At 41.5% G+C, this 123,674-nt stretch overlaps 2 protein-coding genes across 11 annotated transcripts in view; one reads left to right on the forward strand and one right to left on the reverse strand.

Moving 5' to 3' along the window:
* The window catches only part of ZC3H14 (zinc finger CCCH-type containing 14), a 48,841-nt gene extending 25,455 nt beyond the window's left edge, over positions 1 to 23,386 (reverse strand). For 6 of the 10 annotated variants that reach the window (XM_032134744.2, XM_032134743.2, XM_032134736.2 and 3 more), the window contains exons 1-9: positions 23,221 to 23,385; positions 22,707 to 22,749; positions 17,909 to 18,023; positions 14,592 to 14,632; positions 13,477 to 13,672; positions 12,695 to 13,124; positions 10,838 to 10,998; positions 9,773 to 9,873; positions 7,564 to 7,719 (exon numbers count right to left, since the gene is read on the reverse strand). In XM_032134744.2, coding sequence (XP_031990635.1) covers positions 7,564 to 7,719; positions 9,773 to 9,873; positions 10,838 to 10,998; positions 12,695 to 13,124; positions 13,477 to 13,672; positions 14,592 to 14,632; positions 17,909 to 18,023; positions 22,707 to 22,749; positions 23,221 to 23,256 — 1,279 coding nt within the window. In that variant the 5' untranslated portion in view covers positions 23,257 to 23,385. Of the gene's footprint in view, positions 1 to 7,563; positions 7,720 to 9,772; positions 9,874 to 10,837; positions 10,999 to 12,694; positions 13,125 to 13,476; positions 13,673 to 14,591; positions 14,633 to 17,908; positions 18,024 to 22,706; positions 22,750 to 22,938; positions 23,106 to 23,220 lie in introns of those variants that run through there. The other 4 variants (XR_009210361.1, XM_032134737.2, XM_032134733.2 and 1 more) reach the window with 2 other exon arrangements.
* Positions 23,387 to 35,444: 12,058 nt separating this feature from the next.
* Positions 35,445 to 120,725, forward strand: PTPN21 (protein tyrosine phosphatase non-receptor type 21). The gene is made up of 19 exons (XM_058429566.1): positions 35,445 to 35,653; positions 36,269 to 36,650; positions 69,424 to 69,593; positions 78,656 to 78,753; positions 81,323 to 81,390; positions 82,218 to 82,288; positions 85,322 to 85,409; positions 85,817 to 85,905; positions 89,371 to 89,458; positions 90,168 to 90,247; positions 100,693 to 100,753; positions 101,377 to 101,461; positions 106,228 to 107,660; positions 112,907 to 113,044; positions 114,223 to 114,444; positions 116,620 to 116,748; positions 116,937 to 117,171; positions 117,593 to 117,753; positions 118,397 to 120,725. The coding sequence occupies exons 2-19, from the start codon at positions 36,471 to 36,473 to the stop codon at positions 118,523 to 118,525; spliced, it is 3,525 nt and encodes a 1,174-aa protein (XP_058285549.1). The 5' UTR covers positions 35,445 to 35,653; positions 36,269 to 36,470; the 3' UTR covers positions 118,526 to 120,725.
* Positions 120,726 to 123,674: the final 2,949 nt, after the last annotated feature.

Below are 123,674 nucleotides of genomic sequence, written 5' to 3' on the forward strand. Positions count from 1 at the left end.
ACAGAAAGGGAAGGTTTAAATAGTAAACTAGTTTAAAATTGTAGAACCAGGGTTAGGGTTGTCAACAATAACAGTAATTAAATGAACCTTAAAAAAGATGAGAAAAAAACAGAAAAGCAGGCAAATGCAAATCAGAAAGAAATGATGACAGAAAGTAATCCAACTATACCAGTAATTGTAATAAATGTGACTGGTCTAAACTCTCCAATAAAAGGCAAACTCAGATGAGACTAAAAAACAAAATCCAGCTTTATGATATTTAAGATATAATATATAGTTGACCCTTGAACAACATCAGGGCTAAGGGAACCAACCCCCCAACAACAGTTGAAAACCCACATACAACTTTCGACTTCCCAAACATTTAACTACTACTGTTGCCAACGTAGCTGCAGTAGCAGCTTCATAAATTTTTTTCTTTTTCTTACCATGGTTCTTATGTTAAATTCATTTATCTTGAAATGGTGAATAACTGCAGCCACAGTTGTAATATGTATCTTTGGTACACACTGAGCAATGGTTTCTTGTAATGTCATGACTTTTCTCTACTTCTTGGGAGCACGTCCAGCATCACTAGTAGCACTTCATTATGGGTCCCCTGGTGTTATTCAAGGTTTACAGTATTGCACTAAACATGATGAAAAATATGCAAGAACTGCAAGATCACCTTTTACTGCAATTCACAATTCACTAGAGAGCTGAACTGTCACAGAGATGGTTAGCATCACACAGCATTTTAAGTGGACACTCAAAACACCTTAGCTCACCAAAAAGCAACAGGAGGTAACAACAAAATTATTACAGTAGTGCCGTATGTACTATAGTAAATCTTACGTAGCTATTACTGCATCTTTATGTTTGCTTACATTTCTCTCAACTACAAGTGGTATCATGTAAAGTCTGTGTTTGTGTGCATATATTTTGATAAATTAAACTTCATAATACATTTGTGTATGTTTTAAGATAGTAAATGTTAGTCTAGTAGCTACATATATTTTATGTGTTCATGACATACCTAAATTTTTCTTAGTTTTGTCACTATTTCTAGGCTAGTTTATCTACAAGTTTTTTCAAATTGCCACATATCTCAAAAAATATTTCCAATATATTTATTTTCAAAAATCCACATATAAGTGTATGAGTGGATCCACACAGTTCAAACTTGTGCAGTTCAAGGGTCAACTGTATATACCTAAAGCAAGAGAGAGAAAACTGAAAACAAAGGCAGGGAAACCAGATATATAAAGCAAATATAATTAAATGGCTATATTAATCTCAGGCAAAACTGACTTTAAGATAAAAACATCTTTTGCTGCAGAGGGTCATAAATCAAGATAAGGGATTCAATTTGCAAGAAGATATAACAAATTTAAATATGTATGCACCTACTAATAGTATATAACAGCCTAAAAATAAAGCAAAAACTGATATAAGTACAAGAGAAATTAAGATAAATCTGTCATCATGTTGGGCAATTTCAACACCCTTTCTCAAGTGGTAAGTCAAGCAGCACAAAAACTCAGCAAGGTCAAGATTTGAATAATATTAACAGTAGAGCTTTATCTACTGAATAAATGTAAAATTCCCAATCCAGTAATTAGTCCACTTTCTTCCAAAATGCATGTGGAAGATGCATAAACTTGATTATGCACTAAGCAAGTGTTAACAATTTTCAAAAACTATGCATTGTAAAAATTACATTGTCTAACCACAATGCAATTAAGTCAGATGTATATAGTAAAAAGGATTAAAAGACAGAAACACACACCACTTCCAAATACTGTATAGAAAACACACTTTCTTTTTTTTTTTTTTTTTTTTGAGACGGAGTCTCGCTCTGTCACCCAGGCTGGAGTGCAGTGGCACAATCTCGGCTCACTGCAAGCTCCGCCTCCCGGGTTCACGCCATTCTCCTGCCTCAGCCTCTCCGAGTAGCTGGGACTACAGGCGCCCGCCACCACGCCCGGCTAATTTTTTTGTATTTTTAGTAGAGACGGGGTTTCACCGTGGTCTCGATCTCCTGACCTCGTGATCCGCCCGCCTCGGCCTCCCAAAGTGCTGGGATTACAAGTGTGAGCCACCGCGCCCGGCCTAGAAAACACACTTTCAATGATGAAAATTATAATGGAAATTAAAGACAGTCTGATAATGAAAACATGATGAATTAAAACCTGTCATATGTATTCTTCTCAAATGCTTACATTTGAGAAGAAGACAGGCTGAGGTAAATAATTTTTAAAATATTGAAGGATAAATTAAAAGAGAAGTCGGGCCAGGTGCAGTGGCTCACAGCTGTAAACCTAGCACTTTGGGAGGCTGAGGCAAGAGGACTGCTTGAGCTCAGGAGTTCCAGACCAGCCTGGGCAACATAGTGAGACTCCATCTTTACAAAAAAACTTAAACATTAGCTGGGCATGGTGGCGTGTGCCTATGGTCCCTGAGGTGGGAGGATCATTTGAGCCCAGGTGTTTGAGGTTGCAGTGAGCTACAATTGTGCCACTGTACTCTAGCCTAGGCGACAGTGAGACCTCGCCTCTTAAAAAAAAAAAAAAAAAAAAAAGCACAAGTCGATGAAATAGAAAACAAAAACACCAAAAAAACAAAAAAATCAATAAAGCCAGGATAACGTTGTTAAGTCTTTGAAAAGATCGGCAAAATAAACTTCTAGTGACAGACTGATGGCAAGACAAAAAGCAAAAAGTACACATGAGGTGGGTGAGCTAGTAAAAATAAAGACACCAGAGAAATGAGAGAATGCTATCTGCTCAAACAAAAGAAGAAAAAAAAGCTATCAACAACTTATGCCAATAAGTGTGCATGTTTATATTTTAAAAACCTGCCCCAGATTTTACCGTACAACAGTGAGTAACCACATTAACAGGTAATAGTTGCTTGCAGTATCACTTCACACTTGTAAATATATCTAGTAATACCAAAGTCCTCATCAGCAAAGGTACCTGACACCATTTCAACTGTCCCCTTTTAAAACACAATACAGAAAACCACACAAACATATAGCTTAATGAATTTTTGTAAGGCAAAACACCCTTCTGACTACCATCCAAGTCAACAGAGAGAACGTCATCTGCCACCCCAGAAGCCTCTCTGTGTGCTCCATCTTTATCAGTCCTCTTCAAAAGCAACCACTATGTGCTTTTTATATTAACGCCTAGAGGTTCTTTATAATTTCACACATAGTGGGTATCCCTAGCCACTACAGTTTAATCCTGCTCCTTTTATTTTCCTTTGATTTGCCTTTTAATCTCAAATTCTCAGGCTATTCAACCCACAGTGTCCCAAAGACTATTTTTCCGGCTGCACACTGATGGTGAAGCTCAACCAACATATTCCTCTGACCTCTGCAACTTCTTGCAAACTGACTGCTGGACTGGAAGCTTGATGACTTAGGTTTACATTTTTGGCAAGACAAAAGTTCTGTTCTTTTGTATCAAGAGGCACAAAACAACTGGTTTTCACTCTTAAAAGCAAAACTCTAATTCTACCATCTTGTTCTCCTATTAGCTGAAATCATTTTAAAAGAAAATGTTTCTCTCATCTACTATATCAGAGGCTGGCAAATCTTTTAGGCTATTTTAGGCTATGCAAGCTATATGGTCTGTTGCAACTATTCAACTAAGGTTGTAGTATGAAAGTAGCCATGGACAATACATACATGAATAGGCACGGTTTGGTTCCAACAGACGCCAACTCCTGTCCTATGGGGTTACCCAGTGGTATCATTCTTACAGAAAAGACAGCATAAATGTTCAATTATTTTATTTACCCAGTTTTCAAGACAATGAATATCTACTATCTTCCAGAAGGTAGGACTAGTTAGAGCTTATTTTTTAAAAATGTCATTATGAAACTGTGGATTTAAATGGGCTTTAATCCACTGCGATATTTACACCTACTGAATCTCAAATAATTCTATTTTTGGCCAATGGAAACCTCTCTAAGTCGGCTCCTGCATCCTTTGGACATGGTCTACCATTCGTTGACAGCTTCTTTGCTATCTGGGATGTTGAGCCATTCCAGGATCATGTTAACATTTCTTGCCCCAGACCTGAAAAAAGACATTTCTCAAGAAGCCTAGTTCTTTGTTTTTTCATTTTTATTTTTTTTTTAGACGGAATCTCACTCTGTTGCCCAGGCTGGAGTACAGTGGCACAATCTCGGCTCACTGCAACCTCCGCCTCCCAAGTCCAAGCGATTCTCCTGCCTCAGCCTCCTGAGTAGCTGGGACTACAGGCGCACACCACAACGCCCGGCTAATTTTTTTGTATTTTTAGTAGAGACGGGGTTTCATCACGCTGGCCAGGCTGGTTTTGAACTCCTGACCTCAGGTGATCTGCCCACCTCGGCTTCCCAAAGTGCTGGGATTACAGTCGTGAGCAACTGCACCGAGCCCAAGAAGCCTAGTTTTTTAAATAGGAAGTATTCCAGGACCACAATCTGGGAACTATGGATGATGCTAAGGGTTGACGAATGTTTCTATGCCCTTCCAGTAGACAGAACTAGAAAAAAATGTATTTATATATAAAATACAATGTGAGTTCCAAAACATTTCCAATGTAAATTCAGGACAACGGGCTTTTACTTGTCTGAAGCTCATCCTCCATTAGATTCCCTAAGAAAAGTTCACGGGAATAACAGTCACTGAATTTCTGCATATAAATAACAGTTGGTGCTGGATCACTTCTAAAGGTCACTTTTGCTGGACATTAAATTCTTGGCTCACATTTTCTTTTCTGGAGTATCTTAAATATGCTAGTCCATTTATTTCCAGCACAAAAGTGATGCTGTTGAAAAGTCTGATGATAATCTACCTTTCTTTTTCTTTTAAGTCATGTGCCCCTTTTGCCTAAATGTCCATTTTATTTTTAAAATTTCATTAATTATATAATACATCTTAGTGTTATGGTTCTCAGCAAATATTCTCAGGTATACTGTGCAATTTTTCAGGCAACAGTTTCAAGTATGTTTTCACTTCAGGAAAGTTTTCTTGAAAGACAGTTAATGTTTGCTCTGTTCCTCTGAATATTGTTTCTTTGGAGATTCCTATTATAAAAACACTGTATTTCTATTGCCTATTATCAATATTTGCCACTTTCTCATGAGCCCTTTTAGACTTTTAAAATGTTCTTGTCTTTTATCTTCAATTTCTCTGAAGATATTTTAATTTTATTTATTTTTAAATTGCTATTTTCTGTAGCCATAAGGTTTTGCTATGTTGCCCTGGCTGATCTTCAACTCCTGGCCTCAAGTGATCCTCCCGCCTTGGCCTCCAAATTGCTGGGATTACATGCATGTTTTATTTTATTAAGACACACTAATTCTCGAGTTCTAATTTAGTCTTCATTTCTCTTGAGACAAGGTCTCACTCTATCGCCCAAACTAGATGGCAATGGCATGATCATGGCTCACTGCAACCTCAGCCTCCTGGGCTCCAGCAATCCTCCCACCTCAGCCTGCCTGGAGGGCAATGGTATGATTGTGGCTCACTGTAACCTCAGTGGGCTCCAGCAATCCTCCCACCTCAGCCTCCCTGGAGGGCAATGGTATGATCGTGACTCACTGCAACCTCAGCCTCCTGGGCTGCAGCAATCCTCCCACCTCAGCCTCCCAAGGAGACAGGACTAAAGATGTATACCTCGCCCAGCTAGTATTTTTATTTTTTGTAGAGACAGGGTTTTGCTATGCTGCCCAGGCTAGTCTCAAGTGATCCTCCTGCCTCAGCCTCCCAAAGTGTTGGGATTACAGGCATGAGCCACTGCACCCAGCCTCAAAGTTCTTCTGTTTTATGTTTTTCTTGGCTTTGTCTTGTATTATTTAAATAATGTCTTCTAGCTCACTTTGAAATTGTATTTCTTTTTGGTATACCTTTCAGCATGCTTTCACTGAAACAATGCTATTTTGTCTTTTATTCCCTTTTATCTTTTAATTTGGCACAGGACTTGACCTTGATACTTTTCTGTTGTTCATTTTAGGGGAAAATTTGCTTTGGATAGCTATTCTAACTTCAGAATCAACAACCTTCTTCTGTTGATTTTGTGATGTTAAAAAATATGGCACCTTGATTTGAGATTTCCTATTGTTTTCCTCTCCTATTTTTATCTGACATTCTTTCCTTTTCTCTATTGTCTGTTTCCCTGCTCCATTTGATTCCACTCCAAGACTCTCACGTAGAGCCCTGTCTTTGAAGAAAACCTTGGTGCAACACATTACAGACTCCATAAGGAGTAGACCACTGCAGCCCTTTTAGATTAGCCTCATCTGCCACTACACTGTGCAAAATCCCTCCTCAGTTTCAGCTACTCTTCTCAATTTGGCCCATTCACATTTTCCAGTTGGTACCTATTGGCTGTTCGGGGGCCAAACAGGTCTTGTCCTCAGGCCTATCATTTATCAGAATAGTATATAACGCTGTCACGGCAAACTGAACAATACAGTCAAAAATTTTTAAAGAGACACAATGAGGAGACAAATACAGAACTGACAATTTTGAAATCATAAGGTTTCATGAAACCAGGAACAATTTAAAGGACAGTTTTGAAGAAATGAAAAAATATATTCCAAGGTTCTTGAAAAGTATGTGAGAAATAACATTAATAAGCATACAGATTTTTTTGGTGGGATTTTAAAATTCAAATCTTAGTAGAAAAAGAAACAGAAGAAACAAGAATCCTTCTTAATGACAAAAGAGAGAAAAGGTCTGAAGAGTCATGGAGAAGGGCTGTGCAGGCCCAGGGTTCAGAGAACAGAGACACCAAAAGTCCAAACTAACAGCATTAAGTTCTGGGTAATGAGGATGAGGGGAGAGATACTTTCACAAAGGAGTCAGAAGATGAGAGACACACTTTCGAAGTCAAAAGATTGTATAGGAATTGGGGGAGAAAGCTGAAAAAAAAGCAAAAAAAAAAAAACCTCGAAGCCAACTGATGTATGTTAAGCACGAGGGGATAAATTAGGGTTGCTGGGACACATATGGGAGGTCAGAGACAGGATGTTTAAGAGAGGGGAGATTTAAAGGTAACTAAAATTTCAAGTTCAGGTAAACGGGTAGGATCAACAAAAAGAGAAAAAGAAAGAATGCAGAAATAAATATATCTTTAAGAAGGAGCTATCTAAAGACTAGCAAAATTCTGATAATAACTAAGGCTTAATGACTGGGTTCATGAGAGTTCACTGTACTAGCCTTTCCATTTTTGAGAATATTAAAAATTTCCACAATAAAAAGACTTTTAAAAATTTCTAGAAAGGCTGGGTGCAGTGGCACACGCTTGTACACACTTCCAGCTACTAAGGATGCTGAGGCAGGAGGACTGCTTGAGCCCAGGAGTTTGAGGACTGCCTGGGCAACACAGCAAGACCCTACCTCTTTAAAAAAAAAATTTTTCTGAAGTGTTGGTATGAACCTTCCTCATGGTATCCTTCTCATTCTATTTCTGGGCTTAATCATCACTTTTTTCATAGTGTAACATTTCATAAAATCCATTGGAAAATATTCAATGCCTCATGAAAAAACTGTAGTAAAGAGTGAAACATCATTTAAGTTATTACCTTGGTTTTTTTCTACAGAATCGCCTTTTGTTTCCTCTTCTTTAATGGGGGGACTTATTCTGGGGGTCCTACTTTGTCCCTGGACCACTTCTGCTAGCAATTCTTCTTGAGAAGTTCGAGTTCTGGGAGCAACTGGAAGTGTCTGTTTCTGTGGGACTTTCACATAAAAGCAAAAAAGATAGAAATACAAATGCAGTAATACATCAAAACTCCACAGTGACTATGTCGTATTAAATATAAATGCCTCCTTCGGTTTAGAACACATGAGGAGTTCAGGCTGGGAGCACTGGCTCATGCCTGTAATCTCAGCACTTTGGGAGGCAAGGCGGGTGGATCACTTGAGGTCAGGAGTTTGAGACCAGCCTGGCCAACATGGCAAAACCTCGTTTCTACTAAAAATACAAACATTAGCCGGGCATGGTGGCACACACCTGTAATCCCAACTACTGAGGAGGCTGAGGCAGGAGAATTGCTTAAACCCCGAAGGCGGAGGTTGCAGTGAGCCGAGACTGCGCCACTGTGCACTCCAGCCTGGGCAACAGAGTGAGACTCTGTCTCCAAAAAAAAAAGAAAAAGAAAAGAACAGAACATACATATAAGGAGTTCAATCCATAGATACCATTCATTTTTTCTTACAACATTACTGAGATAGATACCTGACCTATTTATCCAAACATATGTAAACAATATCCATACAACCACATACCATGAATACAATATAATACATATGTATTCATTTTCAACAAAATGCGGTTTATTTAAGCTTAGCTTCATGATCTTATATGAGTTTCAAATTGTAATTTAGATAACCTAGGTAAAGAAAGAAAATTTCAAAGTCATGGAACTTCTCTAAACTTCCCATCATTCTAGACAATTAATACTGCTGATAGATCAGGAAATGAAATGTAGATATATCATTAGGTCAAGAGTGCGCCTTTGCCTGATCATCCTTATTCTATATGCCAAAACCTGTTGAATTTTGTGTTCAAGGTTAAATTGGGGATGAGGAGAACCAAGAGGACAGACAAGTATCAGGATCAAAAACTGATGGTGCCAGGTGCGGTGGCTCACGCCTGTAATCCCAGCACTTTGGGAGGCCGAGGCAGGTGATCATCTGAGGTCAGGAGTACGAGACCAGCCTGGCCAACAAAGCGGAACCCCGTCTCTACTAAAAATACAAAAAAATTAGCCTGGCATGGTAGTGGGTGCCTGTAATCCCAGCTACTTGGGAGGCCGAGGCAGGAGAATTGCTTGGACCCAGGAGGCAGAGGTTGTAGTAAGCCAAGATCACACCACTGCACTCCAGCCTGGGCAACAGAGCAAGACTTCGCCTCAAAAAAAGAAAAAAACAAAAAAACTGATGGCTACAGCTTACCTCATTTTAGGAAGGGGGTCACAAAAAAAAGAAGCGAGAGAGTGGATAAGCAGGGCAATGCTGTAAGTACACCCATCAAATCCACAGCAAAACTTAAATCTTTTCAGAGTAGCTCATTACCATCAGCTTGTTAACACAAGTTTACACATTGGCTACAACAGGTCGACCAGAGTACAGAATTTAATGACAACACAAAATGACACCCATCAGTTGTTTGCACTTCACAATCAGCTTTCCGTAAGACCAGCTTACAGCTGATTCATCTCCTGTTTTGGAAACATGTAATACTTTTATATTCTCTCATAAAATTATTCAGTACTTCCACTAGAATTGGAGCAGGAACATCACAAATTAGTCAATTCTCTGCGTTATATTCTATTAATGAGTTCCACCAAAAGGGAAGAAACCAACCTTGTTTATACACTACTGTTTGACAAATTTCTATAACTTCAGCTACCTATTATTGTCCAGTTGTACTTCCCTTTAGACAACATAAATTCATATCTAATGTTGAATCTAATGCTACTAATATGAAAGTCCCACTTCATCAAAATTCTCTTCAAAATGTTTACATACTATATATTTCACACACATTGGAAAGATATAAAAGCTATTATACGGTGCTTGAAAAACTACAGTCCATTAACAGTTGGTGAAGTTTCTCAAACTTGTCAATTTCCTTTTAAAGCCATTTTTCTATAGGGGAACCTCATCTTGGTCTTGACATCTGACAGGCACCTTTATTTTACCACAATTTAAGGAGCAATCATTTTCAGCTTACTCAAGAATTACAGAAATGTCTCACCAAGTGTAAACATAATACATTTAAATTACCTGTAGAGTAGTTAGTTGTTTTTGTTACAGATTCTTGAGCTTCAGATATAGCCTTCAAAATCAGATTCTTGTTAGCTTGTTTAGAAGGTGGAAGAGAAGGTCTAAAAGAGTTAAGGTATTTTTATTAAACTTTAAATTTCAGTTCTTCACAGGCCAGCCATCTATTATGCCTTTACCACAACCTTCTCTAGGTTTTAAACAGACTAGCTGCAGTTTTTAGAAAATGCCAACTACACTGGAACCTTATTTTTTTTTAGACAGACTCTTACTCTCTCACCCAGACTGGAGTGTGGTGTCACTGCAGCCTTAAACTTCCAGGCTCAAGCAATGCTTCCACATCCACCTCTCCAGTCTAGGACTACAGGTGCCTGCCACAATGACCAGCTAATTTATTTTAATTTTTTTAGAGACAAAGACTCATTACATTGCCCAGGCTGGTCTCGAACTCCTGGTCTCAAGCAATCCTCCTGCCTCAGCCTCCCAAAGTGCTAGGTACAGGCATGAGCCACCATGCCTAGGCCCCTTTTAGTTTTTTTAAATAATAAATCTGAATCTTAACTGATGTTGTTCCCTCTCACTCCACCATCATATTTAGTCAATATTCTCTGCAATCCATTTCTCTCATTATTGTGTTTCTCAAAACCCAATGGAAGTCTTACATGGTATTACATTAAATATTTACATCAGGTGCGGTGGCTCACGCCTGTAATCCCAACACTTTGGGAGGCTGAGGAGGACAGATCACCTGAGGACAGGAGTTCGAGACCAGCCTGGTCCAACATGGTGAAACACCATCTCTAATAAAAATACAAAAATTAGCTGGTCGTGGTAGTGCACACCTGTAATCCCAGCTATTCAGGAGGCTGAATCAGGAGAATCACTTGAACCTGGGAGGCAGAGGTTGCAGTGAGCCAAGACTGTGCCACTGCACTCCAGCCTGGTTGACAGAGCGAGACTCCGTCTCAAAAAACAAACAAAAATTATTTTCGTGATTATTCTCTTCAATAAATCAGGAAGACTCCACCAAGGCAGTTAAAGATTAATTTACAGCCACGTTCAAGGTACCTCCTTTCAGGCTTTGCGGGCACAGACACACTGCTGGAGATGCTTCCTGTTCGAGACCCATAATCATCATCTTCTTCCTCCTCTTCTCCATCATGATTGAATTTTTTTACTTTAACAACTGAACTTACCACAGGCAACTTTCTCTTCCGAAAGTTTTCATCCTGCAATCAGATAACATTTATGCTTACCAAATCTCAGAAAATAACAAAAGTTCTATCACAAAATGTTTCCATTTTAAGAAAAAAACAGTACACAGTAATATGAGAAATTCACAGAGTATTTCTTGGTTTTATATAAAAATATAAATATGAGGCCGGGTGTGGTGGCTCACATCTGTAATCCTAGCACTTTGGAAGGCCAACGTGGGCGGGTCACAAGGTCAGGATTTTGAGACTAGCCTGGCCAATATGGGGAAACCCCGTCTCTACTAAAAATACAAAAATTAGCGGAGCGTGGCAGCATGCGCCTGTAGTCCCAGCTACTCTGGAGGCTGAGGCAGAAGAATCACTTGAACCCGGGAGGTGGAGGATGCAGTGAGCCAAGATCATGCCACTGCACTCCAGCCTTGGCGACAGAGACACCGTATCAAAATAAATAAATAAATAAATAAATAAATACTATAAATATAAAAATTATCCCTAACAGTCAACCTTTGCTAAAACAAAAATTAGAACTTTACATTTATTTTATCAACAGCTGCATACAGTGTTATTGAGGAAACTAATAAAACAGAGTTAATTGGTTACTCACTAGCAATTACCATGAACAATCTAAAATTGATTGAAACTCCCCAAATTAATTTAAGAGTAATATCTCAAATGCTGGAAATCCCAAAAAGGTATACAGATGTGACATAAAAGAACTCTAGGAGCAAGCCATGGAGAGGAAAATCTGGTATATCATGAGAAACAACAGATAAAACAATTTAAAAATAAACTTGGGGCCGGGCGCCGTGGCTCACGCCTGTAATCCCAACATTTTGGGAGGCCGAGGAGGGCAGATCACCTGAGGTCAGGAGTTCGAGACCAGCCTGGTCCAACATGATGAAACACCATCTCTATTAAAAATACAAAAATTAGCTGGTCGTGCTAATGCACACCTGTAATCCCAGCTATTCAGGAGGCTGAATCAGGAGAATTACTTGAACCTGGGAAGCAGAGGGTACAGTGAGCTGAGATCAAGGCAGATGGACCACAAGGTCAGGATTTCAAGACCAGCCTGGCCAACATGGTGAAACCCCATCTCTACTAAAAATACAAAAAATTAGCCAGGCATGGTGGCAGGTAATCCCAGCTAATCGGGAGGCTGAGGCAGGAGAATCGCTTGAGCCCAGGAGGCGGAGGTTGCAGTGAGCTGAGATCGCGCCATCACACTCCAGCATGGGCAACAAGAGCAAAACTCCTTCTCAAAAAGTAAAATAAAATAAAATAAACTTGGAATATGTTCTTTTGGTTTTTTTGTGTTTGGTATTTTTTGGTTGAGATGGAGTCTCGCTCTGTCGCCCAGGCTGGAGTGCAGTGGCACAATCTTAGCTCACTGCAAGCTCCGCCTCCCGGGTTCACGCCATTCTCCTGCCTCAGCATCCCGAGTAGCTGGGACTACAGGCGCCTGCCACCACGCCCGGCTAATTTTTTGTATTTTTAGTAGAGACGGGGTTTCACCATGTTGGCCAGGCTGGTCTCAAACTCCTGACCTCAAGTGATCCGCCTGCCTTGGCCTCCCAGAGTGCTGCGATTACAGGCATGAGCCACCGCGCCCAGCCTTGGAATATGTGTTTAGTTACTTCATATATTATTTAGTATCAAGAACTGCTGATTTTTTAGCCTAATAAGCCAGAATTTAAAAGTACATACAAACCTCCATACTCATTTTCTCCGAGTTGTTTCTAAAGAACGGACTATACGTTTCTTCTAAGCTGTTAAGCACCTCTGGTTCACACAAACGTCCTGTTTCATATACCCAACTACTCTGCATGTCAAGCTCCTTGGCAGCATGAATACTATTTTGCTGCTGTTGAAATTGCAACCTGTTTAAATGAACACCACTATCTGCATTTCTACTTGCAGGTGGTCGATAAATTTCAATAGAAGGGCGAGAAGAACCATATGTAAGTGTCACTGTAGGTTTTTTCTGAGATAAGGGATTCTCCTGCACAAAGTTGAGGTCTTCATCAATGAGATCATCTGGTTCTGGCTTAATATCAATCACATCTTCAGAGGGTGCTGGCTCCCTCAAAGGTTTCACTGTTGACATTAGTCGGGTTGCAGCTCCATCATCATAAGTCTGTCTATTTAAAAGAACAACAAAATGTATTATAGCCAAATTAGGGCAATTATCTCCAAATCTTTAAAGAATGTTTACTTGAAAAATTTCAATGAAAAAACTGAGGATATTCCCTTTACGTATTCCATTCAAAACTACTTTGAAATTGCACTTTCTTTAAACTTTGATTTACTAAATTTGTGATAAAAGATAATCATACTTAGATCTTATCCATTATTTTATTCAAAAAACTACTCATGATCACTTCACTGTTTCTAAAAATTGCTGAGAACAGCAAACTGAAAGACATAAAAACTAATATAAATGTCACATACACAGAGCCATCTGCCCACAGCAGGTCTACACCAAACTCTTACCTGACATTTGTGGTTTTTGACTCCTGCGAACTTGTAGAAACTCTGGAATCTCTTTTTTCAGGTCTCGTGCTAGGAATGGCAAGCGGTGGCACTGCAGCTTCATGCCTCCTCTCATCTCCCCGACTGAAATTGCTCTTGTTTGAAGGCACGTTACTATCAAAGATGTTGGTATCAGAAGACTTCAGACTAGAGGGTTCTGAAAAGAAAAATACAGTCCTTTTAATCTATTTTTATTTTTTGTTTTTATTTACTTATTTATTTTTGAGATGTAGTCTCGCTCTGTCGCCAGGCTGGAGGGCAGTGGCACGTTCTCGGCTCCCTGCAACCTCCAAATCCCTGGTTCAAGCGATTCTCCTGCCTCGGCCTCCCTAAGTAGCTGGGATTACAGGCACGTGCCACGATGCCTGGCTAATTTTTGTATTTTTAGTAGAGATGGAGTTTCACCATGTTGGTTGGCCAGGATGATCTCCATCTCCTGAGCCTATAATCCGCCCACCTTGGCCTCCCAAAATGCTGGGATTACAGGCGTGAGCCACAGTGCCTGGCCATCTATTTTTATTACTTTAAGTCTTTTCCTTCCTCATCACCAATTCAAAAGCAACACGTTTATTGTAGAAAATTTTAAAAATATAAATAAAAATCACCAATTATCTCAAAGGTGATTTTTCAGGGGAAGAGCACATATACATGTTTTTTAAAACATGTATCTTATGTGTGTATATTCTCATGTTATTCTTCCACAACATTATTTTTAATAGTTGAATATTATTCCACACATGGTAATACAACAATTTCGTTTATTATTACTGAACTTTTAAACTGTTTTCAATTATAAAATACCGAAATATCCTTAAGGCTAAATCTTTGCACACATATGTAATTATTTCCTGCGGATAAAGTGCACTGCTCCCTCTCCCACACTTAAATTATCTTTGAATTATGTTAAATTTACTGCTCTTAAGTTCATAAAAATATGTGCTTTCTAAAAAAGTTCAAATGAACCACTGTTTTGAAAGTGATGGGTTTTTCCCAAAGCACTATGACTTTAGAAAGAAACAAATCATATGCCATAGCAAGCAGAAATTTAAAAAAAAAAACAATGTTATGAATCTTACCAGTTGTAACAGAGCGAAGTTTATCTAATACACCATGAAGCCTGAGGAAAAAAACAAAAAACAAAAATAAAGCTTCCGTTAATAAAGATTTCAATTCAACTGTCACTCTAAATTTATGACATTATATTCAGAGATAATTTTTTTTTATTTTTTTTTATTTTTATTATTTTTAAATAGAGACGGGGTTTCACTGTGTTGTCCAGGCTGGTCTTGAAGTCCTGGACTTGAGAGAACCACCTGCCTCAGCCTCCCAAAGTGCTGAGATTACAGGCATGAGCCACCACACCTAGCTGAGATAAATACTGATAAGCTGTATTTAGTGAATTAATGGTATTAACTTTCAAATTTCACATTTTTAAAAAAAGGCTTTGTATAAATCCTACAGAAGTCAATAAAAAATTGTATTTTTTTCTTCACTGTTTTCAACATCTAGCCTCTGCAAAAATATGGGAAAGAATATCATCTGACAAGTCTTAGTCTACAAAATATGTCACACTGTTTTCTAAGTACTAAACATATACTGTAGCTTACAGTAAAACAAGTATCATAAACATGTAATATTGCTTATTATTACAACCATTTAAGCAGCTTATATTAACTGCTTAAATTAGATGGTGTCTTGGACAACTTAATTCTGAGAGGTTAAAAAAAGTTATAATCTCAAACTATGCTATATAATTTCACTCTATTACTTTCAAAACTGATGCTGTAAGGCTGTAATCTTGCTTGTAACATAACCTGTTTTGGTAGTTATAAATGAGGTAATTTGCCTTACATCCCTTCCCAGTACCTCCCAAAAAATGCCAGAAATCTCATAATGTTTCAGTGAGAACCCTAGTCACATGCTACTGTCCCCACGGACACAATTACTTCAAGGCTCCAAATAATCATAATAGTCTGTTTGGGGCTGGTGTTAATGAACACTAACTTAAGAAAGTAAAGTGTCAAAATGGGGACATCACCCTTTGCATCACTACATGTTAAAGAACTCAATTTATGGCCAGATGAGAATGTTGAATTAATTTGGTTTTAAATTCATTTGGTAGTCTGTTTTAAAAATCTGTATAAGTATTCCATCAAGTTATCAGAGAAAAGGATCTACTCAGTCACTTTAGAAAAAAAAGATAGTACTCACAATAATGGTAATTTCCCCAGTCAAAAGACCCACAATCTTTTTTTGCGGGGGGCTGGGAGAGAATAACCTCTGGGGACAAATAGTAACAAATGGGTTGGGTCACCCACAGTGAGGCAGCAGTGTGTGTATCATAACAACTGATGACCACTATACAATGTTCTTCAAATTTGTGCAATGTATAAACCCAGAGAATTCTGTGCAGAATTTCAAGAAGGTTGATAAGCATACAGTTGCCTACTTGGGCAAAAACACCTTGAAGACGACCTTTGGTATAAAGGCAAGAACTTAACCAGGCTCACCTCCCCACTTAGTGCCTCCTCTTGCCATTCAAATTCGGCAGGCCACTTGCTCACTTAACTTCTGCTACATCATCACCTTTCGCGGTAACTGGTAGTTCCTAGTCTGAGGGGCCTAATAAAGTATTTCTTCTGTCTATTCTCAGCTACATCATTATCCTCCAGCCCTCATCCTCACTTTACCTCAAACCTGGTACCAGGACCTAGCATATTTTTTTTTTTTTTTTTTTTTTTGAGACGGAGTCTCGCTCTTTCACCCAGGCTGGAGTGCAGTGGTGCAATCTCGGCTCACTGCAGGCTCCGCCCCCCTGGGTTCACGCCATTCTCCTGCCTCAGCCTCTGGCGTAGCTGGGACTACAGGCGCCCGCCACCTCGCCTGGCTAAGTTTTTGTATTTTTAGTAGAGACGGGGTTTCACCGTGTTAGCCAGGATGGTCTCGATCTCCTGACCTCGTGATCCGCCCGCCCCGGCCTCCCAAAGTGCTGGGATTACAGGCTTGAGCCACCGTGCCCGGCCAGGACCTAGCATCTTAAGTTGAATCTTACTCTTCTAGTCAGTATTCTCAACTAAAGGCATATAACAGTAATTTATGTATAAAAGCAAAGTTGCCTATTTTAAAATTCCAAACTTAAAAAAACTTATAAATAATCTCAAAATATGCTGTAACATTACACTATAATTATTACTCAAAATGAAGGTGTGAGTTTAATAAAAAGCTTAAAAAGTGAGAAACAGAAAACCTTGCCCTGTAAAAGGTAACTCATTGTAAAAGGCAATATAAGAAGCCAACCCAGTTCAAAAAAAATCTGTAACTGGTTTTGGTGGGGGAAAAGGAACTATTAAGATACAGAAGCTGGCCAGGTGTGGTGGCTCATACCTATAACCCCAAGACTTCTGAAGGCCAAGGCGGGAGGACTGCTTGAGCCCAGGAGTTAACACCATCCAGGGCAACATACTAAGACCCTGTCTGAACAAAAAATTTAAAAATTAGCCAGGCATGGGAGTGCAGGAGGGAGGGGACTGCAATGGGATGATCACTTGAAACCAGGAGATCGAGGCTGCAGGGAGCCATGTGCTGTCCCTGTCCAGCCCGGGTGACAGAGCAAGACCCTGTCTCAAAAAAAAAGATATAGAAGTTTACAAAAGAAACATAATAAGTATAGCCGACATATACTAAGAATTCCTTAGGGAAAAGATAGAGACACCTGTAAGTACTTCACACATATTAGCCCATTTGATCCTCAACAATAATTTTATAAAACAAGTGACTGTACTATTCCCATTTTATAGCTAGAGAAACCAAGGCAAGACATAGGGCCAAGATTCAACTTTGGCTGTCTGGCTTCAGAGGCTGATAAGGTTTGGCTCTGTGTCCCCACCCAAATCTTATATTGAATTGTAATCCCCACCTGTCAAGGGAGGGAGGTGACTGGATCATGGGGGTGGTTTCCCCCACGATGTTCTCATGATAGTGAGTTCTCAAGAGACAGTGAGTTCCCGAGTTCTCAAGAGACAGTGAGTTCTCATAAGATCTTATGATTTTATATTAAGTCTCTGGAAGTTCCTCCTTCACTGTTCTCTTTCCTGTCGACTTGTGAAGAAGGTGCTTGCTTCCCCTTCCACCATGATTGTAAGTTTCCTGGGGCCTCCCCAGCCATGTGGAACTCTGAGTCAATTAAACCTGTTTCTTTTAGAAATTACCCAGTCTCGGATATTTCTTCATAGCACTGTGAAAACGGACTAATACAGAGGCTGTGCTCTCATCACTCACAAACTGCCTCTCCAAATTAAACCTAACTCAAGTGTCAAGAACCTCTCTTTGGACAGAATATCAACTCAGGCTTGTGCCAAACTTTGGTCTGAGGCACAAAAATTCAGAAACATACCATATGGTGAATCGAATTGTGTTGTTCCCTAGAAACAGGGATAGATCCTCTGTCATTTGGTCCTGACTTTTCTTGTTGGCCACCATCACCATAATGTAATCAGGAAGTTCTTCATCTATTTAAAAGGAAAGGTATATCAAAACTTTGTTTCCTCAAAACTTTCTTCTTAAAGTTGATGTGCTTGAAAACATAGATGTAGCTCTAAGCTTTAGAGTCTCAGAGCTCTAGTGGAATTATATTGGACAAGATGGCTTAGCTTTAATTTTTTTCTCTTCATTCCACAGGTATTTCAATTACTAGAAGAATAGAAATTAAGAATAATTGATACTTACAAAACTAAACATTCTGAATTATAGGGTCAAACTTGAGCGTGCATTCACTTTCTTGAATCTTTTTAATAATGCTTATTAATTTCAAAGAAGCTTATGGGAAATATATGACCATTCCCCAAGAAAAAGAATTGAGTTTTGTTTAGTTTTAATTTGCAATGTTTCAAAATAACACTCATTTCTCAAGTGAACATCTTTACTCTTGCTAAAGGCAGGTTTCAATTACTCACAGTAACAAACTTGTAGCAACATCAAATAAACAAACAGACCCAAAAGCTCCACATCATTTAAAAAACTCAATTTTAACATTAAATAATGTCAACTCAATGCACTGTTTTACCCTCACAGTGGTAATCCTACAATGATTATAAGGGTGAGGCCTAGGACAAAAAAAGAAAAAAGAAAAAAAAAAAAAAGGCCGGGCACGGTGGTTCATGCCTGTAATCCCAGCACTTTGGGAGGCCAAGGCGGGCAGATCACAAGGTCAGGAGATCGAGACCATCCTGGCTAACACGGTGAAACCCCGTCTCTACTAAAAATACAAAAAATTAGCAAGGTGTGGTGGTGAGCGCCTATAGTCTCAGCTACTCGGGAGGCCGAGGCAGGAGAATGGCGTGAACCCAGGAGGTGGAGCTTGCAGTACGCTGAGATCCTGCCACTGAACTCCAGCCTGGGCAACAGAGCAAGACTCTGTCTCAAAAAAATAAATAAAATAAATAAATAAATAAGTAAATAAAATAAAATAAATAAAAGAAGCCAAAACACACCCTCACAGTGGTAATCCTACAGTGATTATGAGAGTAAGGTCTAGGATTTAAAAAAACAAAAACCTCAGTAAGAAGACAAGGAAGCAAAAGCTGTTATCAGGAACTCTAATCTCTGATCCCCAAAACTCCATTCGAGTTTTTTTTTTTTTTCTTTTGCGACAGAGTCTCGCTCTGTCTCCCAGGCTGGAGTGTAGTTGCACAATCTCAGCTCACTGCAACCTCTGCTTCCTGGGTTCAAGCGTTTCTCCTGCCTCAGCCTCCAGAGTAGCTGGGATTACAGGCGCCTGCCACCACACCCAGCTAATGTTTGTATTTTTAGTAGACACCAGGTTTCAACATGTTGACTAGGCTGGTCTCGAACTCCTGACCTCAAATGATCCACCCACCTCGGCCTCCCAAAGTGCTGGGATTACAGGCGTGAACCACCGTGCTGTGACAAATTTCTTTAATACCTTAAACACTTGTAATATTTCCATGCAGGCAGAAAGGTTCACTTCAGAAGTACGTTTTTTGTTTCAAAGAAAAATATAAAAAATGCAGTTCAAGTGTTGAGAGAATAAAAGAATAAATAAATCTTGGTTCAGCTTCATTTTCTTTGAGCCTCAATTCTCTCATCTGTTAGTCTTCCAACAATCCTGACAACAAATCGTTTATGAAAGTGCCCAGCAAATGGTGGTAAGTACTCCATAAATTATCAATTCTCAAACTGTTTGGTCTTGGGACCCTTCTCTGGTTTATGCAGGTTCTATCATTTACTGTGTTCAAAATCAGAACTGATCATTTTTAACTAAAAAGTATTTATTAATTCATTAAAAAATACATCCATCACGTGTTAATCACAAACTCAATTATATTAACACAAGTAATATTATTTTTATTAAGTTTTCCAAAAAAAAAAAATTAGGTGAGGCACGGTGGCTCACGCCTGTAATCCCAGCACTCTGGGAAGCCGAGACAGGTGGATCATCTGAGGTCAGGAGTTCGCGATCAGCCTGGCCAACATGGTGAAACACCGTCTCCACTAAAAACACAAAAATTAGCCAGGGGTGGTGGCAGGTGCCTGTAATCCCAGCTACTCGGGAAGCTGAGGCAGGAGAATTGCTTGAACCTGGAAGGCAGAGGTTGCAGTGAGCCAAGATTGCACCACTGCACTCCAGCCCGAACCACAGAGTGAGACCCCATCTCAAAAAAAAAGAAAAAAAAAATTTACTGCAAAGACTGGCCTTGTTTCATATTTTTATATATCTTGTTCTATGTGCTTATGACCGAAGAATATGAAAAAATCTGGTCTCACAGATATGCAGTAGAAAAAGGAGTATTCTGATAGTCTTTTCAGATAAGGTGGATATTCTTCTGTAACACTACACCAAAACTAAACAAGTGGTAGCTTATTAAATGTTAAAGCAATGTGGAATGTCAAATACGTCAATGACCTTTTTGAACTGTTGTACAGAAATCCACTGACCCACCCCACAGTTTAAATAAGTCTTTAATCCATGCATAATTTTGTAATATTATGCATTGGTTATTTAGAAAAGATTGGTTCACTTAGCTACAAAAACCACTGACACGTTGATATATTTCATTATGCAATATAAAATAATTATTTTTTAATATCACCATTGAGTTGGCCGGGTGCGGTGGCTCACACCTGTAATCTCAGCACTTTGGGAGGCTGAGGCGGGCAAATCACAAGGTCAGGAGTTCCAGACAAGTCTGGCCAACATGGTGAAATCCTGTCTCTACTAAAAATACAAAAAATTAGCTGCGTGTAGTTGGCGGATGCCTGTAATCCCAGATACTCGGCAGGCTGAGGCAAAAGAATCGCTTGAATCCAGGAGCCAGAGGTTGCAGTGAGCCAAGATCATGCCACTGCACTCCAGCCTGGGCAAAGAGTGAAATTCCATCTCAAAAAAAAATAATAATAAATTTTTTTTAAATCACCATTTATTTAATCAGAATTTTTTTAAGTACTGGGAAGCTGTGAAATTCATGGAGGCGGGCTCAGATTTTCCAAAATTCTAATTTTCATTTGAAAGCTCACATGTGATTGGCAACAAAGACTATGGATTCTTTTCTTTGTTCACTTTCAAGTAAATATCTGCCAAATATCCTAGTGTATGTAACCAGTTTGTCAGTACTTTGAAGTTAAAAATGATGTTCCCTGGCCGGGCGCGGTGGCTCATGCCTGTAATCCCAACACTTTGAGAGGCTAAGGCAGGCGGATCACAAGGTCAGGAGATAGAGACCATCCTGGCTAATACAGTGAAACCTCGTCTCTACTAAAATACAAAAAAAATTAGCCGGGCGTAGGTGGTGCACGCCTGTAGTCCCAGCTACTCGGGAGGGTGAGGCAGGAGAATGACGTGAACCTGGGAGGCGGAGCTTGCAGTGAGCCGAGATCGCACCACTGCACTCCAGCCTGGGCGACAGAGCGAAACTCTGTCTCAGGAAAAAAAAAAAAAAAAAAAGATGTTCCCTGAAAGAGGTGGCTTAGTTCTCAACTCAAATGATTTTCCTCAAAACAACCACATTTCAGTATACAATAAAAATGTTTTATGAGCATTTCTATTTCCTCACACTGAATACTAAGAAGATTAAAAATATTTTGTAAATCCTGGACTTCACATCTTCATGGATGACATTTTAAGTGCAATTGGCTTAAAAAAAAAAAAACAACTACAAGGGGGGAGTGATTTGAATGTGATTTCATTATGGTGTTACTATGCTGACAAGTTTTATCAACCATTAGTTTTACACAATCCAAACACCACCACAGTGAAAAACAGCAAATACCATCTTAGTATTAATATGAAAACAGTTTTGACTTCAGAGACCCTTGGAGTCTCCCACACTTTGAGAACCACTGTCATAAGTGGTAGCTATTGTTTTTATAGGAGGCACCAGCTTTGGGGGCAAACCATAAAACCTTGCTCAAGTAGGCAAAGCCTGTTTCCTTGTTTACACAGTCAAAGATACTGCCACTTACCTTCCAGGGTTCTGGTAGGGATTATCTTGAGTTAATGCATATACCACAGTTAAGCACAGTACCTGACCCAGAGTAAACACTCAAATTATAAAAGAATAAGGGAAAAAGCCTGTTTCAGAAATAGGGAAAACATAAAGAGATCGGAAAATAAAACTCACTGAACCATTACAGAAGCAAATGTCAGAAAGCATCAAACATTCATATTCAAAATCAGATTTCTAAAAACAAATGTCAAGAGGAAAGTAACAAGAATAGGAAACTTTAAACAGGCATGGTGGCTCACACCAATAATCCCCGCACTCCCAGCACCTAGGGAGGCTAAGGTCAGATAATTGCTTGAGCCCAGGAGTTAAGACCAGCCTGGGCAACGTAGCGAGACCCGTCCCTAGAATTTAAAATGAGAGAGAGAGAGAGAGAGAGAGAGAGAGAATAGGAAAAACATAAAATAAAATTCGGTCAAACATTATGTAAAATGTGACAGAGCCTTAACGGAGGAAACTAAATTTCAAAACACCATAACAGAAGGAGGTTTGGGAGAAAAAAAACAAGGTTGCAAAAGATGATAAAGAAGTAACCAAGGAGTGTAAGATTTGAAGAAGGTAGAAGGGAGTCTCTCCCAATGTCCAAAGTACGTTGAGAAATATGCATTCACTAAAATTCAATTAGCTGCAAACTCTAAATTCTGTGAGACTAACAACCAAAAAAACACTTACCAACATAAGCTCCTAATTCTTGTAATTTCCCCTTAATGGCACTCTGAGAGAAAAAGAGCAAACGTGCATGTGAGAAAGGCGGCTCTAGGAAAACAAGACCGGACTCTACAGCGGCTGAGGCCACTTTGCTGGTGCGCGCACCTCCGGATCCCCGGGCGGGGGCGGGGAGGAGCCTCGCCTGCACCGCCCCCCACCCCGCACCCCACTCCAGCTCCGGCCCCGCGGCGCCCACCTCCCGCAGCGGATCGAAAGCGGCGCGCTGCGGGAGGTTGCTCCAGCCAGGCCTGCGCCTGTAGTTGCATTTCCCGGCGGCTACTTCAGCCGCAGCCCCGCTCAGAGGCCGCAAATGTCCCCAGGCCCGAGGCGGCCTGGACGAGGAGGAGCCGCAGCCCGCCAGGAGCGTCCAGCGGAGGCCAGGCCGCGGCGTCCATCCGGGCCCACGGTCCCCGTTACTCCTGACAACCGGCCGCTCGCCGAGACGTGGCTTCCTACCCCCGCCCGGCACGGGTCTCACCCGGATCTTGCGGCTGATCTCGGTGCCGATCTCCATGGCTCTGCGGCGTGCGGGAACTCAGCACTGCGCGGCGCTTGGCTTACCCGGAGGCTGCCGCGGACTCCTACCCCGCAGCCAGGCCACCACCGCCTCCTCCTCCGTTCCGCCCCCGGCCGCGCACACGGCGTATCCCCGCCCCCGCCGGCACTGCGCGCCGGAGTGAGCGCGCATGCGCCCGTGTCCGCGCTTGCGCACGCCTTGTACGCGCGAAACCTGTGCTCAGGCAAGGACGGCGGCGGCGTGCGCGTGTGGGTGGCCTTGCCGCTCCGTCTCCTGGGCACCTCGGGGACCTTTCGTTAGTCTCTCTGCTGGCCCTCCGCTTATTCATTTTATTCTCTTTTGGATGATAAGAATGAATTAAATGTGTAGCAGAAAGATCTTGGGCTGTGACATGAGACGCGAGTTCAAATCCAGCCCTCACTGTCAGTATGGTATCGGTCCAGGTATTTCAACTTTTCTTACCTGTAAAATGGAGTCTGCCCCTTAGAGGTTGCACTGCAATTGCCCTTGAAGGGAAAATGGACTATCCAGAGCAACAGAGCCAATCCGTCAAGCCTTTGACTCTGCACTACCCTGGCTCTCCTGGGTTTGGTTCTGCCTCCCTTCTCCCAGGCCCACCCGTGGCCTCTCCCCGAGAGGAATCCCATCCTCCTGCTTCTCTGAACACCCTCCGTGGGACAACACTTTTGTTCTGAGGACTTGTGAACTCTGTGCTGATAATGACCGAATTTTCCATCAGCCTTGAATTCTCACACAAACTTCACTCCCAAATTCTAAGTGCCTACTCTTATTTTCTCCCAATTCAGCACTTAGAAGTCGCCTTCATCTCCTCTTCCTCCACTCAATAGGTTACTACTCTTGATTCCCCAATTTGTATCAATAGCTGAATTCTCCCTGTCCCTGATCACAAAACCTGGGAAACAAAGGAGACACAGAGAGGTCTCCTTTCTCCCTCATATCCACTAATTCCTGAGAGTGACCTCTGTTATCCATTGCTGCATAACAGATGACCACAAATTTAGCAGCTTAAAACACAAACGTTTATCATCTCATGGTTTCTGTGGGTCAACCTCACTGGGTCCTCTGCTCAGGGTCTCAGGCTACAATCGAGGTGTCAGGCAGGCTGTATTCTCATCTGGAGGCTTGACTGAGGAAGAATCTATGTTCAGGCTCATTCAGGTTGTTAGCAAGAATTCATTTCCGGCCGAGTGCAGTGGCTCATGCCTGTAATCCCAGCAGTTTGGGAGGCTGAGGCTGGCAGATCACTTGAGACCAGGAGTTCGTGACCAGCCTGGGCAACATGGCAAAAACATGTCTCTTCGAAAGTACAAAAAATTAGCTGGGCGTGGTGGCATGGACTTCTAGTCTCAGCTAGTTGGGAAGCTGAGAGGGGAGGATTGCTTGAGCCTGGGAGGCAGAGGTTGCAGTGAGCCAAAATCATGCCACTATACTCCAGCCTTTATGACAGAGTGAGACCCTGTCTCAAAAAAAAAAAAAAAAAAATTCATTTCCTTGTGGCTTTATGAGTAAAGACCCAGATTTTTTTCTGGCTATCATATGGAAGCCACCCTCAAGTCCTAGAGGCTGCCCACAGTTCTTTGCCAAAGGGTTCACTAACATGTCTGTTCACTTAAGCCAATAAAGGCCAGGCACAGTGGCTCATGCCTGTAATTTCAACTCAGTGAAGTAGAGGTGGGAGGATCACTTGAGGCCAGAAGTTTGAGACCAGCCAAGGACTTTCATTTAATTAAGTTAGGCCCACCCAGGACCTGACCCCAAAATCAGCTGATTCACGACCTCAATTACATCTGCCAAACCTCTTATTTTTGCCACGTTTATTACCTAAGCAATCCACACTAAGGGTCAGGAGTGGGTTGTGGGGACAGCAGGAGCAGGAGTTGTGGGGCTACCTAGGGTCTGTCATATGGTCCTTTAATAATCTCATACAATCCTTTCTTGTGAATTCCTATGGCATCTATATGGAAGCTATTAGTATAATATATTCTGAGCAATGTTATTTCGTGTGTGTGTGTGTGTCTTCCCTAACAAAATTATAAACTCTCTGTAGAGCTTTGTATTTCTCCAACCTTTCAGGATGCTGGACACATAGTAAGCACTCATTAAATATTTATAGGGTAAAAGAAATTAAAGACCTAATTTACAAAAGCATTCCTCAAGGATAAATCCAGTGATCATACACTCATTCAACATTGATGACAAGCAGCAGAGCAGAATGACACAGAACAAGGGCACTGCAGCCAGACCGTCTGGGTCTGAATCCTGGTTCTGCCACTCCCTCTGAGACCTTTGGCAAATTGCTTCTCATCTCTGTGCCTCAGTTTCCTTATCTGTGATATAGGTATGATACTAATTTCCCCTGCAAAGAGTTACTATAAGGATGAAATAAGTTAATATTTGTGAAGCACATTGAACTGTGCCTGGCTTATAGCAGTACTATGCTTGCTGATTAAAAATTAAGTACCTACACTGGGATACAGTGCTATGAGCCAGAGAGAAAAGAGGAGCAAGACCAACTCCCTGCTTTCATGACACTCACAATCCAAAAGACAGATGAATTACTTTTATTCCTTTACCAACCATTTCAGAACTAAGAACAAAAACATGTTTTACCATTACTGGGTACCCAATTCTCAGTCAATATTTACATAATATTGAAAATAACATTTAATAAAAACTAATGTTTTCATTAAAACATTCAGAGTAGGGAAACTTATTAAACTATATTCAAGAAAGCGTTAACTTTTAGGACAATGAGCTAACTTTTAGGACAACTATGGAAAAGAGACTGAAAGGCTGCTTGAGACCTCCCACCTTTAGATCTAAGATGTTACAATGTCTAGATCACAGGAGGGGCAAACCCACTAAACCAGTGGTTCATTTGGTGTTCCAGTGCAGTTCCAGGCACTTCCCTGTAAACTGCAGCTTCACAAACTACATCACATCTCGAAGAAGATGTTCATGACAATGCCCTAAGAGAAGCCATTAGAGGGAGTAGGTGTGCTGGGCTTGAAAAAGACTAAACTGGACAGTTTTTTTGTTTTGTTTTGTTTTGTTTTTCCCCAGCTTGTAAATGTTCTCTGATTCAGGGGAAACGACATGTTTTCCTCTAGGGGATAGTGTGAAGACCAGATTTCAACAAACACAAAGTGCCAGCTAAGAGGGCTCTGGGCTGTCTTCCAAAAAGAATAGATGACTGAAAAGAGCATTGGCTTTGAAGTCAGAAGGGCTGAGTGCCAACCCCATCTCCATGTCGCCATGAGTCTTCTAACATTGCCCCCCAACCACGTCTGCAATCTCTTCTCAGGTTGTATTTCAGCTGGATGTTGCACATCCTTTGCACGTGTGCGCATGTGTGTGAGTATGTAGAAGCACTAGGGGGTGGGGGAAGGTGGGGTGGGGGTGGGGGTGTTCTGCTTGAAAATCTTTTCTTTTTTTTTTTTCTTTTTTTTTTTTGAGATGGAGTCTCACTCTGTCGCCAGGCTGGAGTGCAGTGGCATGATCTCAGCTCACTGCAACCTCCACCTCCTGGGTTCAAAGGATTCTCCTGCCTCAGCCTCCCGAGTAGCTGGGACTACAGGCACGTGCCACCACACCCAGCTAATTTTTGTATTTTTAGTAGAGACAGGGTTTCACCATGTTGGCCAGGATGGTCTCGCTCTCTTGACCTCATGATCCGCCTGCCTCGACCTCCCAAAGTGCTGGGTGTGAGCCACTGTACCCGGCCCAAAGCTTTGCTTTTCGTTGAGTACTCAGTCAACCTTTTTTTGTCCTTCCAGACTCAAGCAGAAGCTGATCACAGTGATTAACCAGACATCACCAGTCCATTCAGACTATAAAGTATAACCATGTATAAATTTCCTCACCTACTACAATTACATATTCACGTTTTGTTCACATGGTGAGTCTTTGAGGACAGGGGTATGCATCTATTTACCTTTCTCCTTGCAGCACCTGGCTTCTAAATATATGTGGGCTGAATGGACAAGCGTTTTCCAATAGTGATTATCACATGGCATAGACACACTTGGATCAAAGGCCCTAAGTGTTGGGAATTACAGTCACAGCAGTCACTTGCTACTGAGGCAGACATGCTTCTCCATTTCAACAAACACACTGTCAAGATAATAATTTCTCTGATGCCCAGGGGAATCTATCCATAAATGATTGCTCATTTGCAACTGAAAAGGTGTTGCATGTGACACAGTATTGAGTGTGGTAGGCAGAACTTAAGGTGCAGATTCAGAGACCAAAGACTTCACATTTCTATTTTTTTTTTTTTTTTTTTGAGATGGAGTCTGGCGCTTGTCCCCTAGGCTAGAGTGCAATGGCGCGATCTCGGCTCACTGCAACCTCCACCTCCTGGGTTCAAGTGATTCTCCTGCCTCAGCCTCCCAAGTAGCTGGGACTACAGGCGCCCTCCACCACGTCTGGCTAATTTTTGTATTTTTAGTAGAGACAGGGTTTCATCATGTTCGCCAGGCTGGTCTCGAACTGCTGACCTCGTGATCCGCCCGCCTCGGCCTCCCAAAGTTCTGGGATTACAGGTGTGAGCCACTGTGCCCAGCCACACATTTCTAGTTCTAGCCCTCACTGTCCCCTTCCTCAGGGATCATTCTCTTTTTTTTTTTTTTTTTTTTTGAGACAGAGTCTCACTCTATCGCCCAGGCTGGAGTGTAGTGGTGCGATCTCGGCTCACTGCAACCTCTGCCTCCTGGGTTCAAGCGATTCTCCTGCCTCAGCCTCCTGAGTAGCTGGGACTACAGGCATGTGCCACCTGCCCAGCTAATTTTTTTTTTTTTTTTTTGAGACGGAGTCTCGCTCTGTCGCCCAGGCTGGAGTGCAGTGGTGCGATCTTAGCTCACTGCAAGCTCCGCCTCCCAGGTTCACGCCATTCTCTTGCCTCAGCCTCCCAAGTAGCTGGGACTACAGGCGCCCACCACCATGCCTGGCTAATTTTTTATATTTTTAGTAGAGACGGGGTTTCACTGTGTTAGCCAGCATGGTCTCAATCTCCTGACCTCGTGATCCGCCCACCTCAGCCTCTCAAAGTGCTGGAATTACAGGCATGAGTCACCGTGCCGGGTGTAATTTTTGTATTTTTTTAGTAGAGATGGGGTTTCATCATATTGGCCAGGCTGGTCCTGAACTCCTGACCTCGTGATCCACCCGCCTCGGCCTCCCAAAGTGCTGGGATTGCAGGCATGAGCCACCGCGCCGGGCATAATTTTTGTATTTTTTTAGTAGAGGCGGGGTTTCACCATATTGGCCAGGCTGGTCCCGAACTCCTGACCTCGGTGATCCACCTGTCTTGGCCTCCCAAAGTGCTGGGATTACAGGCGTGAGCCACTGCGCCCAGCCAGGAATCATTATCTTTGTGTGGCAGGGCATTCATTCAATTTGGATTTTTGCAGATGATGATAATTTATACAGTGGGTATTCACCATGCTATCAGAACAGATTAACTTTTGAACTTCTAAGAAAACACTAGTCAGTGCACCCACCAAACCACAGTTTCCTTTCCTTTTTTTTTTTTTTTTTTTGAAACAGAGTCTTGCTCTGTCACCCAGGCTGGAGTGCAGTGGCATGATCTTGGCTCACCACAACCTGTGCCTCCCGGGCTCAAGCGATTCTCATGCCTCAACCTCCCCAGTAGCTGGGACTACAGGCATGCTCTACCACTCCCAGCTAATTTTTGTATTTTTAGTAGAGACGGGGTTTCTTCATGTTGGCTAGGCTGATCTCGAAATCCTGACCTCAGGTGATCTGCCCTCCTAGGCTTCCCAAAGTGCTGGAATTACAGGCGTAAGCTACCGCGCCCGGCCTCCTTTCATCTTTTTGTCTTTCATCATTTTATGTGCTGGGCTTTCTTTTTACATTTCAACTTATTTATTTTAGTAAGAAATAACTTCCAGTGTAAAAGTATGTGTAAGTATACCACCTTCTGGATAACAAGAGGGGGTAAAGATACTTATATGTAGTTGCTTGTAAGTCTGCAGAACATCTCTGTAAGGATACAGAGGAATGAGGGAACACTGGTTACCCCCCAGGAGAAGAGCTGGGTGTCTAGCAGGCAGGGTGAGAAGGGGACTTTTTACTTACACCCTTTTGTATCTTTGGGGGTGGCACCCTATAAATTATCTCACTTCCTTAGATATGAAACACAAGCTAATAATTTATGTCTAATATTTTGAAGGCGTTATTCAAGTGCCTTCCCATGAATGTTACTGCCAAATTAACATAGCTGAGGGAAAATAGGGCTTAGGTACTTGGTCAGTAAATGACATCTGTGGACTGTGAGGGAGGAAGTTCAGCTCAGTTGTCTAACATCTCTTGGGTTTTACGGTCATTTTCTATTTTTAAAATTCTTTTATTTTCTTCCTGATTCAATTAACAAGTTTTTATTTAGTGCCTACTCTTTGCCCAGTACTGTCCTAGGAATCCTAGGAGATATAAAAGAAGCCGTCATGAAACAACTTTTACAGTTCTTGCCAAGTGTGGAGATCACTGTGGAATGGTGTGGCTAGAAAGTCATCCTGGAAGCAGAGTCTTACTTGCAGAGAAGCAGAAGGCTTAGACAAATGGGAGGAGGGCAGGAGGGGCTGCTGGCCAGGGGCAAAGCTTGACAGGGGCAGAAAGCGATACGGGTGGTCAGAGAGGCCCGTTTGGAAAGTCCCTATAGGTCAGGCAGAAGAACTTAACCTTGGGAGTCCATTAGCAGTGATAAGAGAAGGAAGCCTGGTATTAGCAAGCAAATAAGAGAGAACTGAGAAACCAGATGCCAGGAGACCACCCTTGTTGCAATAATCCGGATGTAAAATGATGAGGGTTTGGATTTAGAATGTTCTAGGGGGAACAGAAAGGAAACAAAGAATTCATGAAACATTTCAAAGGAGGAAATACCAGGTCTTGACGACAGGCTGGAGATGAGAATGGGAGAAGTCACACATGATTCCAATTTTTCTACCTTAGGAAGCCAGCAAAGTGACTTCTTTTTAGATCTCTTTTCTTTCCTCACACACAAATTGACCCCCTCATAGAGTTCAGTTGAAATATCAATTACAAACAGAATTGATCTATTTTTTTCCCTTAGAAACACAGGTAATCTTATTTGTCTTTAGCTAAATGACCCAAGATGCACCTTGCTGTGCTTTGCTCTTGGATAGCACTCATACCTGTATGACAATGCTCACCGCTTTGGCCTTGTACTGCCTGTGTGGTGTGCAGGTGCGTTTATCACCCACTAAACCAAAAGTCCGTGTTGTGCAGGGACCACATCTCATGCATAGTTAAGTATTCAAAACTTTTTAATTGTTTAAGAAAATGAGATTTACATGAAACAATACTTTAAAAAGCTTTCCAGAAACAACAGCATTAAAACAAAATCATTGAAATTAAAATTTACATAAATTAAAAGGGTCTGTGTTCCACATGCCAAGAGAAGATCTTACACTATTGTAATAGTGGTAGGGTCACACAGTTTTACTCCTCAGCTTAAGTGCTGCAATACAGTAATAATGCATTACAAGAATACTGTGTAATAAACGTTAAACGAAACACTTCATATATACTTTGCACAAGTTATTGGGTATTGCTTAGTATTTATTTCCCCCACCCCTGCGGTGCAAAGATATTAATATCCCTGTTTTATTTTTTTTATTTTTTTGAGACGGAGTCTCGCTCTTTCACCCAGGCTGGAGTGCAGTGGCGCAATCTCGGCTCACTGCAGGCTCCGCCCCCCGGGGTTCACGCCATTCTCCTGCCTCAGCCTCCCGCGTAGCTGGGACTACAGGCGCCCGCCACCTCGCCTGGCTAATTTTTTGTATTTTTAGTAGAGATGGGGTTTCACCGTGTTAGCCAGGTTGGTCTCGATCTCCTGACCTCGTGATCCGCCCGCCTCGGCCTCCCAAAGTGCTGGGATTACAGGCGTGAGCCACCGCGCCCGGCAATATCCCTGTTTTATAGGAGAGGAAACAGGTAAAGAGAAGTTAAGAAATTTGCACAAGGTCATCCAGCTAGTAAATGTTGGAGCTGGGATTTGAACCCAGACAACTTTATCAAGTCTCCATCCTTAACAGTTCTGCTCTGCATTGCATACGCAGACAGCTCCCTTTTGGGGACTGACGGGTTATTTGAGGCATATGAACCATTTTTGGTGTGTGGGGGGGGCTTTCCCACCCAGTACTGTAAGTGTCTAGTTACATGGGGCATAACCTTAGGAGCAAGCAGGAAAAGAAGAAATGTATTCCAATAGTGTTCAGAAATATACCAGAGTAAACGAATAACCATCAATAACAGCATTTTACAGCCTACCTAATAACACAAGAATAAAACCCTTCATCTGGAACCTAAATAATACTCCCTCCTCTCATTTTACTAAAAGCCTTGCTTTATTTGGAAACTCTTAAAATAAGTGATCATACGATTAAAAAAAGCAGCGGCGCGCCCCCTCCCCGGCGACCGGGCGCAGCTGTCCGCGCCTCCCCCGCGCGGCTGCCCGCATTCCAACTCTCTGAGGTCACTGGCCGCCGCCGCCTCCCCGGATCCGCCCGCCCGGCCCAGGGGGAGGGACGCCCGGGCCCGGCCGCCCCGCTGCTCCGGCCGCGCGTCCCGCGTCGGTCCGACAGTCTGTCGGTCCTCCAGCCACCCGCCGCCCCCGCAGGGCTTCTTTGTGCGGCGCTCCTCGCCGGCAGGTCCCACCTCCAGGCCTCGCCCCTCGCCGTCGCCACCGCCGGACTCTGCCCAGGGGAATGGTCTGCGGGCCGGGTTTTTGGAGACAGGAAGTGAGGCGTGCAAGCCCCATGAGCGCGCCGCGGCGCGGGCTGGCGTGCGGGTGCGGCTGCGGCGGCCGCGCGGCGGGGCCCCGGGAGGCGGGTCGCTGAGCGGGGCGCGCGGTCCCGAGGATGCGGGAGCGGGAGCAGGTGAGGGCGCGGGCCCCGGCCGGCGGGAGGGGCGGGCGCCGGCACGAGCGGTGGGGTGTGTCCTCTCGCCCCGACCCCGGAGCGCGCCCGCGGCCCCGGAGTCCAGGAGAATGGGGCGCGGCGGCCAGACCCGTAGCAGAAGCGTAACAAAGAGAAGAGTCTTGCTTTTCCAGGTTCGCTCTCATGTACTTGAGTAATTTCTAAAAGGAATCTTGAACTTCTATTCTGAACGCCCTGGCCGATTGTTGCGGGTTAATTCTGGATCAGGGTTTTAAATGTGTTAGGCATATTTGTGCCTCTCAGAATATGTAAACGTGAAATTCGCCAGATAACTTTGGCGAGAAGGGGCGCAGGGAAGGACTGTTTGGTAACGCCTGGGTTTGTTTTGGGAGTAGAGTGTTTACTCTGGAAAAAAGAATTCTTGGATCTGCAAATTCCGACTTGTGATTTCTGCAAATCCTGATTAGATTGGCCGCTCTTGGCATGCTCGTCCTATTTTCTTTTTTGCTGAGAAAGCCTTATAATAATAGCGTATGCTCACAAACACATTCAAAACATTCATGTGCTCCAAGTGACAACTGCTCTATGCCTAATAGTTGCTGACAGTTTATTTATTTATTTTTTTAAGTTTGGGATACGACAGTAATTTTACTCTCAATATAGTCCGTTTTGTTTCTAGGGCATTTTATTCTGGAGCATCTACGCACAGATGTTTTCTCCGTGAGAAACATGGGTTTAATGCTATAGCTATAGATATTATTCTAAAAATGTCACATACTCTCTCCTTTTAGTGCTTATTTTATTTTAAAGCAAGGTTGGCAAAATTACATGTGGTGAGGACCTTAATAGGAAGGGGGAAACGCTGTAAGATTGAGAAGTACAGTGTATTTGAGGAACTTTTGGAAAGGGATGTAGAGAGGGAAAATTAAAATGAATTCACAAATAGTTCAGACTGCCTTTTGTAAACTTGTACTGAAGCAGAATCTAGTATGTATCCGTTTACTTACCACAAAACAAAGATTTTGTAGAGAAACAAAATTATCTCCTAGTTTTCCTTTAATAGCTATTTATAAATTATGTTGACTTTAGTAAATAATTCCAGACCCAATCACTTTCATATTATTGCATATTATTTTATACCTGAAACAGACCTCCCCAAAGAACTCTTAAATTTCTACTCATCTTGGTTTTATTATCCTAAGACATTCATAATTGTATTACATCATTTGGCAACAAATACTGCATATTACTGAAAATTAAGATGTGTAAATTGTTGATAAATTTGTAAATTATTAAACTAAATCATTGTTTTGACATAGTGGGTTTTATATAAATAAGCAAAAAGCAAGCCATTCTTATGGATAGATCTTGTTGGGGAGATGCACCATGTACACACACACTGCAACTTTTTCAACTTTCAATTTCATCTACCAAAATAAGAGATAACTTTGACTTTTCCTTTATCCCTGATGCAGTAATACATTTCAAGTCTGAGTAATACATCTCAAGTTTTACTGAGTTTGCTTAATCAGAGCTTAATAATTAAGTTATACAGTGTAGTATCTATTGCTTTCAAGGCATAGTTCTATGTAGTGAAAAGACTACCATATTTGAATGGCACCTAATACAAATATTTATCTTTCCTCTACACATATGCAATATCTTGTCTGTTCGTCTACACTACCTAATCCGCCCAGTTTCCAGTTACCATAATTTTTATATAAAATTGAAACCCACCATCTGATCTCATGAAAGGGTGTTTAGTATGCATATTTATAATCCTTAAATATTTACACTCTTGGTTTATCAATTTTCTAGTTAAAAGCTTATTATTTAAAGTTGTCATTTGCTAATTTTTTTCCATCTTGCTTTACTTACTTCGTTTATACCCCTGAAACAGCAAAGAGCATTGAAAACTACTGGAAGTGGAAACCATATCTTTTAATATTTACTTTCTGTTTCCCTCGATAGTATGGTGCTTTTACCTACAGAAGGCACTCAGCAAATGCTGTTAATTAACACAGTGCTTTAGGTAGTTCGAGCGTTGTTTTTTTCTTCTGGCCTTCCCCTATCCCTTGTTTTTAATATTTTGATTTTCCTGGCTATGGGGAATAACCAGAGCTCAAAACAAACAAACAAAAACCTAGCCAGATAAAACCGTGGTTGGGTCCTTATTAGAGATACAGCTCTGTATGTAATTATAGCATGTTTGTAATCTCCTTAAAGACAGCGACGGCTTAGGGATTCGTCTTAGATTTCTCACGATGCTCATTCCGCTGTTTTGTTCCCAGAGACGCAATACACATTTGTGGAATGGAATTTCAAAATGTTAAGTTTGGCAAAGCCGAGGGTAGTAGCGGAACCCTTTTCTCCAGGTCTGCCATTCCCTAACCCTGAGTGCCCCATCACCTCTGGGCCTGAGACGCAGTCAGGAGAGCAGGACCCAGCAGAGGACTGGGAGTGTGGAATTTGGGATCGATTCCCAGCTCAGCCCGTCCTAGCGTGAAACTGCGAAAGCCGCTTCTCTTCCTGAAGCCTGAGTTCTGTCTGCCAGATGAGAGGGTCGGGAGCACATCCTGCCTCTCCGCGCGGCCCCGGGCCGGAGCTCAGCGTAGCCAGCTATAGCTGGGTCTCGCTAAGTGATTGATCCCCAGCAGGCAATCTCTGCGCAGAAGGAAGGTGGGGAACCGTCTCAGGACCCTGGAAATATGCGGGATTTTGTAGACTCGTTTAGGGAGAAAAAACTAATCCAGCTGATATAAAAATCCCCAGCTGGTGCTCGCCCCCATTTGCCTCGGCCCAGAAGTTACCATCAACAGGTCTGGTTAAAAACTCTGTTAGAGCCCGGCGTGGTGGCGCGCACCTGTGGTCCCAGCTACTCGAGAGGCTGAGCCGGGAGGATCCCTTGAGCCCAGGTGTTCGAGGCTCCGGTGAGCTACGATGGCGCCACTGCACTCCAGCCTGGGTGGCATAGCGAGACGTTGTAAGGAGCTCTATAAAACACGTTGTAAGGAGCGTATTTTGAGGTACTGTGGCTCCAAAGCGGGCATCCCACGGGGCCCGCCCAACCTCTCCACCGCCAGTAGGGCTCGCGCTGGTCCCTTTAAATGTTCCCTTCGGTAGCCAAGGGACCGGTCCTTTTAGAGCGCGTCCGTCCAGAAACGCGGCTGCAGAAAGAGGGTTCCGGGGCCTCCGAGTCTACTGGTTGGCCTGGCAACGCCGCGTGCTCTTCCCAAGGGGAGGACGCGGGAGAAGCTGGGGCCTGAGTGCCCCAAGGCCCCGTGGGCTTCTTGGGTTTGTTGCCCCCCGGCCGCTCATTAATTCAGGATGGCGTGGTAGGTCTCGCCCACCTCCCCTTCTGGGCCGCGGCTCCGCTTAGGTGAAGGCCTGTTTGGGCGTCCCCACCCTGGACAGGGGCCGAGGTCTGGATTTTCAGAACTGCCACTCTTCTAGTGGTAAATGGATAACGAACGTTTTTGGGTCTTTTATGATGTTTATCAGTAAATCAATTTGATGACGTAAATACTTCCACAAGCGCTTGTTAGGCACCTCACCGCGTTTGAACCACACACCTGCCATTCTTAATGGGGATTATTCCTCCCATTTTCCTTCAGGGTTAATTTTCTAAAGGGATTGGGATTGGAACCTAGCTCTTTTGGGGGTATTTTGCACTTTTCTCACTTAAGGACTAAAGAACTCTGACATTTGGAGTATTACAACCTGAAAGAGTTACCTATGAAAAAACAACACCTTATCCAAAATAGGAAGAGGACCACGAATACTAACTACTAAATTTGGAATTACAGTAGTGCTGGCCATTATCTCATTTAATCCTGACGATGGCCCAGTTTGCTATCCGTATTTGTAGGATACAGTGAAGGGTGGAGTCTGACCCTGAGCCCAACACAACTCAAATAAAATTCCACCCTGCCTCCCGGTCCTGTTAGTGCCTTCTTTTTTCCAGCGGAGAGGAGCGGCTTATTCTTTGGACACAGCTTGACTGGCTTTTCTTTATATAAGTAAAGCCCAGCGTTATCTTTGCTTAACTAACGGCGTTCCTCTTTCCCCAGCGCTGGCGTCAATGCTCACTTCCTCGGGCCATTGGAGACTCCGTTGCTTTTTAATGGCGGCAGCGGCTGCTGGCTGAGCAACTGGAGGCCGGACAGTGCTCGTCCCATCTGGAGAGGATCGCTTTCTCCTGGCGTCACTACCACTGGGTTGGTGGGGGTAGCTTTTCCCTCTTTGCTCCTCCACTCTTGAAGAAAGAAGAAGATGCCACTGCCATTTGGGTTGAAACTGAAACGCACCCGGCGCTACACGGTGTCCAGCAAGAGCTGCCTGGTTGCCCGGATCCAGCTGCTTAATAACGAGTTTGTGGAGTTCACCCTGTCCGTGGAGAGCACTGGCCAGGAGAGCCTCGAGGCCGTGGCCCAGAGGCTGGAGCTGCGGGAGGTAAGCCACCTAAAGACACTGCAGGCCGGGCGCGGGTGGCTCACGCCTGTAATCCCAGCACTTTGGGAGGCCGAGGCGGGCGAATCACAAGGTCAGGAGTTCGAGATCAGCCTGGCCAATATGGTGAAACCCCCATCTCTACTAAAAATGCAAAAATTAGCCGGACGTGGTGGTGGGCGCCTGTAGGGTGTGGTGGCAGGCACCTGTAGTCCCAGCTACTCGGGAGGCTGAGGCAGAAGAATTGCTTGAATGTGGGAGGCAGAGGCTGCAGTGAGCCGAGATCGTGCCACTGCACTCCAGCCTGGGCTACAGAGCAAGACAGCAGCTCAAAAAAAAAAAAAAAAAAAAAATTAGCTGGGCGTGGTGGTGGGCGCCTGTAATCCCAGCTACTGGGGAGGCTGAGGCAGGAGAATCGCTTGTACCCAGGAGGTGGAGGTTGCAGTGAGCTGAGATCACACCACTGCACTCCAGCCTGGGCAACAAGAGTGAAACTCTGCCTCAGAAACAACAACAACAACAACAAACACTGCAGGCTTCTCTGGCCCGCATGCTGGCTGTATGTTCTAGCCCACTGGCCACTCACTGTGTGTCCCTGGCTGGGATGTCTGAGTTGAGCCTGTAGTCCCCTCCTCGTGAAGCAGGAATAGATTAGAGCAAGAAGTCTTCCCTTGGGGTGCCCTATAAGAACTAATGGTGCTTATTTTGAATATGTTTATATTCCCCCCTAATGTAATCCAGAATCAAATGTGAATATACTTTGGGTTGTTCAAATTTCCATTTTCTAATATATCCCCAAGGGTCATCCTGATCTCTAGTACAGTTTACTGACTTCATTCTTTCTTTTTTGTTCATTTTCTTTTTTTTTTAGAGACAAGGTCTAGCTGTGTTGCCCAGGTTGGTCTCAAATTCCTAGGCTCAAGCGATGCTCCTGCGATAGGCATGTGCCACCATGTCCGGTTCCTGACTTCATTCTTTCAACGTTCATTGAGTAAACAGAAAATTCATTGACTATATTCTTACAGGCCAGATCAAGGTTCTAGAGACATATTGCCTGAACTCAGTTTGAGTTCTAGTTTCCTCACCATCTGCTTCTGTTACTTTGGGCAAGTTATGTGATATCTCTGAGCCCCAGTTCTCCATCTGAACCATGGGGATAACTGTGACACCTAATTCTCAGAGTAGCATAAGGTCATAAGCTCTGCTAACTAGTCTATTGGAGTACTGATTGGAAGGTTTGCCCAGGAAACCCCTAATCTAGTTGGTAGGAAGTTATGGAGTACTCACGTATCTATATAATGTCTTAAATGTAAAATGTTATGCAAGGCCTGTGAAGAAAGGTCTCTAATTAAACCTAGGACCCTCCCTACCTTTGGCTACCTGGTTCTGGGGTAAGGGAAAGTTAGAGAAACTGGCTATTCCACCTAAAAAGTCAGGAATAGATGAACTTTGCTCCTGGTGACCATCCAATCACTTATATGATCACTCAGTATTGAAGATGCATAAGTGCCAAGCACATACATACTTGGAAGCTCACCCTAGTGTTGTTGCCAATAAGAAAACAGGCATGATGCATACTGTGATAAGGGAAGTAGAGGGTGTGCTATAGCCAGAGGGAGGTGCAGCAAAGGGAAGGCTGCTCAGTGAAGTTGATTCTGAGCTGTGACCTGAGGATGGGGCAAGGGAGTCCTATCAAGGGCTGGCAGAGTTCCAACAAAGAGAACTGCACAGGGCCAAAGACGCAGAGGCAGCTGGTCTGCCTGAAGCCTGAAGTACGTGGAGGAAAGGCTGACTGTAAGGGCCACACAATGAGGATTTTTTATTAAAGGATTTGGATTTATCCTGAGGGTAGTGGGGAAGTTAACGAGGGTGTAAACAGGTGTGGTACTATTGTTTCTGTGAAGTGAGCCCTTTGGAGAATGATTTGAGGGAAGTGGTTCAGGTACAGATGGTTGCCACCTGGAGTTGGATAGGGTTGGAGACAGGTGGTTGGAATCTGGAGATACTCAGGACCTACCGAGTCATAGGGAAGGGTTAGCATGGGTCCTGGTTGATATTCAGGTTTTCAGTAGATGGTGGGGCTATAACAGAGAGGAAACGTGAAAGGAAGTGCAGATCTATTAGGGGCAAGGAGGAGCATGTGGTGAGTTCGGTTTTAGAAATACTGAGTTTAAGTTGCCAGTTGGAGGTGTTGAATAGATAGATGGATTTGCTGATCTGGAGTTCAGGCATGAGATCCAGGTTGGAGGGAAGATATTGGGAAGTATCAGCCTAAGTGACTTCATTAAAGCCAGAAGATGGTATGAGGCTCTCCAGGGGAGAAAAAGAGGACATCGCAGACCCCTCATGGTAGATTAGAGGAGGGGAGAGTGTTGGAAGGAAACTGAGATGAAATTGCCCAAGAAGAAGAAAGAAAACCACAACAGCAGGCCTCAGTAACCAGTCCCTGCTTATTTGCATTTATTCTTTTTTAGGGATGGGGTCTCACTCCATCACACAGGCTGGAGTACAGTGGCACTATCGTAGCTCAATGCATCCTCAAACACCTAGGCTCAAGTGATCCTTTTGCCTTAGCCTGCCAGGAGCTGGGACTACAGGTACACACCACCACACCCAGCTAATTTTTTTTTTAACTTGTATTTTTGAGATGGAGTCTTGCTACGTTGCCCAGGCTGGTCTGGGAGTTGTTTCCTCTAGTTATCTTCCTGCCTAAACCTCCTGAGTAGGTGGGATTACAGGCACGTGCCACCTTGCCTGGCTTAGTGGCATATTCTATTTATTTATTTACTTTGCTTGCTTCGACTTTTTTTTTTTTCCTGTTATAGTTTCTTCTTCCTGTAATTTTCTTCCTCATGCACCAGGTCCGTCTATAACGCCTAGAGAGTCAACTTCTTGAGGAACTGTGGTTTATTTATTTTTATACCAGGTGTGGAATGTGTTCAGTAAATACAGGGAGAACTGAACCCACAGGCATTGCGTTCCTTCTGTTAATAAGTCCAGAGAAATTGCCATCCCTTGTTAGAAGTTACCAGTCTCAGGGAACAAGTAACTTTATATAGCTGTGGGTATATTTTGAGCCTGATTTTTAACAGAAGAGGAAACAGGCATGGTCCCTAGAAAATGTTTTGCCTTTGGAGAGTCTGTCCCACAATTTCCGACATTTAGTAACAGTCATGGGTAGAAAGTTTGTATAGCAAACTTTTCCTTTGAAAGCCCCAGAAGCTCTGCTCTGTAGCATATAAACAGATGGCTCAGGTGTCAGGCCTAATCTTAACAAATGACTGTTCAGAAATAATCTGAGTGGGGTCACACCTGTTTCTAGTTTGTACATATAGTCTCTGTATGATTCATACCAAGAAATATCAGTATGTTGGTTTCTTGCACTGTTCTCCCATCAAGCAAATCTGGAATTATAGCATATAGATTTGGGTGAAAAACTTTGCTACTGTCCAAATATAAATGGAGGGAAAAGTCTTTACTCTTGCTTAATTGAATGCCATTTCACTTCTATAATGACAATTTTTTTTTTTTTTTTTTTTTGAGATGGAGTTTCACTCTTATTGCCCAGGCTGGAGTGCAATGGCGCGATCTCGGTTCACTGCAACGTCTGTCTCCTGGGTCCAAGCGATTCTCCTGCCTCAGCCTCCCCAGTAGCTGGGATTATAGGTGCCTACCACCACGCCCGGCTAATTTTTGTATATATATATATATTTTTTTAAGTAGAGACAGGGTTTTATCATGTTGACCAGGCTGGTCTTGAACTCCTCACCTCAGGTGATCTGTCCACCTTGGCCTCCCAAAGTGCTGGGATTACAGGAGTGAGCCACCGTGCCCGGCCCTATAATGACAGTTACAAAGGCTGCACAATAGTATTATTATAACACTATACCCCGGGGTTTCAGCTATATCAGTAGTGTTTCTTACACTGGGTATATGGGTATTTTTTTGTTTGCTTGTATTTTTAGCCCTCATATTTTTACAAGTGTCTAAGATATTTTATATTAAATTAAAAGCAACATGGTTAATACACATGTATCCAATATAGTTAACTTAGGTTGCTAACTTTCTTCTAAATTCACCATATTTGAACTACAGAAAGTAACTTTTTTTTTTTTTTGAGACAGAGTCTCGCTCTATTGCCCAGGATGGAGTGCAGTGGAGTGATCTCGGCTCACTGCAACCTCTGTCTCCCAGGTTCATGCCATTCTCCTGTCTCAGCCTCCCAAGTAACTGGGACTACAGTGCACCCCACCATGCCCGGCTAATTTTTTGTATTTTTTAGTAGAGACGGGGTTTTACCGTGTTAGCCAGGATGGTCTCGATCTCCTGACCTCGTGATCCGCCTGCCTCGGCCTCCCAAAGTGCTGGGATTACAGGCATGAGCCAAAGTAACTTTTAAAAATGGGAAAAATGAATTATTCCCTTAGGAAAATATTGCTGTTCGTTATAGCAGTAGTTTCTCAAAGCTGTTGGAATTCCCTGCCTATCATTCTTCGGAGTTTCAAACATTTTTTTCAAGAGAGGCTGTGAGTCCTTATGGAATTTAAGGGGAGCTAGAAAATTCTCTCCAATTTTAAAAGTATATGCTGTAGAGGCTTGAAGGAGGTGGTGAGACAAGAGGGTGCCACCTGGGCATGGCCACTGCCTGGAGCATCACCTTGATGGAATCAGTCCAGAGTGCAAGAGTCAGGCTCAAAAATGTCATGTCATAGGAAGACCTGATTTAATCTAGCTTGCTAAAAATGATGTGTAAAACCAGGACCCAAGTTTAGTAATTTATAAGCACTAAGGAACTGCCAAGGGTCCCAGGTATGTGTGCCTTCTGCCTAGGCCAAGATTTTCCTATAGTTAGGGCACATGGGAACCAGAACAAACCGGAAGTTTCTTGGTGAACATGGAATCAGAAGAGGTGTTGCCTTGAAAAAGTAGATATTTTCATAAGTCGGCCAGGCGCGGTGGCTCACGCATATAATCCCAGCACTTTGGGAGGCCGAGGTAGGCGGATCACCTGAGGTCAGGAGTTCAAGACCAGCCTGGCCTGGCGAACATGGTGAAACCCCATCTCTACTAAGAATACAAAAAAATTACCGGGATGTGGTAGTGTATGCCTGTAGTCCCAACTATTTGGGAGGCTAAGGCTGAGACAGCAGAATCACTTGAATCGGAGAGGCAGAGGTTGCAATGAGCCGAGATTGCGCCACTGTACTCGAGCCTGGGGGACAGAGTGAGACTCTGTCTCAAAAAAAGAAAAGAAAAGAAAAGAAAAGAAAAAGTACATATTTTTATAAGCAGATAATTGCTGCCTCCAGGACCAAATTACTTTGAGTCAGGGCACCCTTTCCTCTGGGCGGTGCTTCAGTGCCTGTTGCCTTTTGAGATGGCTGCTTAGTAAAGTGGTTAAGACAGTCTGCAGTAGTCAGAAACACCTAGGTTGCATCCAAGTGCTGTCATTTAAGTAATTATTAAATCACTTAATTTCCCAAGTTCATTGATTTTTCATCTGTAATTTGGGGATAATAATAGTACCTACTTGATAGTGGTTATGAGGATTCAGTGTTAAATGTAAAACATTTAGCAAAGGACCTGGTATTTGGGAAACTCTGAATAAGTGTTCATCTTTATTACCATTGTTGTTGATGTTATGTTATTGTTATTAGTGACTCCTATCCCTGTGTTGTAGTAACTGACCAAATTCTCTTCATAGGAATTCTTTTCTTTTTTTTTTTTTTTTTTGGTGAGATGGAGTCTTGCTCTTTGCCCAGGCTGGAGTGCAAATGGCGCGATCTTGGCTCACTGCAACTTCCGCCCTCCGGGTTCAAGCGATTCTCTCACCTCAGCCTCCCAAGTAGCTCGGATTACAGGCACCTGCCACCACTCCTGGTTAATTTTTGTATTTTTAGTAGAGATGGGGTTTCACTATGTTGGCCAAGCTGGTCTCGAACTCCTGACCTCAGGTGATCCACCCACCTTGGCCTCCCAAAGTGCTGGGATTGCAGACATGAGCCACTGCACCTGGTCTAAAAAGTTTTTAATCCTCAGGATATGGGGAAGTTCTGAAACCATGGAAGTCTCTTCAAGGTTATTTTTTTCATGTTTTTGCTATGGTATATTGTGTTAGTTTTATAACTTAGAGGACAGTTTTCTTTCAGCTGTTTCTGAGGTGGGTATGTGCATGCTGGCCCTCTTTATTGTTGTTCCCATATATGGCCTTCATACATAACTATTGTTTTGAAGTTGAGTTAAATACTGAGCCACTGCTGAAAATTACCTCCAGGGTATTTTGTTGAAGATGAAAGTCTAGCAAAATGTATATAGTGGCCTCTCATTTCTTAATTATAGGCTTTGGTTTATCATAGATCTTTACGAAATGTTTTTTAAATTGTGCGTTCAGTGTGTTACACACAACATCAAGTTTTTGTTCCATAGAATGTAAGCTCCATCAAAGTAGGACTCTTGTTGACTGGAGCATTGCCAGGGTCTGGAATAGTGCCTTGCACCTTACACTATGTTGTTGCTAAATAAATGTTTACTTAATTTAAAAATTTAGAGTTTAGTTTTGAATTTAGATTGATAAACATGGACAGCAGTACAATTAAGTCAGCCTTTGTTTGCTCTGATTTTATTTCCTGGAGAGTTAAACATTTCCAAAGTTTTGTATACAGATAGAAAAGCACCCTTTTCTTTAGACTCTTCTTTTTCACTTTGGAGCTTCTTCTGAAACACTTAGAAAGTGATCTAGTTGTAGTGGCTCCCTGAGGTAAGATTGCTGTGTCAAGGGAGTGTCGGCTTCCTCACTGGACTTTGAACAGATACTTCTCAAAGCACATTATGGCAGATGGGGATATTTTTTCGCTAGGGGATTTGTTAGACTAGAGAGGAATCAAGCATATAACGCAAACCATAACCCTCAAGCACAACTTTAGAAAGTGTTCTTGGCCATCAAAGTGTTTTATTTTAAATTAGTGTCTTAGGTATTCCAAATATCCACTGACCTTATCTTGACGGTTATCTGAGTAGACATCAAGAATTTCATGCTTATTTCCTTGTGTACTAGCTGTTTTCATTTGGACTCTAAAAATAGCTGATATATGCGTAAAATAAAAGTCTAGTACCCAGAAACTTTTTTACCTTTTGGGCCGAATAGTTATTCATTTAGGTATGTATGTTATAAAACAAATAAGACTGAGGTAGAGACAAGAATCTGTGAATATTTTCAGTTAGAGCTACTGGACCATCTGAAGCAAATATAATGTTAGGTTGGTTGGCCTGTCACCTAGATAGAGAAAGCTTTCCCAAGTCTAACACCAATTATAAATGATCAGGGATTTTTCTTGATGTTTAGGTTTTCTGTTACTTTTCTTCTTTGGTCTAGGAAATTAAGAATTAGCCATATAAATAAGTATGGAAATTACACATACAAACATGGAGGATATGCATTTTAAAGTCTATTCTATAATCACAAGTTATTGCAGAATTTGGAAACCTGTTTATTTGAAGAATGGAGTATTATTCAACCTAGGCTTAGTGCCTAATGAACTTAAAGGCTAGTAGTCTAAGATGTTTTCCCTCCAGTATTGGATTTTTCCCTTGAGATACCAGATGTCCTTATTTTCTTACCATCAGTCTGTCACAGTAGTGTAGTCTCAGGACCATGTGGAATTAAGCATGAATTTACTTATTCGAGATTTGTAAGGTGAGTTACAAAATGGTGGACATGAGGGAACGGATGGTGTTTTGGGGGCTCTAAGTGCTGTCACTGTCATTGGTGTATAGTTTCAGATTCCATTCCTTCTAATATGTCTACAAACTTTGACTTTCTGCTGTCTTCATTTGGGTAAATGAGCATTATTGTGCTGGAAGCTTAATTTGCCTCATTTAATCTTCACAATGAGTTAGGCATTGCATTATCTTTTCCATTTTCAAATTAGGAAACTAAAATTATGAAAAGTTTGAGTGATTACATAGCTAATAAGCAAAAGACCCAGGATTTGAGATTTTATGTCAGACTTCTGCTCGAACTTTGACCTTTAAATTTATGGCGGTCATGGACCCCTTTGAGATCTGATGAAAACACAGAATTTTGTATACAATTTCAGGTGGTTCATAGCCACTCTCTCCCCCAAGTCCATCCATGGGCCTAGGCTGTGGGCCTGAAGGCTTCCTGGTTAAGGCAGTCTTTCCCTTTCTCTCCCCTTGTCACAGAGCAGGATCTTTCTTCCCTGGTCTTCTACTTCCCAGAGTGAAAGACACTGGAAGGATGGAATATTTGTGAACAATTCAAGACCTTCATGGTTAAAAAATAATAATTTGCCTCTGAATATAGTTCCTCTCCTCGCTGACCCTTCTGCTACAAATGCCCTTTTTTTCTTTGGCTTTCATCTTTAGGTCTCAGGAAGGGCCATTCATTCCTCAGTGGGACAACTTACTATTAAGGAAAAAGCCCCTTTCAGGGGGACAGAGGGGAGGTCATGGGTGGGAATTCCCCCACTGTACTGCTGATGGTAGATCCATGTCTGTCTTCCCTGCTAGGCAGCAGGTATGTGACGCATTTTCAGGAATTGAATGGATGATTCATTCTTCCTTTATACATTAATCAAGTTCCCAGGCCAATTGTTGAGCCCTCTGTATCATTCTTCTTGTCAGATACACACCTTATGTGAATATGGCATTTTCTTTTCTATTAACAAGGATTCATCATTCTTTTAACAGTATGCCAATTTAGCAAATATTTCCTATTCAGTTCTCTGAGCAATTTGTTCATAAACAAACGTCACTTAGATTTCCTTTATCTTTTAATGAATTGACAGAACGTACACAGGCAATTTAAATTTTTGCCTAAGATGCCAATATTACTAGAAGAAACTATGTATGTCACAAATCCTTCATGAGGATTGTCAGCATGTAGTAGAAATAACTTCCTATCAAGGGTTTGTACCACTTTCTATAGTAGATTACCCAAATATGATCATTAAAATGTGTATAGTGTTGAGATTTATAAATGGGGCAGAGTAGTTTTGTTATTTTAAGTAAGTTTTGACTGAGTAGGCTAAGAAAATATATGAGTAACCTCATGCTGAGTAGCAAGCTCATGTGAATCTAAAAACAACTTATTGGCCGGGCAAGGTGGCTCATGCCTGTAATCATAGCACTTTGACAGGCCAAGGCAGTAAGATTGCTTGAGTCCAGGAGTTCAACACCAGCCTGGGGAACATAGTGAGACCCTATCTATACAAAAAAATTAAAAAATTAGCTTGGCATGGTGGCATATGCCTGTAGTTCCAGCTACTCTAGAGGCTGAGGTGGGAGGATCACTTGAGCCCAGGAAGGCAAGGCTGCAGTGAGCCATGATCATGCCACTGCACTCTAACCTGGGTGGCAGAGCAAGACCCTGTCTCCAGAAAAAAATAAAAATAAAAACAACTTGTTATGTTACAGTTACTTACACGGCTCAGACTTTGTTGACTTGTCAAATGAATCTCGATGTCAAGTGAATTTTCAGCACATTGAACTTTATACCATTTGATTCAACTACAGTTGGCAAAGTGGGGTTTTGGAAGCAAAGAGGTAAAGTTTTGGTGCTCAATGGACTTGGGTTCAAATCCCTGCAGACTACCTGTGTGAACTAAGGAAACCAACTTCCCTGAGATTTGTCTCTTTTGTATGTGATATGGCTGCATGTAATAGTAAGAATGACAGCTATGTATTGGGTATTGACCATATGCCATGCCCTGTGCTATTTGCTTTACGTATGTTTAACCCCGTGTATAATCAACTTTGTTTCCTCCCACCATCTCATTGATGGAGTGAACCAAAGACCAATAGCATCCATAGGACACTCATTAACTGGCAGCTCTTTTTTAGTATTCTTTAGCCATTTCCACTTTCTGTTTCATCATGTAAATTTGTTAGTTGGAATAATGTACTGAGGGATAATAATGGGTTGGAGAAAAATCACTGGAGAGGTATTATTGTTAAGTCAGGCAACTGAGTTCAGAGCCACACTGCTGAGAATTAAGATATTCACCATAACATCCTTTCTCTTCCTGCAAGTTTGGTATGAAATATCTAGAAAATAACCTTCTCATTCCCTTGTATTTTGCACTTACAAATAATATGTAGACACCTGCATGCTTGACTCGCCTGTGTTTTTGTGATTGACACCTATTTTGAAGTCAAATTTATGTTTAGTGACTTAAGGAAATAACACTTAAACTATACAGTATGATAACAGAAAAATGAAGCATGTTTAATAGTGATTATGTCTAAAATTGTATTATTATTATTTGTATAATGTCTGCTACCCTTCAATAGAATGCAGATTTCTCTGTATGATGCTATACAACTAATGCCTGGCTAGGGCAGCTAGTTGGTGATAGCCCCCTGCTGGAATTCAGGTCTTCCAGCTCTTGTTTTAGTACTTTTCTCTCAATATACTGCTTTTCCATGGAGCCATTGCCATTTTCCTAAAAGAAAAGCAATCCAAGTGTTGATATTGTCTATTTACTTTAAAAGGAAATAAAGGGAAAGAAGGCCAGGCGTGGTGGCTCATGCCTGTAATCCCGGCACTTTGGGAGGCCGAGGTGGGCGGATCGCCTGAGGTTGGGAATTCGGGACCAGCCTGACCAACATGGAGACAGCCTGTCTCTACTAAAAATACAATATTGCTGGGCATGGTGGTGCATGCCTGTAATCCCAGCTACTCAGGAGGCTGAGGCAGGAGAATCGCTTGAACGTGGGAGGCGGAGGTTGGAGTGATTCGAGATTGTGCCATTGCACTCCAGCCTGGGCAACAGAGTGAGACTCTGTCTCAAAAAGAAAGGAAAGAAAAGGAAAAGTTCCCAAAGATAGAATCCTATTAGTGAAGGAAGTATTTAAGTGTAGGATCTTCTCTACTAAATAAATGTAATATGAAATTTTATACTGTTTAAAGGGACTAGAAAACCATGATAAGAAGATCTCATATTACTTGAGCACTTGTTTGCATGAGACACTTTTGTAACTGCTTTAAATGTTTTTGCTTATTTTGATCTTCACGAAAATCCCGTATATGAGGCACTGTTATGCTCATCTCCATTTTACTGATGGGAAAACTGAGACACAAAGGTGTTAAGTGATTGCTCATGGTGACATGGCAGAAACCACAGCTAGAGTAGTTCTGACTCCTTGAACAGCATCTTTCTTCCTAGTTTATAACCTTTGACAAGTGACAGGTGGCCTGCTCTGGAGCTCATGCCCTTAATAATGACAGCCTGGCACAGAGTGGCCCTCCTAAATGTGACAGTAGTTGTTGTAAGTACTCTGGAGATATTTGTTATCATTTAATTTTTTTATTTTTATAATTGTCTTGCTTAAGATAGGTTTTTGCACTCACGTCAGGCAAAGAAAGATAAGCATGAGAAGGAACATGAGTGTCATTAGGCCAGCAAGACACTGTTGGGGAGTCCCCGAGGTGTTTAGGGCAGAGCTATTTGATGAGAAGCCTTTGGTGAGCTTGTTCCCTGGCAGAGTTGGAAGTATCAGAGTGATGAAATACATCCCAGGAGAGTTCTCTGCTGAGATATTTTCCAAAGCAATGTCTGCTTGCACTACCGTTAGATGAATTTGATGGGCTTCTAGATTCAGATTCTTCATCCAAGCAAGGAGAAAGGTAGAGGCAATGAGTCCATTGAAGTGCCGGCTGCCTTTCGTGATGAGCCCAGGCTGTGACTGAAGAATAAAAAGTTCTGGTTTATCTTTGGTTATGTGGGTCATAAACTAAACAACCTTTTATATGGTAGCACATAGAGCACATTAGCTTTTGCCTGTATTGAAACTTTGTGCAGTAACATCTCAATTATCCCCGTCATTCTTGTTGGTAATATATATCTATATACACACATACAGTCATGTGCTGCATATGACATTTTGGTCAATGACAGACTGCTTATAAGACAGTGATCCCATAAGATTATAATACTGCATTTTTACTGTACCTTTCCTATGTTTACATAAATGTAGACACACAAATACCATTGTGTTTCAGTTGCCTACAATATTCACTACAGTAACGTGCTGTACAGGTTTGTAGCCTAGCAGCAATAGGCTGTATCACATGCCCTAAATGTGTAGGAGGCTATACCATCTAGGTTTGTGTAAGTATACTCCATGATGTTCACACAATGCAATAGCCTAATGATGCATTCCCACATCATTAAGGGACACGTGACTGTACTAAAATTTCCCCTTTAATCCTAGTTTACTCTTTAAAAACATGTTGATATTGTCTTAATCTTATAATTCAAGATCTTTCTCCATAGCACTTATCAGTATCTGGCATAATATATATTTTGCTTATTTGTCTGTTTTTCCCTACTGGAATTAAGTTACGTGAGGGCAGGAATTTTGTTCTCTTGTTCAATGCTCTATTCCTAGTTCCAAGAACAGTGATTGACATGTAGTGGGTATTCAATCAATATTCATTGAATGAATAGCTGAATCTTTCTAAACATTAGTCCAGTTAAAAATAGAGTATATTTATTTGTGTTTCAGAGGCATCGTATTCATAGCATCCGATTGTCCAGGATAGTAAATAGAAAAGAGATAAGCAGTTCATCCATGTGGACAGTGATCTCAATTTGTGCCTCCTACTGTCTTTCAATCCCTGAAATTGGCTTATCATTTGACTCTTCCTGAAAGTTAAATGCTACAGCAACAACAAAAATCTAGCCACACGAGGAGTTCAGTTACTTGGGCTTCAGTATAATTTCAGAATAATTTAGAAGGCCAAGATGTACTCATGATTATTTTCTTGAGTCTTCATTTAGTCGTAATAGAGTATAATGATATTGCATATTACCACTTTGGCTGTAAAATATATATTATTTGATCAAGTATAGAAGAAAACTGATTAAAATTAAATAGAAAAGGAAAAAATGCTGCCTGCTTTGAGGCAATGTGACCGCCACTATCTGTCAGAAGGAAGAAGTACTATACTTCATTATTTATGGCAGACTCTGTAAAGGTAAGCTCCAGGCTTGAATTAGGTTAATACTTGTTAACTACCCTTGTTAGATGATCTCTTCCTGGGATAGACTTTATCTAGTGCTATCTTCTCTCATCTCTTTCCTGATGAAAAGTCTTCTGACTTTTGCCTAGTCTAAGAAAGGCATCAGGATAAAATTATATTTGCAATTTTAGATGGGATTAACTTTTATCAACCCAATGCATCAGTGGCTTTAAAAGCCCTTTAGCTAATTTGTGTGTCCCTCTGCTCTACTTTAAAAATAGTACAACCAAAAAGACTCTTAAAATAATTAGACGAGAAATGACTTAGGGATTAGGAAAGGGTTTACATTCTGACAGGATTTGGACCTGCTTATAATAGCTGATGTCTCCTTAGAGGACTGTGATTTGGGTGCTGCACATTTTTTCCCCAGCTCAAATTTGTAAACTCTCTTTTGCTTTGAATAAAAAACTCGGTTATCAAATCACTTTGTTCTCAGTCAACATCAGTTCATGTAAAGTAAGTCAACCATATTGTGCTGAAAAGAAGCCAAGTTTGTTTTAACTTTTATTTTTACTGTAGTTTACAAAGCAGGCACAGTTATCTGTACAATTTTAGAAGAGTAGCTATGAAAAAATTTTAAACAACTATGAAGAAATCATTGAATAACTTTTTGAAAACTATCCTGATACGTTTGTTCATAACAAAATAGGAAAGGAAGGGAGAATGTAAACACACCTGACGATGAAAGTTTCACAAAATTCTCTACAGTGACCATTGAGAATTAATCTAGGGGATGCTAGAAGATTCAGTGATTTAACAACTTCTGCTGGAATGAGTTTCCCACAGGTCAAGTCAATTTGCTTTGATCACCAGTGAGAGTGGATGCAGCTGTGGAGAAAGAGAAGCCACGTGGAGGTAAAGTTTCTTATCAGGAAAAGCACTGGGAAGTTATATAACAAAGTGTGGCAGAAGACATGAACTGAATGCCAATAACTAAAGGCTAGTCTGCTAGAAAACTTCTGTTACAATTAAACGAACTCCATTAACAGGACATGCATAGTCCAGAAGATTTGGACTCAAGGAAGAGAGGATGTGTGCTTCTGGAAAGATATCCTAGACCAAGGCAGTAGTTGAAATTTCAGGCACATGGGGCCTGTCTATAGCAAAGTTTTTGCCTTTCTTTTAGTAAAAGTCCTGGTATATTCAGACTTTAAAGGAATAAATTAGTTTGACTGTTATTTGAATAGTGATATTTTCAAGGAAGAAGCACGATTCAAGTTTTGTTCTATTTTCTATCATACCTGAAGAGATCCTATCTGCTCAATATATGTACCATAACAAAGATAAGAGTGCTTTTCAGCATTATCAGTACAATCAGAACTTATAGAGTTCTTCACTACAATTTTGAGGAAGGAAGGGTACATGTTATTTTCCCTATTAAGAAACAGACTCGGTGAGAAAGTGAGATACTCCAGAGCTGGTGAGTGGTAAAGCCAGGACTCAAAGGCTGAGCCTTTTGCCTGCAAATCTAGTGCTCTTTGTACCACACCATGCTAGTGGCAACTATTGGAATCTCAGGCATCGTCACCCAGAGGAAATTCAGCCATGTGTCACTTAAGGACAGGGAAATGTTCTAAGAAATTCGTTAGGCAATTTCACTGTTGTGTGAACATCACAGGGAGTACTTAAACCTACGTGGTATAGCCTACTGCACACCTGCTATATGCTGTAGCCTAGTCCTGGTAGGCTATAAACCTGTCCAACATGTTACTGTACTGAATACTGTAGGTAATTATAACAATGGTGAGTATTTGTGTACTTAAACATATCTAAGCTTAGAAAAGGTGCAGTAAAAATGTGATGTAAAAGATTAAAAAGATACACCTGTATAGGGTACTTACCGTGAATGGAGCTTACAGAACTAAAAGTTGCTGTGGGTGAGTCAGTGAGTGAATATGAAGGCCTAGGAAGTTGCACTGTAGAAGTAGGACACTTTTGTAGCCTCTAGAAACACTGTACAGCTAGGCTACATTAAATATATCACAATTTTTTAATAATTTTTTTTTTTAAAGACAGAGTCTCACTCTGTTGTTGCCCAGGTTGGAGTGCAGTGATGCAATCATGGCTCACTGCAGCCTCGACTTCCAGGCTCAAGCATTCTCCCGAGTAGCCTCAGCCTCCCAAGTAGCTGGAATTATAGGCGTGCACCACCACGCCTGGCTAATTTTTGTATTTTTAGTAGAGATGGGGTTTCAACATGTTGGCCAGGCTTGTCTTGAACTCCTGACCTCAGGTGATCCTCCCACCTCGGCCTCCTAAAGTGCTGGGATTACAGGCATGAGCCACCACACCTGGCCTTCGATAATAAATTAACCTTAGCTTACTATAACGTTTTTGCTTTACAAACTTTTAAATTTTTTAAACTTTTGACTCTTGTAATAACATAGTTTAAAACACAGACACATTGTACAGCTATACAAAAATATTTATATCCTTACCCTATAAGCTTTTTTTCTATTTTAAAGTGTTGTTTTGTCTTTTTACTTTTTAAACTTTTTTTTTTTTTTCTTTTGAGACAGTCTTACTTTGTTGCCCAGGCTGGGGTACAGTTGTGTGATCTTGGCTTACTGCAACCTCCACGTCCTGGGTTCAAGCCATTTTTGTGCTTCAGCCTCCCAAGTAGCTGGGATTACAGGTGTGCACCACCAAGCGCCCCCACTTTTTTCTTTTTTTTAATTTTTAGCAGAGGTGGGTTTTTGCCATGTTGGCCAGGCTGATCTTGAACTCTCCTCGCCACAAGTGATACACTCACCTTGGCCTCCCAAAATGCTGAGATTACAGGTGTAAGCCACTGTGCCCGGCCACTTTTTAAACTTCTGTATTAAAAACTAAGACACACATATTAGCCTAGCCCTAAACAGGGTCAGGATCATCAATATCACTTTCTTTCACCTCCACATCTTGTCCTCCAGGACAGTTTTCAGGGGTGGTAACATGCATGGCTCTGTCATCCCCTATGATAACAATGCCTTCTTCTGGAAACCTCCTGAGGCTGATTTCCAGTTCACTGTTTTTTTTTTTTGAAAGAGGGTCTCATTCTGTCACCCAGGCTGGGGTGCAGTGGCTCAATCACAGCTCACTGCATCCTCGAACTTCTGAGCTCAAGCAATCCTCCTGCCTCAGCCTCCTAGTTGGGTCTACACCACCACACCTGGCTGATTTTTGTATTTTTTGTTGTGATGGGGTCTCACTATGTTGCCCAGGCTGTTCTTGAACTCCTTGGCTCAAGTGATCCTCCGACCTCAGTCTCCCAAAGCGCTGGGATTACAGGTGGGAGCTACTGCACTTGGCCTACAGTTAACTTTTTTATAAATAGGCGTACACTCTAAATAAAAAGTATAATAAATGCATAAATCAGTAATATAGTCATTTATTATCATCCAGTGTTATGTACTGTACATAGTTGTATGTGCTGTGCTTTTGTACAATTGGTAGCACAATAAGTTTGTTTATATCAGCATCACTACAGACGTGAGTAATGCATTGCACTGCAACTTAACAACTACAACATCACTATATGATAGGAATTTTTCAGCTCTGTTACAGTCTTAGGGGACCACCATCGCATTTGTGGTCTGTCATTGACTAAAACATTGTTACGCAGCATATGACTGTAATTAGCTTCTATGCTACTAGTTAAACCTTTCAAAAAACAAATAACAGCAGGTACCAAAACAGCAGAAATGGAAGCAGCCTTCATGTTTGGCTTTGGAAAATATGCTTGCACTTGTAAGTGAAGTAATGAAACCACAATTAAATTGGCTAGAGTACTGTAAAGCTTTATATAAAATAAGTTATTTTCCAATTATCTTTGGGAAATGAAGCGCTTCATAACTAACTTTGCCTGATAAACAAGGCTGACTCCTTTGTCCAGACTATTTGGAGTGCTAAGTTTTGGAAACAATTTATAAACTTCTATCTGTCTTAAATAAAGGATATTAACTCTGCTTTTAGGAACAGTGATTGTTGTTGAATACATGACTAATGTTTGGAGTTATTTGTTTCTTTAGTAAATAACTCCAGACTCCCATACATTTGTAATTCTTTGTAAATTCTATTTAAGGGGTTTTTGTTTGTATGTATGTGTTCTCTTTTGCTAAAAAGAATAATTGCCCATCACTTCCCTCTACTGCCAACTTGCTATTATTAAATAAGCCCTTTTCCTTTAATTTGTCATCTTTTAATCTGCTTTGGATTGGATTACCAAATCGCTAAACTCATTTAAAGTATGTATAAAATAAGAAAAAAAAAAACCATAAAAGAGGTAGGAGAAATTTCTTCTTTGTCAAGGGCATATACTTTATAACATTGACTTTAACATGTATTTTTGATTGCTCAAACACATTTTTCCCTATCCTCTGTTCTTCAATTATGTTCACATGAGGTTGCCAGTTAACTGTCAAACGGCACAAAATCTTGACATAAGTATAGATATTAGAAAATAGAAATTGTAATGAACTCATAGTTAGGCTCGTCTATTTCTGGCTCATTTTTTTTCTTAGACTTAATGAACTGAATTTGTTGTATTTAAACATTTAAAAATAGAGCTGAAAATATCTGTACTTGTTATGTCCTTTCCTGGTTTTGGTATTAGAGTAATGCTGGCTTCATAGAATGATTTAGGGAGGATTCCCTCTTTCTCTATCTTTTGGAACAGTGTCAGTAGGATTGGTACCAATTCTTCTTTGAATGTGTGATAGAATTTAGCTGTGAATCCATCTGGTCCTGGACTTGTTTTTTGTTGGCAGTTTTTTTTTTTTTTTTATTACCGTTTCAGCCTCAATACTTGTTATTGGTCTGTCCAGAGTTTCTGTTTCTCCCTGGTTTAATCTAGGAGAGTTGTCTATTTCCAGGATTTTATCCATCTCCCTTAGGTTTTCTAGTTTATGCACGCAAAGGCGTTCATAGTAGATTTGAATGATCTTTTGTATTTCTGTGGTATTGGTTGTAATATCTCCCAGTTCATTTCTAATTGAGCTTATTTAGATATTCTCTTTTCTTGGTTAATCTCGCTAATGGTCAATCAATTTTGTTTATCTTTTCAAAGAACCAGCTTTTTGTTTGTTTTTGTTTTGTTTCAATTTCATTTGGTTCTGCTCTGATCTTTGTTATTTCTTTTCTTCTGCTGGGTTTGGGTTTGGTTGGTTCTTGTTTCTCTAGTTCCTTGAGGTGTGAGCATAGATTGTCTGTGTGCTCTTTCAGACTTTTGATATACGCATTTAATGCTATGAGTTAATATATATTTAATGCTCTTAGAACTGCTTTTGCTGTATCACAGAGGTTTTTTGTTTGTTTGTTTGTTTTTTTGAGATGGAGTCTCACTCTGTTGTCCAGGCTGGAGTGCAGTGGCGCAATCTCAGCTTACCACAACCCCCGCCTCCCTGGTTCAAGCAATTCTCCTGCCTCAGCATCCCAAGTAGCTGGGACTACAGGCATGCACCAACATGCCTGGCTAATTTTTGTAATTTTAGTAGAGATGGGGTTTTACTATGTTGGCTAGGCTGGTCTTGAACTCCTGATCTCGTGATCCGCCTGCCTCAGCCTCCCAAAATGTTGGGATTACAGGTGTGAGCCACTGTGCCCGGCCATATCCTGGAGGTTTTATAGGTTGTGTCACTATTATCGTTCAGTTCAAAGAATTTTTTAATTTCCATCTTTATTTTGTTGTTGATTCAAAATTATTCAGGAGCATATTATTTAATTTCCATTTATTTGTATAGTTTTGAGGGTTACTTTTGGAGTTAATTTCCAGTTTTATTCTATTGTGGTCTGAGAGAGTACTTGATGTAATTTTGGTTTTTTAAAAATTTGTTGAGCCTTGTTTTGTGGCCTATCATATGGTCTATCTTGGAGAATGTTCCATGTTTTGATGAAAATAATGTATATTCTGCAGTTGTTGGGTAGAATGTTCTGTAAATATCTGTTAAGTCCATTTGTTCTAGGGTATAGTTTAAGTCCATTGTTTCTTTGTTGACTTTCTGTTTTGATGACCTGTCTACTGCTGTCGGTGGAGTATTGAAGTCCCCCACTATTACTGTGTTGCCATCGATCTCATTTTTTTGGTCTAGTGGTAATTGTTTTGTAAATTTGGGAACTCCAGTGTTAGGTGCATATATATCTAGGATGGTGATATTTTCGTGTTGGACTAGACCATTTATCATTCCATGATGTCCCTCTTTGTCTTTTTTAAGTGTCATTGCTTTAAAGCCCGATTCGCCCAATATAAGAATAGCTACTCCTGCTTGCTTTTGGTTTCCGTTTACGTGGAATATCTTTTTCCACTCCTTTACCTTACATTTATATGAGTTCTTATGTGTTAGATGAGTCTCTTGAACACAGCAGATACTTGGTTGGTGGATTTTTATCCATTCTGCCATTCTATATCTTTTAAGGGGAGCATTTAGGACCATTTACATTCAAGGTTAGTACTGAGATGTGAGGTACTGCTCTATTCATCGTGCTAGTTATTGCCTGAATAATTTGTTTTTTCCCCATTGTGTTACTGTTTTATAGGCCCTGTGAGATTTATACTTTAAGGAGGTTCTATTTTGGTGTATTTGAGGTTTTGTTTCAAGATTAAGAGCTCCTTTCAGCATTTTTTGTAGTGCTGGCTTGGTAGTGGCAAATTGTTTCAGCATTTGTTTTCTGAAAAAGACTTTATCTCTCATTTATGAAGCTTGGTTTTGCTGGATACAAAATTCTTGGCTGATAATTGTTTTGTTTAAGGAGGCTAATATAGGACCCCAATCCCTTCTGGCTTGTAGAGTTTCTGCTGAGAAATCTGCTGTTAATCTGATAGGTTTTCCTTTATAGGTTACCTGGTGCTTTTGCCTCACAGCTCTTAAGATTCTTCTTTTTTTTTTTTTTCTTGAGATGGCGTCTCACTCTGTCGCCCAGACTGAAGTGCATGGTGTGATTTTGGCTCACTGCAACCTCCACCTCCTGGGTTCAAGCAATTCTGTGACCTCAGCCTTCCGAGTAGCTGGGATTACAGGTTCCTGCCACCATGCCTAGCTGATTTTTATATTTTTAGTAGAGATGGGGCTTCACCATATTGGCCAGGCTGGTCTCAAACTCCTGGCCTCAAGTGATCTGCCTACCTTGGCCTCCTAAAGTGCTGGGATTACAGGAGTGAGCCACCGCACCTGACCTTTAAGATTCTTTCCTCTGTCTTGACTTTAGATAATCTGATGACTGTGTGCCTAGGCGATGACCTTTTTGTGATGTATTTCCTGGGTGTTCTTTGAGCTTCTTGTATTTGGATGTCTAAATCTCTAGCAAGACTAGGGAAGTTTTTCTTGATTATTCCCTCAAATAAGTTTCCCCAACTTTTAGATTTCTCTTCTTCCTCAGGAATACCAATTATTCTTATGTTTGGTCATTTAACATAATCTAAAATTTCTTGGAGGCTTTGTTCCCAAAAAAGCTATAGACCAGTATCCCTGATGAACGTAGATGCAAAAATTCTCAACAAAATACTAGCTGTTTGAATCTAACACCATATCAAAAAGATAATACACCATGATCAAGTGGGTTTCATACCAGGGATGTAGGGTTGGTTTAATATCCGCAAGTCAATAAATGTGATAGACCACAAAAACAAGATTAAAAACAATATGATCATCTCAATAGATGCAGAAAAGGCATTTAACAAAATCCAGCATTCCTTTATGATTAAAACCCTCAGTACAATTGGCATAGAAGGGACATACGTTAAGGTAATAAAAGCCATCTATGACAAACCCACAGGTAACATTATACTGAATGGGGAAAAGTTGAAAGCATTCCCTCTGAAAACTAGAACAAGACAAGGATGTCAACTTTCACCACTTCTCTTCAATGTAGTACTAGAAGTCCTATCCAGAGCAATCAGACAAGAGAAAGAAAGAAAGGGAATCCAAATCGGTAAAGAGGAAGTCAAACTGTTGCTATTCACCGATGACATGAACGTATACCTAGAAAACCTCTAAGACTCATCCAAAAAGCTCCTAGATCGATAAATGAATTCAGTAAATGTTTCAGTCTGTTTTCACGCTGCTGATAGTCATAGCCAAGACTGGGCAACTTACAAAAGAAAAGTTTAATGGACTTACAGTTCCACATGGTTGGGAAGGCCTCACAATCATGGTGGAAGATGAAAGGCACGTCTCACATGGTGGCAGACAAGAGAAGAGAGTTTGTGGGCCGGGCGTGGTGGCTCACGCTTGTAATCCCAGCACTTTGGGAGGCCGAGGCGGGCGGATCACGAGGTCAGGAGATCGGGACCACGGTGAAACCCCGTCTCTACTAAAAATACAAAAAATTAGTCGGGCGTGATGGCGGGCGCTTGTAGTCCCAGCTACTCGGAGAGGCTGAGGCAGGAGAATGGTGTGAACTCGGGAGGCGGAGCTTGCAGTGAGCCGAGATCGCACCACTGCACTCCAGCCTGGGCCACAGAGCGAGACTCTGTCTCAAAAAAAAAAAAAAAAAAAAAAAAAGAGAGTTTGTGTAGGGACACTGCCATTTTTAAAACCATCAGATCTCATGAGACATTCACTATCACCAGAAAGAGCTGCCCCCATGATTCAGTTGCCTCCCACCAGGTCCCTCCCACAACATGTGGGAATTCAAGATGAGATTTGGGTGAGGACACAGCCAAACCATATCAGTAAAGTTTTAGGATACAAAATTCATGTACACAAATCAGTAGCACTGCTATACACCAACAGTGATGAAGCTGAGAATGAAATCAAGAACTCAACTTCTTTTATAACCACTGGAAGAATAAATAAAATACTTAGGAATATACCCAGCCAAGGAGGTGAAAGATCTCTACAAGGAAAACTACAAAACACTGCTGAAAGAAATCATAGATAACAGAAACAAATAGAAACACATCCCATGCTCAGGGATGGGTAGAATCAGTATTGTGAGAATGACCATATTGCCAAAAGCAATATATAAATTCAATGCAATTCCCATCAAAATACCATCATCTTTCTTCACAGAACTAGAAAAAAAAATCCTAAAATTTGTGTGGAACCGAAAAAAACTCCCATAGCCAAAGCAAGACTAAGTAGAAAGAACAAATCTGGAGGCATCACGTTACCCGACTTCCAACTGGACTACAAGCCTGTAGTTACCAAAACAGTATGGTACTGGTATAAAAACATAGGTCAATGGAACAGAAGAGAGAACCCACAAATAAAGCCAAATACTCACAGCCAACTGATCTTTAGCAAAGGAAACAAAAACATAAAGTGGGGAAAGGACACCCTATTCAGCAAATGGTGCTGGGATAATTGACAAGCCACATGTAGAATAATGAAACTGGATCCTCGTCTCTCACCTTATACAAAAATCAACTCAAGTGGGATCAAAGACTTATACCTAAGACCTGAAACTATTAAAATTCTAAATGATAACATCAGAAAAATCCTTCTAGACATTGGCCTAGCCACAGAGTTTGTGACCAAAAACCCAAAAACAAATGCAACAAAAACAAAGATAAATAGATGAGATTTAAAAAGGCTTCTGCACAGCAAAAGAAGTAATCAGTAGAGTAAACAGACAACCCACCGAGTGGGAGAAAATACTTGCATACTATGCATCTGACAAAGGACTAATATCCAGAATCCACAAGGAACTCAGACAAAGCAGTGAGAAAAGAACAAATAATCACATCAGAACATGGGCTAAAGACATGAGTAGACAATTCTCAAAAGAAGGTATACAAATGGCCAAGAAACGTATGGAAAACTGCTCAACATCACTAATTATGAGGAAAATGCAAATCAAACCACAATGCTATACCACCTTAGTCCTGCAATAATGGCCATAATAAAAAAATCAAAGAATAATAGATGTTGGTGTAAATGTGGTGAGAAGGGAACACTTTTACCCTGCTGGTGGGAATGTAAACTAGTACAACCACTATGGAAAACAATTGTGGAGCTTCCTTAAAGAACTAAAAGTAGAACTACCATTTGATCCAGCAATCCCACTACTGGGTATCTACTAGGGGGAAAAGAAGTCACTGTATGAAAAAGACATTTGCACACCCATGTTTGTAGTAGCACAATTCTCAATTGCAAAAATATGGAACCAGCCTAAATGTCCATCAACCAACTAGTGGATAAGGAAAATGTGACACACACAAACACACACACACCATGGAATCCTACTCAGGAATGAAATAATGGCATTTGCAGTAACCTAGATGGAGTTGGAGACCATTATTCTAAGTGAATAACTCAGGAATGGAAAGTCAAACATCGTATGTTCTCATTTATAAGTGGGAGCTAAGCTATGGGGATGCAAAGGCATGAGAATGATGTAATGGACTTTGGGGTTTCCAGGGGAAGGATGGGAATGGGGTGAGTGATAAAAGACTACAGATTGGGTATAGTGTACACTACTCACGTGATGGGTGCACCAAAATCTTAGAAATCACCACTAAAGAATTTATGCATGTAACCAAACACCACCTGTTCCCCAAAAATTATTGTAATAAAAATAAACTTATTTACTTTATTATGAATATTTCTGACCTTTAAAAACATTTTTTTACTGAGATGAAATTCACATAATGTACAACTAACCTTTTTTTTTTTTTTTTTTTTGAGATCGTCTCACTCTATTGCCCAGGCTGAAGTGCAGTGGTGTGATCTTGGCTCACTGCAACCTCTGCCTCCCGGGTTCAAGCGATTCTCCTGCCTCAGCCTCCCGAGTAGCTGGGATTACAGGTGCACACCACCATGCCCAGCTAATTTTTTTGTATTTTTAGTAGAAATGGGGTTTCACCATGTTGGTCAGGCTGGTCTTGAACTCCTGACCTCATGATCCGCCTGTCTCAGCCTCCCAAAGTGCTGGGATTACAGATGTGAGCCACTGCGCCTGGCCACAACTAACCATTTTAAAGTAAACAACTCATTGGCATTTAGTACGTTTACAATACTATCTATTTCTAAAACATTTTCATCACCCCCAAAGGAAATTCTGTATCCCGTAGGCAGTCATTCTCTATTTTTCCCTGCCCCTAACAACCACCAATTTACTTTCTGTCTGTCTCTGTGGATTGATTGATTGATTGATTGATTGATCGATTTGAGACGGAGTCTTGCTCTGTCGCCCAGGCTGGAGTGCAGTGGCACGATCTCGGCTCACTGCAAGCTCCGCCTCCTGGGTTCATGCCATTCTCCTGCCTCAGCCTCCCGCGTAGCTGGGACTACAGGCGCCCGCCATCACGCCCGGCTAATTTTTTGTATTTTTTAGTAGAGACGGGGTTTCACCATGTTAGCCAGGATGGTCTTGATCTCCTGACCTTGTGATCCGCCCGCCTCGGCCTCCCAAAGTGCTGGGATTACAGGCTTGAGCCACCGCGCCCGGCCTGTCTCTGTGGATTTATATATTCTAGTCTTGAACTGGCCTCAAGCAGTTCTCTCACCTTGGCCTTCCAGTGCCTTGGGATTACAGGTATGAGCCACCACACCTCTGGGATTTATTCGGATATTTCATATAAACAGAATTATACAATATTTGACCTTTTGTCTTCTGGCTGCTTTTGCTTAGCATAATATTTTTGAATGTCATCCACATTGTAGCATGAACCAGTACATCATTGTGTTTTATGGCTGAATATTCATTGTATGTATACACCACAAACTTGTTTATCCATTCATCTGTTGATGGACATTTGGCTTGTTTCCACCTTTTGGTTATTGCAGATAGTCCTGCTGTGCATATGCATATACATGTGTTTCTTGAGCACCTGTTTTTCAGTTCTTTTGGGTATGTACCTAGAAGTGGAATTGCTGGATCATATGGTGATTCTATATTTAGTGTTTTGAGGATCCACCAAACTTTTCCACAGCAGCTGAATCATTTTCTGCTTCTACTAGCAATGTATAAGGGTTCCAATTTCTCCTCACCAATGTTTACTTCCTATTTTTTAAATTATAGCCATCCTAGTTGGTGTGAAGTGGTATCTCATTTTGGTTCTGAGTTGCATTTCCCCAATGACTAATAATGTTGAGCATCTTTTCATGTGATTGTTAGCCATTCATAACTTTTTTCAAAAAGTGTCTAAGTCCTTTGCCCATTTTAATATTAGGTTGTTTCTTTTTGTATGTAAGAGTCATTTTATACATTTCAAATAGTAGACCTTTATCAGATACATAATTTGCAAATATTTTCTCCTTTTCTTCTGTAGGTTGTTTTTTTTACTTTCTTCATTTATTATTATTATTTTTTGAGACAGGGTCTTGCTCTGTTGCCCAGGTTGAAGTGCAGTGGCACAATCATGGCTCACTGCAGCCTTGATCTGTTGGGCTTAAAGTGATCCTTCCACCTCAGCCACTTGAATAGCTAGGACTACAGGTGTGTGCCACTGTACTCAGCTAATTTTATTTTTTTGTAGAGACAAGGTTTCACTGTGTTGTCCAGGATTGTCTGAAACTTCTGAGCTCAAGCAATCCTCCTGCCTCAGCCTCCCAAAATGTTAGGTTTACAGCTGTGAGTGACCATGCCTAGCCTGATATGGTTTTTTTGCATGAAAGTTCTAAATTTTGTGTGTGTGTGTGTGTGTGTGTGTGTGTGTGTGTGTGTTTGAGAGGGTCTTGCTCTGTCACCCAGGCTGGAATGCAGTGGTACAATTATAGCTCACTGAAGCCTTGGTCTCCTAGGCCCAAGTGAGCCTCCCACTTTAGCCTCTTGAGTAGCTGGGACTACAGGTGTGTGCCACCACACCCAGCTAACTTTAAAATTTTTTGTAAAGACAGGGTCTTGCTTTGTTGCCCAGGCTGGTCTTGAGCTCTTGGCCTCAAGTTTCTCCCACTTTGGCCTCCTAAAGTGCTAGGATTACAGGCATCAGCCACTGTGCCTGGCAAGTTTTGTAATTTTGAAATAAGTTTATCTATTTTTTTCTTTGTTGCTCATGTTTTTGGTGTTATATTCAAGCATTTATTCCCAAATTCAAGATCACAGAGATTTACCCTAATGTTTTCTTCTTAACTATTTTACGGGTCGCTTCTTATATTTACTTAATTTTTATATATGGTATGGAGTAGGGATCCAACTTCATTCTTTCGTATGTGGATCTTCAGTTGCCCCAGCACCATTTGCTGAAGAGAGTATTCTTTTCCCCACTAACTGGTCTTGGCACCCTTATTTAAAATCAGTTGACTGTAAATGCATAGGTTCATTTCTAGACTCTCTATTCTATTTGTCTATATGTCTTTCCTTGTGCCAGTACCACACTGTTTGGATTACTATACTCTTGTAATAAGTTTTGAAACAAGGAAGTGTGAGTCCTCCAATTTTGTTATTCTTTTTCAGTATCATTTTGGCTATTTGGAGCCCCTTGCAGGCCCATGTGAATTTGAGGATTGGGTTTTCATCTCTATGAAAAAGCATGTTGGGATTGTGATAGGTATTGCATTTGAATTTGAAGATTACTTTGGGTAGTACTGCACCTTAACAATATTAAGTGTTTCAGTCTATGAACATGGGATATCTTTCAATTTTTTAGATTTTCCTTAATTTCTTTTAGCCCTGTTTAGTTGTGTTCAGTATATGCCTCTTCACCTTCTTGGTCAAATTTATTCCTACATATTTTGTTCTTTTGGATATTACTATAAATGGAATTGTTTTCTTTTTTTGACATGTACATTGCTGGTATATAGCAGCTGATTTTTGCATGTTGATCTTGTACCCTGCAAACTTGACTGAACGTGTTACCTTGAGTAGGGGTGTGTGTGTGTGTGTGTGTGTCATGGTTGGAGGGTGGCTTTGGAGGATTTTCTATGTCTAGGATTATGTCATCTGTGCATAGAGATAGTTTTACTACTTCTTTCCAGTTTAAATGTCTTTTATTTTTCTTGCCTAATTGCTCTGGTTAGAACCTTCAGTACAATGTCAAATGGCAGTGGTGAACATGGGCATCGTTGTCTTGTTACTGATCTTAGGGGGAAAGCTTTCAGTCTTTCTCCATGGAGTATGATATTGTCTATGGGTTTTCCTAAATGCTCATTGTCATGTTAAGAAGCTCTTCTCTATTCTTCTATTCCTAGTTTTATAGGTGTTTTTTTTTATCATTAAGGATGTTGGATTTTGTCAAATGCTTTTTCTGCATCAGTTGAGATGATCATGTGTTTTTTTTTCTTTTGTCTTAGTAATATGGTATAATGATTTTGGGGGGTATTGTTTTACCACCCTTGCAGTCCTGGGATGAATAACACTTAGTCGTGGTGTATAATCCTTTTAGTGTGCTGTGTTAGACTCAGTTTTTTATATTTGCTTAGGATTTTTGCATCTCTATTTATAAGGGATGTCAGTCTATAGTTTTCTTGTGGTTATCTTTTGTCTGGCTTTGGTATTAGGGTAATGCTGGCCTATAGATTGAGTTAGAAAGTATTCTCTCCTTTTCCTTGATTTTCGTGCTCACTCCCCACCTTGTTTGTTTTTTGAATGGATTTTAAATTATTTTGGAAAGTTAATTATTCAGATTCTTAAGGTTGTTATCCAAGATGAGCCAAAAAAAAAAAAAAAAGGTCTTACCCAGGAAAAATCTTTACCTGATGAGAATTTAATCACAATACTTTGTTGTTCAAGCTCCACCTGCCTATTTTAGAAACAGATGATATTGTAGTCATAAAATCTCATGGAATCAGATGTTGTAACTTGATTATGTATGTGTAGAAATTCTAAGAGAGCATTCAATCCCAGGATTATAATGTTACGATAATTTAGTTACCCATATGTATATAAACATTTCTAGCAGCAATTTTAGAAATATAATACCTCCTTGGAGGTATTTAACAAGATATAAATTTGATTTTTGGCTAGCTTTCACTACTTCTTAAGATAGAACTTGAACATTGGGGCAGGTCCCAAAGCAAATACTTTAACTACAATAGTTATGCAGGAGAAAGTCATGTAAACAATCTATTCTTGACAAGCTACAAAGTCAATATTCAAATGTCCCAAATCTTAGACTCCTTTATTTAAAAGAGCTAACCAACAAAGAATTTACTAAGCCCACCATTCTTTTTTTTTTTTTTTTTTTTTTTTTTGAGACAATCTTGCTCTGTCGCCCAGGCTGGAGTGCAGTGGTACAGTGGCATGCTCTCGGCTCACTTCCGCCTCCTGGGTTCAAGCAATTCTCTTGTCTCAGCCTCCTAAGTAGCTGGGATTACAGGCACCCTCCACCATACCTGGCTAATTTTTTGTATTTTTAGTAGAGATGGAGTTTCACCATGTTGGCCAGGCCAGTCTCGAACTCCTGACCTCAAGTGATCCGCTGGCCTCAGCCTCCCTAAGTGCTGGGATTACAGGCACAATCCACCATGCCTGGCCTAAGCCCAGCATTCTTTTCAGCTGTTTGTACCTTTAGATAAAGTTCTTGCTACTCTCTTCTGTGGTCTATAATTTGTGAAAAACTAATTATGATGCAATTTCAACAAATGTATTTGTTCAGTTCTATTTGATTTTCTAATTTATGTTGCATGAGTAATAGATGCACTGATAAAGTTAGCATATTTTAACAGTTTTCCTTTCAGAATGTGCTTTTTAACAGAATGCTAGCAGATTGTTCAGCTGTTATTTTTTTAAATTATATTACAGTCCATTCACAAAAGGTACAACCACAAATTATACAATAAACCAGAAATTTTATAATTCTGTTTTTGTATTTGGAACAGTCTACAGTCCAACTGTATTTAAAGGGAAAGTTAATGTATTCAAAGGGTATTTTTAAGACCTTTTCATTTTGGTTAAAAATGATGACATACAGCCAGGCGTGGTGGCTCACGCCTGTAATCCCAGCACTTTGGGAGGCTGAGGCGGGCAGATCATGAAGTCAGGAGTTCGACACCATCTTGGCCAACATGGTGAAACCCCGTCTCTACTAAAAAATGAAAAAAAAAAAAAAAAGCTGGGCGTGGTGGCAGGTGCCTGTAATCCTAGCTACTTGGGAGGCTGAGGCAGGAGAATCACTTGAAACTGGAAGGCAGAGGTTGCAGTGAGCTGAGATCGCACCATTGCACTCTAGCCTGGGCAACAAGAGTGAAACTCCGTCTCAAAAAAAAAAAAAAAATGACGTACCGTTAACTACCAAAACAGTTTTAGATCCTAAAAGATTCCTAATCTGGGATTATAGACCAAATGTGGTACATTCAGTCCAAAACTTGTGTTCTAAGATGGAACAGAAAACAAACATAGTAACAGAAATGTATTTTGTTGTAATCAAATACATGTAGGTAATTTTAAAAGTCTTCTGAGGAGAGGAGTCAATAATTGATTTTGTTGGTGGTGGAGAGAATGGGTGAAACTAAATAATATTTTTTAAAATATAGTGGTTTTCAGGCTGGCACAGTGGCACACTCCTGTAATCCCAGCACTTTGGGAAGCTGAGACGGAAAGATCACTTGAAGCCAGGATTTTAAGATCAGCTTGGGCAACATAGTGAGACCCTCTCTTGACCAAAAAAAAAAAAAAAAGTTAGCCTGGTGTGGTGGCATGCACCTGTTGTCTAGCTACTTAGGGGGTTGGGGCGGAAGGATCACTTGAGCCTGGGAGTTTGAAGTTGCAGTGAGCTGTGATCATGTCAGTACACTCCCGCCTGAGTGATAGAGTGAGACTCTCTCTCAAAAAATAAAATATAATGGTTTTCTAATAGGAAAATGTACTTATTGGATAAGGGTAGTTTTCCCTTATCCAATCCTCATGATAGGATTGTGAGGGAGATATTACTTTATTTTACACTTGAGAAAACCAAATTGGATTGATTGACTTTATTATTTCACTCCTGGTAAGTTAACTGTTGGAAATCAAACTCAGAACTTTGGACTTAAGCATCAAGCTCTTTCTATTAAACCAGATTTTTGTTTTCTATAAGTTGCAGTTTAAAAAAAGAAAAGAACAGTACTTGTTTTCTATAAATGTATGATACATATTCTATGCTTACAGATAATAAGCAATTCATTTTAAAATGTCATAACTTCAGAATATAATTAACAGTGGGACTTGGCCTTTCAGATATATTACAGTGTGCTTGGATTTTCAAAAATTTTATTTGCATGCAGCTTGTCAAGGATTTTTTTTTTTTTAAAGGCAGGGTCTCACTTTGTTACCCAGGCTGGAGTGCAGTGGTGCAGTCTTAGCTGACTGCAGCCTCTGTCTACCTCCTGGGTTCAAATGATCAGCCTGCCAAGTAAATGAGACTACAGGCGCACGCTACCACATCTGGCTAATTTTTTTTTTTTTTTTGCAGAGACAGTGTTTCGCCATGTTGCCCAGATTGGTCTCAAACTCCTGGGCTCAAGAAATCTTCCCACTTCAGCCTCCCAAAATGCTGGCATTCCGGGTGTGTGCCACCACGCCCAGCCAAAGATAAGGTTTTATATAACTTTCTCTTGCATAACTTTGGAGGAGCAGTGTAGTGTAGTACAAAGTCATCAAACTTTAAAGGACACAAGAAATACCTAGGAGATTAACAGCTTTTTAGGGCCCAAGAAACGCTCTGGGTACTTCTGGTAGAGGTAGTCCAGGGACAATACTTGGGGGAAACACTGGCTTTGAGGTTTTACACAGATAAAAATACCTACTTCATAAATTAGTGATGGTGATTTAATCTATGGCATCTCTACAGTTCTTGGAATAGAACCTGTTACATAGGAAATGTTCAAAATATTCCATTCTTGTGTGGTGACTTGGGTGGCAACTAAGAAGCAAGAGAATATTCCTTCTTTACATTCAACAAAATTTATTGAATTCCAGCAGTATTCTAGGGATTTGTGGATATAGGGGAAAATGGGCACATTCTTCACTCTTGTTGAATTTATTTGATGAACTCATTTTAAAGGTATAGTTCTTACCTTGTTAAAAATAATAAAATGACTATTGAGTGCATGTTTGCATAATCTTTTCCCTTGCAAATTAAAGTTTTATTTTTTACTTGAATGAGGATTGCAGGTCAAAGAAATGCCCTTTTATTTCTTAGTTTTCTTGTTGCTTTAAATCTATACTATCCAATACAGTAGCCACTAGATACTTGCAGCTATTTAAGTCAATTAAAATTGTATAATATTAAAAATACAGCTCCTCGGTGGCACTACCACATTTCAAGTACTCAGTAGCCACATGTGGCTGGTGGCTGCTTTATTGGACAATGCAGATGTAGATCATTTCCATCATCACACTAAGTTCTGTTGGGACAGTGTTATTCTGGAGTGTACAACTACAAAGCAGTGATTTTCCAATTGTCTTAATCTGTAGATTGATTTTGAGGCAAGTATTAGCAGTGGCTTCAGGCTGTCATTTCAGCTCGTAAGTGCATTAATACCCTTTCAGGTTGAACAGGCCCAGGGCTAGTATTGATTTACCTTAACAGTTTTATTTCACAGCAAGTGAGATCTAAATGCTAAGACATCCGGGCATTTTCTTTAAACTTCTGAGTAATACACTAACGTTATTTTACTGCATTAGTCATAGCTTTTCTCATGCACTCTGTGTGTGTGTGTGTGTGTGTGTGTGTGTGTGGAGAGAGAGAGAATTCACCTTCACAGCATTATAATTGTTTTAAATGTGCATCTAATGAAATTTTGGGGACAAAAGGGTAAAGAAGAGTTGGAATTGCATCTGAATACTAGAACTGAATACTAGAATCCATGGTACTTACATGAAATAATTTCTTTTATAGAAACCAAAACTAAGAGTAGTGAAAAGTTGGTTTAACACTGTTTACTCAGCATTCTACTGGGTAGAACCCCAGTTATGATTATTTAAAAATATTAATTATGAGGCTGGGTGCGGTGGCTCATGCCTGTAATCCTAGCACTTTGGGAGGCCAAGGTGGGCGGATCAACTGAGGTCAGGAATTCGAGACCAGCCTGACCAACATGGTAAAACCCTGTCTCTACTAAAAATACAAAAAATTAGCTGGGTGTGATGGTGCATGCTATAATCTTGGCTATTCTGGAGGCTGAGGCAGGAGAATGACTTGAACCTGGGAGGCGGAGGTTGCAGTGAGCTGAGATTGCGCCACTGCACTGTAGCCTGGGCAACAGAGTGAGAATCTATCTCAAAAAAAAAAAAAAAAAAAAAAATATATATATATATATATATAGACATACACACAGACACACACATATATATAGTATAAATATACATATACACATTTTAACAACAACAAAGTACACATATACACATTTTTGTTTAACAACAACAAAATACACATATACACCTTTTAACAACAACAAAAATACAGAAGAATTTATATGTATATATGTGTATATGTGTAAATATGTATATATGTATACACATATGTGTATACATATATACGTATATATACACGTGTATATATACGTATATATGATAAAGTTAGTGTTTTAGTAATTGAAAAACCAAGGATAAATTCTTCTGTATTTTTGTTGTTGTTAAAATCTGCATATAAAATTGAGTAGCACCCACTACATTCCAATGTCTAGGTCGTGAATGTATTTTTTTTGTTCAGAGTTCAGTAAATGATAAGCAAGTGCAGTGGAGTTTTTGCCTCTGTTTTGTGAATATGAGTAGCTATTTACAGTTAGGTCTTACCTCCTTTTTTTCCTTCAGTTTTTGCTGTTGTTCTTCTCTGAGAAGAAAGGCAATAAGAGACTGCTGTCATTTGGTCACAGGTCAGGGATTAGTGCAACTGAAGTCATTGAAATCCTTTGGCATGTTATTGCCTCCTTCAGTGACCTTCTGTCTTTCCAGGTCACTTACTTCAGCCTCTGGTACTACAACAAGCAAAATCAGCGCCGGTGGGTAGATTTGGAAAAACCTTTGAAGAAGCAGCTGGATAAATATGCATTGGAACCTACCATCTATTTTGGAGTGGTGTTTTATGTGCCTTCAGTTTCTCAGCTGCAGCAGGAGATTACCAGGTGAGAAATTACATGCCGTTTGTTTTTAGGAAATAGTCTAGTGAGATGTAAAAAGTGAAACTAAGGTTGAAGTCAGAAGATAAGTTTGAAACTTTGCCCTCTCGCCCCACATTTTTAGCCACAGTATTACAAAGAGATTCTCATATGTGGCATGTCAGAGTGTTTTACTACATGTTGGGTAACTTATGGGTTCACTAGGCACAAAGGAATAATTAAAGGGAAAAATGATGGATTTACCCTATCTGTGAACTCTTCTTGTAGTGATGTTACCTTTAATGTTTTTGTTGTTTTGTTTCTGATCTTTTGTAACAAGGAAAGGAGAGAAGAGATTTTAGAAAATTAGTCACAAAATCTGTCTTCATTCCTCAAGGAAATGTGCTGAAAGGCTCCTAGAATTCTCTGCCTCTAGCTGTATTCTGTAGACAGGTTGGGGAGGGAGTACAGAGGAGAGGGAGGGAAGTGTTTAAGATCAGGAAATTTTGGCCAATAAGTGCACTGAATAGGGACAAAAGCAGAAAGGGAAGATGATATTAAGGAGCAGAATAGAGGAACTAAGTGTTCTTATTCTTTTTCCCCCTGAAGACAACGAAAAAAGGAATACAATTTGAGTTCCTGAGCCTGCCTTTCAAAGTTCTCTGAATCCCATCACTACCTTACCTTTTTAACCCTATTTAATGTTACTTTTGAATGTTAAATATGTTCAAAAATGAAGTAGCTGTGCTACTTCAAGGGCCCGAAAAACATGCTGCATGCCCTTTCATCTTTGTGTCCTAGATCTTTCTCTCATATGTATTTACTGGAATCCTGTTTGCCTCCTGAGTTGTGGTTCAGAACGTACCTCCTCCATGAAGCATCTATGACCCCAGGATAGAATGAGTTTTGGCTTACGACCTAGAATTTGATTCTACTTGTGTTAAGATGGTAATTGTCATACTCTGTTATTAGGATTGTGCGTGTATCTTTTTCCTAGGTTTTAAGCCCATGTTTTCTTTAGCTTTGCTTAATGATATCTTACACAGTGCCTTGCAGATAGTAAGAACCTGGTACTGTCCCATGTTTGTGGAGTGCTGTTTGAGTCTGCCAGTTAATGATTAGGAGAGAATGGAAAGTCAAAGCAGTAGGGATCCAGTGGCAGGATAAACACAAACTGACTGTAAAAGTCTGAGATGGAAATATTGAAGAGAAAAGTGGAAGCCAGAAGGAAAAAGCCTGAACTGATCACTTTAACTCATTTAAACATTTACTGAAGATATGCTCTAAGAATTGTGTTGAATAGAGCGGGAGGTGAATATGCTTTAATCCCACCCTGGAGGAGCTGCTCACAGTCTGGTGGAATTGGCAGTTCATATAAATAGATGGTATCCTATGATAATAAATGCTTTAATTAAAGCTGTGGATTCCTAGGGGTGGGGCAAGGGGAACTTGAACAGGAAAAGTAGAGAGACTGACTTTTAAATTGACTTTAGAAATGTTCTAGAGGGAATAGTTTTTGCAAAGCAGGGGGAATAATCAAAATGATTACATATCTTCAGGAAGTTTTAGGTATTACCTAGAAAGGAGGTTTTAAAAATAGGCATTAGCAATAAAGTCATGGTACAATGAGGAAGAGATTTTCAAATTTAATGGAATCATTAAATTTACATTTTACAAAGATCACCCATCATAGAAGGTAGATCAGAGATGGCAAGACTATAGGCAAGACACCAGTTTAGGAATACCTGTGCCATAATCTAGGCATAGGTTTACAATATAGAACTGAACAGAAAGGCATTAGCTGGATTGAGAGAGAATGGGCCTATTAGAGTCAATCAATAGGATTGCTCATTGATCAGGTATAGGAGCACCTGATAGAGAAGTTGTATCAGTAAGGATTAAGTATAGCTATATATAACAAAAACACTAAATATCATTGGCTTCTGTGAGAGAAGTTCAGAAGTCAGCCTTGCAGAGCTTGTCTGACAGCTCCACAGAGTCTTCAAGGATGCTCGCTGTTTCTCTTAGTGCTCCAGCATCCTCAGCGCATCCTTTCCATGCACTAGGTTATCTCTTGGTCCAAGATATCCAGAGTTCTGACTATCACCATAGTCAGAAAGCAGATGAGTGGTTTCCTAGGAATGGGGTAGAAATTGGAGAGAAAGATTATGAGGGGTGCAAGGAAACTTTTGCAGTTGGTCAGTATGTACCTCATCTTGTAGTGATGGTTTCATGGATATATGCATGTGTCCAAATTGTACACTTGAAATTTGAACAGCTTATTTGTATGCCAATTATACCTCAAAAATGGTGTTCTAAAAAAACCCACTCAAAGATATTGGAAGAAAACAAAGGGGGAGGGCCAGGCGTGGTGGCTCACACCTGTAATCCCAGCACTTTGGGAGGCCGAGGGGGCCAGATCACCTGAGGTCAGGAGTTCGAGATCAGCCTGATCAACATGGAGAAACCCCATCTCTACTAAAAATACAAAATTAGCCAGGTGTGGTGGCGCATGCCTGTAATCCCAACTACTCAGGAGGCTGAGGCAGGAGAATTGCTTGAACTCGGAAGGCGGAGGTTGCAGTGAGCCGAGATGGCACCGCTGCACTCCAGCCTGGGCAACAAGAGTGAAACTCTGTCTCAAAGAAAAGAAAGAAAACAAAGGGGGAGAACAACAATCTGAATAATACACCTTCAGAAAGTACAGACTTAACAGAAAAATATGACCACAAAGCAGCAGAAATCTGCCACCTGATACTATAAGATGAACTTAAAAAATTAAGAAAATAACAGATGATATGAAAGAACCATTTAAATCTGAATTAGAAAAGCTTGGGAATAATTTGTCTTTGTAACAGGTGAATATGAAAATAGCTGCAAAAACAATTAGAAATTTTGAAATGATGAAACTATAAAAGTATAGAAGACAAGATAAAAAATAGATGTAATAGGATTCCCTAAAGGAAAAAGCCAAAACATTCTTCTAACAGTATGATCTAAGGCAAAACATTGGCAAAGAACAAATTCCAAAAACTATATAACAAATTCTATATTCTAGCTATAACACATTCTAAAAACTTCCTTGAAAGGAAAATGACTTGAAGCTCTCTATTGAAAAGGCACACTGTGTACCTGGTATGGTCAGTCCAGAGCAATCAGTGCCAACACATTCTGCAAAGTCACCGGAAATTGGGCATCCAGACTAAAACTGTTATAAAATTAAGAAAATAAGATTTGTATCAAACTTCTGGAAAAACACTTCATGCCAACAGACAAAAAAGTAACATTTAACATCCTCAGGGAAAGGAAATAGGAGGCAATGATTATATATCTAGCAAAAACAACCTGCAAATATATCTTAGCATGGGCTGCCATAACAAAATATTATAGACTGGGTAGCTGATGTATTTTCTCAGTTTGGAGATCTGAGCATGGTTGAGGTCTCATGAGGGTTCCCCTCCTGGCTTGCAGAACTTCTGGCCGAGTCCTCACATGGCAGAGCGAGCAAACACTTTGGTGCGTGGAGTTTTTACTTGCAAAAGAGGAAATTTTGTTTCAATTGTCGATAGTCATGCCTCAGATAAACCTCAGTGGCTGTGATACTGCCACTGCACAAAGCTTGGAAATTTTGACCATCATAAAGAATACAACTGGGCTGGGTACGGTGGCTCATGCCTGTAATCCTAGCACTTTGGGAGGCCGAGGCGGGTGGATCACTTGAGGTCAGGAGTTTGAGACCAGCCTAGCCAACATGGTGAAACCCCGTCTCTACTAAAAATACAAAAATTAGCCGAATGTGGTGGTGCACGCCTGTAATCCCAGCTACTCAGGAGGCTGAGGCAGGAGAATCGCTTGAACCCGGGAGGTGGAGGTTGCAGTGAGTTGAGATCATGCCACCGCACTCCAGCCTGGGCGATGGTGAGAGCCCATCTCAAACAAAACAAAACAAAAAAAAGAACAAAACTACATGGATTAAAACATATCAAATATATCTTAAAATTCACGAATTCATAATACTTAAAAAAAAACAAACCTCATTTGTCACCTTTGAAACTTACTAGAGTACAATTCATTACTCTGAATGGCAGTAAATTTATCCTATCTTTTCTTTATAGACTATATAAAGAGGTAACAATCATCAGTATTGGCTAAAACCTTTGGGTAAAGGGAACAGGCTGGCATCATCTGAACTCAGTGGGCAATGTCAGCATCACTGTAAGTGGGACAACCAAATACCATTTCTTCTGATGTGATACATCAGGAAGTACCAGGCACCACCAATGAAAATGACTAAAATGAACTTGTATCGAAGCAAATTTATAGTCTGCACTGTTCAATAAGGTAGTTGTTAGCTACATGTGGTTAATTAAAGTTAATTAAAATTAATACAATTAAAAATTTTCTTGCACTACCTACAGTTCAGGTACTGAATAGCCACATGTGGCTAATGGCTACTATATTGGGCAGCGCAGATATAGATAATTTCTATCACTGCAGAATGTTCTATTAGACAGTGCTGCTCTAAATCTAATGATTAGTTTTCAGGAAAGATGTGAGAACATGTAAACTTGCCAAATGACCCCATGAGACTACAATCAGAAAAGTCCAGAAGGCAGGAAATTCTACATGACAAATGGCTCCATTTCTGTTAATAACATGAAAATAAAAGGTAATAAAAACTTTCTTTTTTATAGCAAGAGAGATTTAGAAACATCCATTAATTGTAATCTGTAGACCTTGTTTGGATTCTAATTTAAGAAAATTGTAAAAATGCATTTTTGAGGCAATCATGAAAATTGCATATGAATCAGGTATTGGGTAGTATGAAGATGTTCATTTTGTTGGATGTGATAAAAATGTAGTTACATTTTTAAAAAATAAGGCTTACTTTTTAGGGACACGTACTGAAGTACCACGATGTCTGGGATTTGCTGTAAAACACTGGCGGTGGAGGGGGCAAAGGACAGGATGGATGGAGAAAACGTGGTAGGCATAAGGTTGATGGGTGAGGCACCATGATAAGGAGATAGGGTGACTATACTTAATGTCTATACATGTATTTCAGAATTTCCAAAGTAAAACTTAAAAAATAAAAATGCTGATGCCTACACATTGCCTTCTATTACTAGTGTAAGAAAAACAGATGAAGAAAAAAGACAGCCTCTTCATACATTATTTGGAATTTCTGTTGTGCAAAATGGGGTCACCTAATTTATTATATAATTATTGTCATATATTGTACGAAATATTTTATATTGGAATGTTGATCAGTAACTTGATACAGATTTAGATAAAATATGTAATCAGCGTATTTTGACTTTCGGGCAAGTTTATGGAATACTTGCTTTTGAATTAAAACGTGCAATTTCTTTTATTCCTTGGCTGACAGTTTTGAATTCAGGTCTGCATGTTACATTTTATTACTGCTTTGTTTTTTTCCTATTATTTCATTCTTGTTGCTCGGTTGCCAGGCTGGAGTGCAGTGCCGCGATCTTGGCTCACTGCAATGTCTGACTCCCGGGTTCAAGCAATTCTCCTGCCTCAGCCTCCAAAGTAGCTGGGGTTACAGGTGCCCACCACCATGCCCGGCTAATTTTTGTATTTTTAGTAGAGATGGAGTTTCACCATATTGGCTAGGATGGTCTCGACCTCCTGACCTTGTGATCCACCTGCCTTGGCCTCCCAAAGTGCTGGGATTACAGGCATGAGCCACTGCACCCGGCCTGCAAAAATATTGAAATAACATATTTATAAGCCATCATCAGCCCCACCAATATATAGAAATTTTAGCAAAAAGTGTTTAGCAGAAAGTGATAATGTCATTGAAGTGAAATTTCTTGGCCATCTGCTCCTACAGTAAATACTTCTTTAAGAAAAACATATTTATGCCTGGGTGTGGTGGCTCATGCCTGTAATCCCACACTTTGGATGGCCGAGGTGGGAGGATTGCTTGAGCTCAGGAGTTTGAGACCAGCCCAGGCAACATAGAGAGATCCTGTTTCTACAAAAATTTGAAAACAATTTAGCCAGGTGTGGTGGTGTACACCTGTGGTCCCAACTACTCAGGAGGCTGAGGCTCGAGGATCACTTGAGTCCAGGAGGTTGAGGCTGTAGTGAGCCATGATTACGCCATTGCACTCCAGCCTGGACTATAGAGCAAGACCCTGTCTCAAAAAAAAAAAAACAAAACTGTCCGTCTGTGTATCCATCCATCCATCCATCCATCCATCCATCCATCCATCCATTCATCCATCCCTAGTGGCTTCCATTAAAGGATTTGAGGGATAATACAGTAACATATAATAACAACCACTTATGTTTTTTACTGTATATTAGACACTGTCCCAAGTACTTTATTAATTCTCATAACAAATCCTATGATGTAGGTGCTATTATCTCTATTTTGTAGATGAGGAAACCAAGACACAGAAGGGTTGAACACCTTGCCCAAGGTCACACTGCTAGTATGTACTGGAACTGGGACTCAAGCAGGCTGGCTCCTGAGTCCTTGCTCTCAACCATTGTGTTTTGTGGACTGTCATGTAAAATACTAAATGAATAAAAATACTAGAAATATCTATAACTGTAGATTTGTCGTGGTTAAGAACAAGACCTTTGGGTCATTCAGACTTGGGGATTCAAACTCCAGCTCAGTCTGGCTTTGTGCATTTGAGCATGTTGCTTAATCTCTGAGCTCCAGCTCTTCATCACTTAAAGGTAACTATTATTAAATAGTGGAGAAAGCAATTAAGAGGGATAATAATGAGTGTGACTATGCCTGGATTTTAGCTGTGAGCTTAATGGCAGCCAAAGCAAAAGAAGAAATATGAGTTCCATCATTCATTATGTAACACAAAGAAGCATACCTGTTTGCAAGCATGACACATTTTCCTGGTATATCATTTAAACAGAAACTTTCAGGTGTGATTTTTATATAAGACATTGAACCAGAAATGAATAAGTTAGAGCAAATACGGAAGAATCAATTCTCATAACAGTATGAGGCAAAAATATTTTTGTGGAAGGCTACATTAATTGGGTCCAAGTATGTTGCTTTTTCATGTTTTTTTGTTTTTTGTTTTGAGACAGAGTCTCTCTGTGATGCCCAGGCTGGAGTGCAATGGCACCATCTCAGCTCACTGCAACCTCTGCTTCCTGGGTTCAAGCGATTCTCCTGCCTCAGCCTCCCAAGTAGCTGGGACTACAGGCATGTGCCACCATGCCTGGCTAATTTTTGTATTTTTGTAGAGATGGGGTTTCACCATGTTGGCCAGCCTGGTCTCCAACTCCTGACCTCAAGTGATCCACCCGCCTTGGCCTCCCAAAGTGCTGGGATTACAGGCATGAGCCACCACACCCAGCCCTTTCTAGTGTTTTTGATTTAAGGAAAAGGCCTAGAATATTTAGAATGGAATCTGTGAATAGCATGTTCAACAGATGGACTTCCCTAAACACGCTGTCCCTCAGATAAGCTTCTGAAAGTAGCTGCCGTATAGAAAATCTCAAGTTTTTCTCTTTGGTGGATCCCAGAACTGCCAGCATCCCATTAGCTATGGAGGGAAATCCATGGGTTTGGCTGTTAGCAGGTGGAAGGAGAAAAGCTGGATCCAAATTCTTCTTACTTGAATGGATGGTGTTTTGGTCAGGTTCTTCGATAATAAAGAACAGAGGTTTACATGTCTGTGGCTGAAATAAGATGATAAAGACTTGTAAGAAATGATTAAAGGGGTGGGCTGTCAGAAGAATTCAAACATGAACTGTAACTGGGCTGCACTTCACAGGCACCAAATATGGAGGACAGTTTGGATTCCAGATGGCTCCATAGACTGCACTGGCAGAGTGTCTGTGATTTCCATTTAGTACGGTATCCCCAGCATCTAGAATAATGCTTAACATATAATAGACCCCAGTAATTACCTGTTGAGCAAATAAATAAAAGGAAGTAGTAAATCTTCACTCTAGAGCTTTATCAAAATGGAGAAGTGAGTGGCTTCAAGTACATGATTGATAACAGCTGCTGTTTGCCAGCTATGCTCTTAGTCCTTCACGTATATTATTATTTGAGTATGTTCAGTCCTGTGAAGGGGTGATGGTACCCTCATTTTACTGGCGGTAGAATTTAAATTCACCAGATTATGACTTGCCCAAGTTCGTGCAGAATACTAATTTGGAGAGTTCAGGTCTACTTGACTCTAAACCTTGTTCTGGTAACTGATGCCCTATATATTGAAAGTACAAACAGGGTGGTAAACAGAAGTAAACCCACATTACCAGATATTAAGAAAGCATCTTAACGGCTGTTTTGAGGGATTTCATCAGAAACATTTTAGTATCAGCCTGGTCTGAAATATCAGAAACCATTTTTCTCTGGCTTTACTTTCCAGTGCTAGGGAACTTCTACCAAACAAGGTAAGCGAACTCTTCTAAGTTACTAGTCAGAGTTTTTAAAGTAAAGATTAGCCACTGGCTTTCCATTTCTCCAACTGAAAAGAAATTGTAGGGACTGTTTTACAGGGCATGAAGCAGATGACTAATTGTCTTATAGGATCATTTTAATTTTGAAATAACTATAATCTGGGATAAGTAACTCATTAGATTGATTAAAGTATATGTGTAAGTGTCATGTGGTTGAGGACTTTCTCATCCTTGTTTGAAACCATCTAGGGGCTCTTTGTGGTGGTTCATGTCCGTAGTCCCAACATTTTGAATCCAAGCACTAGGATTGCTTGAGCCCAGGAGTTCGAGAACAGCCTGGGCAACATGGTGAAACTCCCATCTCTATAAAAAATAGAAAAATTTGTCAGGCATAGTGGTGTGCACCTGTAGTCCCAGCTACTCAGGAGGCTGAGGTGGGAGGATCACCTAAGCTTAGGGAGGTCGAGGCTACAGTGAGCAGTGATCATGCCACTGCACTCGACCCTGGGCAACAAAGAGAGACCCTATCTAAAAAAAACAAAACAAAACAAAACCGTGTGAGATTAAGGTTTTATTTCACTGGTTTGTGCTTCTCTACCAAATTATGGTTAAATGCATTGTGTCTCAGTGAGATAATATTGACATTGACCTTATAAAACTGACTTTTTTTATAGGTATCAGTATTATCTGCAACTGAAGAAAGATATCTTGGAAGGAAGTATTCCTTGTACCTTAGAACAAGCAATTCAGCTAGCAGGCTTAGCTGTTCAAGGTAAATAAGATCAATTCATAATGAAATGGTTCTATCAGATTAAAATGTGTTGCAACAAAATAGCAAGGGATTTTTAAGTTAACTGACTGTCTATATACATCTTTAGTAGTGTTTATATATTAGTGAAATACTCTGTTATCTAAGGGGCTTCCTTTTGGGAAGAAATGAACTTGGAATACCTCCATGAAATATGAGACTTCTGGAAGTTAATCATGTTATAGGTCAACAGAGCAAACAGCACAATAAATAGAAGTATGCATATATGTGTGTATACACACACATATGTACAATCATATGCCAAATGACATTTCATTCAACAAAAGACCTCATATAGGACAGTGGTCCCATAAAATTATAACACTGTATTTTTAGTGTACCTTTTCTGTGTTTAGATACACAAACACCATTGTGTTACAGTTGCCTACAGTATTCAGTACAGTAACATGCTGTATAGGCTTCTATGAGCAATAGGTTATACAATATAGCCTAGGTGTGGAGTAGGCTACACAATATAGCCTAGGTGTGGAGTAGGCTACACAATATAGCCTAGGTGTGGAGTAGGCTACACAACCTAGGTTTGTGTAAGTATACTCTGATGTTTGCACAGTGACAAAATCTCCTAATGATGCCTTTCTCCACACATTCTCATCCTTAAGTGACACATGACTATATACATATACATTTATCAATACTATGCTATATATTCGTCTAGTTCAAAGACTTTATCTGCTAATAGGTCATATTTTAAGAAGAAAGATATACCAGTGAGTTTGATGAGGTTATATTCACTTACAGTTTAAGTACACTTCATTTGTTTGGTTTCTTTTTATTTATTTCAATAGGTTTTTGGGGAACAGGTGGTGTTTGCTTACATGAATAAGTTCTTCTTATTTATTTAGTTACTTTTTTTTTTGAGATGGAGTCTCACTCTGTGGACCAGGCTGGAGTGCAGTGGCACGATCTCGGCTCACTGCAACCTCCGCCTCCTGGGTTCAAGCAATTCTCCTGCCTCAGCCTCCTGAGTACCTGGGATTACAGATACCTGCCACCCCACAGACCCAACTAATTTTTGTATTTTTAATAAAGATGGGGTTTCACCATGTTGGCCAGGCTGGTCTCAAACTCCTGACCTCAAGTGATCCACCTGCCTCAGCCTTCCAAAATGCTGGGATTACAGATATGAGCCACCGTGGCTGGCCATGGTTACATGAATAAGTTCTTTAGTGGTGATTTCTGAGATTTGGGTGTACCCATCACCTGAGCAGTGTACCCTGTACCCCATGTATAGGCTTTTATCCCTCACCCCACTCCCACTTGTTTGGTTTCTTAAATGGTTGTCCTGAATTATGCAGTAATATCATCAATCGTGATAGATAAAGATGGCTGGGTGCAGTGTCTCACGCCTCTAATCCCAGCACTTTGGGAGGCCAATGTGGGAGGATTGCTTGAGTCCAGGAGTTCGAGACCAGCCTGGGCAACATAGCAAGACCTCATCTTTAAAGTGTACATATATAAATAAAGATTCTGCATTTCACCAGCATTTTTGAATTGTTTTTTTTCATTTTTACATGTCTGATATACATGTATTTATATGTATGTGTGTATTTTCTTTTTTTTTGGAGAGAGTCTTACTCTGTTGCCCAGGCTCGAGTGCAGTGATGTGATCGTGGCGCACTGCAGCCACAACCTACTGTGCTCAAGTGATCCTCCCACCTGAGCCTCCCAAGTAGCTGTGACTACAGGTGTGCACTACCATGCCTGGCTAATTTTTAAAATTTTTTGTAGAGATAGGGTCTTGCTATGTTGCTAGGCTAGTCTCAGACTCTTTGGCTCAAGCTATCCTCCCTCCTTGGCTTACTGAAGTGCTGGGATTATAGGTGTGAGCCACTGTGCCTGCCGGGAAGATTTCTGACGGGGCATTATTTCGAACAATAACTGGCATTTAGCCTTGGGAGTGAAATTTAATCAGAATAATTATTAATAAAACTCCTTCAGCTATAAGTAGGCATGGAGACATGTATCATTTTTAAACAAATGCCTGATGCACATGGAGCCACATTCCTTTTCAAGGTACTTTAGATTTTCTTAAGTATCATTTTTGGCTTTAAGAATTACTTTTTCATAAGCATTTTGCTGAATTGTCAATTTTTTTAAAAAAATTAATTTCAAAACAAATATATCTTGCTGTAATATATTCAAGTGGTCTAAGTCCATTCCCCAGAGGTCATCAGTACTGTTGACGATTTGGTTTCTCCTTGACATTTTCCTGTACATAGCAAGCATATATGATTACAGGGTAGGTTTTGTTTGCATTTTAACTATAAAATGAGATCATATTACATACAGCTTGCAACTTGTTTTTTTATTTAACTCATAGGCATTTTTCCAAGCCAAGACTCATATCTACCTAATTAACATTTTTAAAAAGATACTTTTTATAGCTATAACAAATTTGACTTCTGAAATATTAGCATACCATCTAGATATACTGCATATTGAATTTTGTTGTGCATAATTTGCAATGCAATTTAAATATAATTAACATGTGAATATTTGTCATTCTATATAGCGGATTTTGGTGACTTTGATCAGTATGAATCCCAGGACTTTCTTCAGAAATTTGCCTTGTTTCCTGTGGTAAGACTTCTTTTGACACTGGGCCTTTTAAAAGAAACAGTTTATTCCTATACCCTTAATAATCCCTGAAATGAAATCCGTATGATAGACTTACTGTCAGGAATAGGATTATAAAAAAAAATTCCCTCTTATAAACATCTCAAGTGTGACTGCTTTCCCTGTCGTAGTCATCTTGGTCCTTGTGAACCCACAGAAACTGAAGGGTCTGTAGTCACTGCACTGTGCCTGGAAACATTTGTTTTCTATTTGAATGTGAGTTTAAAAAGAAGGATTCATTTTCAGCTTCTCAGGAAGCATGTACAGGTTTTGCTTTTAACTGAAGGTTTGAAACCTTACAAAATTATATTGAGGAATGAATGTCACTTCTCATCAGCAATTTAAAAAGTAGATGACAGAGACACTGCCTTCTACTTTTATAAAGTCATTACTGATGGAAGAGACATGGAAACTGCATTGCAACAACTAAGGAAGGTGTGGTATGCTCTTCTGAGCGTCTACACAGCCAGCCAGAGAATGCACAAGATGTTTTTATCTTGCTAGTCTCAGGACTGGCTGACCACTGTCACCAACTTGAAATAACTCAGCTGAAACTTTCCCTGGGATGAATTGAGAAGGTGGGGCAAGTTGTTTTTTTTTTTTTTGGCTCTTGTGAGAAGCCACTTAATTCCTTAGAAAGATGATTACCTATGTAAGCAAAGCTCCCATATAGTAACAATAGTCATAATTTTGCCTGATAGTGACGAGAGTCATTAACAGTCAATGGCCATGATTCCTTCTAAGAAATTGGGGTGAATTGTCACATACTTACCACTATGTGTTTTCTTCAGGGATGGTTACAAGATGAAAAAGTATTGGAAGAAGCAACCCAAAAAGTGGCCTTACTACATCAGAAATACAGGTAACTCTAAGAAATAAGACATGGAAATAGCATAGAACCAATGTCCGCTTGAAATTGAAATATTCAATTAAATATTTAATTTACAGGATTAGTATTTATTTGCCCAACTAAATTTGTAACATTACTGCCACTGCTATTACAAGTATCCAACATTTATATAGCACTCACTATGTGCCATGTGCTGTTCTAAGTAAGCACTTACCCATATTACTCATTTATTATCCATGTTTTACCAGTGAGGACACTGAGGAAGTTGAAAGCAGCCAGTCATTGAAGGGTGCCCATTTTTTACTGCATATAGTAAAGGTTTGTTTGATAACCTCATCCTGTATAGGTTAATGTAAAATTAGGATGATTTGTTTTCTTTTATGATACAGCTTAGCAAGTACAGGGTTACTTCCCTCTCTATACCTATGGAAACTGTGTCTGTCACCTGGGGAGCTATGCTAAGAGCTATGGTGCTTATTACTCTGAACTATGCTTCTGCATAGCTTTGTATACTTGTACATATTGACGTTCTTTCATGATGAATCTCTGTGTTGCCTGTAAGAAAAAATACTCTTCTAGATAATGCTAGGTCTTATTCTAAACCAACTACCACACAGTTCCACATACAGATGCTCCTTGACTTATGATGGGGTTAAGTCCTGATAAACCCATAGTAAGTTGAAAATACTCTAAGTCGAGATATATTTAATACACCAGTCCTGCTGAACATCATAGCTTAGCCTAGCCTACCCTACCTGTTCTCAGAACACTTACATTAGCATACGATTGGGCAAAATCATCTAACACAAAGCCTGTAATATATTTTATAATGTTGAATACTGTACTGAAAGTGAAAAACAGAATAGTTGTGTGGGTCCTCGAAGTACAGTTCCTACTGAATTTGTATCACCTTTGTACCATTGTAAAGTTGAAAGTCATTCAGTTGAACCATCATAAGTTGAGGACTGTCTGTACTCTATCATTAAATTCTTATAACTACTCATTAAGATAAACATTATTATCTCCATCTTACCAGATGGGGAAACCAAGCTCAAAAAGATTTAGTTATCTCTGGCCGGGAGCAGTGGCTCATGCCTGTAATCCCAGCACTTTGGGAGGCTGAGGTGGGCGGATCACGAGGTCAGGAGATCGAGACCATCCTGGCTAACACGGTGAAACCCTGTCTCCACTAAAATACAAAAAATTAGCCAGGTGTGGCATGCACTGGTAGTCTCAGCTACTCAGAAGGCTGAGGCAGGGGATTCGCTTGAACCTGGGAGGCGGAGGTTGCAGTGAGCTGAGATCGTGCCACTGCACTCCAGCCTGGCGACAGAGCAAAAAAAAAAAAAAAAAAAAAGATTTAGTTACCTCTACATGTGGTAGAGGTGGGAATTGAAAGCAGATCAGTTTCATTAGAACCTGTTGCTTATCCCTTTCCAAATGAAATAAACTTTTGCCTCTAGTCTCACTCCACTCAAATCCACACAGTGACTCACAAAAGATTAATCTCCCTAGAATATCACTTTCCTCTTACCTCTCTCCTTCTCCTTCCATGTGCTCATGGGTATTTTCATGCTTTCTCCTAGCCCAAGTTCATTGCCCTGGGATAAAAGACCTCCCACAAGTTGGTTAAATCCTGCCTTCCCAGCTTTACCTTCTGCTGGACAGCAGAACCACATGAACCATTTCTTTTCTAGCTCAATTGTTCCCTCAGGCACACATTGCTCTGCCTTTTGTCACTTCCATTTATTCATTTGTGCATTTCCTTAAAAGATAGCTTAGTGTTCTTATTCTGCATTAGGCAGAGTAAGAGTGCTGGATGCTATGGCACAAAGATAAATAGAATAATTTCTTGTCTTCTAAGAGTGCATTCCCAGCCCTGCAATATGAGGGCTGGCAGGACAACCCACTATAGTAATTATAATACATATAAGAAGATAATGAGTGCAGTTAGAGGGGTATGGGCGGAATGTGTTGGGACTGCATGGAGCTGGGGCATTGGGGAATCCCAGAAGGTGACCCAGAGGAAATGATGCATAGACAGAGTCTTGAAGGATATTAGGGATTGGCCAGGTCCACAAGTGAGTCACAGGCGCACCAAGAAGAGGGATTCTCATGTGCAAAAGCCCAGAGGGGCTAGGGAACATATTCTATCTGAAGAGATGCAGAGTTCGGGATGGCTGCACTGTGGGTGCCTTGAGGACAGGGGGGAGCATTGGAAGATGAGGCTGGAGATGCAAGTCTGCATGCACTTGGGCACTCCTCCTTTACCCACACTGCCTTCCTACCCATCCTAGTAGTGCTGCACTCACCTGAGCGAAAAGGGGTTTTCATGTAGCCTCCTCATACCCTTATTCTCTGCGTTCGACATTTAGCACATAATTCTCAGTAATGCCTGATATTTTGTTGTTTTTATTTTTGTTTTTTTGTTGCCCAGACCGGCGTGCAGTGGAGTGATCATAGCTCACTGTATCCTTGAACTCCTGGGCTCAAGCAGTCTTCCCACCTCAGCCTTCCAAGCAGCTGGGACTATAGATGTGCACCACCATGCCTGGCTAATTTAAAACTTTTTTTTTTTTTTTTTGTAGTGACAAAGTCTCACTATGTTGCCCAGGCTGGTCTCAAACTGCTGGCCTCAGGTAGTCCTTTCTCCTTGGCTTCCCAAGGTGCTACGGTTACAGGCATGAGTCACCATGCCCAGCCCTGATATTTGGGATAATAAGCGATTACTTGGTGGTTTAAGAAAAGTTCAAGATTTCACCTGAAGATTTTTTAGGGAGTTGTTTTATCCCCCACCTTCCCACTCATCTGCCTTGAGTATGGAGAGCAGGATCTCATGTGATACCCTCAGCATTCAGTCCAGTGCTTTGCACATACTGGTTTTCAGTAAATATCAATAGATTGATATAACCAATTATAGATGCTTAGAAACTTGAAATGTTTATAATGTCTTATGATAAATTGACATATAGGTTTTAAGAAAAGCTTTATTTTAAATCATTTTAAGCTTGCTTTGTGAACAGTCTTGCTTCTTTTGGGTTGCAGAGGGCTCACAGCCCCTGATGCGGAAATGCTATACATGCAGGAGGTAGAGAGAATGGATGGCTATGGAGAAGAGAGCTACCCTGCTAAGGTAAGTGTGGCTCAGCGGCTGGGGCTCTTTAAAGTTAGGCTCACAAATTTGAGAAAATCATGGGGAAATCCAAGGATGTCCTTATGTGCAAAGGCTGAGGACATGCAAAACTCTGGAAACTTAAAAGCTGAGGTCCTGGTGACCAAAGATTTGTGGTAAAACACATTCCCATTTTGTGGTTCATACTTTGAAATGGTCTTGAAATAGAGTTCCGAAGGAGGGCCAAACTTTTTCAATTTTTATACATACCTATAAGATCATAGATCTCATTCAGACTTTTGTCTTCCTGAATAGTTTACTCTGTAGGTCTTCTGAACTTTCTACATCTGGGAAACCGGTCCAGGGAACTCTAGCAGCAGTTCCTCTGCATCTGTTTCCTGGGTGTTTCTTCTGCTTTCTCCTTTTAGGATAGCCAAGGAAGTGACATATCCATTGGAGCGTGTCTTGAAGGTATCTTTGTGAAACACAAGAATGGAAGGCATCCTGTGGTATTTAGGTATTTTTTTTACCTCTTTTTTTATGTTTTCTATGGCTCCTGTTGGTGATACATTTTTTAGTACTTACAGCAGTTAAATTGTTCACAAGTCTATACCAAGGTCTCATTAAAAAATGGAAATAATTCCCTTCCTAGGAAAAAAAAAACATCTGAATGCAACAATCCTTTTCAATAAGCCACTTTCTTCAAAACTGAATGTCCAGAATATAATGCCTATAATGACGGCCTATTATAAAATGCTTAAAAATGTGTGACCCTTTTTGTGCCATGTGGAGTCCGTTCTTTGTTTTGATATGAATGTTTAATTTGAGCTCTGGTTTCCAAGGCTATTTATTGGTTAATTTCTTTATTGTGAGGCAAGATATCACTCTTTTGCCCAGGCTAGAGTGCAATGGTACAGTCACCACTCACTGCAGCCTTGACCTCCCAGGCTGAAGTGATCCTCCCATCCCAGCTTCCTGAGTAGCTAGGACTACAGGCTAATGCCACCACGCCTGGCTAATTTTTGTATTTTTTGTAGAGACAGTTTCACCATGTTGCCCAGGCTAGTCTCAAACTCTTGGGCTCAAGCTATCTGCCTGCCTCCCAGAGTGCTGGGATTCCAGGTGTGAGCCCACTGTGCCCAGCCTGTAGGGCTATTTCCTATGAAAAATATAGAGCTTTGTTTTGACTCTAGTTTTGTACCAAAATTCCTAAAATACCAGTATCTAAGCAAATTTCAATTATTTTTTATAATGTTGGTTTTTTTGCTGATATAAAAAAAGATACTATTCATTTGTGGAAATCTTGGAATGTGAAGAAAGTTGGAAAGGTTATATAGTGATGTGCTAATAGTAACTGACTTTGAACAATGAAACTACAGGTGATTTTAATTTCCTTTATAGTATTTTGTGTTCTAATTTGTATCTTAAAGATAGTAAGTTGGACCATATAATACAATCCCTGCCTTTAATTCCTTAAAATCTGTAATCTGGAAAATCCAAAGTTCATGTCCAACCAAAAGCTTATATTGTTTTTATAAGGCAGGAAAACATATTCTATCACTTTTGTTTTTTGGTTCCTTTGTCTACCATTTGTTGAGTGCTTATCATGAGTCAGATAAACTACGCTGAGCATTTTTTGTGAATTTTTTTAGTGCAATCTTCATAACACTCTCAGCAGTAGGTATTACCACCACTTTGCACATGTGATAATTGAGGCTTAGAAAAGTTGTGATTTGTCCATGGTCACCCAGTTATTAACTGGCATAACTAGGACTAGAACTTGGATCCTCCACTTTATGCGTGGGCTCTTAATTGCTGTATTAAACAGCTTTTATTCTCTCCACTCCCTACTCACTGCCCACCCCACAACACACACACTACTCAAGCTTTCTAAACCACTCCTACCATTTCTTCTTGAGAACTAGTTTTGCCTTTGAAGAGCTTTTTCTCTACACTGACATCTCCTCCCTCACTTCCTTTGCTTTACTGCCTCTTGAACCATGAATTCTCCATGGTGATTATGACCTCAGAGAGTACGCATCACTTGGGGAGCAGAACCCCATTCCTAGAATGCACTGCCCCGGGCTGGGTAGCTCCCCTTTGGCAGTTGCTCTCTCGTCCCCAAGCCACTTACATTAACCCTTCCCAACATGCTGAGTTGGGGGTCAGGGAGAGGAGAGGAAAATGGATCCATGGCTTCACCTGAAGAGCAGGGCTCTGATGGTGCCCAAAGTGTCACATGGAAACTTGAGGCATCTGCCTGGCTTCCTTTATCACTGGATAGGAATTTTCACAGTTGTCTTAATGTGATGCTAATAATCTTTAGATTTAACAAACACCGAATCACTACTAAGTTGATTTTAATACATTTAAAATAAATTAATGGAGAAGGATAAAATTTTTTCTTCCATAATTTTTTCTTTTTATAAAATTCTATGATTGTGTAATAAAATCAAATATTAACATATAAAAGCTAATATGATAAAATTAGAAAGTATAAGATTTTGAATCCTAGTGATCACTTCCAGAATAGTTGACTCTTGAGTTCCTGGCATTTCAAATTTATCTTCACCCTGAAGCTTTTCAGAGCACACCTCCCCCACTTTTGTGCCTTATTTTAATACCTGCAGCACTTAAAAGTTCTTGTTTGCTTCTGTGTTCTTTCTTCCACCTTTCCCCTCCAATTGTGCTCATTTGAGGGAAGCACTGTACCTCACTGATCTTAGTGTCCCTAGGACCTACTGCAATTTCTGGCATTGTTATAATAGGTGTCTTTTATTTTGTTGAATGAATAAGTTGGGCATTGGCAATTAGCTAAGACAGGAATCTTCCATCAAGCAAATCTGACACATGAGAATGATACATTTTACATCTTTTAAATTCTCTTTTCCCTCATTTATTATACATGAGTTTACTTTTTCAACTAGCTGCTGTCACTTCAATTAGAACATTCACGCTAGCTGATTAAAACCACTGTTTTTTTTTTTTTTCTGTTTTGTTTTTTTTGAGACAGAGTCTCGTTCTGTTGCCCAGGCTGGCATGCAGTGGTGCAATCTTGGTTCACTGCAACCTCTGCCTCCTGGGTTCAGATGATTCTTCTGCCTCAGCCTCCCAAGTAGCTGGGATTACAGGTGCCTGCCACCTCGCCTGGCCTAGTTTTTGTAATTTTTTTTTTTTTAGACAGAGTTTCATTTTTGTTTCCCACGCTGGAGTGCAATGGTGCTGTCTCAGCTCACTGCAACCTCCGCCTCCTGGGTTCAAGCAATTCTCCTGTCTCAGCCTCCCAAGTAGCTGGGATTGCAGGTGCCCACCACCATGCCCAGCTAATTTTTTTGTATTCTTAGTAGAGACAGGGTTTCACCATGTTGGCCAGGAGTCTGAAACTCCTGACCTCAGGTGATCCACCTGCTTCAGCCTCCCAAAGTGTTGGGATTACAGGCGTGAGCCACTATGCCCGGCCTAGTTTTTGTTTTTGATTTTTTTTTTTTTTTTTTTTTGAGATGGAGTCTCACTCTGTCGCCCAGGTTGGAGTGCAGTGGTGCGATCTCGGCTCACTGCAAGCTCTGCCTCCCAGGTTCACACCATTCTCCCGCCTCAGCCTCCCGAGTAGCTGGGCCTACAGGTGCCTGCTACCTGCTTGGCGAATTTTTTTTTTTTTTGTATTTTTAGTAAAGACGGGGTTTCACTGTGTTAGCCAGGATGGTCTCGATCTCTTGACCTCGTGATCTGTCCACCTTGGCCTCCCAAAGTGCTGAGATTACAGGCATGAGCCACCACGCCCGGCCTAGTTTTTGTATTTTTAAGAGAGACAGGGTTTCACCATGTTGGCCAGGCTGGTCTCGTGTTTTTCGTTTTTTGTTTTTCTCAAAAATGTTACCAAATACTAACTTACACATCAGGCTTAGGGAAAACTTGTGTATTCTATCTCCTTGTTTCCCCCATGGGCACTCACGTTGCCAATTCTCTATTTGCTGTTCTTTAGGTGGCATGACATTGCCAACATGTCCCACAACAAGTCCTTTTTTGCATTAGAGCTGGCAAATAAAGAGGAGACCATCCAATTTCAAACTGTGAGTAAACATTAGGGGTCTGCATGGAATGTTATTCCTAAAAGTTAACAAGTTCTACTTCTGCGTGCCTATATGTGTTTGGAGGCAGGGCAGCATTAAAATTATAGTATTTCCTAATTGTATAAAACATGCAGTTTTATCATATAGTATTTTGCAAAATGGCAGTTGGCAAAAAATGGCTGCTCAGTAAATGCAGAATGAATGAGTCTTTGGATAACTACTGTCTGATCATGATAATCTTTAAATTAAACTTCAGGGATTAAGTAGGGGAGAAAGTAAGCACTGATATCTTAAATTTCATTGATAAATGAATAGCTCTGAAGAAATGTTATTTAACAGTTACTTGCTTTTGCTCTCTTGACAAAGGCAATATTGGTTACTGAGTAATATTTTTGTTTAAAAATGTCTTTGAGTATATTTGGCAAGAATGAAAGTTGGTATTTTGATAGTTTTTAGATTCCTGTGTCATTTTGAAACTGTTTAATATGAGAATCACACTGTTAGAACAGATTGTTTTGTCTTCATAAATTAAATCCTACTTGTGGTATTCATACCATGGGCACAGTGTTGGAAAATGAAAGGCTTATAGTGTTCTGAACGTGACTTTGTCATATGATGTCACCCATTATGTCTTTAGACAAACTCTGCATTAAACATATCAAGTTGTATGTGTGCTTTCATATTGCTTTATGCCTATTTTGTTTGCTAGGAAGACATGGAAACAGCAAAATACATTTGGAGACTTTGTGTTGCACGACACAAGTTTTACAGACTAAACCAGTGTAACCTGTAAGTATGTCCTGCTCATGGAAATTATCAAAAATAATGAATTTAGAAATTGTAATCTTGAGTATACTGTATCTTCCAGAAAGACATTTTATCAGTTGACATCTTTTTTTGATCCTATAGCTGTTTGCCTCATTTTAGCTTTGGACCAACTTCTAATAACTACATTGTATGCCTCTAAGATTTATTTCAACTAGTTATGAGAACCATTCTAATTCTTGAAAGGTAAAAAGGGAATAATATCCTTTATTTGTTTCAATCAATCCTCTGGTCAGCATTTTGAGTCATTAAAGATTATTCAGCTTTTCCAGCCATCTGAAGAATTTTTCCCCCTCCTTCCTGGTGTGCATTTTTCTTAGCCCACATGGGTTCCTCACTGTCTGCCAGATCAGTAAAGCACACGGTGATATTGCACATGTGAAATATTGTCCTTCATCTATATTCCCTTCCAGCCTCTGCACCATATCTCTGCTTTCCTTAATAGCAGGTTTCCTCAAGAGAGTTGTGTATGCTTGTTTGTTTCCTTCCTTCCATCCTGTTTTCCCTAAGCCTCCACATTACTGACGCTGCTTGTTGTGGTCAGGTGACTTTCGTGCAGTGATCATTTTACGAGTTCTCTCACTTGACCGCTCCGCAGTACTGATCCTCCGACAGCTCCTTCCATCCTTCTGGAATCCTGCTCTTCTTCAGCTGCCAGGACACCACCCCCTGCTCGGCTTCCTCTTTCTAGGCTGTTTCTTCTCAGTCACCTTTGCTGGTTTGGTCCTGAGGCCTTTTCTCCAAATCCGTTCCTCTAGGGGGCTTCTCCTGGCCTGTCCTCGCCCTGAGCTCCCGGTTGAAGTGATTCTCCTGCCTCAGCCTCCCGAGTAGCTGGGATTACAGGCATGCGCCACCACACCCCACTAATTTTGTATTTTTAGTAGAGACAGGGTTTCTCCATGTTGTCAGACTGGTCTTGAACTTCCGACCTCAGGTGATCTGCCTGCCTTGGCATCCCAAAGTGCTGGGATTACAGGCGTGAGCCACCATGCCTGAACCTCCTTGAGCTCTTGACTCCTGCATCCCACCACAAGCATTTAGTTTGCTTAGTCCTCAAAACCACTCTGAAAGTTGTGGTGAATATATACTACTGCCTGTATATTCTGAAGATAGAGCTGGCAGAACTTGCTGATGAATTGGATGTGGTATGAAACCTGACCATGTTTACCACTCGTGCTAACAGCTTAGTGCTAGCTGCCACTGCTTCTCATCAGAATATTGAGGTAGCCTTCTGACTTTCCTGTTTCTGTGCCTTCGCTGCCTGTAGCTTATTTTCAATATGTCAGCCAGAATGATCTTAGTTTAACCTGAATTAGATCCTGACACTCTTTTTTTTTTTTGGAGACAGAGTCTTGCTCTGTCGCCCAGGCTGGAATCCAGTGGCACGATCTTGGCTCACTGCAACCTCTGCCTCCTGGGTTCAAGTGATTCTCCTGCCTCAGCCTCTTGAGTAGCTGGGACTACAGGCACACACCACCACGCCCGGCTAATTTTTTGTATTTTTAGTAGAGATGGGGTTTCACCATGTTGGCCAGGATGGTCTCGATCTCCTGACCTCATGATCCACCCGCCTCGGCCTCCCAAAGTACTGGGATTACAGGCGTGAGCCACCGCACCCTGCCCAGATCCTTTCACTCTTCTTAACCCTCCTTTGGCATTCCACTTCTTTAAGTAATTTTTTTAGTTTGTTTTTGAGACAGCTCTGTCACCCAGGCTGAGTACAGTGGCATGATCATGGCTCACAGCAGCCTCTCAACCTCCCTGGGCTCAGGTGATCCTCCCACCTCAGCCTCCTGAGTAGCTGGTACTACAGGTGTGTACCTGGTTAATTTTTTGATGTTTTTTATAGAGGCGGGATCTCCTTATGTTACCCAGACTGGTCTCAAACTTCTGGACTTGAGGGATCCTCCCGCCCCGGCCTCCCAAAGTGCTGGACAGGTGTGAGCCACCATGCCTGGTCCCATTTTACTTCTGATAAAAGTACGAGGCCATACACAGTGTGGTCCTTGCCTGGTTCCAACCTTATGTCTTATCCTCCTCCCTGCTTGCTCTGTTGCAGCCACAGTGGTATCCTGGCTAGGCTGCAGATGTGCCTCACCCTAGGGGACGCTGTCCTTGCTCTTTTCCCAGGTCTCCACGTGCCTTGCTCCCTCATTGCAGCCTGCTGTCTGGTCAGATATGACCCTCTTCAGAGGCTGTCCCTGATTGTCCTATGGTACCCCCCTTCCACTACGATTTGTCTCTACCCTTTAACTTTGTTTTGTTCTTTATAGCACTTAGCACCACGTGAATTTCTATATTTGTTTGTTTGCTTGTTTGCTTGTATCCCCTGCCAGCAGGTAAGCTCTAGAGCAGTGCTTGAGGACAGACACTCTTCCCTGCCTTCAGTGCTATATTCCCTGTGCCAAGCAAGGGCCTGGCTCACTGTCGGCCTTAATAAATTTGTTCAACTAATCTACAGATACAAGTGTTAAGAGCTCTGATTTGAAATGTCTTGGTGCTGTAAGATCCCTTAGGAAAACGGTACCTCACCCAGAACTGCCAAGATAGGAAAGGCTACCCAGCCAAGTGACATCTAAGCTGAGACCTGAAATGTTTCACTCAATTCCCACAACCTTTCTTTAAGCTGTCCTCTTGTCCCTGGTCCATTTCTGGAGGTGCCTCCTGGAGCTGCCTCCCACTTGGCCCCCCATGCCCTATCTCATCTGTATGCAGTCAGTCTTCTGGATAGATAAGCAAAATATGTAGCACTGCTCTTGAAGTTACATGTCAGGAACAAATCTGAGCATGTGCCTCTCACCTGCCCCGTCCTGGGTACAGGATTAAGGGCAGACTCCTGAGGTCCTTCTCTGGAGTTAGCTGCCCCAGCCCAGTTGGCCTTGGAGTCTGACTCCAGGAAGGCATCTTTCCTTATCATGTGAATGCCCCCAGCCCAGGCCTTTGCTAAAATGTCCTTCCTTCCCTTCTCTGACAGACTCTTAATCATTCTTCAAGATGAGCTTAAAATACAGCCCCCGTAGACACCACCAAGCATCAGTTTGCTTAGACCTCGATACCACTCTGAAAGTTGTTTTTTCTACCTCTTTTGTAACAATGACCCGAATAATTCATAACAATAATTTAGTAAATGCTTGCTCTGTGTCAAGCATTATACTGAGAGCTTTTATTTTCTTTAATCCTTACAGTAACCCTGTTGGGCACAATTACTACTATCCCATTATTGATGAAGGTATGGAGACTTAGAGAAGTGAAATGTCTTGCCCTGCCACACAGCTAGTAAGTGGAGCAGCAAGACTCGAGCCTGTGCTCTTAGCCGCTGTGCTAGCCTGTTAGAGTAGTTCCTGCCTGCTCTTTTCATATGGATTTGATCTGTCTCTCTTGTTTGATGAAGCTTCATGAGGGTAGGGTCTCCTCTTCCTCATCTTCATGTCCCGTGTGGCAAGGTGCCCGGTGCGTAAGGGCTTAGTGAACGATGGGAGCTGGAGTGTGGCAGTGATGGGAGTCACAGGGGAGAAGAGCACTTTTGCTCCTTTGTCTTTTCCTTTTATTACAGATTGTAAATGAGGCATGGGGTGGAGGCAAAGTCTAACAAGGGCATTTTGTCCCTTAGCACCAGGAAGGAGGGAGAAAGGCTGTGGAAGTGCCTTCTGTCTTGCAGGGTGGGAGAGAAACTCTGGGCAGGAGCAGCAGTGTAAAGATAACATGCAGGGATGCCCACCCGGACGGGGAGCTGCCCAGTGGTTTGCATGTATGGCCCAGTCCCTATCTCTTCTTTGCCTTCCCCTGCACCATGTTTGCATCCGAGTCCCCACAACTGGTCTGGTGATGGGATTTTCGTAAGCACTGACAGGGAGGAGGAACCTTCTTTCTTTGTAAATATGGGAAGCGGTTTCCGCTAGGGTCCTGGGTGTATTTGCATATGAAAGTGTTCCCCCTGGTGGTGATATTCAGTAGTGCTACTTGCCTTTGGGGTTCCCTAGGGCTGGCCTGGTTATCCAGCCATATGTGGCATGATTTCTATGCAGAAGTAAGTTCTAAGATTCAAGCAGTAGATAATGCAGTCTGTTGGACCACAGCATTTTCATTTTAAAGACTTTAATAAGTTAAGTGTTCATAATATTGAGCCATTATTACCTCAGTTCATTTCTTCTCTGGAAAATAGTGGAGAATCTACATTTTGAATAAACCATAAAACATAATCCCTTTCCATGAGGCATCCATATTGGTTGGTGGTTAGTGCCTGTTTTTTTTTTTTTTGCAAATTAACAACTTGTAATAAGTAAAAGAGGGAAGAGGGAAAAGCAACAAATGATTGATTATGGTAAATAATTGAGTCTTAGAAATTCAGCTCTAGTTTTTGGAATATTGCTATTTATTGGCAAGTGTGAACAAAACTACATTAATGTCATCAGTTGCATATATTATACCTAAATAAGGAACACCTGATTCTTTTTAAAATGGAATAGTTATGTTTAAAGGGCTGTTTTCCAAAGTTTGTTTTCAATCTCTATATATCCAATAGATTGTGGCAGTCGATTTCCATGAGCTATTCCTATGTAATTACTTATGATTCATTCTGTAGGGAACTAATATATTTCATCGTGAGCATTTCCCACATAAAGTAAATGAAGCTTTTAATATTAGCTTTTAAAATGTGCTTGATAATAAAATGAAAAGAACTTTGTTATAGCCATGTTTTAAAGGCTCTCAATATAGACTGTTTAGTCATGTTCCAATATTATGATTCTGAAGTATTGGTAGACTTGTTGTCATGGGCCAGATGGGTAAACTAAAGCATGATAGGCATTTAACAAAACTGCCTCTGGCCTGGAACTGGACAGTGGCTTCTGGACATCTGGTTTGGGCTGTGGTGACTGGGGGCCCAGGAGATAGACTCGACTTGCACAGAAAGGGGAACTGTAATCCCAGGGTGTCCCCTTCACCCCCAGTCCTGATCTATAGTTTATTGGTGCCTGGGATGGCCTTATGTGACTCATCTAATCTTGACCCAGATAACTATATTTTAGTATTTATACAATGGCATAATCCAACAGCCATCCCCCTCCACCCCCTGACAAAGTGCCTTAGATAACAGAATGATTGTTATCCAAACCTTAAAAGTGTTAGATGGATAACAATCTGTCTTTTTAAAATTATAAAGTGAGGATATTGAGACTTTTATACTTAATATTCCTTTAGGGTTGAATTGGGAATTAAATGACATAATAATGTCAACCTGTTAGGTCAGAAATCTGCTTCAAACCCACTGTCTCTCACTCTAAGCCCCAGAACTGGTCATGCTGTAATCACCCTCCCTGATTTATATAAGGAAAATGCCAGGAGAGTTGGGGAGTCGTGAGAGGCCCCTTGGTGTAGGTGGCTCCCCTGCCCTTTTCTGTGAGGGAAAGGGAGGATGGTATCCTTGAACCTGCAAAGCCAAGTGATAGAGGGTTCAAGAGACTTTCTCCAGAAGGGAAACTTGTATTTCAGACCACAGCAGGCCGCTCACTGAGCATAGTGAGATGGCTGGTGAGTGCTCCCTGCAGCTCAGGGGTGTTGGTGAACATAGCACCCGGTGTCCACCTTGGTTCTGGAGACTTTTGTAATCAGGAGACTGACTAGAGTAGGCCCTGCCTGGAAAGGGAAAGGGTTTACCCCGTCTTCTTCTTGGCCTACTGCAGGGCTTGAAGAGACTATAGGAAGTCTGGAAGAAGATAGAGCAGCCCCTATCCCATTCCAGTCCCCTGAGCCCCAGAAGTGTAGAGAGGACCCAGTAGTTCCCATGGATCCATGTGAAGGAGCAGGGCAGGAAGAGGTAGGAGGGGAGAGGAGGAGCAGCCACAAGGCCAAACAATGGGACCTCTGGATATGGGGACTTGGACCCCTGGTGGAGCTGAGGAGAGGCAGCGGCTTTTTCTGAGTGGGTTCTTATATGGATAAAGGTCAGTGTCACCCTAGAAAACCACACATGTCGGCCGGTCGCTGTGGCTCATGCCTGTAATCCCAGCACTTTGAGAGGCTGAGGCAGGTGGATTATCTGAGGCCAGGAGTTCAAGACTAGCCTGGCCAACATGGTGAAACCCCATCTCTACTAAAAATGTAAAACTTAGCTGGGCGTGGTGGCGGGTGCCTATAATCCCAGCTGCTCTGAAGGCTGAGGCAGGAGAATCGCTTGAGCCTGGGAGGTGGAGGTTGCAGTGAGCCAGGATCGCACCACTGCACTCCAGCCTGGGCAACAGAGCAAGACTCCGTCTCCAAAAAAAAAAGAAAACCACACATGTCATGGGGCTGGAGTGATGCTAGGGCCTCTCCCTCCATCAGTATTCCTTCCCAGTTACCTGAGATGGTCTCTGCTGGCTTTGTTCCTCTCCCTGCCCACAATGCCAGGAAGCTACACCCAAGGTGGGCTTTGGTAGGAGGGTCAACAGTAGGAGCAGGCATCTCAGAGCCAAGTCAGTGACCTGTAAGCAGCTTGGATGCAGCCCTGGTCTACCCAAGTGTAGGCTGGGAGGAGAGCATTTATTCTTCCTTATCCTTACTATAGTGAGCTCAAAAGGTAAGTCATTGAGACAAACATTTGCTAGGTATTTCCACCATCTAACACTTTTTTTTTTTTTTTTTTTAAAGAGACAGGGTCTTGCTCGGTCTTCCAGGCTGGAGTGCAGTAGTGTGATCATAGCTCACTGTAACCTCAGACTCCTGGGCTTAAGGGATCCACTGGCCTCAGCCCTCAGCTTCTGAAGTAGCCAGGATTATAAGCGTGTGCCACTACGCCTGGCTAATTTTTTTTTTTAGTTTTTTAGAGATGGGGTCTTGCTATGTTGCCCAGGCTGGTCTTAAACCCCTGTCCTCAAGCGATCCTCACATCTCAGCCTCCTAAGTACCTGGGATTACAGGAAGGAATCTATTCCTTGAACTATCTATTAGTGCATAAGCTATCAATGGCATTTTTTTGTTTGTCAAAATCTTAACTCCCTTTCATCATATAAGAAAGGAAACTTACAAAGCAAAATTCAGACGAGGTGTAGAAATACAAGCTCAGCTGTAAATGCTTAGTAATAAGCATCACTTTAGTCCTCACTTGTTAGCCATTCATTTGCTCAGCAAAGGCACCAGGGATACCACATCTTGCCTCCACGGAGCTTATAGATTAGTTGGGGTTGGGGAGCAAGTTGGACACATGATTGTTAGACACATACACTCAGGAATCTGACAGACCTGCTGGTTCAAATGCCAGTTCTACTACTTGTTTGCCATGTGACCAGGAGCAACTTACTGAACCTACGTATCACTTTCCTTATCTGCAAAATCAGGATAATAACTGGCCCTCCCTTATGGGTTCGGTGTTCACATTCCACGAGATAATCACGTACAGTCCTTAGCACAGTTTCAGTAAATAATATTGATTTTACTTGGGCTGGCAGCCTTTTTTCTTTTTTTTAAAGACACCAGGTCCTAGTGTCCCAGTTTCCCAGGTGGAATATGGTGGGAATTCGCAGATGTGATCATAGTGCACTACAGCCATGAACTCCTGGATTCAAGGGATCCTCCTGCCTCAGGCTCCCCAGTCGCTGGGACTACACAGGCATGCGCCACCACGCCTGGCTCAGCCTTTTTAAGTTTTATTTTGTCTTCTTTGGCGCACAGATTCTAGTGATTTCTTCTCAGTTATTTAGCAGCACCCATCAACACAGCAACTGACCAAAAAGTTTGGAAACCACAGCCAACAGTTACATGGTTTTCTCTTGTATGCCAAGTTGAGGATAGCTGGTCTCAGAGTAAACTGCATTTATAAGAACAATGCCAAGAAGAAAGAGAAGGTTAGACTATTAGAACTGATGGCGCGGCTGCCTGGGTCAAGCACTTGGCAGGTACATGCTTTTGTAGTTTGTTTTGTTAGTAGAGCCGGCTACTACAGTGGGCAGTGTTCGCCTCCACACTGGGTGCTGTGGCAAGAGCGCCAAGATAGCTATCAGTGTGGGAGGGCCGCCCATGTGCTGCAGCTCTGCATCCTTGGGTTTTGTGTTTTATTTTTGCCCCAGGCTGGGCAACTATGGACATGTTGTTGGAGTTTGTTGACAGAGAATTCTGTTGGCAATCCTTGTGAATTTATAGTACTTTAAAAGTTTAAGTTCAGTCCATCTAGACAGTGAGTCTCTGCTAGACTGAACACAGGGTTCAAAGGACCCAGTTTGCCTAAACCTAGTCCTGACAATGAAGAATAACCAGAGACAAAGTAAATTTCAAGGCTGCAAAAATGCAGCGTCTTCAAATTCTGGGCACTATTTTTTTTTTTTTTTTTGAGATGGAGTTTCACTCTGTCGCCCAGGCTGGAGTGCAGTGGCGTAATCTCGGCTCACTGCAACCTCCGCCCCCTTGGCTCAAGCGATTCTCCTGCCTCAGCATCCTGAGTAGCTGGGATTACAGGCGTCTGCCACCGCGCCTGGCTAATTTGTGGGCACTAATTTTAAGGAATATATTAATGTGCAGTTAAGGAGTATTTTTTTTTTTTTTTAAAGCCCAGATACGCCATGCAGACTTGTCTCACCAAAATAAATACTGGAAGAATGGAACATCTTTTGGAAATAGACATTTATTTTTCATTAACAGCCTGAATACTTTCCAGTAACAAAGAAATGAAATTATTTATAAAAGCTAGTAAAAGCAGTTGTAGTCACCTGATGTTAAAACTAGTATGTACTAGTTTTCTTTTTATCTCAAAAGTCTTATAAAAATAAGCTAATATTCAGGGTTTTTGAATATAAGATACTAGTTTTCAGAGTGCTAAGAGTAATGTTAATTTATGAGACATGAGGCTTGATATTATGGTAAATTTGCTTAAATGGATTGAATATTCACTTTGTCATGATGGATTTTCTAGTAATTAGTCCTTAGAACACTGTAACCAAAGGTCACAAAATATTTTTGTAGTCAGTGATTATGTGTTACATAAGTACATGAACCAGGAATAGGTGGTAAAAGGTCTAAGAAAAAGTGCTTTGACAAAACTACATGTCATCAACAAAGCCAAGAATCCAGTGTGTTTAGGTTCCTAGATCTTGCAGTAAAACTGACCACACAGAAGGAAAAAAAAAAAATCTTGCCTTTATTTAAAAACAATAGTTACAAATGGGCTTTTCTGTTTCTGCTTCCTTTTTTTTTACCTTATTGTTTTTTTAAAGATAGAAGTTGCTGTGGGAATAGTTTAAAATCTTACATTATCACATTAGTATTTATCAGCACTCCCTAATACATTTAGGTACTTTTTTTTTTTTTTTGGGACTAGAATCTCGCTCTTGTTGCTCAGGCTGGAGTGCAATGGCGCAATCTCGGCTCACTGCAATCTCTGCCTCAGAGGCAGAGTGACTCCTCTGCCTCAGACTCCCGAGTAGCTGGGATTATAGGCACCCACCACCATGCCCAGCTAGTTTTTGTATTTTCAGTAGAGATGAGGTTTCACCATGTTGGCCAGGTGGTCTCGAACTCCTGACTTAAGGTGATCCACCCGCCTTGGCCTCTGAAAGTTTGGGATTACAGGTGTGAGCCACTGCACCTGGCCTTAGGTGTTTTTTAAAAAGTATATTCAAAACAAATCAGACATTTCTTGCAAAGAAAGGTAAATGGGTTTACCATCGGCTCACTGAACCAAATCTTGTGCTTTGCTTTCCCTTGGTTCCTTAGAGGAAATGTAGATTTAAAAAATATGTATGTTTGAAATTTTTTTATATTTGAGTTTTTTAAAAGATGGGGTCTCACTATGTTGTCTAGGCTGGTCTTGAACTCCTGGGCCCAAGGTGCTCCCAAGAGGCTGGGTCTACAGGAGCATGCTTACTGCACTTGGAAATGTAGATTCTTGTCACTAAAATTATAAATTCATTTCTTTATTATGTTTGTAGTCTGTGGTTAACAGACTTTTAATTAAAGGCAGTTCTTACTGCTTGAGGCTTCTGGGTTGACAATGGATGGTCCCCCGGGAGGAAGGTTAGTGGAGGGGCCCAGGGCTCTCCAGCTCATAGGAGAAACACATTTGCATTTGCACTGAATCCAGCTTCTCCTGTGACAAGTGTGTGGGTGATGTAGTCTTGTCTCTTTCCCCACTGCTTATGGCTAATCCAAAGGTTTATTGGATGGGCCTGGGAAAGATGCTCTGATCCCTTTGTGGGTCCAGGAGATCATGCTGTGTGGGGAGCCTGAAACCACAGGGCAGGTTGAGGGGTTGGGGCAGCAGGAAAGGGCTGAGGCCCCACGGGCTGACAGAGAACCTCCCTTCTTTTCTCTGACACTTCATGACTTAGATAGCTTGTCTTTTTTTTGCCGTAGATTTATTATTTTACGTTCCTGTGTCTTGTTTTGGTAGAATTTAAGAGAGAGTGTGTATGTGCCCTTCTCAGAGACATCCTATTTTATAGGCAAACTCAGACCGTCACAGTGAACCCCGTCAGGAGGAGGTCTTCTTCAAGGACGCCTCTGGTAAGAAACAAGGAAAATATGATTGCTTTTATATTTTAGTGATGTTTTTCCTTAATAAAATATGCTTTCAATACTGTTAATTTTGAGTTTGAACCATAAAAGTGTATTGATATTTCATCATTTTTAACCAAAGAAATGGTAATTTTTTCCCATAGGTCCAACCTGATATTTATATTATTATATTATACATATTTGAGTATTAGGTCTGACTTTAATATTAAGAACTTAGACTATTGGCCAAGAGTAATCCTAAGTTGGTATATATTTAAAATACTAGATGACTTTTATAAGATTGACTGTAATACATATAGGCTTCTTATGTTCAAATGTTTATACAAGGAAATCTGTATCTATTCCTTCTTGCTCTTAGGTTTTTAGATGCAGATTTTCTTGAGGCCAATGTCCTTGGTATCAGTCATAGGGCTTGGCATTGCCATTTGGGGAAACAGAAATGCTAGAAATGTTAAGAACTACTGTGTCTTCATGTTTATTTTCCATATATAATATATTTAATTCTTTTAGAAGTTTTTTTTTTTTAACAGAAAGAATCCAGTGGATAATAACTTTACCTGTATTACACAAGCAATGTGTTTTAACCCTGTGTCCAACTCTCCATTTCTTAGCCTAAACCCCAGCCCTACGTGATGCCTCCTCCACCGCAGCTGCACTATAATGGACATTATACAGAACCATATGCTTCTTCCCAAGGTAAAGTACACTGTTTCTGCCATCCTTACATAGTTATTACTATGGATAAATCTGTGAATGCTTGGAGATTGTGAAGCCTGGACAGTTTTTGGCTGAAGTTGCACCCCAAATTGCATCATGATAATAGCTATCCTGGATTCATAAAAGAAGCCAATATATTCAGTTTTTTTTGTTTTTTTTTTTTGAGACAGAGTCTCAATGTATCACCCAGGCTAGAGTGTAGTGGCATGTCTCAGCTCACTGCAACATCCACCTCCCAGATTCAAGCAATTCTTGTGCCTCAGCTTCCCAAGTAGCTGGACTACAGGCGCGCCACCACACCTGGCTAATTTTTGTATTTTTTAGTAGAGACGGGGTTTCGCCATGTTGGCCAGACTGGTCTCAAACTCCTGACCTCAGATGATCCACATATATTTGGATTCTTGAATATATGTAAAAACATGCAGTATCAAATTTTGATGCTCCACTGATCTCAAATTTGGCCAATGGGAAACTATCAAGCTGGTTCCTATGTCCTTTTACCATCACCCTATTAGCCTTTAAGTGCTTCTTTGCTATCTGACAAAGAATTCCCCGGGTTACTTTTCTTTCCCTGCCAGAGGCTTTCCTATGGTAAAAGTTAAACACGTGACTACTGCAGTTTTCACATGAGAAGTATAAGGAATTGTATTTATAACCCCCAAGCTGAAGTTTAAGCAGTCAATTAACATTTACTCTATTCTCTCTCTGTATGGGGCTATACCAAATGCTAAGGAGGTTTATGCAGATGAGTATTTCCACATCTTAAGAAGCTTATCTTCAGCCTGAACCACAGGGCCAGACCCTGTCTCTACCAAAAAAAAAAAAAAAGCTGGGCGTGGTGGTATGCGCCTGTGGTCCCAGCTACTCAGGAGGCTGAGGTAGGAGGATTGCTTAAGCCCAAGGTGGGGGTGGAGGTTGCAATGAGCCAAGATTGCGCTGCTGCACTCCAGCCTGGATGACAGAGGGAGACTATCTCAAAAAACAAAACAAAACAAAACAAAACAAAACAAAACAAAAAAACCACACCTTAGAATCTAATAGTGGAAGATAAGACAGGTGCACAAATAACTTTGTCTTTCTCCCCAAACCCCTTTTTTGTGGAGAATGGGGTCTTGCTATATTGCTCAGGCTGGTCTCAATCTCCTGGGCCCAAGCTATCCTCCTGCCTCTGCCCTTTCTAAGTGCTGGGATTATAGGCCTGAGCCACCACTCCTGGCACAAATAACTTGAATATGGTAGTTTTTCTGAGACAGCATGTGCAATTTCCATGCTCCTCAATGGGAGAGAGACTCATCACATTGGGGAGATTGAGAAGAACTTTCTGTATCTGAAAAGATGGGTGGATTTCGGCAGGTAGAAAGGCAGGGACTTGACTGGGGTTGCTGTTCCTAGTTTTGGGGATAGTGAACGCCATGCACAGAATGAAGCAGGGCGTGTTTGGAGAGTAGAGTGGTCCAGGTTCCCTCTTGGGTAAGGAACTGGTAGGGAGTGATGCATGAAGGGATGTGACTGTACTGTTCATGTCGGCCCTGGTGTAAAGATGAGGGTTTTCATGCAGTGAGGTGGGTAGTAGAGAGCAGGGCTTTGGGTGTAGAGCCCGAGAGCGTCCCCCTGGCCATGTTCTTGTATTTCCTCCCTCTCGCACCCTGCCTTTTTCTGGTACTTGCAATCCTGGCCCCGCCCACTTCCGGGACCTGGCTGTTCTCTACATTGTTAGTCTCACTTTGCCACTCATTCTCTTCCCTCCATCTATAAACATCTTAATATTGTTTGTTCTCCTTGCGTTAAGTGATTGTTTGAGTGATCTGCTTTCTTTTCTCACTGACTTCTTCTTCTTTTTTTTTTTTTTTTTTGAGACGGAGTCTCGCTCTGTGGCCCAGGCTGGAGTGCAGTGGCGCGATCTCAGCTCACTCACTGCAAGCTCCGCCTCCCGGGTTCACGCCATTCTCCTCCCTCAGCCTCCTGAGTAGCTGGGACTACAGGTGCCCGCCACCACGCCCGGCTAATTTTTTTTTTTTTTTTTGTATTTTTAGTACAGACGGGGTTTCACCGTGTTAGCCAGGATGGTCTCGATCTCCTGACTTCGTGATCCACCCGCCTCGGCCTCCCAAAGTGTTGGGATTACAGGCGTGAGCCACCGCGCCGGGCCCTTTCTCACTGACTTCTAAGAGTACTCTCTGTGTGCTGCTTCTGCTTGCTGGTTACCCACCCACTCCTCTGTCTTTGCTACTCTGTTAAAGCGGCCCTCTCCGAGGCTCCCAGCACCCCCACATCCCCTCACCATCACATTCAAGCCTTTGTACCTTCTGGAAACTCTCCTTCTGGCATGCTAGGTTTTTCTCTCCTCCTTCCCATCAGTATTGTTTGGTGTGCTCTGCAGCTCTGTCCTGTGGCTTCTTCCCTCCCTCTGTGAGCTTCCCAAGGGTCTCATCCACATTTAACATTTCTTTTCTTTTCTTTCTTTTTTTTTTTTGTTTTTTGAGATGGAGTTTCGCTCTTGTTGTCCAGGCTAGAGTGCAATGGCGTGATTTTAGCTCACTGCAACCTCTGCCTCCTGGGTTCAAGCAATTCTCCTGCCTCAGCCTCCCAAGTAGCTGGGATTACAGGCATGCGCCACCATGCCCAGCTAGTTTTGTATTTTTAGTAGAGATGGGGTTTCTCCATGTTGGTCAGGCTGGTCTCGAACTCCCAACCTCGGGTGATCTGCCCGCCTCGGCCTCCCAAAGTGCTAGTGTTACAGGCGTGAGCCACTGCACATGGCCACAGGATCATTCTTTTGCCTGGTGTTTGAGACTCCACACAATATTCCCTGAGACTGCCCTTCCAACCTTACTTCCGAAGTTATTTTACTCCTCTGTAGCTATCTGACACTCCAGCCACCCCAGTTTGCCTAGGGATGCACCCTGGCTTTGCCAGTGCTGCTCTGCACCCTCAGGTGCCCTTACTCCATGCACCCTTCCGTTCACATGCTGCCATCCAGACCAGATAGGCAGGGCTATGCTGTGCTGACAAAATATTCCATTCCAAACTCTCAGGGAAGTAATAGTAAAGGTCACCTGTCCATTGCACACTGCACTAGCAGGAGGGCTCTGCCCCCTCTGAGTCTGCCATAGGGGCTTGAGCTGGAGAGGCTCTTCTCTCTGGAATGTTGTTGGTCAGTGTTGCAGTTGGAAGAGAGCCTGGAAGCTGGCTTTTAACCCTCTGTGCACTTTCCCTTGACCATTACTAGTCACATTGCTGTGCCTGATATCAAGGGGTGAGGAGGCATAACCCTGCATGCTCTGAGAGGTTGAGAGACCTCACTTCTGATGGAAGCTGGACTTGCCCACCCCACCCAATTACCCCTCAAGTCCCCTTAACTGCCATATCTTCTGCGAGGTGGTTCTTGGTTCTCTCTTCCTTGTCCCCATCAACCCAACCCAGGCTGGAAATGACCATTTCTTCCTCTGGATTCCTGTAACCCTTTATCTCTTCTCCCTTCCTTGAATTATGGTGATTTCATGCATACCTTTCCCCTTTTCTTGCCTGTATTCCAACCATCTTTTCCTCCTTCTATTCTTAGTATTGCCTTTTCCACATAACAGTCTCATAAATGGCTAGATGGTTTGTGGGGTGCAGAAGCAGGGAGACTAGGTGGATATAGAGCTAGTTCAGACAAGCTGGGGTAGGGGTCCGAGCTGTGGCAGCAGTGAGGAAAGGGGGATTGCAGAGATGGAGCCATGACCAAGCTTTGCATAGATGAGGAAAGCACAGTGACATGGAAGTGCTGTGTGTCAGCAGAAGAATACCATGGAGATTTGAGTGCTATTTCCTCACAGCCGCATGTGCCACCAGAATAAAGTGTACCCACTGGATTGTGGTGTATTACTTAAGTATCACCATGATCACTTAAATGACATGGAGCTTTTGAAGCACAAAAAGAATGCCTTACAGAGGAAATTGTTATTTGAAGGAGTTGACTGCTGAGTGTTAGAAATCATCTAGGGTTAGAAATCATCCTCAGTAACAGAGGGCAGGTAAGCTACAAATTGACTAGAAGAAACATGGCCCCTGTCATCCCTGGGCAGGGACACATGCATAGCTATTGTAAGATTAGGTTAAACGGATTCTGTTAGCTGCAGGTCTGGATCTTCCTGTAACATGGGGGCCAGGGCAGGGGGCAGCTGCAGCTGTTTTAATGTGGCTCCTCTTGGCTTCTGGACACTTTATGGGCTGTGTGGCTGCTGGTGACACTGTTGGACCAGAGAAGTTCAGATCCTGCTATACCATTACCCTTTTACAGTTGAAGCTCTCATATTCATTTGGGAAGAACAATAAAAAATTCCAGTTAAGGAAATGCTTACAGACGGTGCTTGAACTAGCTCAGCGGCAGCAAGGCCACATCCGTACTACCCAGGGAAGAAAGGCAGAGTCCCCAGCCCAGTGCCTTGAATGGTATCTCTGCCTCAACTTCCCCAAAGTTCCAAAAAGTCTGCTAGTCTGCTGTGGGTGTGGTTTAAGACAGGATCTCACTTTGTCACCCAATGAATGCCACCCCTTAAGTAGGCAGAGCCATGCCCATCCTATAGATGAGGAAGCCGAAGCTCCCAGGGTCACTCAGATAGTGTGGCTAAAGCTAGGTCATTTTAGCAGGGATTTTTACAAGCTGTGTTAAAAATGTCATCAGAGGTAAGGGCCGATCTCAATATTTGGTTGGAGTAATTAGTCCAATTAAAAAAATCTCATTTTGAACTCATTTTTTCTAGATAACCTCTTTGTGCCCAACCAGAACGGATACTACTGTCACTCTCAGACAAGCTTGGATAGAGCCCAGATTGACCTCAACGGTCGGATCCGTAACGGCAGTGTCTACAGCGCACACAGCACCAACTCCTTAAATAATCCTCAGCCCTACTTGCAGCCCTCGCCGATGTCGTCCAACCCTAGCATCACCGGGAGTGACGTCATGAGGCCTGACTACGTCCCGTCCCATAGGCACAGCGCCCTGATACCCCCGTCCTACCGCCCCACCCCAGACTATGAGACTGTGATGAAGCAGCTCAACAGGGGCCTGGTGCATGCGGAACGGCAGAGCCACTCGCTGCGAAACCTCAACATCGGCAGCTCGTACGCCTACAGCAGGCCCGCGGCGCTGGTCTACAGCCAGCCCGAGATCCGCGAGCACGCACAGCTCCCCTCGCCGCCGGCCGCGCACTGCCCGTTCAGCCTGAGCTACAGCTTCCACAGCGCGTCTCCCTACCCCTACCCTGCCGAGCGGCGGCCCGTGGTGGGCGCGGTCAGCGTGCCCGAGCTAACCAACGCGCAGCTGCAGGCGCAGGACTACCCGGCCCCCAACATCATGCGGACGCAGGTGTACCGGCCACCCCCACCCTACCCGCCCCCTAGGCCCGCCAACAGCACGCCAGACCTGTCCCGCCACCTTTACATCAGCAGCAGCAACCCCGACCTCATCACGCGGCGCGTGCACCACTCGGTGCAGACGTTCCAGGAGGACAGCCTGCCCGTGGCGCACTCGCTGCAGGAGGTCAGCGAGCCCCTCACCGCCGCGCGCCACGCGCAGCTGCACAAACGGAACAGCATCGAGGTGGCCGGGCTCAGCCACGGCCTGGAGGGCCTGCGGCTTAAGGAGCGGACCCTGTCTGCGTCGGCGGCAGAGGTGGCGCCGCGAGCCTTCTCGGCGGGCTCCCAGCCCAGCGTTTTCACCGGGAGGACAAAGCGGGAAGGGCCGGAGGAGGCGGAAGGCTTGAGATACGGCCATAAGAAGTCCCTGTCGGACGCCACCATGCTAATCCACAGCAGCGAGGAGGAGGAGGACGAGGACTTCGAGGAGGAGAGCGGGGCCCGGGCGCCCCCTGCACGTGCGCGCGAGTCTCGGCCCGGCCTGGCCCAGGACCCACCTGGCTGCCCTCGCGCCCTGCTCGCCGGGCCCCTGCACATCCTGGAGCCCAAGGCCCACTTCCCGGACGCGGAGAAGAGGATGATGGACAGCAGCCCCGTCCGCACGACCGCAGAGGCCCAGCGGCCCTGGAGAGACGGGCTGCTGATGCCCTCCATGTCGGAGTCCGACCTCACCACGTCGGGCCGCTACCGCGCCCGGAGGGACTCCCTGAAGAAGAGGCCGGTGTCGGACCTCCTCTCTGGGAAGAAGAACATCGTGGAAGGGCTCCCTCCTCTGGGGGTAAGCCACGCAGCAAGCAGTGCCCGGCCAGGGGACCGCGCGTTCGCCCTGTTGGTTCTTTCACTCATCACGTCCCGTGTTTTTCAGCTCCTCTTATTCTTTTAACGTTCTTCATTCCCCCACGTCACTCTCTTTTTGTCTAATTTTGAACACACTTAAATTTATGGAAATCATGGGGATCCACTTGAATTTTAGTGATTTTACTGGAGATAATTATAGATGAAGTGAAAAGGTAAATTCACAGGGCTTTGTTGAAAGGAATGGAAAAGATGAATGAAATGTTTTAGTAATGCAGTGTTAAGGGAAAGACAGTTAAGATTTCATGACTTTAGCCACAATTGCTTTAGCCACCCATTAAAAATACTGTGGGTGATGCGGCACCCCTGGGGTGCATTTGTTTAGTTTGCTCAAGAGATATCTGAGAAAGGCATCCAGGAAAGTGTACTCAATCCTAATATAATTCTCCAGGTTGGAGTGTGTGTGGATACAGCTTACATATCTTGGCCGTGATTCTCCAGAGTGATTCTGGAGTTGGGAAGGTGGCACTTTGTTAAGGCAAATCCTGAGACGTCCAGGTGTCTTAAATTTAAAAGAAAGATGAATTCAACTGAGAATCTAAGGAAAGTTCCTTGCAGAAGATGCAGTTCTTTAATATTCAGCCCAATAAATAAATATGAATCAAGCACTTTTTACCCACTTTGAAGCAAAATATAAAAAAAGCATAATAGCATCATCTCTAGCTGCCATCCTTGGAGCATTTGCCATGGGCCAAGCATTTCCTTTACTTTTGTGGCCTATTTACAGTAAGCCTATTGTTATTGCCTGTTCTACAGATGAAGAAACAGACTTAGATATTAACTAACTTTTCGAAGGTCACATGACTAGTGAGTGACTGAACTGGAATTTTAAACTCATACTTAGCAGCCCATTCTGTTATCATCTACATTGTAGACGTATGTTCTGCATTGAAGTATACTGTATATGTTTTATTAAGTCATAATTGCTTGTTGAAGCCTTGCTAGTCTGTCTTTCACTGAAACTTTTAAACTCAGTCCTCAACCTGGGACTAAGCATTTGCGGCCTTGTCATGAAGTGTGTCCACCGAAGTGATTTTGTTGCAGTGCTCAGGCTTCCAGCTCTTCCTGGCCCACATCTCCACTCCTCATGCCCTGCACTTGAGCCAGGCTAACTTGATTAGGGCCTCCATCCTATCTCCCATTGGCTTCCAGTGTCCTGGCAACTAGGGTTCTCCTCCCCCCATCGTTGCTAAACTGCAAACTCAGACAGGAGGGCTCATCTCAAGTGTGGTTCTGGCCTAGTGTATGAGATCCTTTAAGATGCTGCAAACATCTTGCTAAACAGGAAAAAACCCACACTATTATAGTACTTATGAAAGAGACTAATGTACATAGACAAAAACTACTTAACAAAAAAAGTACCATAGATTTAAATTTGCTTTTTTTTTTTTGAGAAGAGTCTTGCTCTGTTGCCCAGGCTGGAGTGCAGTGGTGCGATCTCAGCTCACTGCAACCTCTGCCTCCCGGGTTCAAGCGATTCCCCTGCCTCAGCCTCCTGAGTAGCTGGGACTACAGGTGTGTGCCACCATGCCAGCTAATTTTTTGTATTTTTAGTAGAGACGGGTTTCACTGTGTTAGCCAGGATGGTCTCCCTCTCCTGACCTCGTGATCTGGCTGCCTCAGCCTCCCAAAGTGCTGGGATTACAGGTGTGAGCCACCACACCTGGCTTAAATTTGCTTTCTTTTAATAAGTTTTGGGTTTGAATTTTAAGTTGATTTTTAAATTTTTCACAAGTGTACAACATAACTCACGTACCTGAACAGTAAAGGCCAATGCCTCAGTGGACACAGATTTAAGAGTGTAGGGAGCAGTGATTCAGGGATAAGGTGTGGGTAGATTTTCCAAAGTAACTCTACCTGAATCCCTGAGCCAGCTGGACAGGGTCCTTTTATAGTTAACACCCTTCCCATTGCATTGAGAACGGTCTGTTTGCATGTGTGACTCACGTACTTTCCCCAAATGCTATTTGAGTACAGCTCAGTACTCAGGCCTATTTTATCCCTGTGTGTTCTGAATGGGGTCTGGTAGGTTCAGTTAAATCTGAGGACTTTGATCAGTTTGGTTCTCTTAAAAGAACTTTTCTCTCCCATTGACTTTTAAGACCCTAATACTAGTAAAATTATGTGATTGGATTATGTTTTTGGTCCTTTTTGCTTAAAGGATTCTACTTAAAGAATGGGTATGGCAGCTGTGGTCACGAGGAAAGAGCAAAGGTCCTACGAGTTAAGAATGTTGGGGCTGAGTCTAGAGCCTGCCATTTGTTAGTTCTCTGTGACCATGGTCAGGACCCTTCATGTGTCAGAACCTCAGCGTCCACATCAGATAACCTCAGATCATGAGGATGGTCATCCCTGCTCTGCCTGCTTTGTGGCATTATGTCCCACATGCAGTTAGGCATGAAAAAATGCCTCCTGAATTATATGATTCAGCATAACTGATTTTAACCAAAGATTTGCTTTTATTTGTTTTGACACTGATTACCTTGTAAAAGAGGCAGCCATGTGACCTCAGACAAGCTATTTAATCTCTCTGTGACTCAGTTTTTACATTTGTAAATGAGAGGACCCCAGAGTTGTTGGGGGGATAAAAATGAGGTTCTGGCACATTGAAAGAGCTTAGTCCATATTAACGTTACTGTGAGGTGGCATCATACATTTAACTTAATGGCTTTTAAGAGTGGAAGAGACCAATTCCCTATTGTACCCTCTGACCTTTCATAGTAACATGGGGTTGCCATTATCTTAATTGTTACAACAAATTTCCTAATGTGAATTAAGGTTATGGAGGTTTAGTATTAAAAACAGTGAAATAAACTGTAGACAAGTAGGAATGACTTTAGAATTCTCCACCCATCTCCACCTCCAGAGACCTGAGTGTTATCTTAAAGGCAGACTGGTTTGGGTGCTCATACATCTACATAAAGATTTTCTTTTTGTTGTACCCTTTAGTGCAGTGGTTCTCACATAAGAAATCACTGTGCAGGGTATGCATTAAAATCCTGTGCTTATATTCTAAGGGCTAATTAAGGCATATTCAAGGCTAGTTTTGACTACATACAACATTCTTCCAATACTGGCTTTTGAACTGACCTCACAGCCAATCACCTTTATCCAGCGTGTTCCAGTGTGGGATATTTTGAGTCATTTTCAGGCAGAGAAGTGCCAGAGCTAGCTCATATTGACTGGCAAGAGCCGACTTAAATTTTCAGGAATCTTGTGAGCCAATTGATGTGACATTAACAGTTTGAAATTGCCTGTTGAGTATTTACACCATGGATATGGGCAAACACCAATCAAAACTTCCTTCCAAGAGCCAGTTATTAAATATTACCAGCACATCACTGTTTTCTGCATGTTAGAATCATTAAATTTCAGCCTAAGCAGGAACTTTTTAGTCTGTATCCCTGTGTCTGGGTGTATCTGTCTCTTTCTGTCTAGGTGAGGCGTACAGAGGAAAAGTGACTTGCCTGAAAGAAGTTGGTCAGTTAGAGGCCAGATGTGAACCCAGGCTTCTGCTGTTTCTAGTCTAGACTGCATTATGTGGGGAGTTCATGATCAAATATTAATTATAAAATTAAAAATTAATCCACTTAGCTTTTTGAGTTAGGTACCAATCATAGTCTGCAATTACAGCAGCAATCTTTTAGGATTTTTTTCCTCTCTTACCAAGATGCCTTTTCCGTCTGTTCTTGTGCCATTATCGTGGGGCTTCATGGCCTGTTACAGGCTGAGAGAGCTGGAATAACAACACTGATTTTGTTTACAGGGCAGAACCATTTTTTTCCAATCGGGGCTACTCATTATATTGATGTCTTCCAAGGAAGTGTAGTATATCCAATGAAACTTAGTGTTCTTTTTTTTTTTTTTTTTTTGAGACTGAGTCTCACTCTGCCCCCAGGCTGGAGTGCAGTGGCACGATCTCAGCTCACTGTAATCTCCACCTCCCGGGTTCAAGCCATTCTCCTGCCTCAGCCTCCCGAGTAGCTGGGATTACAGGCATGCGCCACCACACCCAGCTAATTTTTGTATTTTTAGTAGAGATGGGGTTTCACCACATTGGCCAGGATGGTCTCAATCTCCTGAGCTCATGATCCGCTCGCCTCGGCCTCCCAAAGTGCTAGGATTACAGGCGTGAGCTCCCGCACCTGGTCAACTTAGTGTTCTTATGCTTATTATTCTCAGAGGAGAGGAAAATCATGCTCTAATAATAACTTTAGGAAACACTTGATTTCAGGAGACAAGATTTTGTTGATGCTTTCTCTTCTGTCCTGTCCTCCTGGTGTCATGATGGAGATTTTAGCCCTGTTTTATTTTCCTTGTTTAAAAATGTAGCCGTTCTGAGAGGTAGCATGATCTAACCCGGGTCATCTAAGTCTGCACTAGAACGCAGAGTAGCATATGAAGAGGGAGCTTCAACATACAAAGGGGGCTGCTGCAGAAAGCATTTAATTTTTTCAGAATGACTTAAAGAATTTATATATTTTAAAAATTATAGAAGCTGGCCAGGCATGGTGGTACATGCCTGTAATCTCAAGCACTTTGGGAGGCCAACACAGGAGGATTGCTTAAGTTCAGGAGTTTGAGACCAGCCTGGGCAACATAGTGAAACCCCATCTCTACAAAACACACGAAAGATTAGTTGGGCATGGTGGCACGTGCTGGTAATCCCAGGTACTCGGGAGGTTCAGGTGGGATTGCTTGAGACTGGAGGTTGAGGCTGCAGTGAGCTATGATGGTGCCCCTGCATTCCATCCAGCCTGGGTAACAGAGTGAGACCCTCAAAAAAAAAATTTATAAAAGCTTATTATAGTCAAGTGATTGCATTTAAAGGTTTTTTTTTGGACTTCAGCTGATTTTTTACGTCTGTCTGGTTTTAAAAGGAATGCAGTCTGCCTGGAGCCTCACCTTTCATTACAACAGAACTTTGTAACCAATCGTGTTTCAAAACCTTCTATCTGGAAGACTTTATCAGGGCTTTGGCCTTGAAAGGAATGTCTTCCTACTAATGTTTGTTAAACAAGTGGTGTGTGAAGGAGTGTAATCTTTCTGGGTTTACTGGCAAAGGAGAACGCTCCCTCTGTGTGTTCCTGGTCTTCAGTGCATTGAAACTTCTTTTCACAGGGGTTGTATTTGTGTATTTTTCATATATACATATAAATCCTTTTATAGGGAATGAAAAAGACTCGAGTAGATGCAAAAAAAATTGGTCCTCTTAAACTGGCTGCCCTAAATGGACTCTCCCTATCTCGAGTGCCTCTGCCTGATGAAGGAAAGGAAGTGGCTACCAGAGCAACGAATGATGAAAGGGTATGTATGGGACACACAGGGCTTTGTGCCTTCTCTGGAACAACGGGTAAATACTACGCAAATGCCTTCATGAGATTTTGGTGAATTTTCTAACACAATTTAATAATAAATGAGTGTTAAGGAATTTTGTAATATGAGCCTCAAAATTGGGGCAAATGTATAGCTAATGTCTTAATAGATAATTTCAGGTTTGAATGCTGATTTTTTGTTTCTCAGTGTTCTTTTTTACCTTCTCCTGGCCTTTTGGGGCAGTCTTGATTTTGATGGCCTTAAAGTGAGAAGAAATCTACAAAAATACAGGAGCATACATAGGAAAGGCAGCAGACATTGACTTCTATTATATTGAAAGTTTATCTCGAGAGTAGTTTCTCAATTTTTCAAAACTTCCTTTGTGCCTGAGGTGTATTTTCTATGAGGTTTTATTACATCAAAATCAGATAGGTACACATTTGCTTTACAGCGGGATCCTGGAGGTAGTTTCCAATATTTCCTACTGCTTTAGTCTTTTATATATCGTATGATGTAAAATGGAAACATTTGTTCATAGCTGTTGGAACTCATTATCCGTCCCCTAGATTTACTGTTCCCCAGGAAAATTCCTCTATTAGGGGTCACAAAATTGACCACAGATCTAGAGAAAATGAATTCAACAAATTTCTTTAGGCCAATTTTCAACTTTAAACAAAAGTTTGCATTATATTTCTCACCAAAATGATTGTCTTTTGTTCTTTTAACTCTTGTTGCTGTGGCTTTTTAAAATTTTAACTTTGTTTTCACCTAGAATTTTGTTTTTGTTTTTGTTTTGGTTTTTTTGAGACAGGGTCTCACGGTTTACTGCAGCCTCAACCTCCTGGGCTCAAGCAATCCTGCCTCATCCTCCCAAGTAGATGGGACCACAGGCATGCACCACCACACCCGGCTCGTTTTTTAATTTTTTGCAGAGATGGGGTCTCACTGTGTTTTTCAAGCTGGTCCTGAACTCCTAGGCTCAAGTGATCCTCCCTCCTTGGCCTCCCAAAGTGCTGAGATTACAGGCATGAGACACCATGCCCAACCTAGAATTTTCAATATTATACAGTGTTAGATTTGAAGCAGAAAACAAGATTTCAAATATACAGTCAAAAGGTAGCCATGACATATGGCTGTATTCATGTTATTCCACATATTCTGTTTTATAGTGCAAAATTCTGGAACAACGATTAGAACAAGGAATGGTATTCACAGAATATGAAAGAATTCTTAAGAAACGGCTAATTGATGGGGAGTGCTCAACAGCACGACTCCCTGAAAATGCAGAAAGAAATCGATTCCAAGATGTTCTTCCTTATGACGATGCGAGAGTGGAGTTGGTCCCAACTAAAGAAAACAACACTGGTTACATCAACGCATCACATATTAAGGTGAGAGGAACGCCTCAAGTAGTAAACAGCACATGCAGTTTAAGTTAAGTTACAAGAATGGTAAGAACTGTACTCATGTCTGTTTAGAATTCAGATATTTTAAAATTTATTTTTATTGTTTTAGATAAACACCCTAGTTTTGAACATTTGTGACAAACTGTACTACAAGCTGGGAAATCCACACACCAGTGCTAGATAAAAAGTGTCTATCAGACAGAGCCAAAGTCGTGTCTACTCTCCATGTGCAAAACCACTCTGCCCCCAACACTGTTACCAGGACTCAGGGTGCACTTATTTGTCCGGCTTTTTTTTTCTTTTGCCTTTTTTGAGATAGTCTTGCTCTGTCGCCCAGACTGGTGGAGTGCAGTGGTGTGATCATGGCTCCCTACAGCCTTGACCTTCTGTTGCCTGGCTTTAGAACTTTGTCCTAAATCCGAAGACCTCTTTTTAGCTCATAAATTCTTCTGGGAGCCACTGAATTGCTAGTTTTTCCTCATCACATACCGACATGCATTTTTATGTAACAAAAGTGTCTGGGCTTTTTGATGGTGTTCACAAAAGCTTTCAACTTACCAAGGTGCCATCTGTTCTCTTTACATACTCTTTATAATAATTTTTAAGTATCATTTTGTTCTTTGAAGAAGTGCTTTTTTCCTGGAACCAGTATAATGCCATTAAACTGGGGTAATGTTTATGGTGAGAGATAGGGGGTCCAGTTTTACTTTTCTGCTTACGGATATCCAGTTTTCCCAGCCCCATGTATTTAAGAGGCTGTCCTTCCCCAGTGTATGTTCTTGGCACCTTATCTGGGGTAGTATCACTCCCATGAAAATGGACAAAATGATGATTCACAACACGTGATGGAATAAAGCCAGATGTTCCCTCTTCCTCATTGTACCCTTTGTTCATGCTGGCCACATTCAATTCTTTATTTTGGGAAGGAGAAATCTCATGGTGAGTGAATGAGTAAGTGTGGACAGGTGGTGGTTTTTTTCTTTAGTTTGCAAGTATTATTTGAGAAGGGAACAAGCTGACACCAAGGCTTTCTGGAGACTGGCAGTCTGCCTGTGAATGCCAGTACCCCTTGATGGCTTTTGGGAATCTATGCACATACTATTTTGTTTTTAAATATAATAACAGCATGATTTACTTATAAACTGAGCATTTCTTTGAAATAACTCATCCAGTCTCTCATGACTAGATGGATAAGAATGAATGATACTGTAGTACTGTAGTGATATTTCAAAATCTTCAGCAGCCACTTGCAGAATAGAGGAAAGAATTTGATAGACCTGGGTCTGACTCCTAGATCTAAAATGAGGTGGGACCTCACTTTATAAGCTGTTTTGTGGAACCTCATCTCACTTATATGGAAATAAATAAATGATGACACCTACCCTGCCAGCTTCTAACTAGTCCCCTCCTCCTCCCTCGTGCTTATTCACTGTTATAACCTGGTACTCATCCACAGTGGCAGCCACTGGGTGCTCAATGAGACGATGTGGAGCGGTGACTAGGGGACTGGCAGCCCTGAGTGAGAGTGCGTGTGGCACAAGGCTTGGCACTGGGTTTTATGTTTAGTGAGCGTTTGGAGACAGTTATTGTCGTCACTCAATATTGGTGAAGCCAAGATTTAACCCAGGTCTCTTAACTACAAATCTAGTAATTACTGTTGTATTAGACTGCTTTCAAGGAATTTAAATCTTAAGTGGAAACTTAATATTATTGTGGAGAGTGACCTTGACTCAGAAGTTCAGAGGTGAGACTATCTTAAGTAGGAAGTTTTTTTTTTTAAAGAAAGAGGCACCATGGCTGCAATAACAGCTACTTATTGAGTTATGTGCCAGGTACCATAGATACTGACTCAGTCCTCACAACAACCCTATGACGGTAGGCAGTATTTTTATTTTATAAATGAGAACTGAGATTCAGCAAGGTTAAGCAGGTTGCATAGATATTATGTATATTCACAGTACCTAAGTTTATAAAAATGTCAGTAATGCAAATTGTATTCACAAGGGAAAAGATGAAAAGTCTTTCCTTATTCTGCTGAATAATCCAGTTTACTACTTTTTTACTTTAAAAAAACTTTTTTAGTACTACCATGAATGCATGCATACATACCTATGTATGTTATACACACACATCAATTTTTTTAATCTTTTCTAATCCCAGGTCTCTGTCAGTGGAATCGAATGGGATTATATTGCCACACAGGGACCATTACAGAATACCTGTCAAGATTTTTGGCAGATGGTATGGGAACAGGGAATTGCAATTATAGCAATGGTGACAGCAGAAGAGGTAGGTACTCATTTCTCTTAAGTGATTTTCTCAGCCTCTGAAGAACAGTTAATGTTAATCATCTAGAATCCTGACCTGTGGAGAAGAAGGCAGGGTAGGGTTGTGGTTCTGTTTCAGATGTGCCGTCTATGTGAGAAAGGCATCCATTGCCGGATCTCGAGTGATTTAACCATGCTCATCTTTAACAGGAGGGTGGAAGGGAGAAGAGCTTTAGGTATTGGCCACGACTTGGTTCCAGGCACAACACTGTCACCTATGGAAGGTTTAAGATCACGACCCGGTTCCGCACAGACTCTGGCTGCTATGCCACCACGGGCCTGAAGATGAAGCACCTCCTTACCGGGCAAGAGAGGACCGTCTGGCACCTCCAATACACAGACTGGCCTGAACATGGCTGTCCAGAAGACCTCAAGGGATTTTTATGTGAGTGACTTTAACTGTGTTCCCAGGACAGCTGCCTCTGGAGCTGTTAAACAGAGAGGAACATTTATGTTTCTGAAATATTTCCTTTATGTTCTCTCATATAAGCTTCGGACTTGTTTTAACATAAAGAATACAAGTGTTTTGGGGAGGGTTAACAAGAGGTTTATAAGTTACGATTTGGTAGTGAGTAGAATGCCACAGCTGACTCAGTATCTCCATTTCATTTTGTAGATCAGAAAGTGGGCAGAGGTAGTGACTTGCTCAGGGTCACACTGTCCCTTGGTGGTTGGGTTTGGTTCACTGGCACCCAGTGCTCTTTATCTGCAGTCCTCTTAATCAGTGGAGAGAATATGAAGATTGAGTCGACAATGTGATACACCTTGATCCTTGAGTACTTTTCTATTTCATTGATTTTCCACAGCATATCTTGAAGAGATCCAGTCTGTTCGACGCCATACAAATAGCACAAGTGATCCCCAAAGCCCCAACCCTCCGTTGTTGGTCCACTGCAGTGCTGGGGTAGGAAGGACTGGTGTGGTGATTTTGTCGGAGATCATGATCGCCTGCCTGGAACACAATGAGGTGATGGCGCTTATGATCGCCTGGCCTTTTTGGGTGGAAATAAGGCTGGGGAAGAGAGGGACATAGTGACTTAATAGCTCTTTTTGCGCACATTTCCTTGGACTGTGGTGGCCTCAAGATGTTACTAATGTTCCCTGCAAAAGGCAGTGTCTTCTTGGAGAGTCTCAGTACTAATTAGCATATTAAAGACTGAGAAGTCATACGATAAATAAAGCTGTTTAATTTTGTTTTACTTGCCCAGGGTTTTTCAAATTTGAGCTCAGAACTCTTTTTCTGTTTACATTTCAAGGATGATTCATGCTGCCCAGAGCCCTTGAGGGAAATAGCTAGATATTGATGGCACGTAGCACACTATGTTTTTGTAGAATCTTGGTATTTGGTGAGACATGGTAATTATGTCCAACCATACAAAGTCAGTGAGCTACACCTGGGGAATGTTGAAGAAATAGTTTGCATGGACATTCTATTTATAGTTAAAACTAATCAGAAAATCAGAAGTAGCCAATCATGGCTTATTTTTAGAAGCCACTAAGGTGGAAAAGAGACTGTCCATCTCCTAACCAGGTTTCTGCCAGGACACTAGTGTCCTCCCATCCTTTCTGTCCCGAACACATTATCTTCATTACCGTTTCTCTCAACCTAGGTGCTGGACATCCCGAGAGTGCTGGACATGCTGAGGCAACAGAGAATGATGCTGGTGCAGACTCTCTGCCAGTACACGTTTGTGTACAGAGTCCTCATCCAGTTCCTGAAAAGCTCCAGGCTCATCTAAGCTCCCACATTTCTTACGGGGCCAGTCATGTGAAGCGTTTACAGCTTAAAAAAAAAGTGCTTGCCTAACTCATACTTTCCCGTTGACACTTGATCCATGCAGCATGGCACTGGGACGTAAATGGCGCAGTCTGAATGGCGGCGCGCTGAAGGAAACCTGCGAAGCACAGGCTGAAGAGGGGTTTCTAACCTGGGAAAGGTGCTCAAGGAGGACTTGGTTTCAAGGGCCTTGCCCTGCGCCAGTCTGTCCAGTTTGCAGTACTTGCACACATTTTGGAGATTGCATTTTCTAGACAATTCTCTATTTTACTGAAGCTATGCTGGGCAATTCTGGCAATCATTAAAGTGCATAGATTTCTATCTTAAACTAATTTTTGATAATGGAGTTTTTATTTTATGACAAATATTTAGGGATTTTCTAGTGAGAAACAACTTTGTGTAAGGATGATCCACAGATATGAGTTGCTCCTATATAACTTTGTATTTAAAAATCATGTTATTATCTTTTGTTATTTTTTAAAAACCTTGGGTACTTAATGGTTTAGTTACCAAACTGAAAACTATACTGAGAATCTATATTATTTTGAAACATCAAAAGGATTTTTCTATCCAGAACATTTTTTATCCTAAAGATTCTATATAGTTGTACCTTCTCTATTTTTCAAATGAGAGCTCAACTCATTTAGATACTGAAATGAGTCAGTTAATGTAAAGTTGGGGATGAAGGCACATTATTTAAAATGTAAGAGAATAAGCATTATTTTTTCAGTATTCATAAATCTAAATGAATTTGATTTTATTGGTTGAAAATGAAGTGAAAAACAATTGCCTAGTGTGGTTTTAAGCACTTTTTTGTTAAAAGCAAATCTGAGTTTTAATATATGTGTTGCTCTGTAGATGACACAGTAACAAACAAACAATGGGCGCTGAGAAGTGTTTTGGGAGAGATGAAGGACTAAGAGTACGTAAGATGACTAGGACAAGAGTAGGTGGAGTGTGATGGTAAATGCAGGATGCCTTCGTCTTTACAAAAATGCAGTATTATCTATACTCAGACTGAGGTGCTGGGATGGCGAGCAGGGGCTTGGAGTCTGGGGGCTGACCCCACAGCACTGTCCCCAGGGAATTTAAGTCCTGTCACGGCCAGTGACTTACTCTGTTTCCTTGGGGCTTTTCCCACCTAAACCTGTATTGTTTCTTTTTCATAAATAAATTCAGCATTATAGTATCATTAAAAGAAGCCTTAAAGAGGCGTATTTATTTTTCCTTTTGGTTGAAGTCAGGGAATAGTTAATAATAGTTTTCACCTCTTCTCCCAAAAAGTACAGTCCAAATTTGTGCACAGAGATTGCTGTGGTATTCAAGAGGTACTTGCATTTTAGCTCCTTAATTCCCTGGTCAGTGTTTGTTAGCTGTTTAGTGCCCCCTCACCCATCCCATTTAGGCACATCCCAATAGACAGAGCCAGGCTGAGTTACAGGGGGAAGAGTGTCATCTCTGGCCCAGATTAAGATGGCCTTGTCACAATGACCACTGAGTAGGTATGGATGAATGGGATATTTAGCCGAGGAACCCTTTTCCTTTTCCTTCTTTTTGGAGTCTCTTCTTACAATGAAAAGCTTCCAAAATGTCAAATCTAGGGCTGTTTCCCAAATTACACTATTCTAGGCATCATTTTGATTCCCATGTCACTCCTTAACTCACTTCTTTGAGCACTACATGTATGTTCTCAGCCACGAGACAGGACTTCCTAAATAGTGTGTGCACCAGCCTAACTCTGCCTTACCGGGAAACCAACCACCTAAGAGGAAAACTCAGAAGATATTAATGAAAACTAATTGAAAGTACGCACACTTCTCATGTAGGAACAAAATTAAAATTTTACATTTTACAAAATTAAAAAATTACATTTTGTAGGAACAAAATGTAAATTTTGTAAATACAAAATTCTTTATTAAGTCCTGTTTAAAGAACAAGAGACCTAAGTGAAAATATTCAGAACGAGCTCCTTAGAAGAAAGGAGTAAGAACTTTTTACTGGGACTATTTCTCATCTCTAGAAGAAGTGCCTCTTCCCCTCCCCCTCCCTCTCCATGGTACGTTTTTATGAAAATGCTTTTCTATCCGGTTTAAACAGTTTGATGTAGCTCGTTGACAAGAACATACTGTAAAACAAATCTAATTAAAGAGTAATATATGGTCTATTTGTGTTCCTGTTGTAATAATTTGATAAGTAAACTTCTAAGGGCAAAATTACTGTTTAAATCTATTACTCTTAAAATGTTGCATGTTTGACGTCATTCCTAAGAGCCATGTAATTTTAAACTTTTAATTGCAGTTAGTGAATATGAAAGGATTTCTGAATAAAAATCTATCCACATTACTGAGCTTTGAAATAGTATGATTTTCAAGAGCAAACTAGAACATTGAGGGTTCATAGGTTTACTGCCTCTGAAATGAGTATATTAATGTCTGCCAAACTTACACAATGCTTCATGTATCTTAGTGTCTTTTAATACAAATTATCAAAATGTGCACTTCCACAAAATGTAGTTATAAACCAGTGTTTTCCACTGATCAATTTTGGTATCTCTGGCATCAGTTTTCCTGATTAGTGGGGTCTTTTGATGAAATAGTTTAGTTGATAGTTTTGAGCACAGAAAATACTCATTTTATTTTCTATTTTTGAGATGGAGTCTTGCTCTATTGCCCAGGCTACAGTGCAGTGGCACGATCTCGGCTCACTGCAACCTCTGCCTCCTGGATTCAAGTGATTCTCCTGCCTCAGCCTCCTGAGTAGCTGGGATTACAGGCATGCACCACTATGCCCAGCTAATTTTTGTATTTTTAGTGGAGACGGGGTTTCACCATGTTGGCCAGGCTGGTCTCCAACTCCTGACCTCAAGTGATCTGTCTGCCTCGGCCTCCCAAAGTGCTGGGATTACAGGCGTGAGCCACAGTGTCCAGCCAGAAAGTCCTCATTTTAGAATATCATTTGGAATGCTTATTGTAGTCATTATTAATTTCTTCTGGAACATCTACTGTGAAGCATTCAAAAAATGGTAGAATTTAGTCTTTAAAACCCTTTGGTCGAATTAGAAGCTGGGCCTGTGCTTCCTTAGAAACGTCCAGAAAGCAATGTCTAGCCAGAAACACAGGAGGGAGGAGAGTGTGGTGTTATGGGACTGAGTGATGACAGCATGACGTGGCCAGCTTTTCTGTGAAGCTTTCACCATCAGAAGAGAACAGTCATTTCAGATGGGTTGAGATGTTAAATGTTCACAATATTAAGAAAATTTAAATATACAACTATGTACAGTAAAATAAACTGGAGATTAGCTGCAACTTGCCAAGAGCAGGTTTATTATTTGAGATTGGCATGAAGAAATGGAAACAGGAATTATTATTGTAAATAAGACTTTTTTTTTCTTTTTTCTTTTTTGAGACGGAGTTTCACTCTGTCGCCCAGGCTGGAGTGCAATGGCATGATCTCAGCTCACTGCAACCTCTGCCTTCTGGGTTCAAGCGATTCTCCTGCCTTGGCCTCCCAAGTAGCTGGGATTACAGATGTGCATCATTACGCCCAGCTAATTTTTTATTTTTAGTAGAGATGGGGTTTCACCATGTTGGCCACGCTGGTCTCGAACTCCTGACCTCAGGGGATCTGCCCGCCTTGGCCTCCCAAAGTGCTGGGATTACAGGCATGAGCCACCACGCCTGGCTGTAAGTCAGACTTTTAAAGGAACTCTTTTGGATAGAAATGTAGTTGAATTTGCTTATTAGCAAGATTTCAGGTGGAACAAGCTAAAACTATCCCTTTCCAGTTTAAACTTAATTTTTTTTAAAAAAAGAATCTAAATTGCAGTGTGCTTTCTTTTGAGCTGAGGATGGACATTTCAAAAGTAGAGGAGTAGCTGCATTAGAAATTTGCCTGGGAAAACATTTCTCAAAAGAATATGAGCTTTTCAAATTCCTGTAAATAAGGGCTCCATTTACCCTACTATCTAAAATTATTTACAGATAAATGAGGAAGGCCGGTCGTGGTGGCTCACCCCTGTAAATCCCAGCACTTTGGGAGGCTGAGATGGGTGGATCACGATGTCAAGAGTTCGAGACCAGCCTGGCCAACATGGTGAAACCCCATCTCTACTAAAAATACAAAACTTAGCTGGGCATGGTGGCACGTGTCTGTAACCCGAGCCACTCAGGGAGGCTGAGGCAGGAGAATTGCTTGAACCCAGGAGGCAGAGGTTGCAGTAAGCCGAGATCTCGCCTCTGCACTCCAGCATGGGCGACAGAGCAAGGACTCTGTCTCAAAAAACAAAACAAAAACAAAAAGAAAAATGAGGAAACATCAGGAAATTCAGATCAAAGTTTGCATGTCTACTTGGGTAGAGAGGGTTTTAGAAAACATTTGAAGTCCTTGGACTGTTAAAGTGGTGGCATAGTTTTCTGGGTATTTCAGGTAGTTCCCAAATAAAAAATATGCTCTAAAAGTTCACTTGTATGTTGACTTTTAGTAATATTTACCCATGCAAACAATACTCTTGGTGTTAACCTTCTTAGTTTGTGCCCCCAAAGCTTACTCAAACCATAGGGGCCCTGAAAGGTAAGCAGTGGTACAGAACCAAACCGTATCTGTATGTGTTCTGTACTCCAAGAAATTATAGGGCAACTTTTCTTCCTACTGCACCCTGCTGGTGAGATCAGAGAATAAATTCTCACTCCTGTCAGGCAGTGGCAACCGAGACTCAGAAAGCAACTGAAGTTAAACTGGTCAGTGTTTTACGGGGAAGCTTTACAGAAAGTATGCCAGTGTTTGTTGCAGAAACTTGAGCTGTGCATGGGTAAGGAACAGAATGGGCCTTATGATGTGAGCAGGGATGTTGCTAATGAAACTGTCTGAAATGGGGCAGGGGGTGAAGGAGGGCTAATTGGCAAAACTGTCCCCTACCTTTCCTGTTGCCACTTATATGTCCTCCTTAGCATTACTGGCTTGAAATGGGAAATAAGGGATGGCCCAAGAAGGAAGGTGAAGGTCTTTAGCACCCAGCTGAAGAAGCAGCAGTTCCAAGGCAAATGCTATAGAGGGTATCCCTAGGTCACATACAAGTAAAATTAAGGTCTGTCTGCACATCGTATTTCCAAAAA

Source organism: Hylobates moloch, unplaced genomic scaffold, assembly GCF_009828535.3.
Source record: "Hylobates moloch isolate HMO894 unplaced genomic scaffold, HMol_V3 SCAFFOLD_16, whole genome shotgun sequence".
Classification (NCBI taxonomy): Eukaryota; Metazoa; Chordata; class Mammalia; order Primates; family Hylobatidae; genus Hylobates; species Hylobates moloch.

Excerpts from the sequence above, each read along its gene's own strand:
- PTPN21 (XM_058429566.1), top strand. The coding sequence starts at position 36,471 with ATGCCACTGCCATTTGGGTTGAAACTGAAACGCACCCGGCGCTACACG. Across the intron at positions 90,248-100,692 it reads AGACTAAACCAGTGTAACCT|GCAAACTCAGACCGTCACAG; the intron begins GTAAGTATGTCC and ends CCTATTTTATAG. Across the intron at positions 101,462-106,227 it reads ACCATATGCTTCTTCCCAAG|ATAACCTCTTTGTGCCCAAC; the intron begins GTAAAGTACACT and ends CATTTTTTCTAG.